Source organism: Enhydra lutris, unplaced genomic scaffold (assembly GCF_002288905.1).
Source record: "Enhydra lutris kenyoni isolate GAN:26980312 unplaced genomic scaffold, ASM228890v2 scaffoldscaffold43, whole genome shotgun sequence".
NCBI classification, from domain to species: domain Eukaryota; kingdom Metazoa; phylum Chordata; class Mammalia; order Carnivora; family Mustelidae; genus Enhydra; species Enhydra lutris.
Genome location: NW_019154127.1, coordinates 12,193,579 through 12,317,466, shown reverse-complemented (window position 1 = coordinate 12,317,466; position 123,888 = coordinate 12,193,579). Strand labels below are relative to the sequence as shown.

The 123,888-nt window shown below is 55.4% G+C and overlaps 2 protein-coding genes across 3 annotated transcripts; both read left to right on the top strand.

Annotated features, from left to right (window-relative positions):
• Positions 1 to 34,827: 34,827 nt before the first annotated feature.
• LOC111155729 (zinc finger and BTB domain containing 21) lies at positions 34,828 to 40,643 on the top strand. 2 transcript variants are annotated; one of them, XM_022516090.1, is made up of 3 exons: positions 34,828 to 35,351; positions 35,485 to 35,859; positions 35,973 to 40,643. In XM_022516090.1, the coding sequence occupies exon 3, from the start codon at positions 35,986 to 35,988 to the stop codon at positions 39,142 to 39,144; it is 3,159 nt and encodes a 1,052-aa protein (XP_022371798.1). In that variant the 5' UTR covers positions 34,828 to 35,351; positions 35,485 to 35,859; positions 35,973 to 35,985; the 3' UTR covers positions 39,145 to 40,643. The 2 variants fall into 2 exon arrangements, with proteins under 2 accessions (XP_022371798.1, XP_022371799.1); XM_022516091.1 differs by having other exon boundaries at positions 34,828 to 35,859; positions 35,973 to 37,549; positions 38,150 to 40,643.
• A 24,163-nt stretch (positions 40,644 to 64,806) lies between these two features.
• Positions 64,807 to 119,387, top strand: LOC111155675 (C2 calcium dependent domain containing 2). The gene is made up of 15 exons (XM_022515965.1): positions 64,807 to 64,828; positions 67,672 to 68,375; positions 76,672 to 76,770; positions 88,088 to 88,207; positions 91,691 to 91,795; positions 95,525 to 95,647; positions 97,557 to 97,680; positions 99,091 to 99,196; positions 101,066 to 101,136; positions 102,949 to 103,070; positions 103,556 to 103,727; positions 104,499 to 104,612; positions 106,605 to 106,732; positions 108,311 to 108,620; positions 115,676 to 119,387. Exons 1-15 carry the CDS (start codon positions 64,807 to 64,809, stop codon positions 115,936 to 115,938), a joined length of 2,583 nt encoding a protein of 860 aa, XP_022371673.1. The 3' UTR covers positions 115,939 to 119,387.
• The last annotated feature ends 4,501 nt before the right edge of the window (positions 119,388 to 123,888 follow it).

Below are 123,888 nucleotides of genomic sequence, written 5' to 3'. Positions count from 1 at the left end.
GCACAGGCGCGCACACACAGACGGGCGCACATGCGCACAGGCGCGCACACACAGACGGGCGCACATGCGCACAGGCAGGCACACACACACACACACACACAGACGGGCGCACATGCGCACAGGCGCGCACACACAGACGGGCGCACATGCGCACAGGCAGGCACACACACAGATGTGCACACGGACATAGGCACACACAGGCATGCACACACACACAGAGGCACGCACACACACAAGCACGCACACACACACAAGCATGCACGTGTGTGGCACAGACTCTCTGGTCCTCCAAAGGCCCCCTGGGGTCATGGCGGAAGGAAGGGATGGTGGGGAGGGGGTCATCCCGGGGACTGTTCCATGAAATGACCGACCAAGTCACAGCCACGATCGTACATCAGTCCCACAGATGGAACCATGCAGGGAGAAAAACCAAGGTCACGTGAGCCTGAGGTTTGGAAGTTGGGGAGGGACAAGGTCTAGTGAGCAGAGAAGAGTCTGGAAGGAACCAGTGAGAAAGCGGGGTAATGAATGAGCCAGCTGCTGCGGCAGGACAGGAGCACAGGGCACAGACCAGGGAAAGCCCCTGCGAGGAAGCAGAAAACCCAAGTTCTCAAAATGTGGAATGTCAGCAGGGAGAAAAGGCAGAGAGGGGGAGTGCTGCAGACACCCCTCCACGTCTCAGGGCACGCTGGGAGGCGGCCGTGTCTGCAGGGAGAGCATGGCCTTCAGAGAGACAGCAACCCGCCAGGAGCCAGGGAGTCCACGAAAGACCAGAAGATAGAAGGAGAGGGGGCCTGGGGACCTTCGCCCTCCGAGGGCACCTGCGACCCACCCAGAAGCCGGGGCGTGTCCACATGCTGCTCTCACACACGGCCTTCACAGTTAGCCTTCAAGGCAAGGGGCCCGTCCTGTCCTCTGGGGGACAGTGAGGACATCGGCTCAGAGCAAGGACTTGCCCAGGCTTGCTCATAAGTGGAGACCCCAGATCGGGTGAGGTCTGGTCATCGGGTGTTGGGAAAGCTCCCTGGGCCTTTCTGTCCTCTGCCAGGATGAAGCTAAGACCTGCTCTCTTCAGGGCACTGCTCCCATGCTTGTAGGCCAGGCAGGTTCGAGACCCTGCTCCGCAGGCTGCTGGCCAGCCGGGCAAGACGTATTTTAAATATTTGACCTCTGCAAACCAATGACATCTGGTCATCTGTAGGACGCTGTGTTTTTCAGATGACCTTTGAAACGGAAGGCCCAGGTGGTTGGTCTGAAGCCGGGGAGGAAGGGGTGGGGCGCAGGGAGAGGCGGGTGCCAACCACCCTGCTGGAGACAGAAGGCAGGTTTGGGGTGAGCCACTCCCCGGGAAGGTGCGGCACCTGCCTCTCAGGTCAGGCCAGTCCCGGGAATGCCCGAGAGCAGAGGGCTTCTCCCCTGGGGCCCTGCTGGGCTGGCTGTGAGAGTTAGTTTGTTCTGGGATGGATGAGGTGGAGGGGCACGGAGCCAGCCCCCCGTGCTAAGCCGCAACCAGGACAGAGACCCCCAGAGGAAAGCCTGAGCCCCGGGGCTCCTGCTCCGGACCTCACCTCTTCAATCCCCATCCCTGGGGGCAATGGCCAGACTAGAGCAGCCCCTGCAAACCACCCGCTGAACTCAGCCTCCAGCTCCCTCCCATCTGAAAGGATTTTAACCCCTCAGAGAGGGGGACGGACCAAGGATGAAAAGGACGAAAAGCCCAGCTGTGCCTGTCAACTTGCTGTTTTGAAAGAAGTCATCCAAATTGCCCACAAACCCCATCAGTTAATCAACAAACAGCACGTCCCCGAGTGCCCATTGGGCTCCAGGCTCCCGCCTCCCCCCATCTTTATTCGTAGCTGAGGAGCCCTTTCTACTTGTAAGTGGGCCAGATTTCCTGGTCTTAACCCGCAGGGAGCCTCTGCACGGCCAACACTCTGGGTGCCCTGGGGGTCTCTCTGCCCCCACCCCCCCACAGGGCTTGCATGTGCCTGCGGGGGGTGGCGGGTGAGTGCCAAAGACCCCAGCCCAGAGCCACTCACAGGTCTGGTGTGAGCCCCTGCTCGCCTCCGCTTCGTCCCACTTCTCCAAACCACCAAGCAGCAACTGACCTCCAGAGTCACGCATTTTATAGAGAAAACACACTGACACACAACCTGGATTGGGGGAAGAGAAAGCCAAGAAAAAAGAACACAAGGAAAGGAAAACTTACTTGTCATGTCCCTTACTGCTCTGGGGGGACGTGGGGCTGCATGGGATTCAAGGGGCTTCTCTGTGTGGCAACTGGGGACCCTCCATCCGGGTTTCCCTTCCCACCAGGGATGGGGAAGAATTCCAGGAATGAATATGGGAAAGGAAGGGCACCCACTGATCTCAGCTCACGGGGCCAGGAGAATTCAATGGTTCTTGGGCCCCACAGAGCTAGCAGAAAAAGAAGAGGAATTTCTAGTCACCAAATGGATACTCATGTTGCAATCTCTGTACCAAGGTGTCTTCACGTGATCTTGAATTCATGTGACCTTGATTAGGTTCAGCAGAATCTAGCAAAAATCCGACAACAGAAAAGTTTAATTCTCGCGCATCAAAGAAGTCTGAACGAGAGTGTTCCGGGTCAGATGCGGCAGCTTCATGAGGTCATCTGAATGCCATGCTTCTGTGTTTCCGTTTGGCCACATGTGGCTTCTCTTCTCAGAGTCAGCTGTTGGAGCATTACGGCTGCCAGAGCTCCAGCCCTCACATCTGCATTCCAGGCAATGGAAAGAAAGAGGCAGAGGGAGGTGAGAAAAGTGACCCCTCCCTTCGACAGACTTCCCAGAATCCCCAAAGCCTATTTCCATGGATATGTCTTGGCAGAACATCACATGAGAGCCAGGAGAATCGAGAGGATGGAAAAGGGAGTCCTTTAACTGGGTACCCTGCCGCCCCAGATAAAATCACACTTCCATTCCTCAGAAGGAAGGGGATGGTGGATGTCGGGTGGGTTCCAGCAGTCTCTCGAAGGCACTTACTGTCCCGTAGGAAAGAAAGACTTTCTAGATGGTCACCAGTGTGTGTCTTCTCTATTTGCACAGCTATCCTGAGGGGAGAGTCCACGGTCGTTGGGGACGTTGGTGATGTTGGGGACGTTGGCGACAACAGCACCGTTTCTGAGGGAGACGAGGGCATCGATAAGAGCAAGAGGAGGCCAGGAGGAGCCTTGAGAGCTGGGACTCGTCCCCTTGCCGTTCAGGTTTTGCATCTGTGGTCCTGTCTGCTGACCAGGCGGTAGGGAGCAGGTGTCTGGCCACACTTACTCGGGGCATGAAGCTCGCTGGGAGGACTTACCATTGAAGGCAAATGTTGGGGACCGAGTGGCACCAAGACCAGCATCTGGAAAGATATCCAGGGCAGGAGAAGCAGATGCCAAGTTCAGGATGAGGTCAGCCCACGCCCTAAGACCTGGCATCGCCACCTCTCACTCTGAGTCACCTTCCTGTGCTTCAAACCTGTCACGAACAGCCTCATCGCAGGGCAGAAGAGGGCTCTTCCCAGAACACCAGCGGCGTACAGTGCTCTCTCTCTTCCTACCCCTGGAGCCGGGACCCCTGGAGGCAAAGGCTCGACAGGCGAGTCTCCAGGCTGCCCCAGGTAGGCAGGCTCCCGCGCCCAGATCCCGTCTGAACACGAGCAAATGGCAAAGAAAGGACGCACGTTCTCTCCATCTCCACTGTCCTGTGACTTTTCTCCCCAGGTTTGCTAACGGGCCTTGCAGGGTGCAACCATGCCCTTCAACCCTGGAGTGCCACAGCCACAGCGCTACCCCCAGGGCCCTGTCCCCTGCGGGATGGGGACACCGCGGGGACATGCAGCTCTGGTCTGGACCCCAGCAGGGGCAGCACAGGCCGTCATCCTCCTCGGCCATCTGCAGACCAGAGATGAGAGCGGGAAGGGAGGACTCTTTTCTTTCCTCTTCTTAAAATGTATATAAATGCTTATCTTAAAAAAAAATCTGTATCCATCTCGCTTTGCAGGAAGCGAGGCACACATGTGCCCTGCATTTTCTGGTTGATTAAAGAACAGTTTGACCCGATCCATGGAAATTTTAAGGCGCGTACAGGGCCTGGAAAGAAATGCGGGAGCCAATTTGAGTGTAGAATAAAAATACCGTCTGGGTTTTGGTGGCAGTGAGTAACACCACTGGCTCTTCTGAGCTCAGACAATTATTATATGAAAAAGGATTTTACGTCTGCGCAGAGGGTAAAAGATGTTTAACAGTGAATAAGGAGACAAAAATAACCCCAGTAGTCATGCTCTCCACGCCCTTGTGCACGGGGCGCTTGTCATGTCTGGAAACAGTTGGTGAGAAGAGAGAACGTCGCCAAGGACAATTTCAATCTGTAAAAGATGTGCCTGGAGTTCACGGTCACCCCAGATGTCCAGCCACAGAGGCAGGGGCGGGGGTGGAGATGGGGAGAAAAGTCCACGTTCTACAGACTTTGGCACCTTCTCAAGATATTTAAATTCTCAACTCAAAGCACCATGCATCCGTGGGGGCCCCCGCATCTCTTGGGCCCCGTGGAGAATGCCTGCTGTAGACCGCCCAGGTCGCCCGACCGACCTCTCCCAGATCCGGGACTCTGCTTCCCTCAACCCATACCTAGGCCAGTTCTGGAGGAACAAAGGTTGCTCTCCTCAATGCTAAAAGCCACAGGCGACGGCTGTCGGCCAAAGGAAAGATTGCCTGGCCACCGGCCATGCCACCGCTGTTAATGAGCGAGGGAGGGGCGCGTGGGGGAGCGCCTCTGGGTCTCCGCGGCGCGTAGGCACAAAGAAGCCGCCCACATTTCTGCTGCTGTGCTTGTAATAATAGGAGCTCATGTAACGAAGCTTTTACTTGTGCCAAGCACACGGCTAAATGCTTTTCCATGTGTTGTTGTTAAAATATGAAAAACAATCACCCAGAGCACCTGGCCGGTTCAGTTGGTGAAGCGTCTGCCTTCGGCTCTGGTCACAATCTCAGAGTCCTGGGATGGGGTGTGTCACGCCTGCTCAGAGGGGCGTCGGCTTCTCCCACTCCTTCTGCCCCTCGTCCTGCTTGTGCTCCCTCTCTGAAACAAATAAAATCTTTAAAAAATTTAATAAAAGATAAAAAATAATCACCCAACAGTTAGACTCCTTCCCCATGCAAAACCACAGAAACCTTAACTTTCACTTACCGCCTGGACACCATCCTGCCTTCTCTATTCCCCAGCCACACACAAACACACACAAACACACACACACACACACACACACACAGCCTTGCCGTCCTAATTTCTTTCCTTGAATTCTTCGACCAACTTTGATGAGGTTGCCCCCTCCATCACTGCCCCAAAGCAAATCTTAAGATCACCAATGACAACCCTGCGATCAAAAGTCACGTACTCGGGCGCCTGGGTGGCTCAGTGGGTTAAGCCGCTGCCTTCGGCTCAGGTCATGATCTCGGGGTCCTGGGATCGAGTCCCGCATCGGGCTCACTGCTCGGCAGGGAGCCTGCTTCTCTCTCTCTCTCTCTGCCTGCCTCTCTGTCTACTTGTGATCTCTCTCTGTCAAATAAATAAATAAAATCTTTAAAAAAAAAAAAAAAAAAAGTCACGTACTCTACCAACCGAGACAGCCGGACAACCCGGCTGGCCTCTTTCTGGACTCTACAGCATGGGACACCGTGGATCACTCTCACCTTCTAGACACTTGGTTGCGGATCACTTCTGGCCCGTAGGATGACTTATTGTGGATTAGAGAAACCGACCGCTCTGGGCAGAGGAAGCTCCATGAGCATCCAGCCCCTTTCAGAGCAGAGTGAGGCAGATCCCTTCATCCAGGCCTTTTATGCAGTGCACAGACTGCACAACAGTACAGGGCTGTTCTGCAGGACTAGAGACTGAGGAGCCACCCAATTGTGAGAATTCAGAGGCACAGGACAGGGAACTGGAGTAGACCCCAGAAAAGGCATCTGGGAATGGGACAAGGTTCCTGGAGGAAAGGAGAGGAATGGAGAAGGAGAGAAGCATGCCCTCCCTGGGAGGAGCTTTCCAGTGATCTCTCACCAGGAATCTCACCCAGTGTTTATGCGAGAGCATATTCTTATTTTTAGGAAATACACACACGAGGCTCACAATGTATGCGACTTACTCTCAGGCGATTCAGATCCACGTGTATGCGTGTATGTAGGGCAGGAGAGCGAGGGCTCAAGCAGATAGGGCAAGCCTGACGGCAGGTGGTCCGGGGTCTGAGCTACGTGGGTAGCTTTGTACTCTTCCTGTCACTTGCAACTTTCCTCTTCGGTTCAAGTGATTTCCATCAAAAATGCTATTTTAAAGTGGAAGCTAAAGGCAAAACCATGGAGACAGTAACGAGATCAGTGGTTGCCAGGGTTTGGGGAGAAGGGAGGGAAGAACAGGGGATTTTAGGGCCGTGAAGCTAGTCTGTGACAGTGTAGTGACGGGTGCACGGCATTACACACTCGCCCGACCCACAGAGGGAGCGACGCGGGGTGAACCCCACTGTCAGCTGTGGACTCTGGGTGCCGAAGGCAGGTCAGTGCAGGTTCTTGCCCTGTAACAGGTGCATGGCTCCGGGGAGAGGGATGCTGACAGCGGGGGAGGCTGCGCACGTGCGGGCGTGGGACATATGGGAGCTCTCTGAACATTCCCCTCAATTTTGCTGTGATCCTAAAACTGTTCCAAAAAAACAGTCAAAAAAAAAAAAAAAAAAAGATTAGCAGCAACTGAACCTGTGTAACATTCAGCTGAGGATCCCAAGAGCCCACCTCCATGGAACCCAGGGCCGTGGTCCAACATTCGCTCTTGCCATCCCGCACCAGCATATCAGCTTCTTGGGGGCCCAGGTTCTCCCCGACAAATGGCACCGTGGGTGTCCCCCAGCGCAGTGTCCCCGGGCCGGGGACATGCGGGAGGGAGGCGCTGGGATGGGCAGAAACTCCCCGGTGGTGGGACCCGTGTGCTGGGAGCCAACATCACATGGGAAATGTGCCCACGTCACATCGGGAAAGGTGTTGCTGCACGCGGGGTGCTCTCGAAAGACTGGGTTCTGAGCCCTGGCTGGGACCCCCACCCCCTCCCAGACCCAAACCTCAGACATGCTTGCACACGGGCATCTGCAGGTCAAGGAGCCGACCAGCCCCCGGGGACAGCATCTCCTGACCCGAGCAAGCAGGACAGCCTGGCTCCACCTCCCAAAGAAAGATTCAGAAGGTGGCTCCACACACACACAGAAGGACTGCCCTTCAGAGCCCGCGCCCTGCCCCCTCGCAGGCCGTGCTGGTGATCCCGATGGGCCCTTCTGCCCACATGCGGGGGACCTGGGCAGTCACAAGGAGCTCTCCGGCAAAGGGACAAACCCACGGGAGAAGCAGCAGGCACAACACCTGCCCTGGCCCCCCCCACAATCACAACCACCTCACTTTCCCCTGTTCTGATGGCTCCGTGTTGAACGGGGACCCCCAAAGGAGGTAGCTTTCCAACGAACGTTTTATTTCACGGCATATAAATATCACGGCTTTGGCCAAAGTTCGCTGATGAGTCACAGACCTGTACCCCCAAAGAAATGTTAACTTAAAATATAAAATAGAAGCACACAAAAATAAATAAATAAAATAAACCGAGTTTAGAGTCTTCCATTCAAACGTATTCACCAAAACTAGTGGCTGATTTCACTGTTCACATTTCTACTTAGAGAAATATTCCAAAGAAACCAAGTGTCCGTAAGCGATGCGTGCCAGAAATACTGTTCCCTAATATCTTTGCTTATTAGAAAAATGAAGCGTTTTGCACTACGAGTTCTGCAAGGAGCCGGCGGAAGGATCCTGGTGGGAAGGCAGCCGGCCAGGCGCGGGAAGCTCGATCCCCTCTTACTTTTGCGGAGAGCACGTGGGTTATGCCTGAAACCCCGAAATGAAAGGTTCGGAAGCGTTGCTCTGAGACTCTGTCCTCCTCGGGGCTTCCCGGGGAGCACAGCGAGGTCCCAGAGACTTTACAACCGTGAACTCGAGCCTCAGAAGGCCGGCTTCCTCTGCAGTGTCTGGTTCTGTCTTCAAAACAGATTCCCCGGGTGCCTGGGTGGCTCAGAGGGTTAAGCCTCTGCCTTTGGCTCAGGTCATTGTCTCAGGGTCCTGGGATCGAGCCCCACATTGGGCTCTCTGCTCAGCAGGGAGCCTGCTTCCCTTCCTCTCTCTCTGCCTACTTGTGATCTCTGTCAAATAAATAAATAAAATCTTTAAAAAAAAAAAAAGAAAAAAGAAAGACGGATTCCCTGGGATAACGTGCACATTGGCTGAAACTCCCACTCATTTCGCAATACCAACGTTGACCCGAGCATCGTGGTGCACCTGGAGTTAATACGATGTCACGCGCCCATTACACCCCCGAAAATGCCATCCTTTTTAGGTACGCAGCTCCCGCGTGTTGGCAATGCGGGTTCCCACCACCAGAGTCAAGACACAGAGGACCCCGTCTCTCCAACACATCTCCCAGGTGTCCCTTTGCTCTCCATCACCTCCCCCCACCCTCAGCCCCCGACTTATGTCCCTCTCGTCTGCCTCTTCCAGATCGTCATCTGAGCGGCGTCACACGGTACTAGCGTTCAGCGTCTGGTTTCTCACACTCAGTCCAACGCGTTCAAGGTCGGCCACTGTCTTTACTGAGCGGCGCTCCGTGGCGCGGCTGTGTCACCCCCTCATCCAAGCGCCGGCTGATGGCCCTTCGGGTTGTTTCCAGTCTGGGTGACAAAGCTGCGAGACGTTTTCCTTCCTCTTGGGTACATGCCTAGCGGGGGTCGGAGGAGGGCACCTGTTTGCAGGAGGAGGGGCCGGCTGTCTTCCCCGTGGCTGCTCTACTTCCCAGCGCCCGTGCCGGAACCTTCCTTAGCCCCGCACGCTTGCAGCAGGTGTTTTGGATGGCTGCTGCATTTAGCGTCCGCCGTTCTACTAGGTTCGTGCAGAATCTTACCATCATTTCCGTGTCCGTCTCCCTAGTGACTAGCGACGTTGAGCACCGTTTGGTGTGTCTATTGGGGTGCGTGTTGGTCATTTGGTGACGTGTCTGCTCTGCCTATTTTTGGAAATGGGGGCTGTGAATTTTCTCATCCGGGCTGCTAATGTGTGGGGGGGCAGGGGCGGGCGGGACAGACGTGGGAAGCATCACAATGTGCTGGTCTTGACCACTGTCCTTCACATGACCTCTAATGGTGCCCTAGAGGGCCCTGCGTTCTCCAAGACACACACAGCGTCCTGAGACGTCATCCTTGCGGACAAGATCCTGTCCTCGCAGCACACTGGTGGCCTGGGAGGTAGGTGAGTGCTTCTCTTTGACACCCCATAGGGAAGGCTCAGTACAGCCTCTCCAATTCTGTGTCTGCAAGCTCTCCTGGGTGGAAGAGAAGGGGCGGTGACCATGCTGCCGGCACGTTTAGAATCTTCTAGAAGCTGGAACAGGCCTGGTGCTGGGCCCTCGGGGTGGGGTGGCCGGATTTGAGCCGGGCTTATCCAAGTCCTTTCAGCCACGAGGGAAACCGGGGCCATGTGACAAGGTCACCCCTAGGCTCTGGACAGAGGGACAGGGCTGGAGCCAGAATGGACTGCGGCGGGGCTCCGGAACCGCGCATAGGCTCCCAGCAGAAAGCAAGCTGCCCAGGGCTCCTTGGCTCCCACCCACATTCGCTGCATCTGCTACATTCCGTCACGCTGGCTGTCTTGTCCTTGTGCCCAGTCTGTGTGACCTCCTAGCATCAGCCTTGTCGTGAGCCCCAGGTTCCCCCTGCACCGTCTGCAGCCTGGCAGGGGCCGCCCACACCTGATGCACTGGGCCCGAGCTTCATAGGTGATCTATGTACTCATAGGCTACGTGTGCTGGGGGGACGCCTCCCCGCTCCGGCCAGGGCACTCTGGGCAAGGTCTGGGGACAGTTTCAGTTGTCAGAATTAGGGGGCGTTTTCTACTGACATTGAGTCCAGGGCCAGGATGTTGCTCAACATCCCACAAGGCATGGGCCAGTCCGCCCCACATGCAGGAAGGACCCAGACCCCTGGGGTCAACAGCACAGGCATTTCCTGTTTCGGGTCCACTGGCCACTCAGCTCAAAGACAGACATGTCCAGCGCCCGCTGTGTCATTAACACGGAGGCATTTTAGGTCACTGCTGTGCTTAAAACCACAACATTATCATTCATTCTGTTTTATTTTTACCGTCATCAGGGAAAGAATAAGGAAAAGGGCTAAGACAGATGGAGAAGGCCTGAATAACGTAGATGGACGCTGTCATTTGGACACAAATGGGACCGAAGATGTGAGCGTGCCCTTGACAGAGTTACAACTTTTGAGTCAAAGGCTGGCGAGCTCCTGGGGCAGTTCTTAAAGTCTGAGAAACTTGTGCACGATTATCTTTAATGACGAGGCCCACTGAGTCTCATTTTCGCATTGTTTTAATTGGGAGGCTTAAAAAACCCCATTTTTTAAAAAAGTGAATTAAAAACTAGATTAGCTACATGTGATAGTTGATTTTCCACATGATGTATCGCATATAAATTTTGCATGGCACCCTGCTTCTGGTCAAACGTTGCTGTAGATGTTTCTGTAAAGGCACGGCTGAGATGCCATTAACATGTAATCAGTGGACTTGGAGCCGAGCAGAATGCCCTCTGTAATAGGGGTGGGTCTCATTCAATCAGGTGAAAGCCTTAAAAAAACAGACTGACTTCTCCCAAGGAAGAAAGAAGGAATTCTGCCCAAAGAGACGTTAGGTTCAAATTGCAACTCTTCCCTGGGTCCCCCGCCTGCTGGCCCATCCTAAGGAGTTTGGACTTGCCGGTACCCACCACTGTATAAGATAATTCCTTGAAACAAGTATGTCTCTCTCTGCCTCCCTCATAGAAATGCGTGTGATATGTGTGTGTACACACACACACACACACAATCTGTGGGTTGTTTCTCCGCACTCTCTGGAGAATCCAAATAGACTATATTTATAATTTTTCTTATAACGTGGCATCCATTTGAGATTTTAAAATGACCCCCACTTCCTTACTCACGTGACTTTGGCTATTTTTCCTTCACAAAGACTCTGAGTTTCGTCGATCCCTGGGTCGCCCGCGGGCGTGGGTAGCTTGTGTAACTGGCACTGGGGAGTGTGTCCGAAGAGTGATGTTGAGACCGGCTGTCCTGTCCCCCCAGAACGGGGACCAATAACCACGGAGACGCCAGCCAGTTCTGCTGCTCACAAGAAATAAACAGAAGCTCAAGTCATGTCCTCTCCCTCCTAGGGACAGGGAGAAGAGTGCGGTAAGCCACCCTGATACGGAGAAAAGGTGGGAGGCTTTGAGGAGAACAGAGCTCAGGACAAGTTCAAGCCAGAGCTGGAGCTGGGCCAGCAGGGGGAAAGCGTGGCGAGGCGCAGGGCAAACAGCCCCCCATCACCCGATGTGGCCAACAGTTGGAGGAGATCACAGTGGGGTGAAGACCGAGTCCTTATCTCCCACTTTGTCTTTCGTGGGTCCTAGAATGCAAAAGCCAGATGCCCAGGACTGGGACCTTACTCGGGAACAAGGTCTTCACATACGTGATCACGGGAAGATCACGGCCACCAGCCAGGCTGCTTAGAACCACAGACACGTGTTCTCTTACAGACCTGGAAGCCAGAAGTCCAGAACCGAGGGCCCAGCTGGACCGCGCTCCCCCGGAAGACTCGAGGAAGAATCCTCTGCGTCCTTCTCCGCTTCCAGAGTCTGCCGGTGATGCCAGCTTTCCCTGGTTTGTCGAGACCTCACTGCAGCCTCTGCCCTGGTCATCTCGTGGCCCTCTCGCCCTGTGTCTCTGTGTTGTCCCCTCCCAAGGACACTAGTCACTGGACTGTGTGCCCTCCCTACGCTAGGGTGACCCCATCGTAACTTGATCGCATCTGCAAAGAGCCCATTTCCGAGTCAGGTCCCGTTGACAAGTTCAGAGGGTTAGGAAGTCAGTCTATTTTGGGCGGACGCCTGGCTCAGGTCACGATTTCAGGGTCCTGGGATGCAGTCTTGCTTCGGGCTCCCTGCTCAGTGGGAGTCTGCTTTTCCCTCCCCCTCTCTCCCTGCTCGTGATCTCAAGCTGTCTCTCAAATAAATAAATAAAATCTTAAAAAAAAAAATAGACTTATTTTGGGGACACAATTCAACACACTACAGGGCTCAAACCTGTTCCTGGGAGTTCTGTGTCCCCGGGGGTGCTAAGCTGTTCCCCCAGGACCGAGCTGGGGCCCGCCTGTCAGGGGACCAGAGAAAGCTGCCTGCAAGCACGTGCAGTGGGAACAGAGCCCTCTGGTGACCTGAGACCTCGGGGAAACAGGCCTCTGCACCGTCTGGGCCCGGCTTCTGAGCCTCTGTGTCTGAAGCAGCCTCTCTCGGCTGCTCTGGTTTCCGTAGGAGCCTCCAGGCTAATCCCTGATGAGGCCGTCTGCTGCCCAGCACACGGCGAGGACTGGAAAGTGAGCCAGGTTGGCCGGGGAGACAGCAGTGAGCACCTACTGTGTGCCAGACACCACGCGGCACCATGAAATGGGCTCAGCCTTTCCGGTCCGCTCCCGGCCATTCCCTACCCCAGCCCAGCCTTCAGGCCCCGACAGATCCCTCCCCTGTCCAGTCCCACCCACCTTGGGCTGCCCAGTCTCTACAGCCAGACCCCAGCCCTGCTCCCCGTCTCTGACCACGCAGCCCGCTCCTCCTGGCCCTGCCTGCATCCCCGGCCTGTGACCATCTCCCAGGCAGAATGCACACCCATGCTGCCCTCCCCATCTTCCTCTCCCCCTCCTTGTTCTTCCTCCCCCATCTGGCCACTTGCCACGAAGCCCCTCCAAGCTCAGGTACGTTGCAAAACTGGGTCTGCCGGCAGGAAGAGCCGTGGCACGGTGAGGGCTGTTCCAGGAATGTGCTGGAAAACTCCATAGCTCTGTCTGCAGAGGTCAGGGAGGGCTCCTCAGAGGAGGTGACGCCCAGGCTGCATTGAAGAAAGGGGAGGGGCCAGCTAAGCATTAGTGGGAGAGGGCATCCCCGGTAGAATAGACGAGCGGAGGGGAGATGTGTGGTTACCTAGCGGCAGTTAGCTCTACCTGGCGGCAAAGGGCCTGCCTGGAGGCTTAGGGGAGGGGGAGGGGAGCCTAGAGAAAGGCCTGAGCTGCGTCAGCCCTGCCCTGTACATCCCACTGAGGCCTGAGTGGTTCCAGGGCACGGGGAGGTCCCCAGCGCCCACGGACGACCTTCTGCGCACCCTCTTTACATTCTGCTCCAAGGCTTCTTGCTCAGGATTGTCGGCTCGCAGGCACTTCCCCACCTCTGCTTCCCCAGCAGACAGCTCCCCTGCTGCGATGGCCTCCCAAAGTCCTGGCAGGGTTACCCAGGGGGACGTGAGCTTAGGCCACCAGGCCGTCCCGTGCAGGCTGTACCCTGTACCCGCAGCGCAGCTCAAGACTGTGACAGCCGAGCCCAGCATGGGGATGGGGAGGCAGGCCCCCTCCCGGGTTGCCTGGCAACACCAGACCCTCCCCCACCCCAACTGGACCTGGCCGTGCCCATTGTGACGTAGCTTTGCTGGATAGCTGCACTTTGTTGAAATCTCACACTGGCCCTGATCCCCTTCCCCCAGTGGCTGATGGCCCTGGAGGGTCTTCTCCATCCTTTGAGAGCTGGCTCCACATCCCAAGGTCCTGGACCCTGCCTCCTTCCTGCCTGGCCGCCTCGCACGCGGCCCTAAATCCCATCGTCCTGGTCGCCGGCCGGCACTGGCCGTCCCCTTTGGCAGGCTCAGCTCGGGCATCTCGTTCTCTGACGGCACCTGGCTTCAGACCAGGGCCCTCCCTGGATGCCGGTGCACGCACACACGTCCCTGACTTCCCAGCAAGCTCAGGCCTTCGCAAGGCCGCCCTCCGTTCCTAAGCATCGCGTCCCCCAAAGAGCATCTCCCGGAATCCCACTTGCAGGGGAGCGGCTGCCTGCCACCCGGACCTCGCGTGGCCGGGGCTAGGGCTGAACAAGGGCTCCTCAGTGTCTGTGTCATATCCCGGCTCCTTTCCCACAGGAGACAAAGCTGCCTGCTGGGTGGGGAGTGGGGACTGGAGGGAACAGCCGGCCTCTGGGACACCTGGCTCCTCCCTCCCTCTCTGACCCACAAAAGGAAGGCAACACAAAAGGACCTCCAAGGACAAGGAGCGGGAGACCCAAGAAAAAGGCCAACCACCGAGTCCAGGTTGACAAGAAGCGGCTTACTGAGGGGACTCGCGGACAGAAGCGTGTCCAGGTGGTGCTGGAAGAGAAGGTCTCCCCACAACCCCCTCCTCAGACCTGCTCTGTGGCTTCTGAAGCCTGCAGGCTCGGGATGGAGGAGACTTGGGGGAGGAGCTGGGGGTGCCCCAGAATGGACGGGGCTGTGGTTAGACAAAAGGCAAGGCAGGGAGTGGGGCTGTGCTCAAGAAGGCGTCAGGCCACAGTGGTCCTCACCGTGGATCGTCCCAATCCACGGAATGCTTGTCCCAGAATCCCCCGGCGGATACAGGCGGTCCCCGCGCCCACGGCAGTCCTGCTGCTCTGACTGCTCACTGCCCCCCCTGCTCGCCCCCTCCCTGCAGTTCTCTCGAGTGGCAGGAGTGTGTCGGGGCCCAGCGCAGGCCGCCCCAAAATGGGCCCTCTTTGGCCTGAGGCCTGAAGCTTATTTTTAGTTGAAAGCAAATCAAAACCCAGGAAAAGCGCGTCACCTCCGGCTCTGCCGCCCAGATTTACATTGGAAAGGAGAGTCCGCACCCCGGAGGGAGCCGTTACCGGAGACTCCTTTCTGCCTCAGGAACTGATCTGCATGACAGAGTGACCTTTGTTTTCCCAAACACCTCCTAGCACCAGCCGGCAGATGACCTTCCTCCCCTTTACCTCCCTGTGGAGCTCAGGACGTCCTACAGATGGAGGAAAGACGTTACGGTTCGGAGCCAACCACCAAGAAAGAATTCTTGAGACCTCTTCGGTGAAAAAGTTGGTTTTATTTAAGCACAGGGACAGGACCGATGGGCAGAAAGCTGCACCGGGGTCACAAGGAGTGGCCCATTGAATATTTTTAAGTTGGGAGAGGATTAGGGATGGTGCAGGTCTCTAAGAAATTTAGGAAGCAAGGTTTCTAGGACCCCAAGGGGGCCACCTGTTGCTGGGAAAAGCTCATTTACTACTGTAATTAGTCAAGTGACCCTTCAGAGGTATATTGGTGGGTCATATGCCTGGGGGATGATGCCAACATGTATCTTGGGAGGGTAGAGATAGAGGAGGTTTCCAAATGAATTGTTTTTAAAAGATTTTATTTATTTATTTGAAACAGAGAGAGATCACAAGTATGCAGAGAGGCAGGCATAGAGAGAGGAGGAAGCAGGCTCCCCGCTGAGCAGAGAGCCCGATGCGGGAGTCGATCCCAGGATTCTGGGATCATGACCTGAGCGGAAGGCAGAGGCTTAACCCACTGAGCCACCCAGGCGCCCTCCAAAGGAATTTTTACATGTTAAAGTCGACTTACAGGATCCTGGGGGTTGGGCGGAGACTGCCTTTTGCTCTCAGCCAAGTCCAGGCAGCTGGGTTCTAGAGGAAGGTCACTCTGCCTGTTTCAAGGACGCGTCGATAAACTATAAGCAGCAAGGAGATTTCATGCGTCCTTTTGACTTTGTTTCCCACGTCACTACTGGCCTCCCGTTGCCCGACAGTCTTTGGAACATCTGTGTCTGAGTGGCTGCCCCGCATGCCCCAAACCAAAGTTGATTTTCTCCAGTTAATGTGTCTCAAGTCGATCTGATTCTTCTGGACTAAGAGCAGCTTAGACTGGACTAAGTCCAGCTACTGGACTACCCGCCCGCCTGCTGGCTTGGAACTGAGAAACGAGGCTGATGACAGAGGCACGGGCTGGCCCCCGCAGAGTGGAGATGGGTGCGTGGAGCTTCTCCGTGAAAATGGCCAGAGAAACTGTCAGAGGGCTTGGCTGCCTCCATTCTGACCTCAAACTTTCTAGATGAGTTCTTCTTTCCAGTGGGTCTCTGGGCTCAGGCGGAAGACCCCGAGGGCAAAGCATCCTCTGATGGGAACAGGAACTACCCCCTCCAGCGATAAGGGCTGCCCTGAGCCCCCGGGAGACCCTCCCGGGATTGACCCCAAGACCATGGCTTTGACCTTCACTGCCCACCTGCCAGGACCCACCCACCTCTGTCCCACTTTTCCTTCCATAAACCTGGAAGCATTTTCGGTACTTTGGAGACTGGCTTTGAGACACCCTTCTACCATCTTCCCGGCGCTGGCCTTGCTGAAATAAATCCCTTTCTTTTTCGGGGCCACTCATGTTCCTCTCCCTTTGGGCTTTGTCAGTGGTGAGTAGCCGAGCCTGACCTGTTTGAGAGTCCGGAGCCAGGGGTTCATGCGTCCCTGACACCAGCTACAGAGCAACCCCCAAGCTGGCCGTTGAAAGATGGACTCGAGTCCCCCAGCCGGCCTCTCCAGAGTAAGTGGACGCTTCCCTCACAGAGCCTGATGGGAGGCTGGGCTCATGCACCTGGAGATCCTTCATTTTTCCGTGTAAAAACATCTGGGTCACTAGTACACTGCACAACCCTAAAAGGTACTTTAGAATTTCCTGGTTATCCAGAAGTCTGTGTTTCTCCCCCTGGTCGATGTTATAATTGCCATAATTCAGTACGACCGCGTACAACGTGGAGATGTTTGGCGACCCAGCGTCACGAGCAACTCAGCAAAGTGTTCGAGGAGCGTTTCCCAGGGGCTTCTCCGATCTAATCCCCCGCTGCCAAGCCCACCCCACGACGCCCCTCCAGCGGGGCCGCCCGGCTCTGGTCACCACTGGCCCGCACCACCAACCTCCCGTCCCGATCCCGCGATTAGCTCCCTAACACGGCTTTGCTCAGAACACGTTTAGAGACTTTCCATCTTGCCCACGTTAAGCATCTCCTTAATTACCAGCCTTTCCCAACACCCTATTTTGAAACTATGATAGACGTATACGGAATTTCTTCACGTCTCTCTGTTTGCATCCATGTTCGTCCTCCCACGGTTATGTTCAAGTGCGAGCATATGAGATTGGCGAGCAAGTTCTCTCTGTCAGAGGTCGTACCACGTGAGGGATTCTGTCTTCATTCTGGGACTGACCTTCTCTGATCATCTGCATGATAGCGCAGCCCAGACTCAGTCTCGCCCCAGAGCATCTTCCTGTGCATCTTGTGGTTTTGACCTGATCACTTCTCTCTGGAACGGCTTTCGATCACAAAGTGGTTATTGAAGTACGGGGCAGAAATCACGATCCCTTCCAGGTCTGGTCCGATGCTGCTCCGTGTCCGCTAGGGCTAAGCCCTTGGCCTTCCCCTCACTCGCGCCCCACGCGGGACCTGCACTGTGGGAATTCACGAGGCGCTCGGTACCGGCAGGAGCCTGCAGGTTCCGGAGGTGATGCAACGTGGCCAGGGTCACCCCGTCACTAAGTGGAAGAGCTGACGGCCCTTGAACCTGGGGCGCACAAGGCCCGCCATCCTGCTCGCCGCACCCAGCATTCTGCCTCCCGATGCCCACCTTTACAGAATGCAGAAAAATAAACACCAAGTGCGTTTTTGTGGCTGTCTCTCCGCCGGACTGGTCGCGCCCAGCAAAACCGCGACGGCCCACGTTCTCACTTGCCGCCACCCATGGCACTTTCTCTGTTGATCTTTCTTAACTTCCGAATCCAGCCCTAGTTTCTGTGTAAGAAGCCAAGGTTAATCACAGGGTCAATTGTCACTGAGTTTGGAATCCTGAACCTGCTTCATAATTATGATTAATTTTGCTTTATAACCGAATAAAGCAGGACATCGTGGAAAGACACAGCTCATGGGTACGTGCCGTCAGTGCGCACGTGACCATCCCTTTCCTGCTTCCTTTTATTTTAAGATTTATGTTTTAATTTTATTTTATTTTTAAGGATTTTATTTATTTATTCGACAGACAGAGACCACAAGTAGGCAGAGAGGCAGGCAGAGAGAGAGGGGGACGCAGGCTCCCCACCAAGCAGAGAGCCCGACGCAGGGCTTAATCCCAGAACCCTGAGATCATGACCTGAGCAAAGGCTTTAACCCACTGAGCCACCCGGGTGCCCCAAGATTTTTTATTTTTGAACCATCTCAGCTCCTGATGTGGGGTTTGAACTCACAACCCTGAGGCCCAAGGGGTGCGTGCTCTGAGCCAGCCATGCTCCCCCCTTTCCTCCTTCCTTTTAATACAGAATTCCGGGGAGCTAACTTCAATCCAGGAGAAAGAGCACCACGTTTAATTTTAGAATACTTATTACCCTGCTGACCATACAATTATCTTCTAAAGTTCATTGATTTTTTTTAAAGGTTTTATTTATTTGACACAGACAGGCAGACATCACAAGCAGGCAGAGAGGCAGGCAGAGAGAGAGGGGGAAGCAGGCTCCCCGCTGAGCGGAGAGCCCGACGCGGGGCTCGATCCCAGGACCCTGAGATCATGACCTGAGCAGAAGGCAGAGGCTTAACCCACTGAGCCACGCAGGCGCTCCAAGTTCATTGATTTTTATAAGTCAAAATCCTGGGGAAGATTTTCAGGCAATATTTGAAAATCCTAGGCTGCTTAGAGCCAGTGATAAGTCAGATGGGTTAAACGGACAGACTTGGCAAAAGCTCCGATGACGACATGACGGCTCTTGGTCACTGGTCATCACCACCCGTCTATTTTCCAAGTCCTAGAACCCTGACAATAATCTGCCTACCTTAGAAAGAAAGAACACTTAAAAAGAACAGGGCACCTGTTTTTACAAGTAGCAATTTCGCAGCTATCAGGGAACCAGACAATGAACCAAATCAACTGAGTCATATTTAAGGTTGGGGCAGGGGCGGGGGCGGGGCGGGGGCTGCTCTCTAATGGAGAAAACAGATTAAAGCACTTGACCCAGTTTTTATGAGATTGCTTCACAAGCGAACTTCTAGTTCTAGAGCGTTTCATCAAGCCTAGTTGTAAAATCGATATTTAACGTAGATCTGGGGGGAAACATTTACTGAGACGTTTCAACGTGTCAGATTTCTGAAAGCGCCAAACAGGCCAAGGACCCAAACGCGTCCTGGAGACGATTTTAGCGCAGTAAGTGCTTCTCGGATCAAGTGTAAATGCACGTTCCTATTTCTTTTTTAGTGGAGTGATTCATGTTCTGGACCAGGGTCAACAAGGCTGGCTCTTTCCAAAAGAGAAGGGGTAAAGCTCTACCGTCTCCAAGATTTAAAAAAACAAAACAGAAACACACGAAAGAAACCCAAGTACATCTCCAGTCTTTTTTTGTGTGTGTGTGCTCAGCTGTCTTGAAGGTCCTGGTAAGAAACAAGGCCATTTTGTTGGTAGACACCCTGAGCCAGCTACTGTCTGGAAAGGGCTGCCCGGCCTGACACCCTCGGTGAATTCAGGGTTCGCTCTCACAACGCAAGGTCTCCGTCTAGAAACCCAGAATGACGGTCAGCTCCCTCTTACCTGTTCCGGAATCGGCGCAGTCAATGTCAGGGGTAAAACTGGGTCCCCTTGCTATGTGGCCCGCGTACGGGAAAGGGGTTGACTGCTTGGTCCCAAGGGCTCATCTCCAGGGCACCAGGAGGACAGAGGCTGGCATGGCCACCGCTAGCCTCGGGCCCGCCCCACGTCTGGGTTCCTGGAGAGGCAGAACCGCATCGCATCACGATCCTGAGCACGTACAAGTCCTGTGGCATTTACCACTTGGGTTGATGGTTCCTGTCTGTTTCCCCAGAGAGGATGCCAGTTCCTCGAGGGCGGGGACCGTCTAGCATTCATCTTTGCAGTGCCAAAGCCTGGGCCATGACAGGCACGTTCATCATAATGCTGATGGGCAGAGAACAGGAGGGCTCCCTGAGAGCTGGACCCATCCACACCCCAAGCACCCTCACTCTTTACAGAGTACAGAGCTCATCGATCACAAGCCATGGGGTGTCCATCCCTCTGCCTTCTGCCGCCTGCTAGCATGTCCCCATCTGCCCACACCTCCTCCCCTCCCCACCAGCTCATCTAACAGAAGCCCCGGGCCCCGGATTCACCCCTTCCCATTAGGAGAAAAAGAGGACAAAGGGCGGATGAGTTCCACCTGAAACACCTGGAGTATTTTCAGAGCTGCTTGTCTGAAAGGTCCTGGACTTCACTGTCAGACCCGGATCCGAACCCCTTCCTGTACCTCCTGGCCGTAGGAGGCTCACTTTCCTGGGGTGGAGGCATTTATCCTTCCTGGAGACCAGGGTGGCGGCACAGATTGGGTCACAGCGGAGGGCAGACACTAGCTCAGAGGAAGCTGTGCTGCTTCACCCCAGTGTGAGGCTCTGGGGGTCGAGATCCAGCCTTATCTACCAAAAGAATCCCATGGCGCAGATTTTAAAGCATCTGTATTCCTCCCCTCCTTTCCTGATGGCAATTTATGGAACAGCACATAAGAAATCCCATCTAACTAAATCTGCTTTCTCATTGTACGCGGCTCACCGTCAAGTGCCCAGGAGGTCTACTGCTGTTACACTCACATGTGCACACACACCCAGAGTCCTCCTCCAATCTTGCGTAAGGCAAAGGGTTGCCCGAAACAGGGGTGAATGTGTTGATGCAGTCCAGTTCCTATCAGTGACAGCTGTCAGCCGAACCGGCGGACCTCGATGTCCTTGGTCTTCAAGGACCAGCGCGGCGAGGAGAGAGAGGAGGAGGCCATCAGGCCCTTCTGGGAAAGGCGAGCAGGCAGCCGACTGATGGGTCTAGCTGGGGAGAAACTCCCCATTTCGTGATAATGTTTAAAGACAAGGCTTCTCAACTGTGAGCACCCAGTGGGTCGGACACTTAACCGGGCCCGATTTCCACCCTGTTGACAAGATAGCCACGGCCCACTCCAGTCCCGAGCCTGCTTGAGCCTTGGACGCGGTGTCTGCAGGCCAGGGTCTGTCATAAACCACTGGCACAGCCATCTGACTCCTCAGCGCTTCCCAGTCCCATTCTCCTTGCCATGGGCTTTTCAAAGACCTTCCCCTATTGCCAACACATACCGAGGATCGGCAAAGGTCTCTGCAAAGATACCAGTTCAGGTCCTAATCGCCGGAACCTGTCATTCGAGCTTCTCTGGAAAAAGGGTCTTTGCAGTTGTGATTTAAGTTAATGATCCTGAGATGGGGAGTTCATTCTGGATTACCCGAGCAGACCCTGCACGCCATCGTGAGTGTCCTTGTAAGAAGGAGACGTGACACACGGAGAAGGCCATGTGACCGCAGAAGCAGAGCGGGGAGGGTTGAGGGATGTAGCCACACTCAGTGGTATCAGTAGCCACCAGAAGCTGGAAGAGGCAAGGAAAGGAGCACGGCCCTGTGACCAGGGTCCAGTGCTACCGACCGGGGACTTGTAGCCTCTAGAGCCCTGCAACGCTGAATGTCTACTGTTTCGAGCCACCAAGGTTGTGGTTGTTTGTTACAACCGCAGTAGGAAAGGAATACATCCCTCTGCGCTCCAGCCTAATTTTTTAAAGGGACAACTACTCAACCCGCAGCTGAATCCAATCGGGACGTGTAGGGGCCGGCTTAAAATGAAACAGGGGGTTAGGAGGATCACAGCCGATTGAAACGTCCCACCTCTGAACAGGTACAGCCTCATGCTTTTAAACCAATACAGACCTCCCTCCCCCAGTTTATGAAAGGGCTGTGTTTACCTGGTCCCAGATACGCAGAGAGACCAAGTTAGAGTCTTACTAATCACTAACGCCACAGAAGTAGACACCCCTCGAACAGTTTCTGGCCATGGGGAGCTGATGGCCCGGGGTGCAGCCCTAGCCACGGGCCCCAAACTTCTGGGAACACACAGGTTCATCGACACGGTCTCTGCGCCACAAGAGCCCACAGGAAGCTGGCCTGGAAGCAGCCAGTAACGGCTAACGAGGAGCCACAGTGGGACAGCTGGAGCACAGAGGCAGAGGGCCGGCTCTTAGAGCAGAAATGGGATCTGCTGGCAGACGGAGCAGGAAAAAGGCATCCCCGGAAGTACCTGGGGCAGTAGACCGAGGAGAGGAACGGAGGGAAGCCCTCTCTGGACGCTCTGGAGGCCCACACGGGGGCTGCACCCATCAGCTCTGCCTTGAGAAACATGGGACTAAAACGGACCGGCCTGGGAAGGGAGGGAGCCCATCTCACACAAGATGCTGGTGCAGTGGCCACAGGGACTGGCCGGAAACCCTGGAGGGCAGGAGCAGCAGCGGGAGGGCAGGTGAGGACAGACTGAAGGAGCACTTAAGAGGCACAGGGGACAGACTCGGTGATGGCCGAATGCAGAAACTGACGAGACAGGGTCTAAAACAACCAGCAAGTGTCTGGCAGGATGGTGGCAGGCCAGGCAGCAGGACAAGGACAGGGAAGGGTCAACAAGCGTAAGGTAGGACAGAAAAAAAAAATAGGTTGCACACCCTCTGCAGGTCAGGCACCGTGCTAGGCTCTGGGCGGGCAGTCGTGAGGAGCTCGCTGCGGGCTGGGAGGGTCCTGGCAGGCAAATCCAAGAGAGTATGCCCAAGTGGTAGCACAAGCTATGTGAGGAGCACCAAACCCAGAATGATGCTGATGAGGGGAGGGAGGAGGTGGGGGAATCCCCGCCCGTCCCTCAGCAACCCCCCCCAGCGGGGCAGTAACCTAGCCTCTGGGATGAACTGATCAAGGTCAGAGGTAGGGGTCTGGTCTGTGATGGTGGCAGTGCTGTGGAAAGGGCAGAGGGCAACACACAAGACAGAGGCAAGAGACAGAGCGTGACTTGTTTGGGGGGAGCCCTGGGGGGCAGAGAGGGGACTAAAGGGGCGGGGGGCCATCAGTCTGCTGGGTCAGGTCCCATACATGGAGTCTGAATGCCAGCCTTAGAGCAACTGAGAGCCGTCAAAAACCTGAGCACGGGAGCGACATGGGATCTTTCGCTTTTTAAAAAGGTCACTTGCATTGCAAAGGGAGGGGTAGATTAGAAGGGAAACGTCGGGAATCCGGAGAGCAGTCAGGAAGCCGTTGGGGAAAGTGGTTACGGCATGACAGAAGCGTTCAGGAGGCAGAGAGCCCTGATTTGGTGACAGGCTGCACCCTGGGCCTGAGGAGGGAGCAGAAATGGTGCCCAAGTTCCAGGCTCGGCCACACGGACTGCCATCCCCAGGACGGATGGGACTGCAGAGCCTTAGTGTAACTACAGGGCCCCGTTCAGAGCCTCAGGAGACCCAAAGTGGGAGGCCGGAGGTGGGCAGAGGAGCCAGCCAAGGAGGCGGAGAGCGGAAGGTCAGACAACAGGAAGAGACTCTGAGAGATGGAGGCATCAGTGAAACCAGTGGGTCTGAAGGAGGAATTGGTAGAGACCACAAACCCAGGAGGTCAGCTGAAAGGCTGTGGTTCCTGCTGGGTCTGTGGGTCGGTCCAGGGCAGTGATGCAGCGAGGGCAAAGGCCTGATGACATGGCTTGGAGATGAGACACCAACATGTGTCTTCCCGAGTCACCTAGAAAGGAAGGTGCGCTGGGAGGGAGGGCTTCTGGCATTGGGTACTGAAAGAACTTGGCTTCTAGCTCCAGCTCTTGCCTCGCAGCTGGAACTGGTTTCCCAGCCACGAAATGGGGATAAGGGTGTGCGCGGGCCCAGATGAATCCCAGGGGACCCCAAAACGCCTGGCCCTGGGAAAGACTCCCAGTCATCCTTGCCTTCTGCCTTCTTTTAAGTACAAAGCCCCTTTTCTGCTTTACCACCATCCAGTGCAATACAGAAACACACTTCCTGGAAGTGCAACGGCGCCAAGTGAAAATTCCCAGGTGCCAGGTTCTTGCTCTGAAATTCAGAGTTCTCTTAAATAAATCAGTGAAACAGTTGGCAATAAAGCTGTTATACCGGAACGTGTTAGCTTTTATCAACCTAACGCGAGATGATTTGTTGCACACGCTCCCCAAAAGTGTCAATGATTTCAGCCAGGGTCACCTGCATAAACTCGTTTAGGAAATCAAACTGGGGGTGCCTGGCAGGCGGAGTACAGCCCGTGACTCTCCATCCCAGGGTTGGGAGTTCTAGCTTTACTACTTAAAAATAAAATCTTTAAAAAATATATGAAAGACAAATTTAAAAATGACACTAAAAAATTAATGGACATTTTGAAAAGCATTCATCCCGATTAAAATCTGTCCTGTGGAAGGCAGCCTGCTCGGCCTGGCAGTGCCCTGCGCACGGGCTGGGGGGGGGGGGAACACACGGCGGGGCCGGGCGCAGCCGGTCTGCGGTGAGTGCCGGCAGCGTGACCGTGTCGCGTGTCTCCGCACGCTTCGGGCCGAAGTGGGTCTGTGGTGCTCGCAAGCGCGCGCGGACTGGGAGCCACCGGACGAGAAGGGACATCGGAGAGGGCGGTGCCGGCGACAGAAGGCGCAGGCTGCGTGTGGCCACGCGGTGACCCGGCCGCCGCCCCGACCGGCCGCGCACGACGGACCGCGAGCCCCGTCCCCGCCGCCCGCTCCCCGGGTCCTTCCAGGACGGCCCCTGCGGCGGGAGGACATGTGGGCGCGGGAGATCAGGTCTCTCAGACCCGCACCCCGTGCGCCCCCGGGGAAGGCCCGCGAGCGCCCCGCACCGACGCCCCGCGCCGGAGGGCTGATCCCCGAGGGGCGTGCGGGGGCGCCGCCGGGTCGCGCGGGCCGGGAGGGTCGGACCGCCGCGCCGAGCCGCCCCGCGCACCCCCGCAGGAGACGCGAGCCCGGCTCTGACCACGGAGGCCGCGGGCCAGGGGGCGCTGCGACGGCGCGGGGCGGCGGCGGGGGCGGGCGCGCGGAGGACGCGGGCGCACGCGGACGCCAGGCGGAAGGCGCGCGCGGGGCGCGGAAGGACGCGGACGCCGACGGCGCTCCCGTCAGGCCGCCCTCGCCCGCCCCCGGCGCGGCGCCCCGCCCTCGCCCCGCCCCCCGGACGGCCGGCGCCCAATCACGGCGCCGCGCACGTGACGAGCGCTGCCTGCGATGACCTCATCCCTGGTGTGGGATGACGTCAAATTCAAGATGGATGGAATCACAGCGGCAGCGGCGGCTGCGGCGCGCGCGAGCCGAGTGTGAGCGGAAAGGGGCCCGGCGTCTGCCTCGGGGCTGGAGACCGGTGAGTAACTGTCACGCCCCTCGCCCTAGGAGAACTGCGGGGCCCCGTGGGAGGCCACAGCCTCCTCGCAAAACGCGGCCTTTCCTGACGTAACTCTGAGGTGATTTCTCTCCTCTTTTTTCTCTCCACCAGCGGGTTGCGGGCTCTGAGCGCTTCTGCGCGTGCGCGGGGTCTGGGCTCTCACCGAGCATGCCCCAGGCTCCCACGTAGCCGATTTGTGCCTTCACACTGCGCATGCTCCTTGCCCGCACTTGGCCTCGCCCTCGCCAGTGCGCACGCTCCATCCCCGGCTGGTCTTCCCTCGCCCGGCCAGGTGCCCCCCTGGGCGGGACGCCGCGACCTCGGCGCGAGAGTGTGCGCCGGGCGGTTGGGACGCCTTCCGGCCGGGGGCGCGTGCTCCAGTCCGCTGCGGGCGTGGGGGCGCGTGCTCCAGTCCGCTGCGGGCGTGGGGGCGCGCCGGCGACGGGGTGGGGTGTGCGGAAGCTGTGGGGCACGGGGACCCCGCACCTGCCGCCGCCTGCTCCCCGTCGCCCCTCGGTTTCTACCCGCAGCCGCAGGCGAAACCCGGCCGCAGCCCAAGTTGACTTCACGGGCCCCGCCCCCGCCCGCCTCCCCGCCGGCCCCTTGCTGGACGCGTGGCCCCGAAGCGCGCCCCTTTCCCTGCGGAACCCCCGGAGGCCCGGGCGCCCGGACTCCCCGCCGCTGGCCTCGGGCCTCGGTGCGGGGCTGTGGCCGGCTCCCCACTGGGAGTCTGAGGCCGCGGGCGCTGGGGAGGGGGTGGGTGGGGACCAGCGGTTCTGGGCACCCCGCGCAGGGACCTCCGACGGCGGGAACCCCGGGGGGTTTCGTGGGCCGCTGGCCCCCCGGACCGCTCATCTCGAACGGCTTCAGCGGCTGTGAAGGATCGCGGCCCGGGGAAGCCCCTCGGCCCCAGCGCTGCGCCCCGGTCGCGCCGCACCGCCAGCCTGGAGCTGCGTGCTTGGAGAATGCCGCTGGAGCAGCACGTGGACGCCGGGTGTTTTTGGAGACCGGCTGTCCCTCGGGGTCGCCACAGGGCGGGCCGGGGGCGCAGAGGTCCATCCGCCCCTGCTCGGTGCAGCATCCCGGGTCCTTCCGTGCGGCGGCCGGCCGCACTGCGCGCCGCGGGCATCAGAGGGCATCGGCGGGTCACAGTCGTGCAGCAGTGCTCACAATGAGCGCCGGGAGCCATCAGCCGGCTGCCTGCGCGCGGGGCTCGCGGGGCACAGCGGGCTCATCGACCTGGGGCCTCTCATTGACAGTCACTCTTAAATCCTTTCTGCTCGTCCCCTCTAGTGTCTGATTGTCATTACTTCCAAATTTAAGTCCTCCCGGATCCGGTGCTAGAAAGAAGGTGGAAATGTGGGGTGTTGGTGTGCTTAGTCATTCGCTCACGTAACACCAGTCCCTGAACGTGGGGTGAGATCAGCCCAGACTTCAGGGAACCTAGCAGTGCGCGGCAAGCGATGCTGGGTGTGTAACCAGAGAGCGTTCTTGGGAGTCTCGGGGTGAGCAGGAGGTGACGGAAGGGACTTCTGGTTGTCCCCAGACCCAGCACGGATGAGGGGAGCTGGTTCACAGGCGAGGTTTGCCAGGCTGTGCTGATGGGCTAGAGAGGAAAGAGGTTTCCGGTTTGGGGGAGCTGGCGGCTGGCACCACACCTGACCAAATAAGGAATGTGTGAGGACAGCAGACGTGGGGTACGCGCGAGGGAAGCAGGCCCAGTGCTGCCCTGGGCCTGTGGCGTCGGCTGGGCCGGCCGTGCTCAGTGGGCCCTGCTGGGCAGGCAGAGATGCAGACGTGGGCGTCGCCGTCCCGCAGACCTGTCGCCCCAGGAGCGCCTGCAGAAGGCAGAGCTGCCGCCGAGCTCCCTCACAGACGCCGTCGCGGGGAAGGTGAGCAGGGGCAGGGCTTGAACCGGGAGCTACTCCTTTCTCTGCTGACCCAGCAGGTACTTGCAGGCCCGTGCCAAGCACTGGGGACACACAGAGGAAAGTGAGCGCGCTTCCTTTCGAGGGCTGTCACGAGGGAGGTTGACGGAAAAGCAGGTCACTCAAAACAGTTGTGCCGTTCCTGCAGACCGGCGGCGGGAGTACTGTGGTGGTGCACCTGGGACTGAGCCATTGGCTGGGGGTGCCAGAGGGAGAGCTTTGCAGGGACAGTGACCTTCGAGCCGGCTCTTCCTGTAGAGGTTGGCCAGAGGAAGGTAAGAGAGGCATGGCAGGTGCTGGACGTGGTGTACGGGCTCGTGGGGGTAGACGGCAAGGAGTGTCCACAGAGGGCGGAAAGATGCGATGACCAGACTGTGAAGAGGCGGGTACGCCAGTCTGTGGAGTTTGGATTTTATCCCGGAAGTCATAGAAAATCAGTGTAGTGCTCAAAAAGGCCGTGATGGGGCCGGCGCTACTTGAGGAGAGACAAGTGGAAGGCCTCATCTCCACCCTGCGTTCAGTCGGATCGTCAGACGACAGAAATGTCAGCGAGTGTCAGCGAGTACGTATTGTGCAAGTGCCGTGGGGGACGTTGTGAGGAGTGTCAGGAGACGTTAAGGAGATTTTTAGTCCTCGCGCAGTCGACAGCTCCGCTGGGGTCAAACCGCAGATTCCCACGTCAGGGGAGCGGAGCCGGGCCACGGCACCGGCGTTGGAAGGTGCTGGCTCGCTGCTGACTGAAGGGGTCCCGCAACATCTCTTGGCTAGCCAGGCTGCCAGAGCGGCGCCCCAGACCGGCGGGCTTACCAGAAACGTATTCGCTCCCGGGAGCCTAGACGTCCAGGGCCAGGCGTGGGCCGGGTTGGCTTCTCCTGCAGCCTGTCGTGGCTCACAGAGGACCATCTTCCCTGTCGTCCTGTGCTTGGCCCTCTGTGTGCTGGTGTCCTTCTCTCCCGTGGTAGGGACCCCAGTCAGATTCAGGCACACCCTAAAGTCCTCATTAAAAGCGATGATGCCTTTAAAGATTCTGTCTAAATATGCTTGTATTCTTTTTTTTTTTTTTTTTTTAAGATTTTATTTGACATAGAGACAGCGCATGCCTGTGCATGAGTGGGGGAGGGGGCAGAGGGAGAGGGAGAAGCAGGCTCCCCGCTGAGCAGGGCACCCAATGTGGGGCTCCATCCCAGGACCCCGAAATCATGACCCCAGCCAAAGACAGACGCTTAGCCGACTGAGCCACCCAGGCGCCCCTAAATACTCTTGTATTCTGACATGCCAGGGAAGGGGGTGGTTAGGGCTTCAGCGTGTGATGGGGTGTGGAGAGGGGGACACACAGTCCAGTCCATGGCAGAAGGCTTACTGGAGGGACTGGACTGGAGCTGAGCTTTGAAGGATGATCAGCGTTCAGCTGAGTGGAGCGCTGGAGAATGGTAGAGGAGGCCTCAGACATTCAAGATCCGGTAGTGGGAGAAGCAGGACACTTAAGTTGTGTCCCAGAGACGCAGCATCTGAAGCAGGAAGTCGTCACGAGGGACTGATGAAGGGAAAGAAAATTTATCGTTTGTGGGTTTTTTTTTTTTTTAAGATTTTATTTATTTATTTGACAGACAGAGATCACAAGCAGGCAGAGAGACTGGGAGAGAGAGAGGAGGAAGCAGGCTCCCCGCGGAGCAGAGAGCCCAATGCGGGGCTCGATTGGAGGACCCTGGGATCATGACCTGAGCCGAAGGCAGAGGCTTTAACCCACTGAACCGCCCGGGCGCCCTGGGAAAGAAAATTTAAATAGTAGTTTGTGACCAGATTCACAGACGTGTGTCGTCTATGGTTTTAAATTTTTGCATTTTAACCTAACGGAGAACCATGTTCTCATTATTTCTTTTTGACCCAGCTCTTAGCGCTCAGCTAAAATATCACATCGAGGCATTTCCTAAGCATTCTCGCCAAACCCCTAGTGTCTAGGCAGTTACAGCACCCTGTGCATTTCATTATAGCACGGCCTGAAGTTACCTTTGTCGTTTCTTTTCTTGTTCATTATCTCATTTACCACTAGAATTGGGGGGCCTTGTCTGTTTTGTGCGTCCCGTATTTCAGGCTTGTCTAGCCATGCCTTGCACATAATAAGAGCTCAATAAATGAGTTGAATTCATAGGTATTCCCTAGTGCGCATGTCCAGTGGATGCTTGGAGCTTTGTTTTAGGAAGGCCTGTCCTGCGGCAGGATTGTAAAGGATGGACTTGGAGAGCATGGCAGGAAGAATGAGTAACACTTGGGAAGGTACCGGTTAGGGTCCTTTAATAACAAGAACAGAAACAGGCTAGCTTGAACAGAACAGGGAGTTCATGACCGAGACAGAAGGCTGCTCCTGAGGTTTAAGGAAAAGCTAGAGAATTGGGCCAGGAAGCACGGAAACCAAGGTAACTGGCAGGAGTCAGCACGGCGGGCACCGGCTGGCTGCATTTTCAGACCCATCTTCCGGGGAGAAAGTTTGTGGTCTCTGTAGCTTTGGTTGTGTGCCTGCCCCTAAGCTAGGACAGCGCCGCTCAGCAGACGTCCTCCTGGGGCACGGGTGGATCCGCCAGAGCCACACGAGGGAGGCAGCTCTGCGAATCCCGGTGCCTGTGGCGGGCGGAGCTATGTCACAACAGAGCACACCCAAAACTGAAGCCAGCCCCTCAGGAGAGGCTGAACACGGGGTGACGCAGGACCCAAGAGGCTGACACTCCTGCCCCGGGGTGATGGGACTGAGGAAGGCTGGCTTCGAAATCTGAGAAGCGGTAGACGAAGTCTGCGCTGTCCCCAGTGAATGATCAGACCTGACTTAGAGCAGCACTTCTCGTCTCCTTCGAATAACGAAATCGAGGGAGCGTCAGGCCTGGATCCAGATGTGAGGGTTTGGGGGATCGGTGTGCGTGTGCTCCAAGTCACGTGGGTGCTTTGCTTTCCGACGAGGTGTTGGCTTTGTGACGAGCTCCCCCTTTTCGGTGGTGTAACAGCTGGGACTGTCCGCACTGTCCAACGTTCCCAAGGGTGGCGTGTGTGGAATTCGGTTTTAGGCTCATGTTCTGGATGTAAGCAGACGTTTTCCTGTGGAAGTGGTGCCAAGGGTTTTCTGGGCCGGTCTTGGAGCAAGTCTGACTCACAGTGTGCCTTAGCTCTGACACCGGCCTGAGTTTTACTCTCCAAAGTTTGAAAGTCAGTGACGTTATCTTGGTCCCTTCGCATCTCCCTTCCTGGGCCCCTCATTTACCTCCCGGTGCCCTTTTTATCCCAGTGCTTAGCTGTGCTTGGTTTTTTTCTGCACATGTCACCGGAATGCTCTGTGTTCCAAAACTGTCTACCTTCCCTCCATCCCCTAAAAAATCTTAGTTCCTTGATGTAACATTGGTGTAAAGAGGAAATTATTTGCATTCAATTAATTTCTATTAAGTTACGAATCCCTGCTTCTCTTGGCATTTAGTACCTGAGGAATTTGATATATAATAAATTGGTATAAAATAATTTTGGTATAAAATTGGTATAAAATAATTTTCTGCGGTTCAGTGGCGAAGGGCTTTGTGGCTGTGCTAGGGAGTTGGAACTGGGGGCCCGCGTAAGCATTTAGTAGGAGTTTCCAAGCCCTGGTGCCATCGGATGTGTGTTTCTGAAAGGGATCTGTCGTGGGAGTGGAAGAATGGACCCTTCACTGTTGCAGTAGTCCAGTGAGCGGTGAGTCCCAAGTCTTCCCTGATGTCCCCACCGCGCGCTCACCCACCCTCCCACCACCCGGCCAAAGTCACTGCTTCCCGAAGTCCGCATGCTCGTAGCATCGTCTGTATCCATCATCCTGTCTGATGGGTGTGTGTCTGTCCTTCCGCGGCGGCGTGTGTGGCTGGACGACCGGCAGCCAGCCGGCCCCCTCCTGTCCCACCACCAGCATCTCTTACGATGGATAACACTCGGGACCAGAAACCTCCAGGAGAGGAAGGACGGAGCACGCGCCCGCCGTGTGGGAGGCACTGCGTACACGAGCTGGCAGGCGCCGCGCGTCCTGCTCCCCGTGAAAGTCCTGTGTGGCGAGTAGGGTTCGCTCAGCTGACAGGCTGAGGAGCTACGACTCAGAGAGGTCGAGTGATCTTACCCGGTTGCGCACCTAATAGGGGACAGAGCCAGGACTGGAGACAAACACCGATTTGAAGGTCTTCTCCGTGGAGCTGTGAGGTCTGCGAGTTGCTAACCGTAAAGATTCTCATTTTGAAACTTCAGGAAACAGCATGGGATGGGAAGGATTCAGGCCGAGCCCCGGGGGATCTGTGTGAACGGGGATGCGGCGGCCGCGCGCCGGCCGGGTGTCAGTCCGGCTTTCCTGGGGGGTTTCCGCTGAGCTCTTTCTGTCCATCGCCAACGGCTCTCCAGTCCGCATGTCACCCACTTTCCTCTTCAGAGCGCCGGGGGCTCTCACTATGACTACGGCGACAGCAGGGACTCTGCCCTGATGAGTCAGGTGGAGATGAGCAATGGAAAAGGAGTGGGGGGCGGACTCGGGGGCAACACGCACTTCTGGGTGAGGGCGGCTCGGCCTGCGGTGCGTGGGCTTGTGCAGGTCCGAGGTCCCGGTATTCGTCGTTAAAACAGGTGAGAATCGGGGGTTTCGTGAGCCGGTTCCCCGCAGCCGCGGCCCCTGGCCTGAGTTTTGCTTCGCCGCTTGCCTTCGATGGGACCTTGAACAAGTCACTTGACCCTCTGGCCCCGGGTGTCTCACCTCTGTAGTGATCCTGGTGCGTGCCTGCGAGGGTGGCCGGAGCGCTCGGTGCGGGGGTGAGGATGGCAGCGGCGGTGCGGGGTCGAGGAGGCGCCCGCATGGCCGCAGGTGCCGGGTGGCAGTTGGTGCCGGGCCGAGCGTCACGGGCGCCTCTGTGGCGTCACCCGCACCCGCGTGTCCGGAATCTGACGGGCTTGGCCCCTCTCCGAGCAGGCCGTCTCGCTGAGGACTCTGAGCGGAGCCAAATGAGTCGCCTTAAGCAGTTTTCAGGGACAGCAACGATTTCCCATACAGCCCACCTCTGAGTGACTGATTTTTCCCCAATTCCCAAATGTCTTCATTCAAAGACTACGGGAGCCCGGGGTTCCAGGGACTAGAAGCAGTGGTTCAGAACGCAGGCAGGGGTCACGGGAGCTTGAGGAAAGCAGGAGGAGGAAATTTCTCTGAAGCGCCATTTGGGCACACGGCAGAAGGCTGCGGGCGACATGTGCGGTCGCGTGTGCTCCGTGCCAGGGATGCGGCGGTCCTCCTGGTGTCGTCCTCACACACCCCCTTTGCCCGCACTTGTGCCTCCAGGTGTCCTGTGTGTCTTCGTTTGGAGTCCCCCAAAAGCCGACCCTGAGCCACGGGTTCAGAGTCGGCGTTCATCTGCGAGGTGATCCCGGGAAGCACAGGAAAGGTGGCAGGGAGAGAAGCAAGAAGGGGGACCCGGAAAGAGTATGTTATCGAGGGGCGCCTGGGTGGCTCAGTGGGTTAAGCCTCTGCCTTCGGCTCAGGTCATGATCTCAGGGTCCTGGGATCGAGCCCCTCATCGGACTCTCTGCTCAGCAGGGAGCCTGCTTCCTCCTCTCTCGCTGCCTGCCTCTTTGTCTACTTGTGATCTCTGTCAGATAAATAAATAAAATATTTTAAGGGGGGGGGGGCGTTTAAAAAAAAAGCGTACGTTATCGAGCAGGTGCCTGTTCACATTTAGACACCAAACCGAATTCCTGAAAGAGAGCTGAACCAGTTTTCCCCCCAAGCTTCATGTCAAGTAAGGACACCCTTCAGCGGTTCCAGTACAATCTTAGAGCTCTCGTTAATGCCTCACCTTCTTACCCACTCAGGTCAGTCCATTAGAAATCCAGATAACTGCCTTGGCCTCCCCCGCCACCTCGGTCCAGGTACCACCGGGTCATTGTGGCTGGCTGGACCGGTGCAGTAGACTCCTAGCTGGTCTGGACCGCAGTCCTGTCTCAGTTGCCGTGTTGCAGGCTCCTAGGTGGTCTCCCAGCTTCCACCGTCCCTTGCCTGCTCTGATGCATTCTCAGCATCGGAGATTGAGTGATCCTTTAGAAACATAGTTCGGGTCCTTGTCATTTTCCTGCCAGAATCTTCCAGCGACTGCCCATTTCACCTGTGGTGGAGAGCTCGGTTTTCCTGTGCTCACTCAGCCCCACAGCGTCTTAGCGGCTCTCTGCTCCAGCCCTGCCCTGACGGGCTCTTCCCTCCGCGTGCAGTGCTCGTCCCTTGGGATTCTCGTGGCCCCTTGCCTTCTCCAGACCTTCCCGAGTGGCATTCTGTTGAATGAGAGAACTTGCGAAGTTCTGGTACAGTTTGTAGTGTGTCGTCGGTGTAAATCTGTGTTCCCGTTGCGCCTCCCCAGAGCATCGTGCGGTAGCTGCTGCTCTCCCTCTTTGCAGTGGGGGACACCGAGCCTCGAGTCGGCTAGCCCGCAGCGCTGACATCCCAACCCTCCTGACCCCGGCTCACGGGAGGGAGTAGGAGCACGGTGTGCGCGCTCGCGCGTGTGGACGTGAGCACGTGTGACTGGGACTGACATGTCACAGGGTCTCAGCCTCCCTGTGTTTGAGTTCTTCTGACATTTTCCACTCCGTCCTAGTCAGTTTATGATTTTAATTGCTAGTTTCTTTTTTTTTTTTTTAATTTGACAGAGAGAGATCACAAGTAGACGGAGAGGCAGGCAGAGAGAGAGAGAGAGAGAGGGAAGCAGGCTCCCCGCTGAGCAGAGAGCCTGACGCGGGACTCGATCCCAGGACCCTGAGATCATGACCTGAGCCGAAGGCAGCGGCTTAACCCACTGAGCCACCCAGGCGCCCTAATTGCTGGTTTCTAATCACTAAACTGTAAGAGACCCTTTCTGAACAGTACTTGTCCGTGCTGTTAATGCTGCATCTGTGGCTTTTTCCTGTGGCGGCGCCCGGACTGGGTTTCTCGCAGCGGTTAGCACTCTGAACAGCGTGTGGTGCACGGCCGAGCTGTAACTGGGGCGTCACGAGTTGCTTGCTTCTCTGCTGGCCTCTGGGAAAGAGGACAGGGCGAGCATGAGTAAATGCGCAATCCTGGAGACACGTACCAGGATTGAGGGGAGTTAAAATGGCTAACGGAAAAGGAAGGACAAAGGTCTCTATCAAGCAGCGGCAAGTAGAGGAATTAAAATTTGGTGCCGCTCTGAAGCGACCGCAGGTAGGAATGAGCAGAAACTCCGTGCTCTGACCGAGGCGTCTGCTTGGGGACATTGTCCCTGGATGTGGTTGTGTCTCGGAGCCCTTTAAATTCAGTCAGCGCCATAGTGGGGAGTCAGAAGAGCAGGAGAGAAGTTCGTGCACCATGCTTGGTCGTTCCAGGCCGGTGGCCCAGCACACGCTCCTTCGTGGGCTCTTCGGAAGAGTCCGCGTGCTGGCGGACTGGCAGAGGCTGAGCCTTTGAAACCAGAGGAGAACGTGCCAGTGTCCTGGGTGCCGAGTTTGGTACATTTACCGCCTGCCCTCTGGAGAATGAGGAAACTGCCACCAGCAGACTTAATTACTTTGAATCCATTCAAAAATAAATGTTGTAACTATTTTATTTTATTATATTTTTAGAGCAGGGAGAGCCAGAGGGATAGAGAGGGAATCTCAGGCAGGCTCCACACCCAGTGCAGAGCGGGACCTGGGGCTCGATCCCACGACACTGAGATCGTGACCAGAGCCAAAATCAAGAACTGGATGCTCAACCGACTGAGCCCCCCCAGTGCCCCAAATGTCATAACTGTTTTAAAGAAGACGCTATAGTCAAAGCAGAGATGAGGTGTTCTAGTAACAGAAGCCCGAGTGAAGGGTCGGCTTTGGAGAGTCTGCGATTGTCTGTGTGGGAAATGGCTTTCCCTTTGTTGAGAGCATGGGTGGCATTAATAGGGACCTTTTTCTTTGATACCGAATTAAATGTTTGCCTTGTATGAGATGCTAGCCCAGCCACCCTTTGCACCAAGGCTAAAGGAGGGCACAGTCGTCCCACCCGTTTCACGCGAGGGGCATGGTACTCAGCGGGGAAGGCGGCAGCCTCTCACCCTGGCGCCTGTGCCCGGGCCTGCACCATCCACCAGGCCTTCCCGTCTCATCTTTAGACTGGAAGAGAACGACAGTGACATCTCATTTCAGACCCTTAATTTGCAAGGAGCAGTAATTGTGTTTAGATCGGGACACAGTTCCCTCTGCTGTCGCGGGAAACGGGAACTGGTAAGAAAACAGCACTCGGGGTTGCAGGGTTAGCATGAGAAAGCAACCAGGCTCTCCGGTGCTGAACATTCTGACCTTGGCTAAACCCTGTGATGCGTGAGTGATCTGTAAGTGAAATTCTTTCTCTTTCCAGATTCTTCCATGTTTTTAAAGGTCTGGTGAGACACCCCCCCGCCCCCCGCAACCCAGGGGTCACAGTTCACATGGTGGATAAGTGCCTCCCGCGATAAGACTGACTTCCTTTCAGAATCACGGCCTCAGCAGCTCTGGCTCTTCGTGCTTCCTCTCCGAAGAGAAAGGGCTAGAACCAAGCCTCGAACGGATGAGACCCCTAACGAGCAGACCTTTCCTTGCAAACCGTGCTTCCGCCCAGCCGCTGAGGCCCAGCAGCCCCCCGCTGGTATGAGGGCACCGGAGCTGCGATCCTCCGTCCCAGAGCCGCTCAACCAGTGACCGGCGCGCCCCGCCAGCCCCGAGCCCCTCCGCGGCCGCTCCTCGTGCTGTCGAAGTAAGCCCGTTCGTCCTCGGGAGCGCCGCTAGGGTCCCGCCGGGGAGGAGCGCCCCGTCCCGCGGAGAGCTCTCGGCCGCGTTTCCCCAGTAACCGTGCGCTTTGTGTTGCAGGTGGGCGCCCGCGATGGAGGGGCTGCTGCACTACATCAACCCGGCCCACGCCATCTCCCTGCTGAGCGCCCTCAACGAGGAGCGCCTCAAGGGACAGCTGTGCGACGTGCTCCTGATCGTGGGCGACCAGAAGTTCCGAGCGCACAAAAACGTCCTGGCCGCCAGCAGCGAGTACTTCCAGACCTTATTCACCAGCAAGGACAACGAGTCCCAGACCGTCTTCCAGCTGGACTTCTGCGAGCCGGACGCTTTCGATAACGTCCTGAACTACATTTACTCCTCGTCCCTGTTCGTCGAGAAGAGCAGTCTGGCGGCCGTGCAGGAGCTCGGCTACAGCCTCGGCATTTCCTTCCTGACCAACATCGTCTCCAGGACCCCCCAGGCCCCCTTTCCGACGTGTCCCAACAGGAGGAAAGTATCCATCGAGGACGATGAAAGCAGTTCTCAGAAGAGAAGCGTCATCGTCTGCCAGAGTAGAAACGAAGCCCAGGGAAGAACCGGGAGTCAGAACCAGCCCGACCTAAGCCACCCGGCCCGGCCCTCCCCGAGCACCGCCGTCAAGACCGGCCCCGGTAAGCCCCACGTCCCCAAACCGGCCGAGCCGCTGCCCGGCTCGCCGCTGGCCGAGAAGGGCTGGCCGAGAGACGGCTCTGTGGGCTTCGCGAAGGTGGCGGAGCGCGCGGGGCCTCTGGAGGACCCCGGCAGAGGCGGGCTGGGGACGCGGAGCGCGCCGCTGTCTTCCAGGCCCCCGCAGGACAGGGAGGCCGCGGACGATAAACTTCCCAAAGGCAAAGCCATCGAGCTGGCTCTGAAGAGACCGCGGCCGCCGGTGTTGTCCCTCGGAAGCACGTCGGAGACCCCCTACGTGCTGAAGGAGACGCACAAAGGAGGGGGTCAGGGCGAGGACAGGAACCTGCTGTACTACTCCAAGCTGGGGCTGGTGGTCCCGTCCGGCGGCGCGGCGCCCGGGAAGCCCGGCATCGACAGGAGCGGCCCGCTCGTCAAGAGTCTGCTCAGACGCTCGTTGTCCATGGACAGCCAGGTGCCCGTCTACTCGCCCGCCATAGAGCTCAAGTCTTCCCAGCGGCCCTCTTCTGGGGCAGGCGAGGTGCCGGGGAGCGTGTTCTGTGCCCTGTCTCAGAAGTCATCTCTGAAGGAGTGCGGGGAGAAGGCGGCCGTCGACGAGCGGAGCCCCGCGCCCCAGCCGCACCGCCTCAGGTCGTTCAGCGCCTCGCAGTCCACGGACAGGGAGGGCGAGCTGGCCGTGACCGAGGTCCGCATCAAGACGGAGCCCCGCAGTCCGCTGTCCGACCCCTCCGACATCATCCGCGTCACCGTGGGAGACCCGGCCGCCGCCGCCGCCAGGGACCTCTCCCTGAAAACCGAAGATGACCAGAAGGACATGAGCAGGCTCCCGGCAAAAAGAAGGTTCCAGGCGGACCGGAGGCTGCCGCTGAAGAAGGTGAAGGAGGACGAGCACGGGTCTCCGGTGTCCGAAGACAACTTCGAGGAGGGCTCCAGCCCTCCCCTCCCCGATGCAGAGTTTCCAGATTCTGACTTGAACAAAGATGAATTTGGTGAGTTGGAGGGAACAAGACCCAACAAAAAATTTAAGTGCAAACACTGCCTTAAGATCTTTAGATCGACGGCGGGTCTTCACCGGCACGTTAACATGTACCATAACCCAGAGAAGCCCTACGCTTGCGACATCTGTCACAAGCGGTTTCACACCAACTTCAAAGTGTGGACGCACTGTCAGACCCAGCACGGCATAGTGAAGAACCCGTCACCGGCCTCTAGTTCACATGCCGTTTTGGATGAGAAATTCCAAAGGAAGCTGATTGACATAGTGCGCGAGAGAGAGATTAAGAAGGCCCTGATCATTAAGCTGAGGCGCGGCAAGCCTGGCTTTCAGGGCCAGAGTAGCTCCCAGGCCCAGGCCATCAAGAGGAACCTGCGGTCGCGAGCCAAAGGAGCGTACGTCTGTTCGTACTGCGGAAAAGCCTATCGCTTCCTCTCGCAGTTCAAGCAGCACATAAAAATGCACCCGGGAGAGAAGCCCGTTGGCGTCAGTAGGGCCACCAAGCCCAGAGAGCACGTCTCTCTTGAGAGGCCGGTAGAGAACAAGGAGGTTTACCAGTGCCGCCTCTGTAATGCTAAGCTCTCTTCTCTTCTAGAGCAAGGAAACCACGAGCGGTTGTGCAGGAACGCCACCGTTTGCCCCTACTGCAGCCTTAGGTTTTTCTCGCCCGAGCTGAAGCAGGAGCACGAGGGGAGGTGTGAGTACAAGAAGCTGACGTGCCTCGAGTGCATGCGCACCTTCAAGTCCTCCTTCAGCATCTGGCGGCACCAGGTCGAGGTCCATAACCAGAACACCATGGCGCCGGCCGAGAACTTCTCCTTGCCTGTCCTGGAGCACAACGGGGATGCGACGGCCGCCGCCAGGCCCCCGGCGCAGCCCGAGCCCCACAGGGCCAACCACGCGGTCACTGCCAAAGACGACAACACCTTCAGCGACTGCTCAGAGCAGGTGAACTTCGACTCGGAGGACTCCTCCTGTCTGCCCGAAGACCTCAGCCTCTCCAGGCAGCTCAAGATCCACGTCAAGGAGGAGCCCACCGAGGAGGCCGAGGAGGAGGCGCCCGAGGCCCGCGCCGCCCCCAAGGATGCCGGCTCCAGCAAGGACGCCAGCCTGTGGCCCTGCGAGAAGTGCGGCAAGACGTTCACGGCGCACAAGCAGCTGGAGCGGCACCAGGAGCTGCTATGCTCCGTGAAGCCCTTCATCTGCCACGTGTGCAACAAAGCCTTCCGCACCAACTTCCGGCTCTGGAGCCACTTCCAGTCGCACATGTCTCAGGCCACGGAGGACTCGGCGCATAAGGACTCGGAGGCCTGCCCCTTGCCCACAAACTCTCCGTCCCCGCCCCCGCTGCCCCCGCCGCCGCCGCTGCCCAAGATCCAGCCCCTGGAGCCCGACAGCCCCACGGGTGTGGCCGAAAACCCCGCGCCCGCCGCAGAGAAGCTGTTCGTGCCCCAGGAGTCCGACACGCTCTTCTACCACGCACCCCCCCTTTCTGCGATCACCTTTAAGAGACAGTTCATGTGTAAACTGTGCCACAGGACATTCAAGACGGCTTTCAGCCTCTGGAGTCACGAACAAAGCCACAACTGAAAGGCCGGCCCTCCTCACCTGTCGCGGAAGGGGCGGTGGTCTCCAGAGTGCGACCTTAATTGGGAAACATGCATCAGAAGCGAGATATTTTTCAAAAGAGAATAATAAAGCTTGGAAATTGTTACGCTTGAATAGAAGTGGGGAGGGAAATTGGTACTAATTAGTGATGATGTCCTCACTCAGCCTAGGAAGACTAAAGTCTGTCGTGCGTCGGACCTTTCCGTCCCGGGATGATTGGACTTCATTCCTGTTGCAGTTTGACTGATCTCACCTGTCTGCATGGTTCCTCGTTCCACGGCGTCAGTGTAATCTTCCCCCGGAGGTGGTCTTGGTTTTTACTGATTCTCAGTGAAATGCGGTTCAAGTATTTCTTTCGATGCTGTCAGACGCCTAAGTTCTTATTCAATCTCGGCCACGTTCCGACGGCCACGGCGGGTCAGGAGCAAGTGAGTGTAGTTGGCGGTCTCGAGTTAGATCTTAGGGTACTTTAGCAATAAAACAATGATAAGCCTCAACTTTATTAATAAGTTATCCTGACACTTGATAACAATAAATATTTGGTATTTTGTGGTCCTGTAAAAAAATTTTTTGTATGAAAACGGTGAGAAATTTAAATTAGCAATAGTAATATTTAGATTTTTATAAAGTAACAAAAGCTTGCTCTTGGGTCATTTACGATAACTCACGATGGAAGATTTGGGAAATGAAAACGTGAGGGTTTCTGGAAGGCCTTCAAGCCCGTTTACAAAAGCTTCCGTGGCGACAGGCGTGGTCATCGCGACCACTGTGCCATGGGTGTGGGCCTCCGGTCTCAGCTCTGACTGGTGCTGGAAGGGCTGGGCGGGTTCGGTCACCTCCAGTTCATGCTGTCACCAGTGGGGACATCTGAGTGCGTCAGGAACAGACAACAAAGGTAGCGTGAGGCACGCACTCCTTTTGAGTTGAACTGTGTTAGAGGAACAGTGAAGGTTGGGACATACGCTTAGGTCCCTCGGTCCCACGCCCCCAGTCAGGACATCTGCTTGAGTCCCAAGTCAGCACGGAATCCCCAAGATGGGCCCCGGGGGAAAACGCCACGCAGGGTCTCCACGCACTCTCAAGACCACTGTTCGTAGTGTTCCATTTCCTGCCTCCGTTCTGTTAGGATTTGCTGGAGTTCGTTGTGGTGAGATGTCCTTAGCGCGGCCATCCTGCTCCAAGTCCCTGCTTCAGCGTTTCGTAAATCTGTGTCAAAGCACTATCGAGGGTCCAAAATGAGTTTTGCTACCTGTTTCGGCCCATAGGGTGTGGGCTGTCTTTTTTTTTTTTCTAGTTTGTATAAGTTGTAATTAAAAGGTGCTTGTAGGCGTTACCCAGAGCTCAGCGGGTATTTCTAAAGGGAAGACTCTGTTTCACTCGTACAGGCGAGGGGTTAGGTATGAACAAGGGGAGATACTGTTGAAGCTGCAAAATCTTTCCAAGGCAGTACTACGGATGAAGGCTCCCAAGTTTATTAAGTTCTTTTTTTTTTTATTTTTTTTTTTTGAAAGGTTTTTTTTCAAAAAAAAAAAATTTACTATGACTAAGAAATAATTTGCTGAGTACTTCAGTGTGTACCGCTGTAGCAGAAAAGAGCTCCGTACTCGTCTGTCCTGTCACCCACATCCCACACCAGCGGTAGTAAAGACATTCTCAACTTCTGATCGAAATGCAAGCATTTTCATAAAATGCCGACTGGCTTTGCAGATCAGAGAACTCGCGTGTGAAATTTTGCCTTTTGTTGTTTTCATGTGAAAACTATCACAAGTCACAAAATATCTGAGTGGCCCCTTCCTAATTTTGTTCTTACCTAAATTTGCTGGAGAAAGGAAAAGAAAACGAAGCTGCAGTAACCACTTACTGCCCTCTTTATATTTTCTTGAAGAAATCTATGCATTTTAAAGATGAAACTAAAGCGTGTGATGTTTCGAGAAACATCTGGGTGGGTTATTGTTCATTGACTTAATTCCCTGCATAATGTGCTGTTTTCTTACTCTGAACACCTTGGCAGCCGTCACTTCTTCGAAAAGACAGTCTCCCTCAGAGTAGTCCTTGCTTCTGGCCGTCAGACCGTGTGCGATAATTCCACGGCACACGTGATCTTGGCATTGTAAATCCAGTATCCCAGGACTTGAACCTTTATGCTACGTTTTTGAAGATTTTTTAATAATGTTAATCAGTAAAAAAAATATTTTTGATCTAAATACAGGCTCAGCTTATCTGTTAGATTTTGAAAATCGCCAGTGTTTTGTCTCGTTCGTTTTCACGTTTTTGTCTAGGCAAGGAGCGTTAAGATTTCAAATAAAATTTTGAGCCAAAAACATTTATAATGCAGTTCTGGTTTTTCTATTACTTTTTATACTCTACCTTCAAAGCGTCAGGCTAAAAGAGTTTATTTTGGTGGTCAATAAAGAAAATAGGCTTCCGCTCATGTAACTATTTTAGATGTTCGGAAGTAAAATAATGAAAGACACACATCACTCCGTTTAAGAATGTCGATCTCACACAGCGGGCAGACCCTCGGTCTGTGAGACAGGTTGGTCTTTCATTGTTAGGACTCCGGCTTGTAAAGGTATTCTCGAAAACATTTTTTTCTGATTAGAATTAATTTTTGAAAATGTAGAAATCTCATTATTCCTTGTAAGTATTCAGGCTGCCTTTTTTTATGCAGTTGTGGAAAAGAATGTAAGATGTTTTAATATATTCTTTGTTAATCTGAGAACTCGATATTGAATCATTTTCTTCGTGTGGGAGAGGGGAAGAGGAAAAACCTAAAACACCTTTTTATCTAAGTCAGCAATGGAGGTTACAAATAGTGTGCATTTTTTATAGTAATATTTCAACTTAACAGAATATTCACCTTTAAAACTAGTTATGGCTAGGGTGCATTTATTGTTTTATCAAAATCTCTAAGAATTGAACCATGATGTCACTTTTGCATCTGCGGGGGACAGGTGTGTGGTTCTCGGTTTCCGTTCTGGAGCGGATCCCTAACAGCCTTTTAAAAAACATGCTCCAGTTCCTGTCAGTCAGTGCTGGTCTTACCCACGCACGCACCCGCAGGTGCTGACGAGCGGAGAAGCTGGACGACCAGAATAAAATGTGCCCTTCTCTGGAGGCAGGGGGTATCTTCCTCTGCAGGCCAGTGGCCCGTCCCGGGGAGGGAGACAGGAGAATCCACTGTGTGTGTGTGTGTGTGTGTGTGTGTGTGTGTGTGTGTACAACCAGAATCCAGAACCATAGGAATTAAAGGCATTTGAATTTTCTCACCACAAAAACAATTAAATGTCATGCATAGCAGGTTTCTTGATAAATTGCACTAATTCATATTGGGATATTACAAGTCCGCTTTGTCAATTTCTGATTTCTCATTGATGTTTTTTGTAGTAATTGTGAAAAGTTATTTAAATAATGCTAGTACATTTAATAAGTTCTTTAACACTGGCTTTTTTTTTTTTAAAGTTTAAAAAAAAATAGGGTTTTCTTTTGTGGCTTTAGCACTTTAAGAAGTTTTATGTTCCCATCATGGTTAACGTGCTTGTTCAGCGCTTCTCCACGTTCGCTTCTGCGTGGTGGGGGACCCTGGCCCGTCGCGTTTACGTCCCGGAGGCGGGGGCGTGGGGCGGTGTCCGGGTTTTCAGGAATTCCAGAGACCGGTGTTTGGGAACCAAAGTATTTTACTGTAAATCTTGAAAATAATTGAACTGAGTGCTCTCTAGTCATTTATTAGTGCTGTTGTCAGATTTTCCACAAAGTTACACTTGGTTAATGTTGATTTTCAACTGGGGATAATTTCTTATTGACATTAATCCAATACCTTAAAACTTTTCATTGAGTAGCGCTTACTATTAAACAAATGTGGTTATAAACAGATTGTGTATATTTTGTCAGATGCCTTAGCAGACTAAATCATTGTTTGGTTTTATTTAGGAATGAGCTTTTGGGAACTGAAAACTCCTGGTCCGATAGGGTTTCTATCTAACGTTAAACCATGGCTTATTTGTATCCAATTCTGTTGTCCGTTTCCTTTGCTTACATCTTGACTACGAATGATTGGAGTCAATAAATTTGTACTGTATTTTGTTTGGAGTCGTGGTCTCATTGCTGTGTTTCGGACGTTGGTAACAACGGGGAGTAGCGTGTACACTTCTGAGAGTAAAGAGGGAGCCGCTGTGGGGGGATCTGGGGAGTAGCCCCTGAGAGCCGGGTGAGGTGCTGTGTCCCCAGCGCGTCCAGCTTGCTTGGATAACCGGGTTTGCGGTCACAGGTCGGTCGCCCGGCCGCCACAGATACGTGATGGCTAGAACCTCACGTAAGCGACGACCTCACCCACCCACCTCTTGCTTTATTGGTCGCATTAGTTTGAAAACAGTCGTGGGGGCACCGAATGGGGTTAATTACCCCACATTGACGCTTCAGCATAGCAATTGATAATCTAGTTTTATTGCCTGATTTTCACGGCCTCCAGGTCACCCTAACCAGCCCCTTCCGTGATCCCGGGGCAGACGGCTTCTGTGTTGCCAGCTTTCCCCGGGACGGAGAGCCAAGCCGCAGCCATCTCTAATGACCACCACCACGCTGACCGCAGGCAGGGAAGGGGCTGGTCTCGGGCTCTCTTCCTCGCCTGACCCCCTAGACCCATCTTGGGGGCCTCTAGCTAACGGTTCTGTGATCGCACGGCACCCCAACAAAAAATATGATCTTGTTATAATCCGTGCGACCTGTTACCCTGATGGCCACCAGACGCTGTTTTGTTGAAAATGTTTTTCTGGGCCTTTTCCTTTGTGGTAATTGCAGCCTTTTCATGGGCCTGTCGCGGTCCTGTGGCGTCCTCCCCAGTCTTAGGCACACACTCAGGACCGTAAATGGCTGTGGTGGTCAAATCACATCTCCAGCACGTGATGTGTTCCCCGGCTAGAGGCTCCCTCGGCCCCGCTGAGCACGTGAGCTCCACGAGCTGGGACGGTTGAGCGGCAGGAATTCCTCATCCCCGGCGTGTGTCTGGAGGGCGAGCCTCCCCGAGCTGTCACAGGAGCACTTTAAAGCCTGGGTGCCCTGTGACGGGCCATCAGCCCCCATCCTCCAAGGTAGGGTCCCCTGGCCAGTGCGTCGTCCCTGCCCCTGCATTCTGCCCAGCAGAATGTCTTTGCTCCCATCGACGCGGGCTAGATCATTTCCAGGACACTCTTCCGACCCCTGTCCACCTGCTCCTCACCCCAGCTCTGTTCCCACGAAACCCCAAAGAGCCCTGTCACCCCCTCACCACCTTCTGGTCTACCCAGATGTGTTCTAGGGCAGGACTGTTCTCACCTGGGCGCTTCCAGGGCCAGGCAGGGGGAAGGGGGTGTGTGTTGAGTCTCAGAAAAACAGTGAAGAAATCTTGCCGGACGCAGCAGCAGCACCCAGCACCCAGCCACTCCTCAGCTAACACTGGGAGAACCTTGCCGAGTCTCTCTGCGTGTACCCCCAGGCCCCGATTCAGCTGCTCAGAGACCCAGAGCGTATTTTAAAATTTTAAACTGTTCTCAGTAAGCCCGGGGAAGAACGGAGGCGTTCAGATGGCCGGGCTCAGACGGAAGAGCCCCACGCGTTTTGCAAATGCGGCACACTCTTGTGCGGCTGTCATTGTTTCGGGGGTGTGGCAGGCGGCGTGTGTCCCTGGCCCGGCCACAGCGCCCATTAGATCACCCGGAGGTGGTGGATTGTCCGGATAAACTCATCCGCCAACCACAGAGCCCCGAGAGCTGTGACCAGCTACTGCCGGTGGGTTGTAGTACTGCCTGCACGTGCCTATGCAGGTGTCGGTAAACCAGGAGCAGCCTCGTTTTCCTCTCACGTGGTGTCACCGTCCCCCGTGCTCAGACAGCCCAGTCCTCTCGCCTCCCTCAGTTTGGAATATTTCTCAGGGTTTCTTAGACGTTCATAGCCCTGATAGTTTTTTTTTTTTTTTAATTTTTTTTTTTAATTTATTTATTTGACAGACAGAGATCACAAGTAGGCAGAGAAGCAGACAGAGAGAGAGGAGGAAGCAGGCTCCCCGCTGAGCAGAGAGCCCGACGCGGGGCTCGATCCCAGAACCCCGGGATCATGACCTGAGCCGAAGGCAGAGGCTTTAACCCACTGAGCCACCCAGGTGCCCCGCCCTGATCGTTTTTGAGGATTATGGACCAGTCGTGTTGCAGACACCCCTTAATAAGAGTTTGGTGTTTCCTCCCAACTAGACCCCAGTTACGCATTTTTGCCCCAGAACGTCACGGAGGCTGTAACCGTTCTTTCCATCGGGACCTGCGCATGGCATGCACTGCCCGAGTGCGGTCACGGGGAGGCACCCTTTGTATCATTTCTGCGGGGTTCTCCTCGATGCCTTCTCCCCTCTGCAGTTAATAAAGATTCAATGGGGACATATTTTCAGGCTGTGTAGAATCTCATTTTTCATCTCCATTTTTACCCACTAGTTTTAGGATCTGTTGATGGGGTTTGCCTGAATTCCTTGTTTTTATGGTCATTGCCACGTGGGCATTTTCTGCTACCGTCACGACTTCATTTACCCATGTGCTCACTACTGCAAGAAGAAACGTCTGCTGTTCCCATTAACTTGTTTGTTGTTTCTGTGTTGTGGACTCAGGAATTCCTAGTCTGTTGTAGGGGCTGTAAGCAATCACTGTTGTTCTTTGTTCTTCGAGGCTCGGATATCCCAGATTTAACCGATGGGAGCTTCAGCCTGGCTTCTCTGACCTGTGACACGTCCCTCTTGCTCTTGGAGTATTTTCCTGCTTTCTCACCCAACAAGGTGTTCCAGACTCACCTTGTCCTTTTCCTACCAGAGCTGCAAAATCAGGCATTTCTCTGAGGATGCTGGTTCCTTTTCATGGAGAGCAGCGTTTGGAGACCAGGATCTGGACACGAGGTGGGCTCACTGATGCGAGGTGTCAAGGTGTGTATGCACCGGGTCCTTCAGGGGAGGGCTTACAGGGAAAACACACACACGTGCGTGCACTCATACAGGGACATCTGGATTTATCTCTGAATCGTCTAGACCTATCTGCATATGTGCGAATCTCTGAGTTCACACTGATAGCTTCAATTCCAACCCCATGCCAGATGGTCCATTCCATGGCTCGCCCTTTCCATATTTATGCCTTCCCTCTCTGGTGGTGACAGACTAGCCTCCCATGGCCTCAGTCTCCCCATGTGTAGCCAACCTCCAGCCCCCTTGGACCTGCCATCCACATGCCAACTTCCTGGGGAGCTACTTAATGGCTTTTTAACAAAGAGAGAAAGGAAGGAAGACAGGAAGGGAGGGAGGAAGGACTGTCTTATTTGTCTTTTCTCCTTTTAGTTCTACAGTTTTTCTTCGTGTAGTCTAAGTACTCTGATATTAACAGCATCCATGTTCAAGGCTGATTAGCCAGCCCCATATTATTTTTTAAATGAGCTTCTTTATCTACTGTGAAATCTACTTTGTTTTTATTAATATAACTACTCCAGCTCTCTCCTGACAAGTTTTAACATGGTACCTTTTTTCCATTTTTTACCTGTTCGTGTCATTACGTTTAGTATGTGTCTTGCAGGCGAGCATATATTTGGGTACCGGCTTGGTCCAATCTGACATCCTCTGCCTTTTAGTCAGAGTGTTTAGACCATTTACATTTAACATCTCATCATTCATTTCCCACTTATCCTGTCCATTCTGTGTTTGTGGTTTTCCTTCTTCTTCCTTCTTTTGGATTAACTGAGTTTTGTTTTTCTTTTTTTTTTCCCCTAAAGATTTATTTCTTTTAGAGAGAGAGAGCAGGGGCAAGTTGGGGGAGGAGCAGAGGGAGAGAGAGAATCCTCAAGCAGACTTCCTGCTGAGTGCAGAACCTAACGTGGGGCTTGATTTCCTAATCCTGAGATTATGACCTGAGCTGAAATCAAGAGTCAACCACTTAACTGACTGAGCCATCCAGGCCCCCCTTGTTTTTCTTTTTTAAGATTCCATTTCTCTTTTTTATTGGCTTATTATCTATAACTTTGTTTTACTATTTTAGTAATTATGTTACAGTTTATAGTATACATCTTTGCCTTATCACCGTCTACCCCCAAGGAATATCAGACCACCTTATGTGTGATGCAAGAATGGATGGCGTATGTGTCTTTTTCCCCCTCCTAGTTTCTGTGCTACAATTGTCAGATGATCACTTCTGTGTATGGTATAAGCCCCATAATACATAATACATTAATGTTTTCACTTTAAATAGTCAACTAATTGTTAAAGGAATCCAATTATTAAAAAACAAGTATTTATATTTACCCATGTAAATTTCCGTTTCCGGAGCTCTTCCCTTCACCTGCAGATCCAAGCTTCCATTCGGTATCATTGTCCTCCTAAGGACACGGACATCAGTATTTCCTGTAGTGTAGGTCTACTGGTGCTGAATTCTTTCAGCCTACGTGTGCTATAAAAGTCTTTATTTTGCCAATCCTGAAAGATAGTTTTGCTGGGTATAGAATTCTAGATGGATAGTTCTGCTTTTTCTTTTCTTTAAGTACTTTAAAGATGTTGCTTCACTGTTTCTAGTTTGGATTGTTTCCAGTGAGAAATCTGCAGTTCTTGTCTTTGTTCCCCTATATGGAGGGTATCATTTTTACTCTGGCTTTTTAAAAATTTTTCTCCTTATTACCAGTTTTATACAACCTATGATGTACCGTGGTGTAAATTGTGTGTGTGTGTGTGTGTGTGTGTGTGTGTGTGTGTGTGTGTCCATACCCTCTTGGGTTCATTTAATATCTTGAATTTCGAATTTATAGCTTTTATCAGATTTGGAATTTTTTTAGCCATTATTTGTGGTTTTTTTTTTTTTGTTTTTTTTTCCTTTCCTGCCCTCTCCTCTCCTTCACGGACTCCTTTTATTTATTAGAACATTTATTAGGCCATTTAAAATTGTCCCATAAGTCACTGTTGCTCTACTGAATTTTTCCCCCTCTGTGTTTCATTGTGAATATTTTCTCTTGCTATGCTTCTAATTCACTAACTTTTTTCCTGCAAAGTCTAATCTGTAATTAATGAGCTGATGTAGTTTTCATCTCTAGAAGTTTGATTTGGATCTTATTTATATCTTCTATGTCTATACTTAACATGCTCCATCTTTCCTCTAACTTCTTGAACAGATGGAATACAGTTTTTTTTTTAATGTTCTTATATACTATTTCTATCATTTGTTCTATTTCTGGGTTGGTTTCAATTTATTTCTCTTCCTCCTGATTCTGGGTAACATTTTCTTGCTTCTCAGCATCTCTGGTAATTTTTGGTTGGATGGCAGGCATTGTGAATTTTAACTTGTTGGGTGCTGGGTGTTTTTGTATTCCTATAAATGTTCTAGAGCTTTGTTTAGAGGATGTAATTAACTTACTTGGAAACGGTCCTATCCTTTTAGGTTTTCCTTTTAAACTGTGTTATGTTGGATAAGAGCAGCATTTAATATAGGGCTAACTTTGCTCCACTACTGAGGGAAACACATTCCTTCTATCCAGTGTCCCATGTCTTATTTCAGGCACATGTGAGCTGCAGGGATTGTCCAGTGTAAGCCTTTCAGGTGGTCCTTTTCTCAGTCTCAGAAAGTTCCTTCATGTGCACGTGTTGATCAATACTTGACGGAGAAGTCGAGAGGCCTCTCTCTGTACAGCTCTCTCCTCTCTGGTTCTCTATGCTTAGAGCCCTGGCCACTCTCTTCCCTGGACTCCAGCTTCTCAATGGGTGTGGGGGTGGGGAACAGGACTGCTAGATTGCCTTATTTCTTTCTCATCTCTCAGTGGTTACTGTTCTTTGTTGTCTGACATGCAATGTTTTCAAACTCATTCTTTCATGTACTTTTGTCCAGAGTTTAGTTGTTCATGTAGGGTGGTAAATCCAGCCACCCTCACCCCATCTTGGTCAGAAGTGGAACTGAAGTTTATTATTTTATTATCAACAGGTTTGCTAACACATCCTACAGCATCTAGCACTGGACATCCACGTGTGTACGCCAAAAACTTGCCTGTGTGAAATGCTTCCAAATTCCAAGCTTGAAAGAACTCAGTAGACATTTTCTCCAACTTGACCAAAAAGATCACATACAGATCTCACTCAGTGAAAACAAAATGTATCCCCTCCTCAGTTCAGCCTTAGGTCCTAAAAGCCCACCTCAATATGAACCATCATAAAAGAAACAATGATTGAGGGTGGGGGGATGTCAGAATGGAGAGAAAGAGATCTCTCTCTCTCGTGTTCAGATGTGTGGTCACGTTTTTATTAAATTCAACACAGTAAGATGTCTCGGGATGGAAGTCACCTGTAAAGGGAGGGGCCCCGGAACCTGAGCTTTGTCAGCCTCGTGACAAACCTACCTCTGTCTGTTTCATTCACTTACAGTGAGGAACCTCAGCCACAACTCATGGTGTGAACATTTTAATCTGATCATGAGTTGCAGCCTGCTGTGAGACAACCCTTTGCTTTGTCCAGGTCTCCTGATGGCCCAGGTGACAAGGATGTCCTCCTTGGGAAGATGCTGGAATGACCTCTGACTTGAGCCATCTGTTTTGATTTGCAATGTTTTTGGTGGCAAACGTGATATGTAGTTAAAATGGCAGATGCCACTTGACTTCCTTTTCTCTATCATGTGCTAAAGACATTGGAAAGTCAAGAAGGAACCTTAATTTGTACCACCAGAAATAGAAATTTTGTGTGTAGGGAAGCAGAGATTTGGCCTTAGTGATCTCAATGATGAAAAGGAAATTTTCACAGGTATTAAAGTTGGATCTCTAATTTGAGGTCCTAGAGCTTATTAAGAACCAGTTTCTGTTCATGAAAGCAAAGACCAAAGATAGATTCTTGACTAGTGTGTAATGTTTCATGGTTATTTTGTCTGATTTCTCAGTAAAAAGACAAAGTACAAAATACCCTACTAGCCCTTTCACTTAAAAAAAATAATTATATTGAGTGCTGTTGGGTCTCTTAAAAGGGCTGGTCTCAGCTTCTAGCCCCCTGTCCACCCCCATAATTCTAGAAACATCCATGAACACTTCCTGATTTGTCAGTTTGAATAGTTGGAAATGACTGTAGCCTACCACTAAGGAAAGGCCTTGTACAACGCAGGGACTAAAGCTCTTTCCCTGGAAACTTATTTTGATTGATCTAGAGCTCCAGCTGAAGGTTACCAGAGCTCGGAAACAGTCTTCTAATTCATTCAAGTTGGAAACCTTTTTCTTTTTGTGGTCCCTAAAAAAACATTTTTGTGGTTCCCTGAAAGTACCATAAACCCTAAACACTGTGCCTGACAGATGAGTCAGCCTGGTTGAAGGAACAGATGAGGCCAGCAAGTGTGCGGGCATGCCAAGGGAAGGAGGTCCCCAGGTAGCGAAATGGAAGCGGGGTTCCAGGGTTTCTGTGGGAGCGCTATTCCGTGGATAACAACCTCCCAACGTTTAGGGCTATTTTTAGCCTGATGACCAAACTTCGGAATTCATATCGGAATTTTTAAAAATTATTTTTCAAATAAATTCAAAGTATTTTTATTTCTGACACACAATGAATGAGGTGCTCCGAGAGGTTCCCCACTGGGGAGGATTTGGATTCTCGATAAGACACACTTTGTGATGAATTACCAGACCCACCAGAAGTAGGGGTGTTTTCCAAGTTCCCTTCCCAGCCCGCTTCTGAGAAAGAAGCAACCCTTGCGAGTTGGGTGAGAGTCGGGTTCCCTGGGGGTGGATGGTCCCGGGGTCCCCAGTGAAGATTTGGGGGATCCTCACTCTGCAGAGCATGGGGCTGACGGAGTGTGCGGAAAGGAAAATGTTCTCGTAACGAGACTGCCGTCCTTAGAAAGTAGGCTGGCCCCTGGCGGGTGTCTGGGAACGTGTATCAGGGAGGGTTCTCGCTATTCCTTGATAAGAGCGGCTCCCCGGTGCCCAAGCGGTGTGTGCAGACAGTAAGGCATACGAGGAACACCTGCCCTCCTTCTGGGAGTCGGGATTTGGACGCGTGCCAGGCAGCAGGTGCTCACAGGCCTGGCCCCCCCATACAAACACCGGCCCCGGGTCTCTGGTGAGCGTCCCCCGGTAGACAACGTGCACGTGTGTTGTCAGGACTTGCTGCTAAAGGAACTCAGCACACCCTGCGAGACCCTGCTGGGGCCGCTCCTGGAGGCCTCATGTGGCCTTGTCCGGACTTCACCGCATGCGCCTTTTCTCCTGACCGATGTTGCCTGGTGTCCTGCCACCCCAACGAATCACACCCATGGGTAGGACTCTATCCCAAGTCCTGTGAGTCCCAGCAAGTCACCAAACCTGGGGTGGCCTTGGGGGCCCCAACACGTGATTTCAAGGCCACGTCACCTTTGGCTCACAATGAATCAGACAATGTCTACGTGAAAGCACCCCACATGTAGACGCTCATGATTCCAGCAGAGCGAGCCAAGAGGTCACAGCACACACACAGAGAGGCAGGCCCGATGCCTGAGCGTGGCGGGAACAACCAGCAACAGAGCGAGCCCACCGAAGGCTGTAGGGGTCGCAGCCCCCGCGTGCCAGGGGCGTGGCAGACGTGGATGACACAGTGAAGGAAATAAAAAGGTGAATATTAAGATGGGGAATAACTCGACATCGTCGGGGTGCGCGGGCAGGTTTCAGAAACAACTGGAACTTCTGGTAAAAGAAGCATAAATGATTAGAAATAAACTCAGTGCGGGGGGTTGGAGGTGCTCTGCCAACTGAACATGCGTGTCCTCCCCAAGTCCCCGTGTAGAGATGGAATCCCTGCCGGGATGCGTTTGGAGGTGGGGGCTTGGGAAGGTGAGTAGGTCGGCAGTGAGGGGCCCTCAGGAATGGGGTCAGGGACCTTAGGAAAGAGGCCCTTGCCATCTGCGAGCCAGGCAGCAGGTGTCCCCAGACAGGGCTCCTGCAGACGCCGTGACCTTGGCCTCCCCGCCTCCAGAGGCACGAGGAGCAGACGCCGGCTGTGTATGGGCCTCCCAGCTGTGTATGGGCCTCCCAGTCGGGGGTGTTTGGTTATAGTCGCCCCAACGGACCCAGATAGTGGGTCAAAGAACAGCGCTCATATGACTGAAGAGAACTAACGAGCTAGCAGATATGTCAGAAGGAAATCGCCCGCGTCAGCACGAAGGAACAAGGAGACTAAAAACATGAAGGGAAAATTCAAAGACGCAGAGGTTTCCACTCCAGCCAAGATGATGTAATAGGGACGGGGTTTGCCTCTTCCCCTAAAACTCCAGACAAAACATATGAGCCAACGGTCCCCAAGACACCAGACCCTAGGCAATGAAGTGACAATTCGTAAATAATTTAATGTAATGAAAATGCTAAATGTTTAATTCTATTTAATATTAATATCTGATAACAATGATATTTAATGGTAATGAGAGAGTTGCCCTGTGGAGTAATTTCTCTTGATTAGGTGACAATTTTAGATAATTTTAATGTCATCAAAATATATGATGTTGGGGCGCCTACATGACTCCGTCAGTTAAGCGTCTGCCTTTGGCTCAGGTTGTGATCCCAGAGTCATGGGATCGAGCCCTGAGTCGGGCTCCCTGCTCAGCGGGAAGCCTGCTTCTCCCTCTGCCACTCCCCTGCTTTGTGCTCTCTCGCTGTCTATCAAATAAATAAAATCTTTAAAATTTTTTGATGTTTAATGTCATTTAATACTAAGATATATTTGAGATTATCCCTTGGTCAAGAGAAATCGTCAGACACAGGAGTTTTCTGAACTGAAAATAAGATAAGCAAAGAAGGAGATCGTCAACGTACCAGTGATACGTTCATTTCCAGTAAAATCAGGGAAGCAAAATTATAACAAATTCTGTTTATAGTGTTAGTGAACATTTAAATTGAAAATAATGTTTTGAGTTTTATATACTTCCTTTTCCATTATTTAATATTTTTCAATTAATGTCCTGGAAAAAACCCAAAACCTTAAAGAAACACATAAGAGTGTGTATATAGGGGCTCACTGTTTTGGGGGGGCTTGGGGGTATTTGTTGTTGTTCATGGCCCAGTATGGTTTACCTTACATCGGTCTTTATTTAAAATGTTGATGCTTTATTTACGATTTTTTGCACTGATTTAGAACTTTAAAATATTGCATTAAAATTGCATTTATCCAGGGGCACCTGGGTGGCTCAGTGGGTTTAGCCTCTGCCTTCGGCTCAGGTCATGATCTGAGGGTCCTGGGATCGAGCCCCACATTGGGCTCTGCTCTGCAGGGAGCTGCTTCCTCCTCTCTCTCTCTGCCTGCCTCTCTGCTTACTTGTAATCTCTGTCAAATAAATAAATAAAATATTTTAAAAATTTGCATTTATCTAGATTGCTGAGTATTTGGTGTCCTCTTAAATTTTGGATCCCAGACAAGTGACTCCCCCCCCTCGCTCCCGTCCTTAGCGGCGGAGCCCAACCTCCATTCTGCACCATCCGCCCGCCGGGAGTGGGAAGGTTGAGCAGGAAGCCCTATGGCATGTTCTCGTTGGCCAGATGCTCGAAGACGCGTGTGTGTGAGGCCACGGCGTTGTTCATCAAAGCATTTGACGGAAAGAAAATAAGGTTGGACTTTATATCACAGCTCTTGCTCTCCTGGAGGAACAGAGGCTTCTAGAAATGGCCCTTTGTCATCCCCAGACACCTCGACACCAAGGATAAGAAAAAAAAAAAACACCCCAAATGACCGCAGCCAGCCTCGACTCAGTGGGCTCTGAAGGTGATGGGAGCGGGCCAGGCCGTGTCATTGCAACGGTGCGCGCTCCTCCCGGACAGGCGCGGTGGCGTCTCGGGGGGGGGACGGAGCATCATGCGGGGCACTGGCTCTCGGACCTGGCTCTGCATTAGGATCGCGGGGACCAGGAAGGGGCGCAGGTGGCGAGTTTATCATCTGCTGGTGAGCAGCAGAAAGGAGGGCGTGAGTTCGCGCAGAGGACTTGGGCAGAGCCGTGAGGACAGGCGACCCCAACCGCCCGCGACACCCCGCCAGCAGAAAAGGGATGGAGAAGAGAGCAGACCGGGTGAGCCGCTCAGATAAAGAAGCCTCCCAAGGCTACGCCACTAGAGGTCGTGACCTGACTGTCCCGGGGGGTGGGGAGTGACCCCAGGGAAGTCACCTCCTGATTCCTGATCTGGGTTCCCCGGTGTGGCCCCCCGTGGGAAACACCCAACACGTGATACAGGCGCTTTTCTTTATATTATACTTCAGCAAACCATCAAAAAGTGGGTCTAACACCTACAATCTGGGGGCCCCACCGCGGAATTTCTCGGGGTGAGCCCTGACTCCGGCCAGTTCTTCTGTGCAGCCCGGGCTGAGAACAGCCGAAGGGGCACCGGGCCTCCCACACTGCCCCGTGAATGCGCGTCCCGCGGGTGCCCTGCTCAACCGCAGGACTCTGCGTTCTCAGGGGAGCAAACCTCTCCTCGCTCAGGGGACCCCCATCCCGCTTTGCTTCTCATCTCCTCCCCAAAGACAGCCGTGTGCAAACGGAAAGCACTCGGTGGGACTGGATGGAGTGTTGTGGCGGAGAGCAAGACCTCCTTCAGCCCTTAGCCGGGTCAGAGCTTCAGGCCCCCGGGGTCAGGACAAAGGTGCCGCAGAGTCTGCGGGTGTGACCGCAGGATCGTGTCCCCCAGCCGAGTGACCCAAGACAGGCATGTAGTGGGACGGCGACTCCCCACCCCCGGCTCCTTTCTGTGACCCCCAGCCTCCTAGGAAGGGGGTGTGTCTCTCTGATTGGCAAATTCGGGGGGACAGGTGGCACTATTAGGAAGAAGCTGGCTGTAGGAAACAGGGCTGCCCGTCAGCTCTGCCTGTGTTCTGAGGTCTGGGCCTATGAGATCTGGGGGCTCGTCATCAACAAACCAGCTGGGCTTGGGGCCCCCCAGCCCCCTCCTGCACTGAGCTCCCGGGGCCAAGTGCGCCCATTCTTCACCCGCAGCGTATTCAGCCCCCCAGTGAGGAAGAGGGTGCTATGTTTGGGGTCTCCCTCGGACATCCTAACATAAGGAGATCTGCTAATGCTGACATTGATTCCTGACATTTCAGACAGGAGCGTCACACGGGTGGTTTGCAGAAACTGAGAAAACCGCACAGACCCGAGGCCGGCCGGTTCCTTAAACGCCACCGCCCATGAACCTCTCTCTGGTTTCCGAGTCCTCGACCCATCCCCAAGGACACCAGAGAGGTGGCCTGTCCCAAACGGAACTCCTCATCTCCTCGTCTGCCTCCTTCCTCCCTCCAGCCCACCACAGCCCACATTTCCCTGCGGCATCTTACCCGCACGCACCCCCTGCTCCCCAGGGTCCCGCCCTCCCAGACGGCTCGCCTCCCGCCGCAGGCCTGCCTGCCCCCAGCACCCCCAGGCAGAAGCATTCCGGGCGGAGTGTCCTAGGACAGGACTTCTCGAGTTTTATTCAAACGCAGGTTTTGATTCCACAGACCTGGCGCGGGACTGAGAGTCTGCCTTTCTAACAAGCGGTCTGGTGATGCCAAAGCCGCTGGTCCCAGACCACGCTTTGAACAGTGAGGCTCCAGGTGACGTAGGAGCGTGATGTCCCTTCCCTGCCCAACCCTCCGACCGTTCCCCATCCCTGCTGGATAGAACTGACCGCTCCGAGCAGGTCATGCCTCCTTTCCAAGCAGACCTCAGTCAGGTGCACCCCAACCCTGCTAACATCTGGGGGGATCCGGCCAGAGCCTAGGGTACAGCCAGCGCTGGTCTCCAGGTCTCTGAACTCGGGTCCCCTGAATACGGGCCCACCTGCCTGAGCTCCCTCCGCGGCCCCCTCCCCCGCTACTTCCTCTTTACCTTGTCTGTTTTCGCATACTCCCAAGTCCCAGCCCAACCTGGCCCTGGCCTTGGCCGCCCTCTTCTCTTCCCTCCGTGGCCCCCACGCTGGGGGAAGGAGCCTTGCCAGCACTTCCCACATTGTCCGACGGGACCTGGTTCATCTGTCTAGACTGTGAAGACTGCCCCTTGTGCAGGCTTTAGCTGGGTCTCCCCAGAGAACACGAGCTTACTCCTTGATGCTTTACTTTGGGAAGGGTTCCTGCGAACAGGCAGGGGCCGGCGGGCGGGCAAAGCAGGGAGGAAGGGGACCACGCCTGCGGGGGAAGCGTCCGGCTAGTTAGGCTGAGGACTCTGGGGGCGCCTCCCGCTGGGGGCCCTCTGAGGAGGAGGGCAGCAAGAAGGAAGTCTTGGCCCTCTGTCTTCTGCCCCAGAGCACATTTGTTCATGTCCTGCCACATCAGGATTTACGTGGGCCATCCCTGGTGGAGATGACAGAGAAACCGAGGGCAGAGATCCCTGGTGCCAGAGCAGGGCTGAGGGAAGAAGTAGGTCCCAGGGACAGGAGGTGGGGCCCAAAGCACCTGCCGCAGGCGGGACGGTACCTCGTCTCGGGTGTGGCCCCAACCTGGGACTCTAGAACCCGTTCGACCCCTCTGTGCGCCAGGCCATCCCCAAGCCCCTGAGCCGCGTGTGGGGAAGCCCGTCCTGGCATGTGCTGGCGGCAGGCCAGCCCGGGGTGCGGGCTTGAGCAGAACTGGGCAGTGATCAGACGCAGCCGGTCCCCGCAGGTAAAAAAGAGGAAGGAGAGCAAACACGGACTTCTTTCCTTTTAAAAGCTGGAGATATGAGTATATGAAATGGGAAACAAATTAAGATTAAAAATTATCTGCAAGCAGTCTTATTTTGGACATTACTGGCATAGCACGGTCCCCTAAGTCCTGGCCAGTGGCTGTGCGTCCCCCGCCACCCCGGGTGACAAGAGAGAAGTTAGCACAGAGTCCCCTAGGACTCTAGGACTGTGTGTGTCAAGGGAGATGGGTCCCACGCACGCCTTTATCCATAAACGTGTCCTTACCTGAATTTTATTTTTCATGATAATCCGAACACTTCGGTTTACAGCTAAACCTCTTGCTATAGTCCCTTCGTATAAGGGACCTTAGCAAAGTACACGAAATACAGACCAGAATGCTGGAAAACCCGAGGACGGATCCGAAACCAGTGGGAGCAAGCCGTTGAGGTGGGCGCTTGTGCAACGTCTGTCTGAACACAGAGGCAGCTGGGAGCCGTGGGGGGTTGCCTGACCCCGTCACGTCTCGGGGTCATCCGAGAGCCGACCCGGCTGTGAGGGTGTCTGTGTGTGTGGGGGGGGGAGTATTACACACGCATTTCATAACTTTTTTTTTTCCCCAAAAAACCAGGAACATTCTTCAAATGAATTGTCTTTATATGGGACCTTATTAAAAGCTGAAGCTGCATCATGAACACAAAGTGGGGAACTCTTCCCAGCGTTTGTTAAAACAATCGATCAATTCCTTATTTAAAAAAAGTTTGTGTTGGGGCTCCTGGGTGGCTCAGTTGGTCAGGCCTCTGCCTTCGGCTCAGGTCATGATCTCAGGGTGGTGGGATTGAGCCTCGTGTCTGGCTCCCTGCTCAATGGGGAGGCTGCTTCTCTCTCTCTTCCCAGCACATGTCCCCCCCCCCCCCCCGCTATCTCTGTCTCTCTCACAGATAAATAAATAAAATCTTAAAATAAAATACACCTGGGGCACCTGGGTGGCTCAGTTGGTTAAGCGACTGCCTTTGGTTCAGGTCATGATCCTGGGGCCCCGGGATGGAGTCCGGTATCAGGCTCCCTGCTCAGCAGGGAGACGGCTTTTCCCTCTCCTCCCCGCTCCTGCTCTCTCTCGCTATCTCTCTCTCTCAAATAAATAAAATCTTTAAAAAATATCTACCTAACATGAAGTTGAGCACATTGAGCACACTGATCATTTTTTTAAAAAGACTTTATTTATTTATTTGACAGGCAGAAATCACAAGTAGGCAGAGAGGCAGGTAGAGAGAGAGGAGGAAGCAGGCTCCCTGCTGAGCAGAGAGCCCAGTGTGGGGCTCGATCCCTGGACCCTGGGATCATGACCTGAGCCGAAGGCAGAGGCTTTAACCCACTGAGCCACCCGGGCACCCTGAGCACGCTGACCATTTTTAAAGTGTCCAGTGGCATTTAGTACCTCCCAAGTGCTGTGCAATCAGCACCATCTAATCCAGACGTTTTCTTCACCCCAGAAAGAAGCCCCTTCTCCCCCTGCCCCAGCCATTGGCTACCACCAGTCTGCTTTCTGCCTCTGGGAATCTGCCAGTTCTGGATGTTTCCTGGAAGTAGAGTCTTAGGGTCTCTGGGCTAGGCTCAGAGCTGCAGGCTGGAGGAGAGGATGCCTCCCAGACTCCTGTTGGCTCCCCGTCGCCTGCCTGGATCCCACTTTCCTAGCTTCCCGGGACAAAGCTTGGTGAGTAGCGTGGACGGTCCAACAAGTGGCCTTGAGCTCTGGAATGTTCCTCCAATGGCCTCCTGGACATCCTCCGAGGACCCTCATTTATTACATGCAGTAATGGCAGGCCAGCCCCTCACATCTCTCACTAGACTTCTCCTTACGTCTTAGGAACCCACCAGCAGGAAGCATCTGGCACGCTTGGCTCCGCACATGGTGGGGGCTGGCTTTGCTGAAGAAATGGCCCCCTGGGTGACTCATTCCCCCCCCCCCATTGATGTCTGGACCTCCCAGAGGAGGACACCCTTATGGTGATATAGAGAGCGGGGAGGCACGTTCTGAGTCACATTGCCCCCAACCCTCGATGCCCCAGGGTCTGAGCACCCCACATGGTGGCTCCCAGCAGGTGGGCGGTGGGGTGGGAGGATGGAGGCCCAGGGACTCAGCCCATGTGGAGCAGGACAGCCCCACCATCCGTCGGCCCCGCCCTACACGTCTCCCGCAGTGACCACATCTCCAGCACCAACAGAACTTCAAGTCAACCACCTCTGTCCTGTTCCTTCAATTTTGCATGACTTCTTAGATCAAATTTATTTTAAGACAAAATAATTTTTTTCAAGACCATTTTCTCCCCAAGTGCGGCAGATAAGCCCATCTGAGAGGTGGACTGCGGACAAGGAGCAAGGGCGACCAGAGTCTGCCCGCTGAGGGGCCTCGGTGAGGCCTGACCTGGACCCCTCATTTCCCACTGCAGAGGAACCCTGATGTTTTGTAATGAGCAAGCACGGCTTTATCACTGGAGCAAATAATGCCAGCCGGCCCTTTCCAACAGCTCGGACTAACCAGGGAGTGATTCCCAAAGGTGCAGCGGAGGGAGACGCGGCCTTAAGGAACCGGAAGACCGTGGCTCAGCGGCTCGGCTGGTTGCTCGGCGGCCACCTTTGCTTAAGGCGGCTGTTACAGCTCCCAGGGGCATCCTGAGTAGTCAGCGTGGGACACTCCTGGTGACCCTGGCTGAATTCGGGACTTCAGGCCTCTGCGGGGGCAGCCCTCTCCGCTTACCACCACTGCACTGCGAAGGGAAGGGCAGCGGAACCCAACGGTGGTGGTGGTGGGGAGCGGATTCCCTTTTCACGTTTTTAACTCCCTTTAAAGCTTCTTTGTTCTTTTTCACTTATTGGCTTGTCTAAACTCAGCTGTATCGGCTAAGACTGTTTAAAAGCGAGATTTAACTGGGTAAATTTGAAGATCTAACTGGTTTTATTCATAGGTTTTTGCACTTGGATAGCACTTCCATCTAGCTCGGAGTGGTACACAAGAAGGGTTTTTAGAGGAAGGGCGGTGGGACAAGGAAGTTATTAGCAAAAGAAAGGATTGTTTCAGGCAGGGTCACCTTCCCTTAAGGGGAGGAGCAGGGATCTTATCCCCAGATTCCCTCCTCTTCCTTGGGCGGAGGGAGAGGGCCCCTGAAACAGGTTACCTCCTTGGTTCCCATCAGAACATTCCTCGCTGGGTGGTTAGGACTGCATTTGTAGGGGAGGTTGGAACTGCAGTTAGGTTAGGGATGAAGTCCTGGCATGGGGATTTGGCTTGTGGGCTGGGGGTTTTGTTTTCGCTTTTAGTTTTTTTAAGATTTTATTTATTTGAGAGCGAGAGCGAGAGCGAGAGAGAGAGAGAGGCATGAGAGGAGAGGTCAGCGGGACAAGCAGACTCCTACAAGGAGCCTGATGTGGGACCTGATCCTGGGACTCCAAGATCATGACCTGAGCCAAAGGCAGTTGCTTAACCCACTGAGCCACCCAAGCGCCCGGGGGCTTTCTTTTTGACAGGATTGTAGATGGTCTCATCTGCCGACTTCCCCAGAGATTCCATAGCTTGGAATCTGTTCCACAAAGCAGTGACGCCAAGGGGTGACAGCGACTGTCATTGCCCTGCAGGGGGGCTTCTGATACCCCCTTTTATATAAATGTTCACGTGGACTTCCTGAGATCATGCAGAAGCAGATGTTCCTTTAAATGAAGACCAGCTTCCTTGAGATGCTCCTGAAACATGCATTTTCTAGTCCCTTTCGAAGGGGTCTGTTCAATGTGGGAGTCACATTTCCACCTGCTTGGTATTCACCTGCTGCCGTCTGGCTTTGAACGTCCCACACCTCGGTGACACAGACACCAAGCCTGCACTGCTCTGTCCTGCCCTAGAACAAGGGGACACAGGCACCGGGAAATCATTCCTGTCTTCTTTTTCCCATTCCTTTGGGGAAGCCTTGCACCACCGCTGTTTTTCAGCCAAGCCCAGCTGTCATTGGAAAGGCTGCCGGTGTGGCTCGCGTGCCACTCCTAGACAGTTGCGAGGCTGTTCCTTCCCCGATCTTACTGGACACAGAAGCATGAGTTAAAGCAATACATGTATGAATCATCAGGAACACATCCAGAAAGGATCTTTATGTATTAAACAAACAGAAAAGGTAGGGCGGGAGCAGGACCCTTTCCTCCCCCTTGGGCCCGTCAGCCATTCCTTCCAACACTTGGGTACAGGCTGGGCTGTTTCCCTCCCGAGGGCTCTTGGCTTCATCTCTGTGGCCCTCTCAGGGGACATCAGACTGGGCTGGATGGGGAGGCAGAGCTGGGAAAGGGAGGCTAGAGCCACAGTGGCAGCCCATCCCCTCCCCCACCTTGTTCCACTGGCTTCTTCCTCCCTCCCCTGCTCAGCCATGGGTGGGGGTGGGGGGTGGGGGGGTTGGTGTGCAGAAGGAGCTGGAAGCTTCCGGGAAATAATGCACCAAGAGAATGGGTGTGGTGACCCCAGGTGTTCACAGGTACAGGTACACCGCACACTGAGTAGTGTGGGGCGGGTGATGACTCCATCGGAATCACTGAAAAAATGAGACATCGCAGTAAATCCCTGTGAAGACTTGCTCTCAGACTCTGCAGGCTCATCGCGCAGACTAGCCAGCGGGGAGCGGGTAGGATCACTCGCGGAACACCTGCGTTCCGGGGTTGTCTCCGCCCCCCCCCCACCCAGGCCACGTTGTCCCTGTTGAGTTACTTATTAGCGGAATTACTGTAAGGTGCGGGACAGACAGAAGCTATTCCTGTTTTCCTCCCTTTAGCACTAGATCAGTGGTTCCCACACTTTTCAGTTTCCCAGGCCAGGAAAATTGTTCACTTTGTCTCCTTGGATTGCTCGGAGCGCCCCTGGAAGAGACAGGCGTCATCTGTAATAGGCAGTGAATGATTTCGCAGGGTGACAGGTGCTCCTGGGCTGTTTGGAAAACCCTTCAAGGGTGGTTTCCTTGAACTCTCCAAAGACGGGAGCTATCCCTCAAGATAGTTAGTGGTTCTATCCGGATGCCATGAGAGGCTTACACACACACACACACACACACACAGCGCAAAGGGAAGTTCTAGGTTACATTTGAGGTGGGGAGGCTCCCTGAGTCCCCCATGAGGACAGGCGGGCCGGGCTGTGGCCCTCCCCTGGCTTGCGGGGCCTGGCGGACCAGCCACGAGCCCTTCGCTAGTGCCCTTCTTCTTCCCAAGTCAGCACCAGGAATAGGGACTTCAGTGGGACTGCAGGGTGAATCCAGCACATTCCAAGAAGCTAGGAGCAGCCCCCTTCGTGCGGCCCAGGAGGCTGAGCCCAGCTAGAAGGCCCCACGGTGGCTACTCTGAGTTGGGGCCTCTGGTGCGGGCAGGGCACAGCAACAAGGAGGGAGGGATCTGTCTCCGGTGCCTTCATCTCTCTCTTCCCAGCCTGCCCTCTTGCCGGGCCCCACGTCCACCGAGGAAGCGCTAGGAACAGACATCTATAGGGCAGATCTGACGCTCCGACAGCTCGATCCCACGGATCAGCGGACAAGTGCGGCGCCCGCACCCTCCTGAGTGAGGGAGAGTGTGCATCGTAGGCCGCTGCCTCTGCGGAAGGACATTTTCAAACACAGAAAAGAAAAAAGGGGAAGAGAAACACAAGGTCAAATATTTCATTCATCAGTTAGGTCCCAGCCTTGGGCATAAGCAAAATTGCCTTGTCACCTTGCTGTCGGGCCATCCCCGGGGAGGCTTAAGCGAGGCACCTGGCAGGGAGGGAGCCTGCCATCTGGGTCAGATCACTCCATCCGCCAGCCTGGGCACCGTGCTGCCTGCCGGGCTGCCTCATCAGGCTGGCCCAGGGCAGGCTCCGCAGCGGGCAGCCACCCTCCCCCGACCCCATCTCTCCCCCTCCCCCTCTCGCCCACTCAGTGGGCCCATCCTGTTGACAGTTCACTCAGGGTGGGAGGTGGACAGCCCAGAAGGCCCTGCTCGTGGCCCCTGGGACCCTCCCTGGGGGGCATCTGCGGGATGGGGGCATGATTTCCCCAGCGGCTCCAGCAGGCCCCGGGACAGGACTCTGTGTCTTCGGCTGGGACAGAGCAGAAGGTCCACAGACGTCCCTCGGATGAACCCTAAATGAACTTCCTTCCCCTCTGGGTTTGAAAGAGGCCGTGTCTCCTGGACTTCAGAACACAAAAGGCAATTCATCTTCTTCGGACAGATCTTTGCCGGAGTGCTTGAGAAATGGGACCCCTTCCTCCCCAGCTTCTAACATTTTTCTCTTTAGAGTAGAATGTGTTTGCTTTATAAAAGGTGCTGGAAACAACACGGGTTTGGGGACCTATGCCCTCTGGGCTCAAACCCGGGCTCTGCCACTTCCTCACTCGCGTGGCCTCGGACAAGTGACTCAGCCTCTCTGAAGTCAGCTTCCTCACTCTGAAAATGGGATGATGCCATCCTCTGCGTGTTGCCCTGAAAATGGAGCGAGGCCACCCAGCCGAGCGCCTCCTGCAGCATCCATCTGCTGGCACACAGCCCGCCAGGTGCCCAGCCACACCCAGGCCCTCCCAGGGACCCACCCCACAGGGATGCGTGCCGTGAGGCCCTTCATAGAGGGCTGGCTGCAGACTGGCGCCTGTCCTGTGCCAGTCACTCCTGCCAGGGGAGGCTGACGCGCGGTCCAGTCTGCAGACTCAGAAGCTGCTCTCCCAGCCCTTGCAAGCTGTGCTTTGGGAGTTCCTACAGATTTGCGGGACTGTTGCTTTCCTCCCCGCGAAGGCATCATGAACCACGTCTCAGCTTACGAATGGTCTGGTTGGTAGAATTTAAGGTCTCTAATGGGGCGGGGAGGGGGGCGGTGGCTAGCTGGGGCAGGGCCTGGCTCTGGTCCCAGGTGACCTTTGGCAGGGTGCATGCGCGCCCCACAGACACTCCGGGCACGACAGGAAACCAGCCCGAAGCTCTCCGCGTCTCCCGATTGTGGAAATGACTAGGGCCCTGTAAACGTAGCCAAGGAGATGGTCAGATGTCCTCACAGACCCCCACTGCCGAGGGCACGGAGCCAAATCTTAAAAGCATTTTGCAGAGAGGGGATTCTCGGAACGCCTTCCCTGGAGGGCCGCTGGGGGAAGCTGCACCTCTGTAGTCCCAGGTCCTCTGACCGAGTCCAGGGTCGTCCGTCCCAGCCCTCCACGCCCAGGGCTATCCCGGACCAGAGCCCAACGTGATAATTCAAACAATAATAATAACTACACATCATGAAAAAGGAGCTTCTCTACCAAGTCAGAGACAAACTACAAACTTTTGGAAACTCCTCCTCTCCTCTTCTACAAATTTAAGATAATTACTTGGAAATCAGTATTGAAGTATTTGTCCCAATTTTTGTTGTTGTTAACCCTTTTTAAAAATCCCTAAGAATTCCAGGCTTAACGGTAATGATCAATGTCTAGTAGTAATGTGTTTGTTTATGGATAGGAAACATACACGACACTCGACATATGTATGAATTTTTAAAAACGTGGCATCAGGGGTGGCTGGGTGGCTCAATGGGTTAAGCTTCTGCCTTCAGCCCAGGTCATGATCCCAGGATCCAGCAGGGAGCCTGCTTCCTCCTCTCTCTGCCTGCCTCTCTGCCTGCTTGTGATCTCTGTCTGTCAAATATATAAATAAAATCTTAAAAAAAAAAACAACGTGGCATCATCACAGCACGTCCTGGTTTGGTGGGGAAAGACGTCGAAATACTCCCATCCTGGATGCAGAGATTGGGTGACTGGGCGGGATCTCCCAGCAAGCAATGTTTGTCTGCATGAAAAGCATTTTGGGAATGATTTTTACATTAAGGAAAAAATGGAACCATGGAACCTTATTGCTGGGTCCTGTGCTCTCACACCCAGTTATTCTAGAACATTCTGAAGAAAAATTTGGAAACCCAGCTCTTGCTGTTTTTTCCCTGCCACTGTGGGACTCACCTGGTCCAAGGTTCAGAGTGATGCCTTCTAGAGAATTCCAGGCAGTCGGCTGTCTCTGGTGGGTCTCTGGTGGGTTGATGTGAAGATGGTCTCCTACAGGGGGCAGGGTGAGAGCCCAGCTCGGGAACAGGGGCCAGGACCCATGGATCCCACCCCTGCATTGAGACCCGAGCCCCTACTCCCCTCACCTGCTCACAGAAGCTGAATTCAAAGCAGCGTGTTTCCCTTTTAGGAGTGGTTAAAGCAGCGAGCAGCTGCCGTGAGTGTTGGAACTCACCATGTCTTCGAAGGTTTGATGGTGAGGAGAGTCATTTCTGGGCAGCAGGGAGATGGGGTGGCGGAAGGAGCACCCTGGGAGCAGGGAGTGTCGCCAGCTGGGGCCGTGAATGACTGGGTCCTCCACGCAAGGTATGAACGGGCCTGGGCACAGGGGGCAGTGGCTGGGAGCAGAGGCAGAAGGAGCCTGGTCTTTTCCTAGATTGTAAATGTCTAAGTTTCTATCACGTATGTGTTGGCCAACAGCATTTTCCTACAAGCCCGTGCCATTCCTCATTACCCCTCAATTTGCTTCCACCCAGAAGGAATGCAGAATCTCTGTGTTTACATTCCCCTTGCAGAAACTTCCAGCAGTGTGACGAATTCCAAACCAGGCTGGTTGCTAGTTTACAGTTTGCTGCAAGCCTCCAAATGAGCCGGTGGGTGAGCGTGCCTGGGAGACACGGTGGTGGAGTGAGACAGGTTCCACCGGTCGCACGGGGCGGGCTCTCTGGTAACCGCCAACACGTGTCACCTTGCCTGCCCAGGGAGCCGCAGAGCCCCAGGTATCTAGTTATCCCTGTTATTCTGGCACGGGGGCCCGCAGCACTTGAATTATTCAGCTGCATGGATTTGGCGACAGATCAGAAAACAATGAGGTGTTTCTTGCAAATGAGAAGAGATTTCTGCAAGAAGGAGAGCATGGCCCACCCCCAAGCCCCGCCATTGAACTAGCGTCATGTGACCAGGTAGCTCGCAGGATCGCTCTGCTCCCACTTTCTGATATGCGACTTGCCAAGTAAGGTCTCGTCCCCCACCCCTACCCCAGCTCACCTGGGCACTCTCTGCCAGCTTCCTGTTCTGTTTCCCACAAGGGCTCTCAGACTAGCTGCCTCCCAGTCCCTTCCTCTTTTTCAAAGAAAGTCAGGCCCCTTGGGTGTAAACTCCTTTGTCCTACTGCTGCTCCCTGCCCGCAACTTCAAACTCGCCTTCCTCTCTCTCTCCTGGCCTCCCACCGCTAAGCAAGAAATATTGCCTTTTCCTCCCTGCCGTGCACCAGGCCTAGTTTAAACTTTTCTTGCACCCTTGGGATCACCTTCTAGCTGGTTTGTCCACCCCCTCCCCCTTCCTTCCAACCTGGTTTCCACCTGCTGCTGGAAGTGATATTTGTAAAATTCTTTTTTTTTTCACTCTGTGCTTAAGAGAGCTTGTTCCTTCTCCTTTTCCATGGCACAATCCACTATCCATCCTCTGGAGGCCTCAGTTGCAGCTTCTGCCCACCTCCCGATTACCTTCAACTCTCATACCCACTTGCCCTCTCTGCCTCAGGGCCTTTGCGCGCACACACACACACACACACACACAAATGCGCACACGCATATATATTTTCATATACCCTTGTACTGACCTCCCCCCTTCTGGGAGGTGCCTCCCTCCTGTCTTTAGCATCTGTGGTTCTCTTTGCTCTACTGTTCCCAGGGCCTTTGCATAGTAAGTGTCCAAAATGGCACCATCCTGTGAACCAGATCTAGGTTCCTAATCCCTGATCTGCCAAAGCAGCCTGTCTCCTTAGCAAACTCCCCTCTGGACCAGTTTCCAAGGTTTTTCTTCCCCAGCATAGTGGCAGGGAGGGGCTGAGGTGGAACCGGGGAGGACCCCTCATGTGGCCACACCAAGGCCAGCATCCCCACTGATTTTTTTTTTTTAAAGATTTTATTTATTTATTTGACAGACAGAGATCACAAGTAGGCAGAGAGGCAGGCAGAGAGAGAGAGAGAGAGGAAGGGAAGCAGGCTCCCTGCTGAGCAGAGAGCCCGATGCGGGACTCGATCCCAGGACCCTGAGATCATGACCTGAGCCATAGGCAGCGGCTTAACCCACTGAGCCACCCAGGCACCCCCACTGATGTTATCAAGGAGGCTGGTGCCCCCGGAATGCTGGGGGAGAGAAGGCTAAGCGCTGGGGGTTCAGCCAAGCCAACTCAAGGTCAAATCCGTCTCCTAACAGCTGCAGAAAATACATGAGAATCACTATTTTGTGATTCAGGCCTTTCATCCGCCTTGGAGAATCTCGGGCTAGTGTTTTCTGGGATTTCCTACTAATAGGAGTTGAGTCTGCAAGGTGAGGGGCGCGGAAGTCATGCCTCACAGGCACACACACACACACACGTGCACAAAATTCTTAACAAATAACACATCCCTGCAGAGTTGGGGTGTTTTTCCTAAGACCCTCCTTGGGCGGGAGCACGCAGCCCCCGAGGCGAGGCTCCAGGACCTCCAGACCTCAGGGTGCAAGTTGTGGATTTCTAGGGACTTTCCAAGTACGTTAAAGCCAAACAGTGTCTCGTTGTTGGGCAGATGGTGACCCTAGAAATCATCCTTCCACGCGCACAGGCGCGCACTAAAGCCAAGCCAGCCGGCCGCACCGCAGGCCTGGGGTCCAGCTACCTGGAAAGCCCCGCTGGGGGAAGCCGGTCTCCACGCCTCCGTCCCCGCCACGGCGGGCGACAGTCGCCAGAGTGCCGAGCGGCGCGCGCACGTGGCGGGGCGGGGACTGGCAGGGGCGCGGGGCCGCGGGGCCTTTAAGGGGCCGGGGGTGGGGGGGGGGGGGGGGGGGCGGGCCGGGGGGGGGACGCGGCCGGGAGGGCCCGGGCGCTGGGGCGGTGTTGGCCCCGCAGGCCCCGCCTCCGCCCCAGGCCCCGCCCCCACCCCGCCCCGGCCCGAGCCTCCTCAGGCCACTGCTGGGCCGCGGGCGGGACGCCCCGGGCGGCGCGCGGAGGAGGAAGCGCGCTGGCTGCGACCCGGGACCTGCCCAGACGCGCTAGTCGGGATCGCCCAGCGCAGCGTCCCCATTTTCCAGGCGTGCGGGGCCGGGGCGCAGTCCCGGGCAGCGGCCGTCGTGCGCCGGCCGGCATTTCCCCTCCAGCTCGCCCCGCGCGGCCGCCCGGCCTCCGGGCCCTCGCCGCCAGCAGCCGACCCAGATCCGCCGCGCCCCCCTCCACGCCCCCCGCGAGCCGGGCGGGCCGCGCGCTCATGTCCTGAGCTCGCCGCCCGCGGGCTCTGCGCCCCCGGCCGGGGGGCTCCCCTGGCAAGTTGGGGCGAGGCGCGCCGGGTATGCGCCATCACCATGTCCCGCCTGAGCTCGTGGCTCGGGGAGGTCCAGTGGCTGGTCTTGGTGTCGCTCTTCGTTGTGGCCCTGGGCACGGTGGGCCTGTACCTGGCACAGTGGGCGCTGGCCAGGGCGCGACCCCGGCCCCCGCGGCGGGCTGCCGAGCCTGGAGAGGGCCCGCGCCCCGAGTCCGACGCGCTGCTCGCCTGGATCCTGACGCTGAACAGCTGGAGGAGCCAGTGGCAGGCCGCCTGGGTGACCGCCCTGAATGATGAGGCCAAACGGAAAGTGGTGAGTGTCTGAGGGCGGGTCGTAGCTGCGAGGCTGATGGCTCGGTGCCGGTAGGGCAGAGCTCGTCCTGGAGCCTCGCCAGGGCCCCGGACCCGTGGAAGTGAGCCTTCCCCGTGGCAGAGCGTTCCTGAAAGTTGGGAGAAGGACCCCGGGGGAGCCGAGGACCCTTGATGGGGAATCAAGACAAAGCTTAGATGGTATTCACCGCCCATCAGGTGTGCCAGGCTGCGGTCTCCATGGCAGGGACACGTGGGACCTGGAGGGACTTGTCAGGGGGGCCCACTGCCCTTCCTGGAGTCCCAGGTGGGTCCCCGTACCCAGCTGGACACTTTCTGCTCCCGCACCTGATCGATGAATAACCGTGACCCAAATATGATTCCATCTACAGAAATGAATTTTTTCCAGAATGTTTCCAAAAGGTTTGCACCCCTTGGCTTATAGAGGTAGTGGCTTTCGTTGAGGGCCGAGCACCTGCCAGATGTTGTCTTGGGGACTTGCGGTGCATAGATCTTCTCTTTGGACCCTCACAATTCCTGGGGCAGAGGTGTCATCCACATTTCACAGGTGGGGGGACTGAGGCCTAGACAGGTTAGCTGACCTGCCCAAGGTCACATGGCCTGAGGGTAGCAGAGCCGGCTCTGAACTCCGCTGCCTCCTGCCTTCAGGCTGGGGGGCTCACTGCCTCGCTCTGCTGCCGCAGTCTGCTGAGGTGGTTTCTTCCACAGTTCGTCCCTTGGTGACTTGTTTTTACTTTTAAGACCTCTTCATTTCATGACAAGCTCCTGATATCTGCAATATCTGGGCATTCCCGAAAGGGATGAAGGCCTGGTGTGTTTGGGGAAGTCCCCGCCCGCCGCGGCTCATCACCTTTGCCTTCGCGTGCCTCCACATGCCTGCGAGGCTCCGTGGAGAAGCCTGTGGCCATTTGCTTTAAAAGTATGTCTGGGGACGCCTGGGTGGCTCAGTTGGTTAAGCAGCTGCCTTTGGCTCAGGTCATGATCCCAGCATCCTGGGATCGAGTCCCACATTGGGCTCCTTGCTCAGCAGGGAGCCTGCTTCTCCCTCTGCCTCTGCCTGCCATTCTGTCTGCCTGTGCTTGCTCTCTCTCCCTCTCTCTCTCTCTGACAAAAAAAAAAAAAAGTAAGTCTGGAGGAGGCGCCTGGGGGGCTCAGTGGGTAAAGCCTCTGCCTTCGGCTCAGGTCATGGTCTCACGGTCCTGGGATCGAGCCCCGCATCGGGCTCTCTGCTCAGCAGGGAGTCTGCTTTCTCCTCTCTCTCTGCCTGCCTCTCTGCCTGCTTGTGATCTCTGTCTGTCAAATAAATAAATAAAATATTAAAAAAAAAAAAAGGCACGTCTGGACCCCTGGCCCTCAGAAGTACTCCGTAGCCAGCCCGCTGCTGGTCTTTGCGCCATGGTCTTGACTCACATGGCCATGGATTGAAAAAAACAAAGTCTTTGAGTGTCAGTGAGTATAAAATCAGCACAAAAGACCGTATTCTGAACTATTGAAAAAATTCACTATACCTTTTGGGTGAAAAGAGTCTTCAGGGGCAGTTGACTGCCATCCATCTTGATGCCCAGAGTCTGTGCCCAGCTGTCCAGAGTGGGACATGTCCCATTCAGGGAAACCGCCCAAGCCCCTCTTTGAAGCCCCAGCGTGGGGCTCGAATTCACAACCCGGAGATCAAGCGTCGCATGCTCTACCCAGTGAGCCAGCCAGGCGCCCCGGAACCACCCCATCTCTAGGGGGAGACCTAAAGCCAGGGGACCTCACACATGTGAGCAAACACAGATTGGTTTCCCCAGGAAGCTCCCTAGCTGACCTGGTGTCACGGGCCTGGGCTCTGTGGCTGAGTTTCCTTTGGGCTGGTGGTGTGAACAGGTGGGAGCCTCGTCCCAGTTCTCCGCGGGGTTGGAGCAAGGACGGGCGGAGGGATCTGTAGAAGCGTTCGCGGCCAGCTGTAGCGTAGTCCTGCTCTCATCGTGTTGCTTCGCGCCCCCGACATTTCTTGATCGGCTTCAGAAAACAGGATTGCCTTAGGGTGCTTCCCGATGACCCATCCGCCTGGCATGCTGAGGAAGAAAGGAGGAACGCTGTGCCCTGGAATTTGTCTTTGCTCAGTCCGGTAAAGCGGAGAACACCAAAAAGATGCCTGGAGCTTTTGCCCAAATCATCTGCCTCTTTGTGTGGGAGCAGGAGGGACTGTGTGTTCGGGGAGACGGAGACTGGCTCGTGTGCTCTCTCCTCTCCTTGCTGCTGACCCTGCCCTGTAGTCTCGGACGTCAGTCGTCCCAGACTCCTGCCTGGAAGGGGTAATAAGGGCCGCGCGTCGCGCTGAAAATGTGCCGAGTCTTCTCTCATGGTTTTGAGAGGACGCAGGCTGGTTGTGATTGTGTTGCCCGGGTGGAGACTGGTTGTGTGTGTGTGTGTGTGTGTGTGTGTGCGCGCGCGCGCGTGTGGCATCCCTCTTCCCTCCCCGATGCCCGGAAGTGTTGCTTGATTTGTAATCAAATGACAGGTTTTGCAGACAGATAGGATCTGGGTAGGTGACTCGGCATAGTCTGTCCTGTCTCGGGCCACCTCTGTCGCCACACTGGGTGAGGTGGCGTGAGTGGGTGTCCCAGCCCCGGCCGCCAGCCCTGCGGGAGTTTCTCTTTGTCGTCCTCCAGCTCCATTCCCAATGACTCCCACTAATCCCCGATTAGGGTTGACCCTCCGGGCCTGCTCGCCTCTGGAGAGCAAAAGCTTAGTGGCTCTTGCCCGCCTGCCCCTGCCCTGCCCTGGGAGACGGGACCTCCTCCCAAATGAAGCCCTGCTCTGGCCTTGAATTTTAAGACTGGAAGGACCCTGAAACTCCTGTACAAACATCTGTTGTCACATTCCCCCGTGGACGGCAAGTTCAACTTTGAGACCCAAATGCTGCGTTCATTGAGACGCAGCGGGAAGGGGTGAGAGGGCGCTGTTGTTGAACCTGCCGTCCTAGCAACGGGGCTGGCGTCTCCAGGCATCTGACGGCTGATAGATAACGGGCGCTCTCCTTTGACCCTGGCTGACCATTGACCCTGGCAGTGTAGGCTGCCTGGGTCAGACGGGCCGCTGGGGCTCCAGCCCTCACTGCAGAAGCCTTTGTAAACTAGACAGGGTGATGATGTGGGGAGGGACGAGGGGAAACCATTGTTGCTGTGCCGAAGCCTTTGTAAACTAGACAGGGTGGTGATGTGGGGAGGGACGAGGGGAAACCATTGTTGCTGTGCCGGCCGGTCAGGCTGATGTCAGGTGTGCCGGGAGCCCAGGCGAGCTGCCCAGAGAGCCTCGAGAAAATCCGCACGCTCCCCGACTGCCCGTTCGGACGCGGTAGGTTGGCAGAGCGTAGGGACCATGCCGTGGTCTTCACACGCTTCCCGAGTAGCTTCTCACCCGTGAGAAGCCCCTTGGTGCACACCTGTCCCTCCCCCAGCCACCAGTCTAGCAGGGTCCCTCCCACCCTGTGACATCTCTGCTCTGGTGTCATGGACACTGAATTCCCGTTCACCTGGTGGCCGGTTCAGACACAGAGAATGGAGCGCTCCCAGGGCTGCCCCAGTCACCAGCCTGGACGTGCCCCCTTCCTTTGGTGATCGTTGGTTACCCCAGCCATGGCGCCCCCCCAACACCCACCTGGAAGGCTCTGGAAGCCAGGGTGCTTGTGGACAGGCAGCCCCTCTCGGGGCTGAGGCTGCTGGGCCACCTGTGGGGAGCACTAGCCACAGGGCGGGGGCTGTGTCCTGTGGCTGGGGCTTCGGACCATCTAGAAAAGGCCCGCCCAGCTCTGCAGAGGACCTCAGTTAGGAGGGTCACCAGAGCTATTTGTTGCTTTAGTCATTTGCCCGAGGATTTTTTCAGAGGAATGTTCTCAATGCAAATGACCAAGACCGTGGGACCATTTGTGGTCTTCGTAAAAAAAAAAAGACGCCGTGTGAACTTAAAATGTATTATTAATAGCTCTGACTTTTATATGAGCTTTGACATTTTCAAAAGTAAACATAGCGACAAGACTTCACAGTTTTCCTATCTCACCGCGAGCTCTGAGTGACGCTCACAAAGATCTGAGCTCCTTGAGCAGCGTCAGGGGCCACGACACAGGAGGTCAGTCGGTAAGAGCATGAAGGTGACATTGGGTCAGGGCTGTGGACCTGCCCCACCCCCTAACGGATAGCCTGTCTGCTGCTCAAACATTCAGGGCTCTCTCCCATGTGGGGCCTGCGCCTAGATCATTCCTTCCGTCTTGAACACTTAATTAACCTTCCTCCTTCTTTGACTTCTGTAAACCTTCTGGTCTCAGTGCAGAGGTCCCCCCGCCATCCTCCCATCCAAGAGGATGCTGTCCCCCAGCCCCCGGCCACCTGTCCTGGTCCCCGTACCTTGTGTCCTCAACAGCTCCTGGGATCGGGGGCCAGCCCAGAACCCCGTCTGTCCAGGCGCAGCCTCCTTGGTGCCCAGTGCGAGGCTGGCTTGGAGCCGGCGGTGGCCAGGGGCTGAATGACAGGCCCTGGCAGGAACTTGTCACCAGACGGGGAGGAATGGTGACGATGTGGATCACCCCATCTGGACATAGGCCTTCCCTGCTTGGGAGCCGGCCAAGCCTGGGCATGACGAGCTGTTTAAGGTGCTTTGTTTTTCCCTTCTAAAGAATCAACAGTCAAGGAGGCTCCCTGATGACTTTGCAAATTGCCCATATGAAAACCCGGATCTCAGCTCCATGCCCTCACCCATTCTCCCGAAGAGACAGGAATCGAGGGGAAGGAAGAGTGGGTGTAGTGTTAACGTCGACGAAAATGCAGCCAAAGCTAACTTCCATTCCCATCGGCCAGGTCGTGGGCTGCTGAGGAGGGAGGGGACTTCTCACACGCAGCTCACAGCTCGGTAGAGCAGCGTTTGCACCGCCGCAGCTGGGAGGCACCTCTGTGTGACCTTGGGCGAGCCCTGACCTCTCTGTGCTTCATCTGCAGAAAGACGGTGCCTTTGGGATCAGTCTGGAAAACCGAATCTGCTGGGAGGGGGTTGAGGTCTGTGTGGGGGGTATTAGCAAGTAGCCAATAAAGGTGGGCTGTTTTCTTGTAAAGTCTCCCTTAAAAAAAAAAAAAAAAAGAAATTAAAAAAAAAAAAACCAACTTTTTATTTTTTTATTGCTTTTAGATACATAGAAAAGTTGCAAAAATAATTCAGAGTTTCCATACATTCCTCACCCAGCCTTACAGAACCGCAGCCAAGACATTAACGTGGGCACAATGTTACCGCACTTCCCGGTGCGGTGATATTAACAACGTGACAGTGTAAGAAACTAACAGTTGGCACAAAGCCTTGGAACTGAAGGCCTGACTTGAAGTTCACCTGGTCTGCCAGTGTCCTTGTATCCTTCCCGGATCCCAGCAGGTCCCGCAGGCACGGAGCTGGGGCTTCTCCGGGTCGTGCGAAGTCTTGGCATAGTTCCCTAGTCTTTCCTTGTGTTTCACAACCTTGACAGCTTGGAAGAGGACTGGTGGTTATTTTGCCAAACGTCCCTCAATTTGGTGTTTACACAGGGTTGGACTGTGGTTATACAAACCACAGAAATGATGTGCCCCTATTAATGTCCCGTAGCATGGGCTTTGTGAGGTCAGAGTAGTCACGGCAGAGGCCTTGGCCTTGATCCCCTGGTGAGGATGGTGTCTGCTGGGTTTTCTTCCATATACCTGTGTCTCTTCTTCTGTCCTCCCCTTGGTGGTGAACAGCTCTCCTGGGGAACTCCTTTGAGACTGTTACAAATCTGCTACTTGTCAATCTTCTGCTGATTGATTTTGGCCCCATCGTGTATCTGGTCTGCTGGACGATGGTTCTGTTTCCTTCTCTCCCACATGGATTCCTTGCAATTCTCCTTCGAGAAAGAGCTACCACTTCTCTTCCCTGACCTTGATGACTTGTGTCCGTGTGGACTCTCGGGAATTGTTTTATTCTGTGGTCTATAATCTGACACCACGGCCACTTGCGTGGTTGGTGGAATTGCTCTTGTGTTGGCCTGTAGGGCCTTTCACGGTAGCCTCCTGTGTTCTGCCTTCAAGATACACAAACAGACATCGACTTAGCACTTCCCTTCTTCATGATCCCACAAGATGTTTGTTCTAGACTCATCTCGTATTTTTCATTCTCCGCTCTTCCTGCCCGGGTTCAGCCACTTCGTGGAGCAGCGCTGATGCCTTTTACTGGAGAAGTGTTTGGAAGCCAAGGTCTGGGCATCCGACGTGCCTATTACTGTCAGGGTCTCATGGCTTCTAGACCCTTCTGGTGGACAGACGTAGGAGGTGTGGCTGTGTCTGCCAGCAGCTCACAGGCTCATTTCTGTTGTTCTGTCCCTTTCTGTCTGTCCGGAGGCTGGTTCTGGTGTTCTGGTTCATGTTCTGGTTCAGCAGCAGAATTCCGTCCACTTTCCTCATTTGTATCCTCCCTGTCCAAGAGGCAGGCGTCTGGTCCTTCCTGTCTCTGACATACTCACTTATTCGGTCAGTTCTCTGAGACACATACAGCAGTTTCTGCCTTGCTAACCTGCTCCCCTGTGAGACACAGGCTGACGGACCAGGGTACGCATTTATGCAGTCAGGATGTCGTCTTCCGGAGCTCCTCCGGTTAGATCTGTGTTTTCCCACCCTTCGGGGAGTGATGGCATCATGGGTAATGCGCTTAGTTTCATTTGTTTGTTTGTATTTCTTCAGGGTTCCTCCCACATCCTGATTTTTTTAATCCATTTTTTTTAATCCAATGATTTGGGATGCCACGTTTGTTATCCACGATGTTTCTCTTTGTGGATCTGGTCCACTGGGTCGTCTGTGTCCACGCACCTGTTCTGCACATGGGGTGATGGGGGTTCTGCGGTCTTGGATGGGGGAGGGCTCATCCTCCTCTTCGTGTGCTTTTCTTTTCTTGGTGCTTTCCCAGCGACTGTGTGCGTAAAGTCCTGCTCTGGGCTAAAGTGAGGTGGCATCCGCACTTGGACAGAGTGTGACAGGTGTAGCAGCACAAGCTTGTGTCCCATCTGAGCCCTGGGTTTCCTGCAACCCAAAGACCAGGCCCTTTGGAAGGGACCCAGGGAAACTCTGGGTCTTTATTTTAATCTAAAAATTCATTTCCTCGGGGTACCCAGTCCTTGACGTTCAGTGTTCCAGCAGAATCTTTTCTGGGTTTTAGCTTAGAAGGTGTCAGAGGGAGGAGCGTCGAGAGTGTATCCACCCATCCTCGGGTGGGTGTGGGGGGGTGGGGGTTGGTGTGGGGTGCTTGAGGCGCGCGCCACCCACAGCGGCTCCTCCAGGCAGCCCAGGCAGCTGAGACCACCCCTGCCCGCCCCTGCCCAGTACGGCCTCCCACCCTTCCCCTCCCCGAGCCCGAGGCACGCCCCTGCCCCAGGCCGGCCACTCACACTGCTCCAGCCGAGGACAGTGTCTGTGCAGCAGGCCGGACGGTGACCTCATCCCTCTTGAGAAGTAGATTTAATTCCTCCCTGATGATTTTTAGGGGGTGACATAGATGTTAAAGCTGGGCGCGGTTGGACGCGTCTAAGTGACAATGTTCTGGGTCTTTTCGGTTCACTCTGGGTCATCGGGAATTCTTAAGAAAAAGCCTCAGGGTAACTCCACGGCTTGCCAAAAGAGCTTTGGTGCCATTTCGTACCATTTTATTCTCCTGCCCTCTCGGTCGTGGCTTGTAGTTGCTGAGTGGACCCAGGAGACCTTGGGTGGTGGGAGCCCGGCAGCCATGAAGGTCTGTGAAGCCGGGGCTCGAGAACCTGCTCCTGGGGCACAGCCAGCAGCTGGTGGATCTTTAGGAGAGGTGGCCGGCCCCTGGGGGGGTGCACCATGTGGAGCAGGGAGAGGTGACCCTAAAACCAGAGAGAGAGCTGGCTTTTCGCAGAAGAAGCAGAGGACAGAGCCCTTGACCTTGCTGGGCTCGGCCAGATAGCGCGGTGGACCCGCAGAGCCACACCCAGCACCCTGCCCCTTGTAAACGTGAGCTTTCAGAACCCCCTCTGCGGTCTTTACAGACACATCTCCGGTTTAGTCGTGTGTTCCTTGCTTCTGACCTGCTCTGGTAACTGATCCCAGCCCCGGGCGCGTTATGTCGTGTGCGGGTTCTCAGGTGCGGGGCTGTCATGCTATGTGAGCGCAGCTGCTGCTGGAGGCAGAGTTAACAGAAAGGGGTCAGATTCCCAGTTCCCAGGTTTCCAGAACTTTCTCCCTGGTGTATAATCATGCTGGTGTGCCCTCATCATGCCTTTCCTTCTGTTCTAGGGCCCGCTGCTCCTGTCCTTCGAGGAGGACCCGCTCCAGCAGCCTCTGGAGCTCGCAGTGCAGGGCGTCTCCAGCCTGGCCAGGTCCACCCAGGAGAAGGTGAGCTGGGCGCGGTCGCCCCCGGGGCCCTTTCCCACCGAGGAAGTGAATTTAAAGCTGAGCTGGGGGAAGCGGGGAGGTTATTCTGTTTTGGGATTATTGAAAATGTGTACACCTTAAAAACCTAAAAAAAAAAAAAACGAAAAACAAAATTAAGGGTGGTCTATAGCTGGTGGATGGGTAAATAAAATGTGGCAGGTCCACACGCTGGGATGGCATTTGGCCTTGAGAAGGAAGGAGAGGCCGGCACGTGCCATGTGCACGGCCCTTGAAGACACAGCGCGGAGTAGGAGAGGCCAGTCACGGAAGGCACGTCTTTGAGTGGCTTCGTTTACGTGGCCTGTCCAGGGCGGCTATGTTGATAGAGACAGGAAGGAGATTGAGGGTCGCCGAGCCCTGGGGTGAGGGGGCTGCCGAGGGACTGCCCGTGGTGGGGGTTGACTTTGGGGGGTGATGATAAGATTCTCAGAGTCGTGGATGATGGTTGTACAAGCCAGAAATGTGTTAACAACCATTGACTTGGGGGCGCGTGGGTGGCCCGGTCCGTTAAGGGTCCAACTCTCGATTTCAGCTCATGTCATGCTCTCAGGGTCCTGGGATCGAGCCCCGCTTCGGGCTCCGTGCTCAGCAGGGAGTCTGCTTGAGTTTCTCTCTCTCTCCCACAAATAAACATATAAATCTTAAAGAAAAAAACACTGAATTATACAGTTTAAATGGGCAAATTAAATGATACGTGAATTGTGTCCCCAGAAATGCATATATTTGTGTGTGTGTGTATATGAGACACTGGATGGTTTTTAAAGCTTTTATCTGAGAGAGAGGGCGAGAGAGGGAATGAGCAGTGGGGAGGGGCAGAGGGAGAGGGAGAAGGAGGTTCCCCACTGAGCAGAGAGCCCGATGCGGGGCTTGATCCCAGGACCCTGAATCATGACCTGAGCCGAAGGCAGAGGCTTTAAGCCACTGAGCCCCCCAGGCGCCCCTGACCCCTAGGTCCGAACCATCCAGATGCCATGTCGAGCTCGTTTTGGAGTCTGTGGTTATTCACAGGCTGGGATTACTTATTAGACTGGTCAAATACCGTGAATAATTTATAAGATTTTTTTAATGGAAAGTATCTGTAAAAACCCCTAAGAAACCTCCTCGGAAATACAAGGCTTGCCCTTGTACCTGTCTCCGTTTTGCTGTCAGGTCCCTTGTGCTAAAGGGCCCTTTAGCCGATGGGGGCGGGGGCGGGGAGGGAGGCACACCTGCTGGAGAAAGAAAGCACTCCCGTCCCGATCCCCGCCCCACGGATTCTCTCCCCGTCCCCACTCGCATAGCATTAGCCAGCTCTGGTTCCTTCACTTGAATTACAGCTCAGGGCCCTGGAGGGACCAGAGCTTCTGTCTTCATCCCCCACGGATGGACAGGGGAGCTGCCCTCTCTTTCCCAGCAGAGCAGTGAGGCTGCCGTGAACGCGCCTGCTTACTGTCCCCGCCTCTCAGGCACGAGCAGGGGAGTGGATCGGGGGCAGCCGTGGGCTGCGAGGCTGCAGGTGTGCCCGCTGCAGAGTGCCCAGCTGTCCCAGAATGGGTCAGCAGGGCACTGCTCCCCGCCCACTGGGCCCCAGCGGCCTAGGAGGGCTCTCCTTCCCCACCTCCTTGCCAATACTGGAGCCTTGTGCTGTGTTACTCCTGTAACAAGTGTGGGGACGTCTCTAGAAGGTATTGGGGTACGAGAGACCCTAGGCTGGTATAGCTCAGGATGTCGAGACCAGCAGGGCGCATTAGGGCTGGACGGGGCTGGGCCAGCAGGTGGCCCGGGGCTTCTACAATACTGGGGGGGCGAGGGCAGTTGGCACCCCACCCCCCGGCCTGGGAAGTGCTCTGGGTGCAGCGAGCCCCCTGTCTCTTTTTGACCGATCAGGACAGAGTCCCGCTGTGGTGGGCACTTGCTGTTTGGTGTTTCTGACTCTGCCCCGGTTTCCGAGGCCCAGAGGTGTAGACGAGGGAGCTGACAGGTAGATGTAGGAAGGGGCTGTTTTTCAAGGTCTTGATATTTCGCGCTGGAAAAGCAACTTTACGTAGGGGCTGGTGAAATTGTGTTTACCTGAAGACAATTACAGAAGCGGTGCTCGCTCATGCAAAAGTTGAGCACGAGGCTGCCGTCCGCCCTGGCCCCCTGCACGGAGCGTCCTTCCTCCGCTCCCCCGGAAGGGCCCGCTGCCCGCGGCCCATGGCGGATGCTCGAGCTCCTCATGTCCCACAGACAAATGGCACAGCCAACGTGGGGCGTGTTTCGTTTTACCAGTTCATTGTTCTTGACTTTTATGTCTCCTTGGCCAAATGGGAAATGGGGGCTTGTCATTGCCTTGTCCCAGCTGTGGGTAGTGGTGTCCCCGTTGGGTGTCAGGCCCCTGCTCCCCGGCCAGGGGTGTGGGGGAGCAGGTTGCGGGGGCGGGGGGTGGTGGTGGTGAGTGCCACTGTCACTTACCAGCCCGTGGCCTCCGCACACCCATAGCTCCTGAGAAGTTGGGTGTAGGACGCCCCCAAGTCCGTGGGTCCCGCCACCACCTTCTCTACTCACGGCCGGGCGTCTTGGCTGAGCATGGCACGTGAAAGCGCTATTTTGTAAAGGGATCAACCCCGGGTGAATCAGAGTTTCTCTTGCAATGTGTCCTCAGGTGGGGGGTGCCGGGTGTTAACGTCTGTGGGCATCAGAGGAGGGGGGCACGCGCCACGGGATCTCTCTACTGTTGCTCTAGGACCTCGTGTTTTGGAACCACTGCATCGGGCAGGACGCTTCCAGCAACCAGGTCCTCCTCCTCTTAGGCTCTAACCACTGCCCTGCCCGGGTTTCAGGCACGTTGAACCCTCTGTCTGCTCTGTCCTGTTGTGCTCTGCAAACTGCTGGAGGGGGAAAATCTGTAATTGCACTCGGGGCCACCAGCAAAGGTTGTAAAGAAATACAGATGCGTGGTTTCGAGGACATCCCCCTCCCTTCCTCAGCGCGCTCCGTACCATCAGCCTGTATCTTTCTCATGTCCCTGACTCAGCCCTGACAAGGGACGTGTGACTGGCACTTGAGCTAATGATGAGCCCACCGTGGGGCTGGAGTACACAGTCCCGTCATCTAGATGGGAATGGGGATCCTGGTCCCCCTTTGTGCTCACCCTCCTGACTCGAGTTCAGTGTCTAGTCTCCCCGCGGGCCTGCCCTCCTCTCCGGGTGCCCTGAACTTGACCTTCTCCTGCCACCCTTGAAGACCACCGTGTGCCTAGTCATGGTCCTGGCAGACATCTGCTCGCTCAGCGACCCCCACCCCCACGTCCTGCCTGGAGAGCAAGGTCTTCATCGCTTGGAGCAGCGTGAGGTGGCAGAGCCCAAGATGGGGGCCCGACGCACGGCCCGCCCAGCCGTAGCTCGGTCGGAGCACCGTGGCCTTGGGGCACACTGACAGCAGCGGGGCGGGCTTCTCCTTCCAGTGCTCCTTCCCAACTCGCTGGACGCCCACTGGGGGTTCGCGAACTCCTATCTGTCCTGACACCGACCCCCCAGAGGCAGTGTAGGCCCCGCAGGCTGAGGGCACAGCCCCACACGACTGCCCCCCCTTCAGATGCCAGCCCCAAGGCTGGGCCCCCTGGTCTTCAGACCCACCAGCCGTAACGTCAGGGGGTTCCTGCCCCTCCTCAGGTTTGATAACTTGCTAGGACAAGACAAGGAACTCAGGAAAACACTTATTTCCTATTACTGGCTTGTGGTACAGGAAACAAGTCAAGAATAGGCGGGTGGGAGGGAGGCCTCCCGTGGGGTCTGGGGGAGGGGCCCTGAGCTACGGGCACTTCCTTGCATAGACCATCCCAGGAGCTCTGCAAACGCTGTTGCTTGTTTGTTTGTTTTTTTAAAAGATTTTATTTATTTGTTTGACAGAGAGATCACAAGCAGGCAGAGAGGCGGGGGGTGGGGGGGGAACAGGCTCCCTGCTGAGCAGGGAGCCTGATGCGGGGACCCTGAGACCATGACCTAAGCCGAAGGCAAGAGGCTTAATCCAGGGAACCACCCCAGTGCCCCTGCTTGGGGGGGGTTTATGGAGCTTTCATGACCCAGGTTGGGTAAATGACTGCCTTTGGTGGTTGAACTCAATCTCCAGCCCCTCTCCCCTCCCTGGAGGCCAGGGGTGGGCCTGAGAATTCCAACCGCCACCCCCCCGACATCATGGCTGGAGTTGGGGGTAACCAGCCCCCATCCTGAAGCACACACAGCCCCCAACCACCAGTCATCTCCTTAGCACACAGAAAACCCTCTTATCCTTTGGGCAATCCGCTGGTGTTAGGAGCCGTGAACCCGAAACTGGGGATGAAGCCCCATTACTGACCCCAAGCAGGTGTTGTGGGTCGTGGATTTTCCTGCGGGGAGTCCGTGCTTGTCCCACAGGACATCCTCTCGGGCATAGACTGGACTCATCCCTGTCACCTGGCCTCCATGTTTGTGGGCACAGCTGGCCCAGGCGGGAGGCAGGACCCGGGAATTCCCAGCGAGATACTGCGCACTGAAGCCCTCACCTTTACGCTTCTCTCCAGGGGCTCCTCTGCCTTCTCTTCCAGTCACAACCTGCTCTGAATGGATTCCTTCCTCCCAGACTGTAATTACCCTCTTACACAAGAGCAACGAGTTTCTACCCACGTTCTCTTTCTGCACGTCCTGGGAGAGGCTCGCTGCGGAACTTCTGACCCAGAAAAGGCAGGCCTCTGTCTCTGTGTCGCAGTTGGCCTGAGAGCGAGCCCTTGCTCCATAGGGCGTCCCAGGAGCCCGATCACGGCATGGCCGTGGGTTCAGAAACTGCACGCTTGGTTGCATGGAGACGAGAGGTGTGCAAGGAGCACGTGGGGACTCACCCCGTCTGAGGCAGGGTTTTGGGGGTTGCGCTGGGACCCCCGCTGAGAAGGCCGTGCATTTCCTTTAGGGAGCACGGTGTGTCTCCTTGGACGCGGCGTTGCTTCGGAAAGCTTGCCGGTGGAAACGGGTCCTGCCTGGCGCGCTGGAGATGGGGAATGATGTTGGGTTTCTCAGGGGGAAGGCCAGGTGTCTTGGGGAAAGCGGTCATTATCTCCATCCGTAGTTCCTCTGCTAAGTAAAGAGCGGCTTCTCGTGCTATAACGATCACCTGCAGGTCACAGTTTGAAACACACGTAATAACCCACCCTGCACGGAGAAGGGCCCGGCTCGGAAGCCGGGGAGACACTGGCTGGATCTGGGCATGTCTGGGCATTACCCTCTCCCTCGGAGCCAGAGGCTGGGTGTCTGCTCAGCGTGTGTCCCTCCCTGGCACGGTTGTGGGGAGAACGAGGGCCAGCCCGGGCCTCGGCGAGCAGCCGTGCAAGCAGCCACGGGCTCTGTCTCTTCTCGTCCGTGTTCACCATATGAGCATCACGCCCAGCGTACAGACCGAGAGACTGAGGCGAACAGAGGCTAAGTCACTTGGCCGAGAGCTACTCAGCGGCAGAGGCTTGGGTCAGGCCCGTCAGCCTCGGGACACACGCTGGAGCCTGGGACACCACCGCCAGTGCTGTGACCTCTCTTCCTCATGTCCGTGTCCTTCCATCCTCTGTGCTCCCCACCCCACCCGACCACGGAATAGCGGAGAAGAGGGACGTGCACGGGAGGCCTGAACCCACCTTTGCTTCTGGAAAACCACAGCAGCAAACAGAACTTGGACGATGACGTGAAATTTCCCCCAGAATCTGGTCCTGTCCGTCAGGGCAGCGCACAGCTCGAGTTCTGTGTGTGACTGACGAAGGCTGGGACATGCTTGTGCGCTGAAATAGACTCTGAAAGCGGCTGGGGTCTCCCGTGTCCCCCCCCCAGACCTCAGCCGGCCCCCTTGGTCTGCAAGGGCCGCCTGATTCCAGGTCGCCTGCGTTTGTCTCTCTAGTTGCAAATGGGATGCGCGTTTGACATTTTTTTTCTTTGCATGACTTGAAATTCCAGGTGTCCCATTAGCCTGGTATTCATTAAAATGCTAACAGGTTGTGAAATTGTTTTGTACCGGGGTCTTTCCAAAGGCAGTGGGCGGTTTCTCATTGGAGGCTCTGCCCTCTGAGACCCAGCGTGGATGCCACCCCAGGGCGGGAGCGATGATGCCTGTCCGGGTTGCTGGACTGAATTCCGGGCTGAGTCAGCCGTGGGGTGCAGCCTGACGTCGCCCGGAGAAGACGGGTAAAGGACCCATAGACAAGCTGAAGTTTTGTGTGTCGGGCTACGAAGCAGTAGCATTCGGGGGTGGGTGTGACAGAGTGACGGGGACCCCATGCCAGGAGCCCTAACAGGCAGCCTGGAGAGGACCCTGTTCCCTCCTGCCTTCAGTTTAAACGAAATGTCCCGTTATGTGTCTTTCTTACATAGGGTTGATGGAAGAGAACGCCATGTTCACAGATAGACCCTTGAGCCCAAAATGCCAGCAGTAAACCACATTCCCCGGTAGCCGTCCCCCTTGGGAGAGCAGCATTACTGGAAACGCTTCCTGTTCGTTTCAAGTGTCCTGACAAGAGGGGGCTTGGGGAGTGTTGCCACGGAGGGATGTCGGGGCCCGTGTGGTCCGTGGCGTGTACTATAAAGCAGAGCATTGACCCAGCATTCCTCGGTTGGGCCGCACCGCAGTCTTTTTTCTAGTATTTTTCATCTTTTCCGGGGCCAACAGGATTAATTTCATAGATGTTCGGATTGCATCTAGCCGTAATGCATTTTACCTTTGAAACTGAGTCTTGGGGTGCCTGGGTGGCTCATTCGGTTAAGCTTTGACTCTTGATTTTGGCTCAGGTCGTGATCTCAGGGTCATGAGATCGAGCCCTGCATTAGGCTCTGTGGTCATTACAGAGTCTGCTCAAGATTCTCTCTCCCACTGCCCCTCCCCCTGCCCACACTCTCTAAACAAATACGCAAACAAATAAAATATTTTTCTTTTTTTATTAACATACAATGTATTATTTGCTTCAGGGGTGCAGGTCTATGAATCATCAGCCACCCTATCCTTCTGCCCAGCAGCCCCCAGTTTGCTTCCTGAGATTAAGGGTCTCTTATGCTTTGTCTCCCTCCTGATTCCATCTTGTTTCATTTTTTCCCTCCCTGCCCCCCACGACCTCCACCCTGCCTCTCCACTTCCTCATATCAGGGAGATCATATGATAGTTGTCTTTCTCCGATTGACTTATTTCGCTCAGCATGATACCCTCTAGTTCCATCCACATCGTCGCAAATGGCAAGATTTCATTTCTTTTGATGGCTGCATAGTATTCCATTGTGTATATATACACCACATCTTCTTTATCCATTCGTCTGTGGATGGACATCTGGGTTCTTTCCATAGTTTGACTGTTGTGGACATTGCTGCTATAAACATTCAGGTGCATGTGCCCTTCGGATCACTACGTTTGTATCTTTGGGGTAAATACCCAGCAGTGAAATTGCTGGGTCATAGGGTAGCTCTATTTTCAACTTTTTGAGGAACCTCCATGCTGTTTTCCAGAGTGGCCGCACCAGCTTGCGTTCCCACCAACAGTGCAGTAGGCTCCCCTTTCTCCGCATCCTCACCAGCATCTATCGTTTCCTGACTTTTAGCCATTCTGACCGGTGTGAGGTGGGATCTCACTGTGGTTTTGACAAACAAATAAAATCTTTGAAAACAAGTTGCATCTCTGTTCGGGAGTAGAAAGGATCGTTTGTATCAGCTTGGTGCTGTCTTCAAGAACATTTACAGAGGTCAGTCTAGACAGCAGTGTTGGGAGCACAGATAATACCTTCCCTGTCGTTTCGGAGTTCTTCCCTCGGGCTGTTATAAAGCATGATCACAGGGAGAGAGACTCGGTGACCTCAACCCTTTTGATGCGTTTTCATGGCCGTGTTCCTAGTTCTTTTGGGGACAGAAGTAATTAAACTATTTCCAGGTCTTTAGAGGGTTGCAAGAGAAGGAGCTGAGTCAGCTGTCCAAGGAGCTGACTTGAAAAGGAACATGGAAGGAGTGCGGCGAGATTGGAAGACACTCCAGGCCTTTCTCTGGCAAGCGTTAGCCAAACTCAGCACTGCCTAGGACGGAAGCTTGTTCTTTGGCCCCAAGTGTAAACAAAGGGCTACAGTTTCAAGATAAGACCTACTTGCGAGGGTGTGTGACTGCCGGAGCTTCCATCCTGAAGCTGGAGCGAGCACAGGAACGTGAACCACGGCCCGCTCTGTTCTATCTGCGCCGCTTATGATGACGGTGACGTGTGCTCGTCTTCGCATCCCCGTGACCCTTCCGTCCCGGCCTTCGGTCTTGATCCGCAGGAGTGGACCGGGTCTCCACCCTGGGGCCCCTCCATCCACGAAGCCCATCCTCGGTAGATGCTCTCCTCTGTGGAGAGGAGGGCGGTGTCTCTGGGATGCACAGTTCAGCTTTCCATGGGCATGATTTTGAAATGGTTTAGGGGACTGAAGAGTTGTCTGTTTGCTTTGGAAAAAGTCTCTCCAGCGTGAAGCAGGTGGGCTTGTGGCTGGCTCTTTTCACAGGAGCTCCTTATGCTCCCAGATGTTGTCTTCCTGGAGTCCTGCTCTGGGCCCAGAGGTTCACATCTGTCTTGGAGAAGAGCTCAGTCCCATGGCAGATACTAGATCCCATTTCTATCTGACTTCGAAAATCTGGTACCAGTATCGGAGTCCCTCCGTGGGAAGCCAGAGCACTGAGGGTTGAAAAGCCCTATTTAAACAGCTCTGTGTGATGGGCATGCTCTGGGGAGCTACTATGAAAACCTCAGGAGGGACCCTGAGAAACACCGGTGTGTGTGGGATGGGGTGGGGGGACTCTGGGTCACGAGCAGGGTCTGTCCCTGTTGGCCGGGTTTAGGCAGACATCAGCCCTGGACATCCTGGTCCCTGGGAGGCTCGACCGGCTGTGCATCGCCTTGGGGCCCCCACCTTCTGCGGCTCCAAGTGGGGTCCCCTGTGTGGTGGTATAAGCTTGTCCCTCGTTCACTGGGGCCGAGAGAATTTAATCCCCCTTGTGGATAACACCTTAATGCAGCTAAAAGAAGATTACTTATTTTTAAAGCCTTTCCATTTTGTTTTTGTCCATTTGACAAATGAAGCATTTTTATTCCCAGGGTGGCAGGGCCAGCGGCCAGCCAGGACGAGGCTCGGTGCCGTCACTGTCCCTTAACGGGCTCCAAGCCACAGTGCCAGCCGCGTTTTGCTGGGCCGAGCTGCAACGCTGGGGCAACCCCAGACAGCTGTTGTGGCCAATTCTACCCACTGAGTGCTGCGGGGAGAGCGGGGAACGGTCCGTCTGTGCAGCCAGTTCTACGGAGGGGGTCGGGACCCCGGGGGGTGGGAAGACCCTCCAGCGGCTCTCGGTGACAGGACATTGGGACCCATAAATGCTCTGTCTTTAGTGCTCCACTTCCGTGCTTGATGGGACCTGAATAGGGGCTGCGGCCATCGGAGTCTTGCATCCTACAAGTTTTAAAGCCTTTAAGTCTAAACCGCTTGTTTATTTATTTGTGCTTAATCATGGGCTCAGGCTGCTACGTATCCGGGGATGGGGTCGGGGGAAGCTTTGTGTGGAACTGGACACAACAGAAACCACCTCCTTCTTGCTCGAGAGCACGGATAGAGCCCTGGGATTTTATACATATTGTGAAAATTCGAATCAGCTTGTAGAGACAGAAGGTTCCAGAGACCTAATGGGAACCCAGCAGTCACCCTCTGGTGTTTTTCCCAGAGCCGTGTGAGGCCCGGGCCGTCGAGATGGGGACAGCAAACGCGCTCCGTGTCATGTCACTTGTGTTTTTAACTCATCTGGCACGAAAATACGTTCCTCCTAAGAGGACTGTTTATAGAGCATTTATTTTTAAATGAATAGACGACATTTTTTATACAAACATTTTTTTGTTCCAACCTTTTGTGAACTCGGGAGAGGCGGTAACATGATGAAGATATGTAAACTTGCGCACGTAGCTCGAGCTTCTGCACGACCTTGCCAGGCCAGGGGACAAGAGTGTGCGGCGGTTTCTGCCAGGGCCGAGAGCAGGCGATGCTCTCCCTTCTCAGTCTGTGCCATCGAGAGCCTTCGACGGGGTGGGGGGATGCTGGGGACGGATGCTGGGGATGGATGCAGGGGGCATGCAGGGAGGGACCAGCATCCGGCTCCAGTCTCCTCGGGAGGGGCAGAGGGGCCGGGCGGGAGGCGGGGGAGGGAAGGACGGAGTTCGCTGGAGATGAGAAAGAAGAAGGGGGCAGATGTCCTAGCCTGAACTTGGGGAAACAGCAGGCCGGATAAAGGAACTATTTGGATAATCTTTCCACTTGGTATTTTATTTTAGGTTCTGATAAATCCACCAGAGAATTAAAGAATTTTCTTTTCCCTCCCAAGTGACAGCCGGCAGCGTTCCCTTGGGAAGGTGGGCGTCCCTCCTGCCTTCCACTCCTCCCTCCTGATGACTTGGCCCCGGCTTGGCACGCTGGCCACCTGCCCGGCGCCCCCCACCGCGCCCCTCCCAGCCGGTGCGCACCTGGCACCTGGCTCCTCATCGTCTCCAGGGGCCGCTCGCCTTCTGCCAGGGCAGGGGTGACCACACGTTCTAGAAGGTCCTCTCCTGTAGAGGGATCCGGGGGCAGAAACTTGATATTTCTGTTTGGTAACTGCTTTCTCTGAAATGCTTTGTGATTTTTATCGGGAATGTGGCCTGGTTTATTCCTGGTGTAATTACTTCTCTTTGTCTTATAGGTCCTTAAGCCGACTCACCTTATAATGCTATTTTTGTTAAGGCTGTATTATTTCCTCAGTGTTTAATATTTTATACGGTCTTTGAATTATCCCCACATCTTTGGAAACCACAATAAGTTAAAAATTATCTAGATAGAAACAATTTATAGTGTTCCAAGTATATTTTTAAGTTTTTTGCTTACAACATCTATCACTTGTTTTCTTTCTAAGCCTCCTTTTTAGAGAGAGGAGACGGCTAATGGCTTTTACAGCATATGGACGTGGAAATGGGAATTTTAAGTCCGCTGGTGGGGAGAAACAGAACATAGTATCCAGGAGAAACTTTTTATGTGGAAAGAATATAACGACTAGATTCGGGCAAAACAGAGTTTAGCTCTTGAGAAATGCGTTGGGAAGAAAAGATCTGGAATGTGGATTCCAGTTTTCAGACGATTCCATAACAGAAAAGGTGCGGATGTGGGTACTTAGCAGGTTTGGAACTCTGACGTCTCGTCCTTGCTAACTTTTCAGGTCCCGATTATTTTATTCCTTGAAATCGAGGGGTGTTTGGCGCAAATTCTCCTTTCTGTCCTGTCTCGTGCCTCCTCCAGGTCGTGTCTTGTCACGTGGTGGGCGAGGCCATTCAGTTCCTGGTCCGTGCGGGGTCCCCCTCCCCCGAAGACACGGGGCACCAGCTGTACTGTGCACGGCTCTCCCCGTTTCATCTGCAGGTGAGTCCGGGGAGATCGAGCAGGTCCCGGGGAGACCGTAGACCTCGTAAACCCATAGGGTAAGGCTGGTGTGATTGCGGGGCCTCATTTATCTCGTAGGTTTTGGACTGTAAGCTTCTATCTTGAATGGGTAGAAATAAAGCGTGGGTTATGGATGCGCACGGACCGTACACATGCATGCACATACGGGTACGCATACCCCACATACGTGTTACACACAGGTGTGTGTGGGTGGAGGTCATGAATTCCGTCTACCACTGTTGGGAGAGAGGCTGCATTTCGAGGTGTTTAACCAGAGCAGGGGTGTTGCCGACAGGCGGAGTGAAGGTGAGAGACATCCGAGATGAGGGCAGTGGTTCTGTCCCGGGACCCGGCGCCAGACCCCAGCCGTCCTTGGCAGCTGGGGCACCAGCCTAGGGGCTGGCGTGGGAGTTCCTCCCTTTTTTAGTTTTTGGAAAAGGCCAGCTTTAAAAGACCTCTTACTTGTCGGTATAAGTTTGAAAGATGAGTAGGGCCCTCATTTTTCTCATCACCCACGGATTATCCTCATTGCGGCTCGGTACGGGCACGGCTCATTTCACTCGACTTCGCAGATGCTGCACGTTCCACCCCGGAAGGCTTGTGGGAGCCAGCGTGGGGGACGCCTGTCGGTGTGTTCTCCGGCAGCCTTCGCTTGCTGTGTGTCTCTGTCGCGTGTGGGTGATTCTGTCGTATGTCATACTTTTCCCTTATAACGTTTGTCCCGGTGATCTGTGGTCAAACGCTCACACGGTGGTCATCATTTTTCAGCAATAATGTATTTTTTTTTAGATGTGATGCTTTTGCACACTTAATAAGACTACAGGATAGTGTAAATATAGCTTTAAAAAACATGTATTTATTTTAGAGAGAGTGCGTGCGAGAGCGTGAGAGCGGGGGCAGGAGCAGAAGGAGGGGGAGAGGCAGACTCCCCGCTGAGCGTGGAGCCTGACGCGGGGCTCGGTCCTGCGACCCTGAGACCACGACCTGAGCCGATATCAGGAGTCGGACGCTCAGTGCACTGAGCCGCGCTGGCGCCCTGAACATGACCTTTCTGCGCACTGGGAAGCCAGGACGCTCCCTTGGGTGGCTTTGTGGCGCTACTTCCTTCATCGTGGTTTTCTGGAAGCCGATTCGCTGCCTCTCCGAGGGGCGCTCGTCTGTGTGCTATGTCATATTAGTGACGATCTCCGTAGTCATTACACAGAGACACGTCTAATCATCGTAATAGGCTACGAGGGGAATTCCTGGTCGCTGAACCACCCAGCAGCTGTGTCCCTCCCATGAAGCAGGGTCCACGAAGTTCTGTTCAGCTGTGAATTTCTGGGTCTGTTTTAGGGGTCACTGCGGCTTCGGCCCTGTGTCTCCCCTTCCTCTGTGCCCGAGCTTGGCTGCTCGTTTGGGGGATGAGCCAAGTCGCACGGCCCCCTCAACCACAGGGGAAGAGGACGTCCCGTGTGCTTTTCTTACACAGGCGTGGTTACGAAGAGCTGGGGCCAGCAAGGTTTTCTGGCCACCTATGTGGCTTTTCTCCGCGAGCCAGCCCTGCCGAACCCCCTCAGTGACCCTCCCCTCCTGAGACTCGAGGAGGGCGTCACTCCGCGCACCTGTGAGATGCGCGTACCCTCCCGCCCCCCCCCCCCCGAACATTCTGGACGGCGTAATTGCAAAATAATTGCAGAGTCCAGGACACGTGTCGCCAACACGTGATGGCTGTTTCAGGACAGAGTGAGTCCGGCGAGACCCGTAAGCCTCCACGGAGGACACGGAGTTTCCCAGATGCTGTTTTTGTGCTGTTTCATGCAGCTCAGAGACAAGTAATGTGATCGCATCTTTGATCTCTTAACACAGCTGAAAACCACTCTGCGGATTCCCTCTCACAGGTAGGCAGCTGCTGGAGGGGAGCCGTTATCCAAGCCCCAGGCAGGAGACACTCCTGTCGCTCTGTTGTCCTTCAGATAAAAGGTGCAGAAGGGCCCCCGCCCTGCCCGGCGTTTGTCTGGCTTGTCTCGCTGCCCCAGGACCTGCCTGGGCTGGTGTACCTTCCTGGGAATCAGCCAGGATTCTAGGGCCAAGAAAGGCCTCCCTGGTCTCACCAGGTGCTAGCCTGAGCTGACGGCCCGAGGAGGGGCTAGTACCATGGAAAGCCGCTCTCTCCTCCTTTGCTGAGGGTGGGGAGGAGGACCGAGGGGAAGAGCTGGGGTCCGTGCTGAGGAAAGAGTCTCGGGTTGAAGAGCGAAGGGAGGGGTATTCGTTTGCTGCGGCTGCTGAAACAGAGCGTGCAAACTGAGCTTAAAACCTAGATGTGGGGACGCCCGGGGGACGCAGTCGGTTGAGTGTCTGACTCTCGGTTCTGGCTCAGCTCATGATCTCAGGCTCATGAGGTCGAGCCCTATGTTGGGCTCCACGCTCAGCACGGACTCTGCTTGGGATTCTCTCTCTCTCTCTGCCCCCACCTCCCGGGCATGCTCTCTCACTCTCTTTTCTAAAAAAAAAAAAAAAAAAAAAAGAATAAATCTTTTTTTAAAGAAAACCCAGCATAAATGGAGCCACTCTGGAGGCCCAATGCCCAGCACAGGCTCACATCGGCGGGCTGCCTTGCTGTCTGGAAGCTCTGGGAGGATCTGCTTCCTTCAGCGTGATTCCGTTCCTTGGGACTGCAGGACTGAGGGCCTGTGTTCTTGCCGGCCGGCCGCCGGGGGCTGTTGGCGGCTTCTAGCCGCCACCTCATTCCGGAGCTCCTGGCATCCTCCCTCCGTCTTCGCGCCCCTCTCGCTGGCCTGCTGTCCTGTCTTCCTCTTCTCTCAGGGCTCGCTGGGATGACCCAGCGTTATCTCCTCGTTCACTGGTCCTTTCTGCAAAGTCCCCTTTGCTGTACCTGGTCCTGTTATCCCCAGTTCCGAGAATCTGGGTGTGGTGGGGGGCGTGACGCTGCCTCCCTGCGTGGGTCCCATCCAACGGGTTGTTGCAAGAGCTGAGAGTCCACTTGGAGGCCGTGCGTCGGCCCAGGCAAGAGAGGACGAGGACACCCGTGCTCGGCACAACCCTCGGGGCCTGTGGGAGCGAGGGGTTGGGCTATGCATCTCCCTTCCCACCTGATCCTCCCTCTCCTTCCTGCCTTGGTGTCAGCCCCGGGAGAGAATGCAAAGCGCAGAGAATTACTCATGTAATCACAGAATCACGTAACGCAGAATTTTCATGACATCTGGCCTTCAGCGGCCAACACTGAGAACCCTCCAAGTGGTAGGTTGAGGCCGCAGAAGGTTTTGGCGGGGCGGGGGTGGGGTGAAGGGGAGTCCCAGGGAATTTAGAGCTTTCCTTACCGTTGTGAAAGGCAAGGGGAGGCCAAGCAGACTTCTCGGAAAATAAACGAGCACATACGCGTGCATACACGTGCGCAGACACGCACGGACGCATGAGGTTTCGCTGGCCGCGTAGCTCTCCAGTAACCCTGTGTTTTGGCAGCTGGAGCTCCACATGAAAGAGAAGAGGGAGGACATCCAGATCCAGTGGTCCTACGTCAGCACTCCGGAGACGGCCGTTACGGTGCAGCCCAGAGCAGTGGTGGAGGTCAGTCTGGGCGTTTGTATGACACCCTCTGTTGGTGTACGTGAGAACGCATGTGCATGGTGACCCCCTGATCTGGGGAACAGAGGCTCAGCCCGGCACCCCTCCGATGTTGGCGGGCTTCTCCCCTCCTCCTGGATTGTGGGGCTGCACTGACGGGGGTCGGGGGGGAGACAGCTTTGCTGGATCTAACACCGGCCCTCAACCCTGCACACCTGCCATTGCCTGAGGACTTTAGAAGATTCTGGGCCTGCCCCCTGCCCGCCCCCCGAAACCCCAGAATTATTTCTAGCACTGCTATGCAGCGCAGGCTGAGAACCAGTGACGTCTGTCGCCACAGCGTTCCTCAGACTGTCGTGCCTGACATCAGACCCTTTCTACTTCCCCGAGGCACTCCCGGAACAGCTCAGGTGGTGGCTGTGGGGTGGCTCCTGGGGGCAGGCGTGTCTCTCCCCCCACCTAAAATTCAGTGCATGTAGAATCGGAAGGCGATCTCTCTGCTTCCCACGGTCTTAGGTGTTGGAAGAAATGAATTTGGAAGCAGGGAGTGGGCATACGAGGTCACCCCGGGGTCACTTTCAGGGGCTGGAAAGATCATGCGAGATCACGTACGCCAGAGGCCCCTGTGACTGCTGGTTCCCTTGTAGGGTGGGGTTGTGACGACGGTTGTCCGCCGTCTTGGCTCTGTTTCAGACTCTCGTTCAACCACAGAGAGATCCCCAACCGCTAAGTATGGGACTGTAAGCCTCTGTCCGTCCATACTGTCACCTTCCGTGCCGTGACATGAAGGCACGCAGTTTGTTCTTGGACTGGAACTCCCCTAACCGGCACACATCACAACTGTTGCTTTGCCCGGCCACTGGGTCCCACCGGGGGCTCGGACTGTCCTGTCCTGTCTTCCCTTCCCTTCCCTCCCATGTCTGCATCTCACAGTCCCCACGGCACCGTGGTCAGGCCGGCCAAGTGCATGGAACGTTCCGTCGCCGACTTCCCAGCACCGCGGCCAACGTGCACCTGCCTTTGGGTCAGGCCGTGCCCCGCCAAGGCAGGGGGACCCCCGTGTGGAGGACTCCTTGAGTTCATTCTTCCTCCGTGTGCTTGGGGGACCCCAGAGCGCCCCGGTGCCTGCCCGCACTCATGCTCAGGTTTTGTCCCCCGTCTTTGTAAATTTACCTGTATATTGTTTGAAAATGTAAACTATTCACACGGTTCAGACGTCAGAATTGCGGGAAACCTTCGACTCAGACGTGCAGTCTCTACCCTGTCCCTCCCGCCCCATCCGCCCCTGCACACGGTAACTTGGTAACTTGGTCATTCATTAGTTCGTGTTTCTCTGTTCCCGGGTTTTTTGCAAAGACGAGCTTATCCCCCCCACCCCCCATTCTCACCCAAACCGTGGCGTGTTGTGCTGCTGTTTGCAGCTTGCCGCCCAGCGTCCCGTGGGCTTCTCCAACTGTCACACGCTCCTCCCATGAATGGGAAGTGAGGCTCTAAGTGTGGCACTAAGCCAGCCACCCCCTTCCCCGGGAGCTGGTCTGGCCAGTAGGCACAGGACCTGAGCCTCCGGCCCCCTGAGGATGTGACGGTGTGGGGGGGGCAGGGGTGTGGCCCAAGCCAGCTGCTCATTGGGGGAAGAGCTGGGACATCAGAGCACTCACCGCTCATCGCTCATCGTCACCCTGGGTTTCCTCCTCCGTGAAGGGACAGGAAATCCTGGGGCTTAAAAAAAGAGTTGAGTGTGTAAATAAAACGAGGTATTTTTCAGCCATTTAAAAAGAATGAGGCTCTGACACTTTCTGCAACACAAAGGAACCCCAGGAAGGTCCCTTGAAGGGAGAGAAGCCCAACATGGCCTGTTTGTGTTGGGAGCTCAAGGCTTGGAGATCTCCCTGGTGGGTAGATCATACAGGGGCAGGCAGAGACTGTTGGTGGGGAGGGGCGGGGCGGGGAGGGGCAGTCAGGGAAAGGGGAGGGGGAGAGGGGCAGGGAGTGATTGTTGGTGGGTGAGAGATAGCATAAGGGTGACATCTCGATGGTGGCAGCATAATACGGAGCCTGATGAATCACACCGAAATGCATATTTTATTTTATTTCATTTTTTAAATATACTTTTTTAAAGATTTTATTTATTTGACAGAGGGAGAGAGATCACAAGTGGGCAGAGAGGCAGGCAGGGGAAGGGGGGAAACAGGCTCCCCGCTGAGCAGAGAGCCCGATGCAGGGCTTGATCCCAGGACCCTGGGACCATGACCTGAGCTGAAGGCAGAGGCTTTAACCCACTGAGCCACCCAGGCGCCCTTTTAAGATGGTTTTTATGTGAATTTAGTTGAATGTCACCTCAGTTAAAAAAAAAAGGACAGGGATGTCAAGTACTTACTGAAGAGAAAGATGACAACGTGGTGGTCTTCAGTGCAGACCCTGGATCCCTAATGCTTGGGTTTGACTCTCGGCTCTGCCACTCGTGAGCTGTGTGACCCTCCACGAGTTAATTTATGTCTCTGTGCGCTAGTTTCTTCATCGGTAAAATGGGGATAACGATAGTAGAGGTGGTTTAGAAGATTAAATTAGTTAATACGTGTAAGTGCGTAGACTTGAGCCTGACATATCCTAGGAGTGATGGAGGGATTAGCTGTTTTGATCGTTATTAGAGTTTCTGGCAAAGAGTAGCTGCTCTCTGGGCTGAGTGGGATTAGGTTCGCTGTAACAGGGTCTGGCCAGCCAGCCCTCCGCAGGCCAACCTCCAAGATCCCTCCAGCCGTGCAAGGTAGGAGGTTTTCTGTAGGTCTGTGGTCCCGGTGGGAGTCCCTGCGAGCAGCTGTCCTGTCCCCTGAGCAGGCTGGGGATGTGGGAGCCTCCCATGAGGGCATCTACACTGGACTGTGGACCGTCCCCCCCCGCCGCCCCCGTGACCACACCACAGTCGATGTATTTGTTTAGTTCTCAAAGGATACTTAGGTGGTTTCCAGTGTGGGGCTTCATGAATGGTGGTGCTGGGAACGTTCTGGAACCCAGGAATGTTCGCCTTTCTGTCAGGGATTAATTATCAGATTTACGGAGTTGACACCCGGTGATATAAACTGCCCAGCTTTGTGCCTCCACAAGCTTATCTTTCTTGTTGGGCCCTTTCATTTACTTGAATACTTTTTAATTTCAAAAAAAAAAATTACCCGATGTCATGTGAGAAAGAAGAAACATCTGTCTGTAAGGTTCGACATAGAAGCAGCGACACGGTTGTATATTTCACGAGCTCGATTGTTGTCATTTTGAAAATAAGGAGCAGGAGTTACTTCTTTTTTTTTTTTTAAAGATTTTATTTATACTCTGGTTTCTCTTCAGATTGCATAAAGATTTTATTTATTTATTTGACAGAGAGCACAAGTAGGCAGAGAGGCAGGCAGAGAGAGAGGAGGAAGCAGGCTCCCTGCTGAGCAGAGAGCCCGATGCGGGGCTCGATCCCAGGACCCTGCGATCATGACCTGAGCTGAAGGCAGAGGCTTTAACCCTCTGAGCCACCCAGGTGCCCCTACTTCTGAGGTCAGTAAGGAGGACCCCGTCTCCCAGAGGACAACGAGCAGGTCACCTGCAGGGATCTGACCTCCCAGAGCCCCACACTCACCTCCCCCACCCCGCGTGCTTGGTCCCTGAGATGCAGCGAGGACAGCCAGCGTCTGCCCCCCTGTTGCACGGCGCACGGTCAGGAGGCAATCTGAGGACGTCCCCCTCTTTTGGCAGGATCGGGGGACAGAGACCAAGGCCGTGTCTGAAACTCTCAAGGACATCTTGAAGCACCTGGTTGGGGCTGCATCTCCGTCGGTGGTTCTGAGCACCAAGCCTGTGGACGCAAGGGACGTTCAGGTGAGCTGCGGAGGGTGGTGCCTCACGGCCTGTTAGGGCTCCTGGTCCCCCTCCTGCAGGGGAGTCTGCATGACCAAGCCCCCCGCCCCCCACTGCCGTGGTAGAGAGGGAATGCCTGACTGTTTGCTGGGTGACCACGGCCTGTGGATCGTGATGCGCTGCAAGTTCAGGGCAGGGGTTCCAGAACCCCGTGGGATAGGAGGAACAGGTGTCTGGGCTGCTCTGCACGCTCCAACCTTAATTAGCCCTGACCCCATGCCTTTCTGGAGCTGAAACTTGACTTTCCACTGTCCACTCGGGGCCTATGGCCTTAGAGCTCGACTTCCCAGGACCGAGGCATCTGGGAAACCTAGTTAGCTATGAGAACAGAGGAGAGCTGCTGTTCCGGCCTGCAGGCTAGCAGGCATGAGAGCCATGGAGAGCTGGTGTCTCCACTCGAGTCTAAAGGCAGGGAAAAAACCAACACCGCAGCGTGAAGCCGGTCAGGCTTGAAGAACCCCCTTTTCAGGAGAGGTCAGCCTCTTTTCTAGCAGACCTTCAACTGATTGGGTGAGGCCCACCCACATTAGGGAGGGCTGTTGCTTTCACTGGGTCTTTTGATGTAAATGTTAACTTCATGTGAAAACAGCCTCACGGAAACACCCAGGACAGCATTTGAACAGATAGTGTGCATCCCCGTGGCCCTGTCATGTTGACACACAATTAACCACCACACGTAGACGGCCAAAATATTTCCTCTCCACCCCCGACGTGTGAATGCTCTGGCCCCACTGCTCATGGGCTTGGAGCCTAAGGACTCCTGCGGCGACTTCTTGCAGCTCACAGTTGGCAAGGTCCTGGTTCACAGTAGTGGTTTCTAAATGGTGACCTTGAGATGCTGGGAAGCTCGCCCCCCAGAGAAACGTCCGAGTCAGATCAGTGCCCGGGAGCCCTTCCTGGAAGGCTCAGATCAGTGCCTGGGAGCCCTTCCTGGAAGGCTCTGTGTGCGTCTCTGAGAAGCTTTTCTAGGAGTCCCAGGCCTTGGTACTTAAGAGACCCCCACACCCTGCTTTTTTAAAGATTTATTTTTATTTTTATTTATTTGAGAGAGAGAGAAGGAGGGGGGGAAAGGAGAGAATCTGAAGCAGACCCGCCCTGAGCACACAGCCCGACGGGGGCTCGATGCCGCAAGTGCAAGGTCAGGACCTAAGCCAAAACCGAGAGTCACACACTTGACTGACCGGGCCCCCCGGGTGCCCTGGGACCCCTCGTAACGAGCACTCGCAGCCGCGAGGGAAGGCAGGAAGCCAGTTTGGGAAACAGTTTAAGGTGAGGCCCTCTGGGTTATAGGAGCCTTTTCTCTGTTGGAAATGCCTTGATGCCCATCTGAGAACACGATTATGGACGCCTCTGTCACTGCTGTAGTCCGTCCCCAGGACGACACTTAGACACCCCCACCTGGGGTGCGGACCTGCCGGGTGGCCCTCGCTGTGTGTGTGTGTGTGTGTGTGTGTGTGCGCGCGCGTGTGTGTGTGTGAGAGGCTGGCGTCCCGCTCGGAGCCGGTGGGCAGTGGGCACCTGCAGCCTGGAGCGGGCGTCCCCCTCTCTCGCCAGCACCTGGCCTGGGGCAGTGGACCAAGGTGAGCTCTGCTTCCGGGCTGCACTCACAGCCGGGTTCCGGGGAGCCCTCTCTGGCTGCGCGCCCCGCCGCTTCCCGCGGGTTACTTGGGTAGAAAAGGCTCCAAGGCAGGGGCAGAGGCTATGGTGGCTTGGGACCCTCCCTTCCCCTGAGAATGGAAAACTGTTGTGCAGCCCACCGCAGGGTCAGCCCCACCCCCGGCGGGTTTTCCCCGAAGACGCTGCCCCGTGACAGGGGTCCGGTGGCGCCTCCTCTTCTCCCCGGTCACCCGTCTTGATTTTCTCTCTGCAGAATCTACAGCGCATTTCGTCCTCTCCTCAGGAGTCCTGCCCGCCCAAGCCTCCAAGGGCTCACGAGCTCAGATTACTGGTGAAGAACATCCGGGCTTCGCTGCTAAGTGCTCCTGGGGCTTCAGGCAGGTGGCCGGGCTGGAGGAAGCTCCGGGGGGCACGGGGGGCGGGGGCTGCCCGCCGCAGAAGTGACTGTCCCTCCATACAGCAGCGTGAGGGGTGACGGCGGGTTCTCAGCGGACTCTGGGTCCCCATGGCGCCCTCCGACTGGGTCTGCTGTGTGATCCCAGCCCGCGAGCCCAGAGCCTCAGAACCAGACGAGTACCGTGAGATGGTCACACGCCAGTCCCGAGCTTGCGTGCAGGAAGAGCGAGGGAAGAAAGGAGTTCAGTCATGACCTTGCCCTTTTCTTTCATCTGGAAGGCACTCCCTTGCCTTTTTTAAACTATTGAACGCGTAAACCCACACTGGGCACCCCTGACTGATACGCGATGAGCACCTTCTCCTTTCCCAGAAGCCCGGGTTCCTGGTGGGCACTTTACTAAGCGTCAGGAGGGCTTCGGGCCCATTGGGGACCCTCCGGCGGTAGGAGAGGCTGTTATCTGAGTCAGGACAAGTTGCAGACCCCAGATCGTTCTCTTTGGGCGATCCTGAGTGGCTGGCGAGACCCCAGGTGCACAGCCTCCTGGGATGGGTCCCATCTTCCCACTGTGATTTGATTTTGCTGAGAACAGGAAGGAATTCTTTATTGTCTGAGAATGCTAAGGGTTACTTAATGTGCACGGAGTCTTCCCGTCCCCAAAGCACAGACTGTCCACGTTTAACAACCGAGACTCCGTGCAGGGCTAGCTGTGGGGGATGGCCTCAGGGGTCCCTGTTCCTCGCAGGCAGGTCTGCATCTGGGTCTCTGTGTCTCCCGTCGGAGATGATCTCGAAGATCAGTTAAGACCGTGGGAGTGGAATGCTTAACGCTGTGTGACGTCTGGTCCCGTGGTCACTGGTTACACAGGATATTGACAGCTCTTTGCCATGGGACAGGCATGGTCTTGCAGCAGAAAGAATTGTTGACTAGGGAAATGTCCCATTACCCAGACCCAAGATCTCCAGACGGGGCTCTGACTGAGCTGAGTCAGGGATAAAATCACATCCCTCGTCAGTAGGGATACGGATTCTCTGTGGGGTATCCCCCAATTTAGGGATCATCCCAGAGGCCTTTCCTTGCACAAGCTGGTCGTCTTGTCCAGAAGTGGGGGGCCACTTCTGCTGTCATAATGTCCCTGGGGAGTGTCCCCCATCACGGGCGAGGAGCAGGGGCTCCTGGGGTCTGCCCTCCAGGCCAAGAGATACCAAGTTGGGGATCGAAAATCTTAAACCCCTAGAGAAGGGCTTTGAGAGTTGGTTCATGATGGAAGAAAGAGCAGTCCCGGAGAGGTGGGCGAGCCAAGACGTCAGGCGTTTAATATGGCCCGTTATATGCAAAGTGTGCACACATCTTGCAAGTTAAAAAATAGAAACACCCCTTTGTTTGATTGCAGGCAACGTTAACCCACAGTGTGTAGTTCGGCTGAACGAGCCCGTTCAGAAGTTCAGCGCCCTCGCGACAAACCCCGCCGACCTCAGCTGGGAAGAAGAATTCATCTTGTGCGTACAGCCTGGTTAACGGGCTTGCGCCGGCCGAGCGCCCCACTCACAGCTGCCAGGTCCCAAGATCAGTGTGTAACACTGCTCAAACCCTAAACACAGACATGCAGTTGCTCTTGAAAAGGTGTATTAAACATCCGAGGTAGCTTTAGGTTGAATCTGGGTTCCTTTCTGAAGGCAGCTCCGGGGCTGGGTTTCCTCCTGGCCAGTGTCCTGCCATGGCCAGAGAGCACGCTGGTCAGGCTCCCTTGACTTTGGAGATACCCACCTCCTGGAGCGCAACGGAGGACCCTTGGGTTTGATACCGGAACCTGGCTGGGAACAAAGGGAAAAGGACGGCCCATTTATAAGAAATGGCGTGGGAATTCTAAGGAATGTATTAAGGAGCTGGGCTCAGCCCAGAGATGTCCAGACGGCAGAGCAAGTAACTGAATCCATTGCGATGTTAGATCAAAGGAGAAAACGTACTTATCTCCGTACATGCTGAGATGACCGTTGACTTTCCCTGCGCATTTCTGATTTTTTTTTAAAGATTTTATTTTTATTTATTTGAAACAGAGAGAGAGATCACAAGTAGGCAGAGAGGCAGGCATAGAGAAAGAGAGGAGGAAGCAGGCTCCCCGCTGAGCAGAGAGCCCGATGCGGGCCTCGATCCCAGGACCCTGAGATCGTGACCTGAGCCGAAGGCAGAGGCTGAACCCACTGAGCCACCCAGGCGCCCGCATTTCTGATTTAAAACCTTAACTAGTACATGATTTATGGCCTCTTCTTTAATAAGCTAATAGAAATCACTGTAAATGACAAAGACCAGAAGGGGTCCCAAGTGAAAGCCAAGAGGAAGATGCCTGCTGTTTTGTTCTGGAAGCACGAGTAGCGCACTTAGAGGCGGAAGGGGGAAGTGTCTGGGTATGAAAAGGCTGAGGCAAAACCGATTATTACTTGGAGGTGATAGGATTGCCTGCTCAGACAACCCAAGAAAATCAGTTAAAACTATCAGAAATAATAATAGGAAACTCATGTAAATAATATTTCAGTAAAGCAGCCGACTCTAAGACTAGAAATCACTTGCTTTCTGAGGCTTGAACGATGAACAGCCGGAAACAGGACAGGCAGCAGGTGTCCCGTGTGTAATGTAAAGAGCTTTTATGAATTAGTAATGAAAATACGAGCGCTGCCCCGGAAAACCGGGAAGAATGTCTGAGCTAGAAAACAGAAAAGCCAAAACTGTAGGTAGCCCGAGACTTCTGAAGACTTGTTCAAATCAGCAATAGTTTAAGAAACACAGAGGTAAACACAAGGGACCGTTTTCTCACCCTACAAGTTGGTAAGGAATAGGTGGGTGACAATGGCCAGTAGAAGTATACATTGGAATGACCGTTCTGAAAGTCCTCAGTATGTCTCAAAAAAAAAAAAAAAAGAAAGAAAGAAAGAAAAGAAAAGAAAAAAGAAAAATCTCTTAAATGCACGTACCTTTTGTCTGGCGTTTACAGTCTTCCTAAGGAAATAATCACATGGTGCACACAAAGCTAGGTCGAAGGGTGTTTATCTCAGCTAGTTTGTCGGTAATTATATAGCTACGCTTTTGCATATAGGAACTACGAGCCACATGTGGCTTTTTACGTTTGAATTAATTAAAATGCAGCAAAATTCATCCACGGCAAGCGGCCGCCGTGTGGCACAGCGCGTAGATACCCCCGCCGTCAGCCAGAGGCAGCAGAGAATTCTCAGATAACAGCAACCGCTGGGGGGTGGCGAGGTGGAAGATAATCTTCATACCGTTGGAGATGTGTGTTTCTTTCTAGAGTCAGAAAAAAAATACTGTTTCAAGAACTGATAAAGGATTGACAGCACTTTTTGTCCTTTCCGCAGGGAGTTGAGCGCCAAGTCGAAGGAGTTGCACTTGCAGGTGTCGGTGGGTGAGCAAGCCTCGGCCTCGGAAGGTGGGTGTCGGGCGGGTAGAGGGAGGCCCTGCTCTCTGGGAGGGGCGGACCCCCTGACACCTCGGGTCTTCCGAGGCCGTGTTTGCTTCCAGGTCCACTTCAGTCATTAGCAAGGGCATACGTTCTGGGAGAATGTACTCAACTCGTTTTTGCCTTTTTTGGTTTTTAAACAAATACCTAAACTCTTTTATTCAGCAATTCTTGGCTTAGAGAAGCCCCTCTCAGCCTTCTTAGCCTTAATAGATCTGTTCTGTAGTGTTCCTAATTGTGGTAAAAGCATGTAACACAGAAATTCCCATATTGACCATTTTTGAGTGTAAAATTCACGGGCGTTAAGTATATTCCCACTGGCATGCGACCTTCAGCACCGTCCACTTCCCGGATTTTTTCCTCTTGCTGGGCTGAGACCCTGTCTTCCCCATTCCCTCCTCCCCCAGCCCCTTCGACCCCTCCCCACCGGCATTGTGCTTTCTGTCTCAATGGATTCTGGCTGGCTTTTCCTTATAAAATAAGCCACAGCAGCTTACACTGGACACATGCTTTAGAGACAAGAAAGCAGCTGTTAAAGGTAAAATCATGAACGGGAACACGGACCTATATGTTTGCATGTGTGTAACTCAGGAGTTTGGGAATATATTAGGCTTTTAAAAATGCCCATAAACATACCAAAATTAGGAGAGGGGGACCCTTCCGTGGCTTATCCTGCTAAAAGACCAAGCCATTGGGTTGTCTCCCAAAGTTACAAAGACACAGGAAAAGGCATTTCAAATTTCTGTTTATTAGCAAGAATTTTCTTTTTTAAGATTTTAAGTTTTCAAAGATTTATTTTAGAGGAAGAGGAAGGGACAGAGGGAGAGGGAGGGAGAACTCTCCAGCAGAACCCTGCAGAGTGCAGAGGCTGACCCCAGGACCCCGAGACCATGACCTGAGCCGAAATCAAGAGTCGGCCGTTTAACGGACGGAGCAACCCGGGCGCCTCCCCTCACCCCCCATTAGTAAGAATTCTGAGCTAATTTCCTTGGTTCTGTTGTCTTGGGATAAGATCCCAGAGGTGCCTCTGACATTCCAGGAGAGGGCGTGGCCAGAACAGGGCGTGTGGTTTGACCCGGGGTGGACGGGGTGGGTGGGTGGACGTTTGCCCGGAGAAGCTGACCCATCCGTTTCCCAGGCACCGAGGCTTTTGGCTCCTTTGGAGATCCGCTGCTATACAGCCGGATGGGATCTCTGAAATTTCACATTAAAAACAAAAACCAAAAACAGAACAAAGGACTACCGCAGAACCTTTACCAGACTCCCGGAGTTCGGACATTTTGCCCCGTTTGCTTTATTATCGGCACTCACACTTGGTGGTTGCTTTTGATTATGCCTGCAGACGCCCGGACACAGGACACACATGCTGGAGGGTGAATCTGAATGTTCGAGGGTATCAGGCCCTGCACCCTCCTTTCTTCGGGGCATTTCCTAAGAATAAGGACATTCTCTCATGCGTCTGCACTGGTTTCCCCGACCCGCTGCCTGCGTTCCCCTTCATCGGCCGGGCCAGCATCCCGTAGAGCAGTTACCCCCACTGCCCCGGATCAGACACTGCCTTCTGTCTGCTATCTCTTAGCCTCCTGGGGTCTGGAGCATGTCCAACGCCTCTCTTTGTCTCTGGTGTTGTAGAATGTTCTGAAATGTTCTGGAACTGGAGGATGCTGGTGCGGACCGGGTGCGCACCGGGACTCTGTTCTGGTTGCGGTGGTGGCTCCCGCTGACCCCTGCTCCCGTGGAACCCTGTGGAAACATACCCTTACTTGTCTCCTATCTTTTTAGCCATATCGGCGATGACAACCATTCCTTTGGATTTATTCAAGAAGCAGCCATCTGGGCCCCAGAGCTTCACGCTGACCGGCGGCTCCTGCGGCGGCTCGGTGCTGGGTTCGGTCACCGCAGAGGTACGACGTCATTCCCCGCCGCGGCCGAGCTCCAGCTTGACCTGCTTGAGATTAGGAGTATCTTTACCTGTTGGTCCGTCTTAACGTTTTCTTCAGCGGGAAATGGGACGCTCGCTCACCTAAGAGGAGCTCCTCTTCCGCCCTGTGCATTTCTAGACTCGAATGGGACACTCTGTGCCCACAATCGTGTTGAATGGTCGCTGCATGGGGAGTTTTCCATGGTGCCGGGTCACGCGGGCCTAACCCCAGAAAGGGCCCTTCGATTTCGCTGGGTTCTCCAGCCTTGGTGCCCGTCACCAGGCACTGCGTGACGGGGTCTTGTCACCCTCTGTCGGTTCTGAGGAAACCCAGACTGATGGCTGGATGGCTGTGGTACTAAGCGGGGCTGACCCACAAAGCCAGGGGTTACGGCACGGGAGGGCGGCGTGCATGCCCAGGGGTCGGCGTGGGCACAGCACCAAATGCGTAACCGGCTTTCTCTGCAGTTTTCTTACCTAGAACCTGGTGAAGTGAAACCCAAGACCCCGCCACCTACTCCTGCCACAAAGGTCGAAAAAGACCGCACGGTGATGCCCTGTGGGACCGTGGTCACCACCGTCACCGCCGTGAAAACCAAGCCTCGCTTTGACACGGGGAGAGCGTCCCCCCTGAGCTGCGGTGAGTGCGGCCCGGGAGCACCTCAAGGTGGCGGGAAGCGCCGGCTGCCGGGGCAGGTGTGGCTCCGACGGTCTCGTGTGCAGGGAGGAGGGTAACTGACGAGACTCCCAGCTTCCCGCTTCTCACCGGTCACCTTTCCCGGTCACCGTTCTCTGTTGTCAAACGCGCGGCTGCCCAGGCAAGTTCAGCTCGAGCGCACGCTGGAGCTCCGAACCTGGCCGTGCGGGGAAGTGATCTAGTTCGGTGAACTTCCCGCTCACACTCCCGCGGGGACGGCCGGCCCGCTGTCTTGAAACCTTAGATGGAGGCCATCGGTGCAAGTTCGTAGGAGGAGAATCCGTTTTCTAGAAGGGCCCGGGGTGCAGTCACTTTCGACCCAGCCGAGTTCTGCACCTCCCTAGTCTCTACCTCAGAGACAACCTCTGTGTACGGGCTTACTGTTTTATTTTCATTTATACTGTGTTTCTGCTTCTAGATAGATAACGTATCATCTTCCCAGAGTTGGTTTTCTGGGCCTGCTGTTCTTGACTACGAAACAGAGAGTGAAATTCTGGCTTTTGATGAAAGTTTCTGAAATTTTATTTAAACCCAGGTTCCCAGCATCCTTTTGGGTACTTGCCCCCTCATACACCTCTGCACCCCACCCCAGAATGAGAGACGGTTAAAAACATCTGAACGGCTGGGGTTCCGTGAAAGTGTGATTTCACCTTCCGCGAACTGTAGGGTCAGGTGGCTTTTGGGGCCATTGTGATCCGGATTTTCTCCTGACAGAGTCTCCCCTGAAGACGCCTGTCAAGGTGAAGGTCATTGAGAAGGACATCTCTGTTCAAGCCATCTCCTGCCATGGGGCTCCTGTCAGTAAGACCTTCTCTTCTTCGGACACAGGTAACGGACCGCGGGCTCACTGCATCCTTCTCCCTCCTTCCAGGCTCTTCTCCTGTCTTTCTCATGTGCCCCCAGGTCAGCATTTCCTTTTTGGAGTTTGGGAGGCGCTGTTTTGAGCATTAAGAGCAGAACAGGGAGGAGGTGGGGGGAACGAAGCCAGGCAGAGACCAGGGGTGGTGTTAAGTTCTAGCAGATGCTTTCACAAAATAAACATAAAATCCCAGTTTATGCCTCATGTTATAAAATTTGAGCATGATTTTCCCCTCACTCAGTATACCAGTGCTATGACTAACACCCAAGAGGCAGGACCCAGGGGTGTAACTGCAAAGGCGGCTTTTCCTCTCCCGTTGCCCCAGAGAAGCTGCTCGTTAGGCTTGGTCTCCCCCAGAACTCTGCTCGCAAATGCCCATTGTTACGGTCACGCTCAGTGTCTCTGGGGAGAGGGGTTCCTGCCTCCTTAGGTCAGAGCCCGATCTAAACTTGGGGATTACGTTTGCCCCCTTTGCTCTGGGGTGACTTGCTGTCGGAGGGAGGGCAGGGGGGGCTCCTTCTCTCTGGCTCACCTCTCCCCATCCTCTCAGTCCTGTTTCTGGTCTCACAAAGGGTTAGGAGGAGAGGACGGGGGGCAGGGAGCTCTCATCTGATGGGCGCGCCATCTTAGGACGGCTTCGGATCCCCGCAGCTGGTGAAGCTGACACCGCCCGTCCCATGGGGTGGTCACGGTTCTCTGGGAACCGCAGGCTCCCCCCAGCTGCAGTCCCTAGACGCAGGCCTTGTCCCTCCGCTGGCTGGCCACCCCCAATGCCCCTTCTGCCCCTGGCAGAGCGTCCCGCTGCCTCAGACCACAGGGACCCCTTCCCCCATGCAGGATCGCCTTTTAAAAGGGCTGACGTTCCCACCGTGGGTTTCTCTCCCACTCCGTGGGCAGTGGAGTTAGCCCCCAGATCAGCTCCCTGGGCTGCCTGTGGCCACTGAACCCTTCTCACGCACCCCCAGCACCTGGACAGGGCTTTGAAGGACATCTCCGAGCCACCAGGCCTGGCGTGAAGTGTTGGGAACGACAGTGCCGCGCTCCCCTGGGGGGTCCTCACCAGCCCCCTCCTCGTGAGCCTCTCCCTTCGCGCTGCGCGGTGGTCAGGCAGTGTGTGGCCGCGTCGGCCCTGAAATGGAGCACTTCTCCGTCGTGGAAGCTGAGACGGGAGACACCCCGTTAGCGTCCAGCCCTCCGATGGCCTTGTGTTTGCCTCTGCCCGAGCAGGAGCTGCCCCAGGGAAGGGACAGACAGGCACGAGCTGGGCGTCGGGGACCTTGGCCGTGCTGCTCCCCCCAACCCGAGCTGCCTGACATCCCCCCACGTCTCAGGGGCACACGCCTCACAGGGTGAGGGGATGGGGACACGTAACACTGTGCTCTGAGCCTTCCGCAAGCCCCTGCTAGGTGTCCGGCCTCCCATAGGTGTTGGCCAGGTGTAGGGTACGGACCCCGGGAAGGAGCTCACAGCAGCCCGCTGTGCTGAGCCGCGGTCTGGAGGGGAAGGAGTGACTGCGTTGCCTCCCGAAGTTCAGAATCTTCTGAAAGTTCGGAGGTTTTTTGTGGGTGGGTCTTCCTGCTTTCGTTGGTCTCTATCAACTCTAGGGAGGTCTGGCTGGCAGATATCTGAGGGCAGAGATCTGAGTAAGTACACAGCAGCGAGTGCATGGAACCATCCAGAAGGAGCTGTAGGCCGAGGGGGGTCTGTGAGCCAGACCTGGCCCTGTTCGTAAACTCCTTGGAGCCCAGCCTTGTGCGATGGTGTCCACACGGGCTCAGCCTGCACAGGACCGAGGCCACCGTAAGTGCTAACGGCCCGGGCGGGCCCACAGAGCTGTGCCCATTTGTGCTCTGGCCCTTTTCAGAGGAGAACTGGGGGCCCTGCCTGGGGACCGTATCCATCAGCCCTGCAGGTCCGCAGGCTGGAGCGTAGTGTGCTCAGGGCTGCCTTCCCTCCCGCAGAGCTGCTGGTGCTGAACGGCTCGGACCCCGTGGCTGAAGTGGCCATCCGCCAGCTCAGTGAGTCCTCGAAGCTGAAGGTCAAGTCCCCGCGGAAGAAGAGCACCATCATCATATCAGGGATCTCCAAGGTGTGGCTCGTGCACGCGCCTGCGCCCCTCCGTGGCCGAGCTCCCTCCGTGCAGAAGGCGGCCCGAGCTCCCGGTGTCGTCCAGGCAGCTCCCTGCCGAGGGCCAGCGCCGGGGGTCACCCGTGTTTAGGCCGCTGCCCCTGTCGTGGGGAAGCTGGAGGGTTCTGGCCCCCGGGGCTCTGGTTGGTGAGTGGCCGGTGAATCGTGTGAAAAACTATTGAGACAGAGAGACTGGCCTGCCTGAGGCCCCATCTGGGGACAGAGCTGTGACCCTCTCGCAGGCCGACCTGTCCCTAAAACACTGAAGGTGTTGGCCATGAGTGTGCTTTTGCAGTCAGAGACAGATGGTGTTAAGTGTCCCCTGGCCGCCGCTCGTGCGCTTCCCCGTGCCGGTGGTGCAGAGTCCGTGCTGGGCCCCACACAGGCCGGGCCGCCAGAGGGGGCAGCCCTGCAGGGCCGGAGGCCACACGAGGGTCCGGTGCGCGTGTTCGACATCTCCAAATGAGGAAGGAGACTGCGGGCAAGGAAGGGGCCGCTGGGAGATGTGGTCGTTGTGGGGGAGGGGGAGCAGGAAGGCTCTGAACCCAGAGGGCGGGGCAGTGCCTGGAGGGTAGGAGAGCGTGGCCGTCTACAGCTCATGCCCAGGTGGGTCATGGGAGGGGCCGGCATGAGCTCCCGGTGCTGCCATTATACGCAGGGCCTCCACGGCCAGCGCCCAAGTCCCCGCTGCCCAGGTCCCCCCCCCCCCCCCCCCGCCCCCGGGCTCCCGGCCTTCCTGGGCGCACTTCCAGCGGCAGCCGGCAGGGGGCGGCGGCATCAGGAGTCCAGAACCCCGTCCTCTCCCATTCCCGGAGGCTGTATCTCGGACTCACTAGGAACCCGCAGCTCTTTATTGGAATGTGTCCAACCCACGGCAGTGAGGAGGCTTCACGGAGGCTCAGACGGCCCCGTCCTCAGTCAGCGGGCTCTCCGCCAGCCACGTGTGGCTGCCCGTGGTCAGGAAGTGGGCGGCCCCGGGGAGCCCACGCCCCTTGCAGTCACCTTCCCAGGCTCCAGCCCACCGGCCCCGAGGGTTAGGGTAGCACCTGTACCTGTCTTCGGCACCAGGAGGTCACACACAGACTTCTCAGGCCGCGGTGTGCCTGCCAATTGGGTTCTCCGTGCAGGGAACAAACTCCCGTGGGAAGAAGTGTTCACAGACCAACCGAAGGGACAGCCCACTTCCTGTGCCTCCTGGTGTGCTGCAGGCCACTTGGGCGGAAGTGTCTCCCTCCCGTGGGCCCCCTGCCGGGCCCCCCTGCTGGGGAAGGCTGTCTGCTTCCTCTGTACCCCTCACCTGTGATCTCAGGTGCCCCTCCCAGACCCTCTGCGGCAAGGGGAAACCCTCAGTGGCTGCGTTTCAGTCCCCGTGAAACCCGCCGTGCCTCCTGGGGGAGCTGCGGGCTGGTGTCTTCTCACACTCTGGAATCACCCTCAGGACCTTTGCACGGAGCTTTTCATCTCTTCCAAGCCCGCGGCTCCTTCCATCTGTACTTGCCACCACCCCTCATGCTAACTTCTTTCTTTTGTCCTGGGACAGACCTCACTCTCTCAGGACAATGCCGCTGCCCTAATGCTGGACTACTCGGCCTCCATGGACAGCGCCCACCAGGAGGACACCCCGACCCTCGTGGGGGCGGCCGCTGCCTCCGCCCCACTGCAGGAAGAGGCCTCCGCCCCAGCCCCGCCGGCCCCAGAGCCCCAGGAGGGCGAGCTGGACTCCTGGGACTTGGACAAGGAGTCCCAGGCCTCGGCGTGGGGCAGCCAGGCCCCGCTGGACCTCGACGGGGACGAGCTGTCAGAGAGCTCCCTGAGTGTCTCAGAGCCGGGCACTGCCAAGAAGCATAAAGGTACCCACACCTGCGCCCCCTGCCCCCCAGCCCACCCGCTGGCTTTTCTCTCCTTCCCCTCTCCAAGCTAATCCTCAGTTCCCATCCCCGGCTTCTGCTCCCTCTGCTGCCAGGCCGCCCTGCCCTCGGCACCCCACCCCAGCAAGCAGGGGTGCCCCCGCCCGGAGCCAGTGGGCAGGCGGCATATTCAGAATCCTTCCGTCTCTGCCCCGAGGGCAGCAGTTTCTGGTCATGCCTAAAGGCGCCCTTTCCTCTGTCGGCACTCTGCCCCGCCCCCCTGAAGTAGAACCCTCCAGAACGTATAGAGGGGGTCACCCAGCGACTCGGCACGAAGCCAGCAGACCCCGGGCTTCTGTGGCTGTGGAGACTGGCCCCTCTGCTCACCGTGCCTCAGGCTCATCTCTCCAACTAAAACCCGGCCCGACCTCCGTGCTCGGACCTGCCGGGGTCCGAGGGGAGAGACGTTCCCTGGGAAAGGAAGCGGTTAACTTGCTGTGTGTGTGTGTGTAGTGACCAGTCGTCCTGTCCTGAGGATGACCCGTTGTTCTCCGTTAGCACCACATCGAAGCTTTGCATTTGTAGACTTTGTCCGTGTGTGTGCTTGACTTGGGCTCTGGCATGACAGTCCCCCTCGAGGCCCTTTCTGAGACGAGACAGTCCAGGGGCTCGAGGGCTGTTCTGGGTGGGAGGGTCAGGGAGGGTCAAGCCTCCTGGGCCTCAGCTCCTCTGCGCGAGGCTGTGCTTACCTCCCAGGCAGGAACAACGCGATCCCAGTACAGAGACGGGATGGGAGACAGACGCAGGCGCCTGGTCCCAGCTGGGCGTCGTGGGTGCCGCTCAGCACGAAGTCCTCACCCCTCCCCTCCCGGCCCCCGAGAATGCAGACAGGAGGCCGTCTTGTCCCTCCCGAGGTCGGGAAGCCTGGTTAGCAGCTCTGCGGTTGCCTTGCTCTGCTCCTCTCCTCTTGCCGCCACTGACCAGTGGTTCTCAAACTGGGTGACCGTGCGCCCCCCGCCCGTCCCCTCCAGGGGACACAGCTGTGTCCTGAGGCCGTTTCACTGGCCACAGCTGGGGGCTGGGGTGCTGCTATGCAGCCTGCAGGATGGCCTGGCACATGGTGGCCCATGTCCCTGGGGCTGAGGTTGAGGACTCTGCGGAGGAGGGGGTCTGCTCCACGGGGGTCCACGTGAGCCACACCCTTGCTGAAGCAGAGAGGGCACAGATGGGGACCCGCTGGAAGTTAGAAGGAAGAGGATAGGATCCCTAGGCCATGCAACAGAGATCAGACTGTGGGCCTCTGTCCACCTGCTGGCCCGAGTCAGAGTGACCTGTGCGTGGACCTCTGGTGGCTCCCTTGTCCCGGTTCAGAAGGGGCAGCCCAGGTGACGGGAAAGGAGGCCCGGCTGCAGGTCCACATGGCGGCACACACACCCCCACCCCCCGCCAGCCTGGACTGGGGGCCAGCTCCCTGCCTCAGGGAGCTCCTCTAACCCTGAGGAAGCAGTGTGCGCTGGGCAGAGCGGAAGACGAGATGCAGGGTGGGGTGCCCCTTCCTCCCCCTTCCTTCTCCCGACGGCCAACAGTCCAACAACCCTTCAGCCTGCCCTCCTGCCTTCACTGAGAGGCCGCGCCTCGCTGACCCCGAGTCCATCCAGAGAGCCCCGTTCCCTCCTCCCTGGCATCTTCCTTCTGCTCCTCCGCTTTTCCTTCCAGAGAGTTCTTTGCTGTGGGTTTCCATTTTGGCTGTGCCATGGCCATGCTTCTCCTTTCCCGTCCCTGGCCAGGGGGAGGGCACCCCTGCAAAGGGGCACTCTGAGGGGGCCTGGGTGCTGACCGGTATGCTTGATGCTTCCCCGGAGCCTGGGCCCCGGGGCCACGCTGCATGTGGTGGCGACTGGTGTCGCTCACCCCGCCGGCGCTGTGGATTCGCAAAGGGACGTATTGGGCAGCGTTTCCAAATTTGCTTCTGTTCCAAGGTTTTCGGAGAGACCCAGACCCTGCATCTCTAGGAGAGGTCAGAACCGCAGGCGATTACGGGTGACAGGTGCCCACTCGTTCTTGTCCCCGGGGGTTTTCACCTTGCTGCCTGGGGCCCAGTGGCTGTGGGGAACCTTCTCTCCTTTTAAACTGAAGCTCATTTCCTGGCCGGAGAACCGCGCGCCGCCTGTCCCAGCGGGAGTTCCCGCAGGTCCCCCGAACGGCCGGCGTGTTGCGAAGCCTGCGAGTTCGCTGGTTGGACACACGCGTTCTCCTGAGGCTGCAGCCAACACAGGAAGTCCAGTCCCCAGATCTGGGCTTATATTTAGCGTCACCAAGTGTCCGTGCGGTCGCACGGCAAGGGGAAGGCCCGGAATGGGACTGTGGACTTGGAGGTGGTTAGGACGGGAGAGTCCGTGTCGTGTGGACTTTACCGTAAGGAAGAGCAAAACGATGGATGAAACTTTGACAAATATTAAGGAGTGAAAAAACAAAACCAGACAACCCCCCCGCAGCCCCCAAGCCCGGCCAGATGTCCTGCCCTGTAACGTCACATGTGCATGGGCACGGCGCCCTGGGACTCACTGCCTGTCCCCCTTGTTTGGCTCCTGCGTACTTTCTTTTAACCTCTGACCTCTTCCTTCCCGTCATCTCGTGCTCATTACCTTTAACTTAAGAGGATCGCTATGCCAACCAGAATTAATTGCCTACACAGTAAGTTATTTTTGTCTTATTGGTATTTATTTATTTATTTTTAAATCTGACTACAGCCTTGCTGTGAGAAAAGCCTGTTTCGCAAGAGCAGGAAGCAGATCCCCTTTCCCTGCTTTCCTGTGCCTTTGCGGCGTGACCTGCCCGGGCTGCTAGTTTCCCCGTCTTCCTCCTCGGACATGCCCTGGTCCCATTAGTGTAGCTCCTTTGCCTCGGGGGTCGGGGCGCTGTCCTTGGCTCAGGGGACAGCCAGCCTCGTGCCCGGTCGAGTGCCCACCCTTTGCTGGGCCCTGGTTCTAACAAGCGGTCCCTTTTCTACACGGATGGTCTGTGGTTTGGCTTGACTTCCGGAGCTGTTCTGCGGGCAGCAGACTACAACATGCCCAGGGACCCTGGTCACTGGCCTCCGACCTCTCTGACGGATTCTCCGGTGACCTGTTCATGTCTGTTAGGGTCGGTGGAGGCAAACGAGAATAAATTTGCAGATATTTGCTATACTAAAGCTCCCATTTAGAGGAATTATTTTTGATTCTTTTCCTATTTGTTTATTCTTTAGCCCATTTGTGATTTTTTTTTAAACCTTGCTAGAACCAGGGGAAGATTCCTTTTTTTCTCCTCGGTCCCCCATTTAAGACGTTGGGGCTGTTTGTTTCAAATTCCACGTACCTCCTCTCCAGATTTTACCTGAAGGAACCTCAAAGGCTCAGGTCTGGGCGGGCGAGGTCTGATTCTCGCTCGTGCCCGCTAGAGCGGCCAAGAAGGTCTGGAACTTGCTCTGTAAAACCCGGAGCGCTCCAGCCCCTCCTGCTCAGGCCCTGTGACCATCCCCATCCGCAAAGGTGACAGACTCTGGGGGCCCAGAGGCAAGGGTGACGTTCCAAACTGTTAGTTACCGTCTTAGCCAGAGTTCTCTAGACAGAACCACAGGTGCTACATTTCAGGGAAGTGGCTCACGCCATCCTGGGGTCTGAAATCTGTGGGGCGGGGTGGCCGGCTGGACAGACTGCCGTCTTCTCCCCGAGGGAGCCCTGGGCGTTGGCTCTCAAGGCGCTGAGCCGATGGTATGAAGGCCAAGCACGCCATCCAGGGTGACGTGCTCTAGTCCGGGAGAGCCGGAGGCACGGTTAACCTCTCCTCTCCCGAGTTCCCTCCCGGGACAGATGAGTGTTGGACTCAGTCACGGGGCATGCTGGACAGGAAGACGCCAGGGACAGAGCAGCACGGTCCCGGGGAGCTGAGGAAGCTCCGTTCCCTGTCCCTTCCCAGCTGACGGGGGTGTGTGCTGGCATGTCTGTCCTTGACCCCCACACCTCCACGGAGTGGCGGGGTCCGTGTCCCCTCCGTGGCCTTGTTCTTCTGGCTCTACTTCCCCCAAAGGTCACTGTGATTCGTCCCCCAGATCTAAACGTTCTTAACATTTTTATCTGGAAAGGAGAAAGGCATGACTTCCATTCACGCTAGTCATTCTTCACGTTTGAGGAATTAAGCTGTGGGTCTGGGAGGGACTTGCGTCCTGTCTTAACACGTGCTATCAGAACGTCAAGACTGACAGGGTTCCAGAAAGCCCGTCCACGTCCATGCTGGAGTACAGGGCCGCGCTCTGGGATGCTCTGAGGACCGAGACTCATCCCGCTCCCAGGGGGCTCCCCGGTGACCGCCCATGCAGGTGTCCTTGACCAGACACCTGCTCGCCCCGTCCCCCGGGGTGGGACCCGTCCACGGCCGGCTCAGACAGCAGGTCTCACGCATCGAGGGGAGCCAGGCACGAGCACACGGGCTTTCTGCCCTGGGGCCCCTGCTAGCGGGGCCCGGCACATCACTGCCAGGAATAAGGTCTCCCTCAGACACCTCTGGGAGACAGGAGCAGGGCTCCAGCCTACAGATCTGCAAACCTCAGCCCCTCCTTTCACACGACCCCTCCATCCGAGGCGGCGGTGGTGTCCCCGTAGAAGCCGTGACAAGTCATGTCAAGTTACGGGGCATCACCTGGTTCTTGTATGAATGCAGAACAGTCAGATTTGCCAAAACTGCAGACCTGCTCGGAGAGCCTGTGTGGGGACGGAAGCGCAGCAGACAGCGCGCTACAGGCCCGGCCCTGGGACGCGTGGGAGCAGACCTTAGCTCGTGGGACACTGCAGCGGGCACGAGTGTTTCCAGTCAGCACGGCACACGGGTCTGCCCACTGTCCGGACTTTATTCGCAGCCTAGAAGTCCCTGATAATTCATCTTAATATGGCAAGAATTTGAGTTTTAGTCATTTCAATCTTGAAGTTTTTTTATTATTAGAGCAAGTCAGCATGCCTGCAAGTCCGCGGGGACGGGCAGAAGGAGAGAGAATCCCAAGCAGGCTCCCCCCACTTAGCACAGAGCCTGATGCCGGGCTCGATCCCATGACCTCGAGATCATGACCTGAGCCAAAACCAGGAGTCGGATGCTTAACCAACTGAGCCATCCAGCGCCCCAAGTGCAATTTCATTTACAAGAGTGAAAGTGACGGCTTAGAAACGTGTAGATTCCCTTTCTAGAGAGCTGTGAACACAGCCACTCCTGGCCCTCTCTGTGCTCTGGTTTTCCTCCGAATCTGGGGCAGACCGTGCTTCCCGGCATCAGGTGCTGGTCTGTCCCGCAGCACACAGCCTTGTGCTCAGAAACGGACAGTGTCCCGGCTCCGGAGGTCAGAAGTCCAGAGGCCTCCTGACGACGGAGACTCTGCTCCGTGTTCTCCCCAGGTTTCTGGTGTCCACTGGCGTCCTTGCCCTCCCCTGGCTTGTGGAAGCGTGACCCCCATCCCTGCCTCCGTGGGTGCCCTCCCCGTGGGCGCGCCTGCGTCCACAGTTCTCTGAGTAAGGACACGTCCTGTTGGCAGAGCGCCCGCCTGGTTTTACCGTTGATGAATCCCCTCTGTTGTCTCTGGGGTCTCGGGACCCCAACCAACGAATTCCGGAGGGACATGATCCAACCCAGAACAGCACCCGCACTCACACCAGACCCCTGCCCAACTTTCAGTGCACGGACCCCTGGAGTGGGGTCTGGAGACGCGGTTCTCTGGGACCGCCCCATCCCTGCTGGACCTCCCCGCCTTCCTCTCCTCTGTTTCGTGGGGACCCCTTATTTATATGCTCTTCAGGGACCCCAAGCTGAGCCTAAAGCAGGTTCCTGCAGTTCAGAATCACGTTCTGGGCCTCAGCGACCCCAGGTAACTCGGTCGGCTGGAGCCCCTCCCAGTGCCTGGGGCATCCTACAGGCCGGGGAGTAAACCCGTGGGCGCCAGGGCTCCTGCCCCACTGGCGGGGCTGCAGCGACAAATCCAGCTGGTACAGTGACTGGTGGCGTGACAGCCCCCAGCTGGGGATTTTTCAGGACAGGCCACTTCTTACGGGGATGGACCAGCTCTAGGAACAGACACTCGTGGCCCCCAGATGTAGCGCAGCAGTCCTGTGGTGAGGGGAGAGCCACGGACACGTCTGTAGTCTCCTTCGTGCTGCCTCCCCCGCCCACTGTCCTGGAAACCCCTGCACACAGCCCCTCCCCATTAGATCCTTGTACACACGTCCTCAGGATTCTGTGTAAGAGGCTGTTTGCTTATATCCAAAGAGAAGGGGTGGGGGGAGACCTTTTCAGTACCTTTCCCAGGTGACATTGGGCCTCTGCCTCCGGGCTCCGGAGCTCTGGGGTGCGCCCCGAGCGGAAGGATGCCCGTCCTTGGTGCCAGTTCCCACGAGTGGCCTCTTGAGGTCACGGGCACACTGCTCGGATGTGCTGACTGTTCCAAGTCCACACACGGGGCTAGGCCTGATTCCACCGCTGTCCACTCGCAGAGCCGGCAGGTGTCTCTCGGGGTCCCCCCAAACAAACATTCAAGTATCTGTTGGCTCGAGCGTGAGAGTAACGAATTGCCGAAGAGCCGTGGAGCCCCTTGCCCGGACGGCCAGACAGCCCTGTCCAGAGCCGCCGGCACCGACACGCGGGTGTGATGACTCCAGGGCTGGTGGAGAGGTGCTCTGACCCCTGCTGGGGTTTTCATAGCAGGGCTGTCTTTTCTGGGGGTGGGGGCCGGGGAACCCCAGGGGGACAGCCCACCGCCTTCAGTCTTGACTAGGAGGCGGGGGAGAGAGAGGCCTCCCCGGGTTGCACCTGACCAGCTCATGGCTTCTGGGCTCAGAGTCTGTCCATCCTGAAAACTCGGGGGTTTGGTCCAGGCCAGATTCCAGCAGCTTCTCCCGGGTGGCTACAGCGACCACCCAGCAAAGTCAGAAACCGCTCTTACTCGAGCCTCTCAAAAGTCCTTGTTTGTTTCCATCTTGGACGAGTGGTCCCTGCGTTCCCGCCACAGCCCACCTGACCGGCCCCTGTGCTTCTCCCTGCAGGAGGGATTTTAAGGAAAGGCGCAAAGCTGTTCTTCCGCCGGCGACAGCAACAGAAAGACCCCGGCATGAGCCAGTCGCACAATGACCTCGTGTTCCTGCAGCAGCCGGAGGGGGCCCGGAGGAAGGGGGCGACACTCTCCAGGATCCTGAACAAGAAGCTGCTCTCCAGACACAGAAGCAAGAGTGCCATGAACGGGGCTCCGGCGGACCCCGCGGCCGGCCCCCTGCCTCACCAGGACGCAGGGAGACGCGGGCCCCCCTAACCACCCGCCAGGACGGAGCGAGAGGGCCCGCACACTGTCAGATGGCCGCCTGGCCTGGCTGGGGGAAAGGGGAACGGAATCCTGAGTTCCCGGCCGGGAGGCTTCCCCCAGAGACACCTGACAAAGTCCGATTTGCCACCAGATGCCCAGGGAGACCCAAAGCTCTGCTCCCACCCAAGAGCAGAAGTTAAACGCGAGAAGATTTATGTTAGGAACTAAAGAACGTCCTGTGATGGACGGAGATGGGGCAGGTGCGGGGCACTCGGTCTTAACCCTGCTGCTGCGCTCAGACACATAGTACCTTGGGTCCACGCCCAGACCATGTCCCAAAGAGGAGGTGTCCCCCTGTGCTGTCCCTGGGAATGGAATGGATGAGTCACCTGTCCTCGCGGGTGGCTCAGCATCACGGTGCAGCCGGCCCTGAGTACGGAGAGGTGGGACAGAGGCAGCATTTGGGGTCCGCAGGGAAATTACGGTGGTAATGAGAACACTATGACAAAGGAAGAGGACAGTTGCCTTTCGTATTAGCCATAGAACTTGAAACCATATGCAAACACTAAATTCTGCGCACCTTATGCCGAGTGCTCCTGGTGTTTACTCTGAGCCCGTTTGCACGCGGGGAGCTAGCAATCCCTGTGTGGTTTTACGTGTCCCTCTCTTGTGTCGAAAGTGCTGGGGGGAGGGGGCTCTCCAGGGAGGCTGGGAGCCGTCAGTGGTAGCCAGCGCCACGGCGACCACACGTGCACACACACGCGCGCACACGGTTTCTCTTCCCTCCACGGCCAGTTTCCCAAACGCCGCCAACGGCGGAAGCCGAGTGCTTCTAGGACCAGAGAGGAAGCTGTCGTATGTCTCAGGAGTCTTCAGGGTAGAAGTTTCGTAACAAACGGGCCAAACGTCGCATCCCAGTCCTCTCGGGAGCTCTCCAGAATTCTGCCGTGAACGGTGCGCCGCCCGTCTTGGTCCTTGTTTTGGTTTCCCGTGGGGGAGAGAAAAGATAAAGGCGGCCCACCACGTGCATATCTCTGTGTACCCCTCAAGCCATGGTCCTCGTCTGTCCGCCCGTCTGTGTGTCTGCGCCGCTGGCCCATCCGTCCAAAGGGGCCACTTTCAGGGGACGAGCTTGTCAGGGCTGTGGTCGTTCCTGAGAAACATCTGATGGTTTAACACGATTCGCTTTCTTCCTGCGAGATTTCAAAGGCTTTCGTGAAGGCTGACCTCTGTCCCGCATAGGAAACTGGGGGGGCTCCTCCCCACACGCGCTTTTGTTGATCCTTAAACCCATCTTTCAGGGGTAACAGAGCCACTACCGATCAAAACCTTCCCGAAAACCCAGATTACGGAACTTTCTTCCTTTTCCTTGAGAGCGAGATTATAAAACCACATGAAGGCCATTACTTGGAAATGCACACTCAGAAAGCCTCCGGTGTCCCGGGAGTCACCAGGTGACTGTAAAATGAGTTTTTATAGGGGACATTCTGTTTTTTGTCGGCATGAAGTGGCATGGGGAACGCCAACATGTCGTCATACCAAGTCAGTCCTCGCAGGCTGGTCACTACTTGTCTTCCTGGAACACGTCCGGTCACTGGTCTTACTGGAAGGACTGCCGCCTTTCCTCCCACGGTAGGACGCCCTGGGGATAGTCAAGAATTCTCGGAGGACGTTACACGTCAGACTTTCAGGCACAGGTCAGAAGGTCTTAGCACAGTTTTTTGTTTGACTTTGAAGTTCAGATCAGCTCAATTTAGTCAATGTGACGGTATCGGAGTTTTACGCCGGCACTTTCTTGTGCTCAAAAAAAACCCGTCTCAGGCATTCCCATTTCTGACTGACCCCAGGAGCATTTGTTCACTGTTTCATCCTTTTGCCAAAGGCTCTTGTTTTCTCCACTTCCCGGTGACTCGAGGCCTCTTCTGGGTCCCGGGTGAGCGACGGGTGGGCTGCGTCTGTTCCGCATTCGACGCAGGACCGTAGCGTGAGAGGTGGAGAGTGGTAAGGAGATGCGTGTTTCTGTGTGTGTGTCGGGCACCTGTCAGGGGCCCCGTACCTCTAAGCAAGATCAGGAGCTCCTCCTCGAGACGTGCACACGTTTTCTCCGTCTGAGGGCCTTTCCTGAGCTCGCAGGACACTCGCGAGAGCACGGAGGGCGCGGGAACAGAGCCGCGTGAGAAAGCGGGCCGCGTTGATACTGTGAATGCTGCTTTCCGGGCCGTTTGGCCGGCCTGTGCTTTTGCGGGGTCGGCATTTACGTGGAAGGAAATGGGAAGGTTCCGCGCCAATTAAGGTTATACACCAAATGCTAACCGTACCGACCCGTAAGCCCCTCATTCCCTTGCCTTTCCTTATGCTTTACTGGCGCGGGGGCTCCTGATTCCGTGTTTCGCTCACGATATTTTTGCAGACTCGTGTTTCGGAGCGATTTCGCACGCGTGAACGGGAACGTGTCTGTGTCTGGAAGCGGGTGTCCCGTTGCTCGTGAGCTGGGGCAGTGCCCTGCGCTCAGGGACGTCCCCGTGTTTGCAGAGGAACGCGTGGGAGCCTGCAGTGTGTGTGTCTGTGTGTGCACGCGTGTGTTCACAGGGCGGCAGTAACAAAAGCGCCGATCTCACTGTCCGGACGGAAACCGCTGTGAAGACGACGGTGTAGACAGAGCACTTTATGTAAATCCACTCCCAAGTTTAAGTTTAAAAGCAGCCCTTGATGCCTCCTGAGAGCTCCGGGGCCGGTCGCCGGCCACCAGCCACAAGTGAGGTGCCCATCGCGGCGTCTGATTGGTTCTTCCGGCTGCCTCTACGGAAGACGGTTGCGAGTTTTCTTCTTGAGCAGAAAGGGACTCGTTCACGCCCGTGGCTGCCAGCAGCCACTGGGGTTTTCCTGGCAAGAGCCTCACAGTCCTGACACCTCAGGGCACAAGCTGGGGGACCCCGGAGGACAGAACGTGGATGTCCGCTGGGTGGAAACCAGTCTTGCGCTGGCGTAGACCCCAACGCCGGGCCCTCCCACCCCGGCCCCACGCCTGCTCGGGCCCTATCACCAAAGCACGTGGTATGGACACGCAGGTGCTGCTACGTTCTGCAAAGCAAACTCAGGTCCCCTCCCGGCCCCCATCCTCGCATTCCTGTCCCACGTGACAGGAGGCATCCGGCGTACGTCAACCCGCCTAGTTCGCCCAGCTTCCAAGTGCTCAGAAACATTTACAAGTCAGCCTTGTAGGACCCCCTCCCCCAAGGTCACATCAGAGCTGCATTTTTTAAAAAGAAAACGAAAGGTCTTCCAGGTGTGTGGCAAGGTCTGTCTTGACGCTCAGTGTGGTGACGAACGTGCTGGACAGTGACCGTATTCCTCGGTAGCTCTGTCAACACAAGTCCCCGTCCCGCACCAAACTGTGGGAGACGTTCTGGGATGTAAACAGTCTTTGAAAGAAATAAACGTGCACTTGGGACACGAAACACGGCCTTGTGTTTGCTGAGCCCTGGGCTGTCCCTCAGGTCCCGCGTCTGTCCCGGGGTCCCGGATCCCGGTCCGTCTGCTGCGTGATGCTCGGTGGCCGGCTGGTGTACAAGCCCACCGTGGTCAGCGGCGTGGAAGAGGAGGCGTGGCCACTGCCACTTGCTCTGTTCCAGGCAGACGCCCTTCCTCACACTCTTCTGCTGTACTGGCTTCGTTTTGGGCCCGGGGCTACACCCATTTACTAGAAAGTCAACGTTTCCAGGGGCCCCCGGGGTCATGGTGCATGGGGGGTGCTATCAGGGTCGGCTGGCCTGGGTCCTCCCACCGTGCAAGCTGGCGGGAGATGCCTCTGCGTGACCCCCGGCGATCTGAGGGGCACTGTCCTCTAGGAGGCCATCTTTTTAATATGTCCCTCAGCTCCCGGTCAACATCCGCCCCCAGGGTGGCCCGTGGAGGGTGGCGTGGAGCGGGCTCCCACGTGGGCTCAACTGAGCCAATCCCTGGTGTCTCGCTGGTGCAGGGCTTGTGCTGGTCCTGGCGGGGTCGGGGGGAGGGCAGGGCACAGCCAGACAGAGGGACAGGTCCCGCACAAAACTGCAGGCATCTCGGCTCCTTCCTGGGGGTCAGTGACTCTGTTTCCCTCCCTCCTTCCTTGCTCTGCCAGGCACTACAGCATTCGGAGGAGTGAGGCGTGCACGGTGCCCCTTGGTGGGGTGGCCCCACCGGGTAGGGAGTAGGAGCCGACGATTCAGGCCTTTGCCTGCGAGGGGAGCCATGTACCCGTGCACGGCTCCAGCCATCCCGGGCTTGGGTCCGCAGTCTCAGCTCTGGATGTGGCAAGCCGTGGCAGCCCGGTGTCTCATTTGCGGTGGAGGCGTCCGGCAGTCTGAGACCACCCCGCCGCGTCCTGCGTGACCTGGGGTCCGTTCTGGGCCGACGCTGTATCAGGAGGCCTGACAGGCCTGCTAGACGGCCAGCCCTGCCCTAAGGGACCAGCTTTCCCCACTGGATCTCCTGCCGGTCACCTCGAGGCACACACTGGACTCCTACCAGACCCGTCTACATTAGCCACGTTTTTTTTATTTTAGAGAAAGAAGAGAGAGGAGAGAAAGCGCATGAGTGGGAGGAGGGGCAGAGGAGAGAGAGAATCTTCAGCAGGTTCCATGTCTAGTGTGGAGCCCAACGCAGGGCCTGAGCTTGTGACCTGAGCCAAAATTGAGAGTTGGGACCCTCGGCCGACTGAGCCACCCAGGTGCCCCGCCCCCGACAACCCATGTTAATCCACACCAGCCACCCCCAGACTGTGAATGTGCCCCCCCTGTCCCTAGTACGACCCACCAAACACAAGCCCACCTTCTCCGTGAAGTAGCTTCTGCCACTGAGGACAGCCCCGAGCACCAGGCACTTCCTTCGGTCCCTGTCACTTGTCCCCATATTGCTTCCCCTTACACCGGTTCCCAGGCAGGCAGTGAACCTGTTGGGCTGAGGGCAGTGTAGACCTAGTGAGTAATGAGAGGTATCACCTGGCCCCCATCTATGAGCCCATTTTACCCCGGCTCACAGGAACCCAGGCGCAGGGGACAGAGCCCGCCAGGGAGCCGAGGACAAAACCGTGCCACTGTTCACCTTGGCCATCTCCACAAATACAGGGGCTGCAAGTAGAGGTCAATACCTCGTTCGCAGAAAAGGCAGGTTGGTCCCGCAGAGGTTGGCCACCAGGATGGAGGACTGGCACAGGGCCCTCTTCCCACGGCGCCCGAGAGACACCCACGGTCACGCTCTGCCCACCACTGTCCCCGGCTCCGCACGGCCACTTCCACTGTGCAAACCGCCACCTGGTGTCCCGTGCGTGGCAAGCATCCGGAACTACTGATGATCCTGGTCTAAAGCCGGGTGCTCAGGCGCCTGGGCTACTTGGTATTTTACACAAAACCTAGATAAAGATTCACGATCACAGCGATGGTAACTGATAGGAGTCGAGCACGTGCTACTGGCCAGAACTCTGTCCGGAGTTTTACATCTACTGACTCCTACACTCTTTGAAACAACCCCTTGAGTTATGATCCGTGTCCACGCCACAGACTAGGAAACTGAGGCCCAGAGAGGTTCAGTGACTTGTCCAAGATCACGCAGTGGTTAAGAGGTGGGAACACTATAAAGCAAGAAGCACCGCTCTGCACAGAGTGAGGAAAATCACTTGCTGATTAGATCCCTCGCTTTATCTGGGCAAGAAAACCCGCCCGATCACAAGCTGGAGGGAGTGTAGAGAAGTGGCTTAGGATATTTATTTTTTATAACATCTGGTACGAAAGGAGTCAATTAACAAAAAACCAGGGCTGATGAGACACGGGACTTGGAACGTACATGTCTGAGGCAGCCCAAGTCAGGACCGAGAACACGGTGTCATGAAGCCTCAAACCCACAGCTCGTCTTGCTCCTGGAGAACCGTGCCCGTAGGCAAATCCACTCAGAGATGGAAGCTCTTCTCATGTTTAATTTCCTCAGCTTACTTTTAAGAATTTCTGGGGCGCCTGGGGGGCTCTGTCGGTAATCATCTGCATCGACTCAGGTCATGATCCCGGGGTCCTGGGATCGAGTCCCGCTTCGGGCTCCCTGCTCTGCAGGGAGCCTGCTTCTCCCTCTCCCACTCCCCCTGCTTGTGCTCACTCGCTCTCTCTGACAAATAAGTAAAATCTTAAAAAATAAATTAAATAAATAAAAATGTCAAACCTACAGAATAACCCATGTAGAGATTCACTGACTTGGGTATAACTGTGCTACCTACCCATGACCTCTTGATCCACTGCTGTGTGGAGACATCGTGTTTTACCCGAAATGCTTCAGAACGCGTTTTCTGAGAAGGACGGCATCATCACGCCCAGTGGTGATGCGCAGTGTCTCGGGCTGCGGGGGAGCGCTTGGGGAGCTGGGCACTGAGGCTGCCAGGTATCGGGCTCTGTTCAGGTCTCCCCAGCTGCCCAGGAACATCGTTTACAGGTGGCTTTTCTTTTGTTTTCCTGCTTGGGGTTCAGGCAAGGTTCCTACATTGTTTTTGTTACGTTACTCATAAATTTGACACTTTTAGAAACACAACTTTGAAAAAAATTTGGTATATCCGATAGATCAGAGAAAGACAATTACGTGATTTTATTCATACATGGAATTTCAGAAACAAAACCCATGTACACAGGGGAAGGGAAGGAAAAATAAAACAAGAGGAAATCAGAGAGGGAGGCAAATCAGAAGGGACCCTAACTCCAGGAAATGAACTGAGGGTCGCTGGAGGGGAGCAGGGTGGTGGGGTGGGGTAAGTGGGGGATGGGCATTCAGGAGGGCACAGGATGTGATGACCACTGGGCGTTGTATGTTACTGATGAATCACTGAGAGACCTCTGAAACTAATAAAAAAAATAATAAAATTCTGGATAGAAATCTGCCTTGAAAGGAACTGCTTCCAGCCTTTGTAGAAGACGTATACTGAACACACCGAAAATTCTCCTGAAGATTTAATGAGCATCGCGGATATGAATCCCAGCCCCGTGCTACATACTAACATGAGAAATGGCTTCAGGGGGTTCGGGTCTTCCACTTTTACAGGTTTTCACTCTTGCTGTAACCTGTCCATTTTTTCTGCCAACAACCTACTCTTGCTCATGCTTGCCAGAACCTCTGGTGTGCGGAGGCCCAGAGAAGCTGCCCCCTGGGCGCTGAGAACTGGGAGTGGTCACTCAAGGGGTGGGAGGTAGGCAAGGGGTGTCTATTAGCTGTAGCGGTCAGTCTGGGGCTCCTGGGGATTGAGCAGAGACCCGAATGCTGAAAAGATGGCGGTGGAGAACCCCAGGAGAGCATTCCAAGGTAGAGGGAATCTGTGCAAAAGACCTCGAGGATGGCTGAGGGACAAAAGGCTGGAGGAAGGCGGGGATCCCATAGCTGGGGGACAGGGGTATGAGCAGGGTAAGGGCGAGATGATCAAGAGAGGTGTGGGAGGCTGGGATGCAGACCTAGGGAGGGCGGACCCATGAGCCCCAGCAGTCCGAGACACTGCGCATACCCCGCCCCACCCCCCACACCTGCTCAACCTTCCACCCTACAGCGGGGGCCCTCCAATGGGTCCTCACTTAATACCAGTCCACACAAGTTCGTCCGGCTGTTGAATAATCCAGCTCGTGGGGCTGCCGTGCCCGAGGCTCTACGCATTTGGAATTTCCATATTAACAAATGGCCCAGATGGGGGCTATACCGAATCAGTCTCCCACCAGGAAAAGATGAGACACCTTATTTTCTACAGTCTCTTCAAAATTATGCTATTAAGCTTAAAAAAAAAAATCTTTGCTAATGTAACAGATAAAGACGATTGCACTCAATGTTGCCTTTTCTCTCTTGTACAGTGCACAGCCTTGCTGATGCCTAAGAAGCACCGTATGTCCCTTACCAGGAAGGGTCCGTTTTCCTACACGGCTGTCTCTTTCCTGCTGATTCCGTGGAGCCCTTTCTCACGCC

Coding starts and splice junctions, on each gene's coding strand:
- LOC111155729 (XM_022516090.1), top strand. CDS start 35,986: ATGGAGGGGCTGCTGCACTACATCAACCCGGCCCACGCCATCTCCCTG.
- LOC111155675 (XM_022515965.1), top strand. CDS start 64,807: ATGGTCTCCTACAGGGGGCAGG. Junction 103,728..104,498: donor AGCGTCCCCCCTGAGCTGCG/GTGAGTGCGGCC, acceptor TTCTCCTGACAG/AGTCTCCCCTGAAGACGCCT. Junction 104,613..106,604: donor CTTCTCTTCTTCGGACACAG/GTAACGGACCGC, acceptor TCCCTCCCGCAG/AGCTGCTGGTGCTGAACGGC.